Genomic DNA, 140,685 nt, shown 5'->3' with positions numbered 1-140,685 from the left:
AAATTCTGCTGGCAGCATCAGACACGAGTTTATCTGGATTATTTGAGCGGAACATAAATGGAAATCTGCTTGGTTTAGTTTTAGAGGTCTGTTTGTGCAGAAACAAACTGCTGGAAAGAAGCGCTACAGTTAGCATCACCATTAGCATCAGCTCTGGAGTCCCTGAGTTAATTTCTCAAAAACAACTGATAAAGACTTAAAGGCTCTGACCACCAACCCACAATCAGACTAAACTCACTGAATTAGTCCAAATATTCAGTGACTGAGAGGTTTGGATTTTAGTACGTGTCCAGCTTCTTTGTTTTTTAGGTTTGTCACTTCTGATCTAGTGGTCGTATTACTGCCCTCTGCAGGATAAGATTATTTACGACAACTACAGTCTAAAGCGTCACTTTTTTTGTCTCATCTTCATCGTTTAAACCTTGTCCATGTTTGTCTCCAGGGTCTGGCTGCTTTCCTCAAAGCCATCGGCTACCTGATCCCTCTGATGGACGCCGAGTACGCTAACTACTACACCAGGGAGGTGATGCTGATCCTCATCAGAGAGTTCCAGTCCCCTGACGAGGAGATGAAGAAGATCGTGCTCAAGGTAAGAACATCTAAAAGTACTAAACCACGCAACTTCCCGCGACTCTTTCTCGCCTGTTCAGCTTTTCCGTGGTTGCCTCAGGGCTAGTAGGTCGCTAGATTGACGCCAACACGAGAATTAGCGGAGCGGCCGTCGGTGTCGTCTCTGTTCTCAACCTGCACCCGTTGGCAACAAACTAAACTGAGATTTAAGATTAAAAAAACAAATAAACGCCTGAAGCTTTCTTCTCAGACCGACCGTTCTGTTTTGCCTCGTAGGTGGTGAAGCAGTGCTGTGGTACCGATGGTGTGGAAGCAAACTACATCAAGACGGAGATCCTGCCGCCTTTCTTCAAACACTTCTGGCAGCACAGGATGGCTCTGGACAGACGCAACTACAGACAGGTCAGTGGAGACGTCCATTGTCGTGTCTTAAAACACCAGTTTGCCTAAAAATGCCTTTTAACTACAATGTTTTAAGTTTGTCCTGATATAAAAGATGCATTTCAACAAACATTCAATATTAGATTCAGATAGAATTTAAGTGCAGTACCACATGTGGCCACCGGTGTCTGAAGGTGTTTCCTCTTCGTACAGCTGGTCGACACCACAGTGGAGCTGGCCAACAAAGTGGGAGCGGCGGAGATCATCTCTCGCATCGTGGACGACCTGAAAGACGAGGCGGAGCAGTACAGGAAGATGGTGATGGAGACCATAGAAAAAATCATGGGCAACCTGGGCGCGGCCGACATCGACCACAAGCTGGAGGAGCAGCTGATCGACGGCATCCTGTACGCCTTCCAGGAGCAGACGACGGAGGTAAGACCCAGCAAACCGGGTACCAGATTTAGTAGAATGTAGCTAACTAACAGTAAGTAGCTCATATTGCTAACCAGCTAGCTCTAGCTAACAGGAAACACACAGTGAATCTGATTCCTGATTATTCCTTGGCCCCATCTCGTGGGCTAATGGTGGTACTACAACAAAGCTATCTTGTATGGAACGAGGCCTTTGCAACAACATGTAACATGCCTTGGTGAATTATTTGTGAGGAGTGACGTGTGTGTGTATAAAAACCACATGGAGGAAATATCAGTATTTTTATGGATTCTATAATGTGCACAGTGTGATGACGTACAGGCCAAATAAAGTTTCACCCTTAGTTTTGTGTTAATTTCCTCCCTCGTCCTTTACCTGCAGGACTCTGTGATGCTGAACGGCTTCGGTACGGTGGTGAATGCCCTCGGGAAGCGTGTCAAGCCCTACCTGCCTCAGATCTGCGGTACCGTGCTGTGGCGTCTCAACAACAAGTCGGCCAAAGTCCGCCAGCAAGCCGCCGACCTCATCTCCCGCACGGCCGTCGTCATGAAGACCTGTCAGGAGGTACGCTGAGAGAAAAATAAAACACAACACCAAAGATACGACCGCGGTACTGAGTCTGTAAACTGATTCCTGCTCTAACTCTGTCTCTGCAGGAGAAGCTGATGGGTCACTTGGGTGTGGTGCTGTACGAGTACCTGGGAGAGGAGTACCCCGAGGTGCTGGGTAGCATCCTGGGAGCGCTGAAGGCCATCGTTAATGTCATCGGTACGTCCTGCACCTCCTTCATTCACCTCCCAGCTAATAGTAGCGCTGCCTAGCCTCCTAGCTAACAGTCTTCCTTGCGTCCCAGCTAATTGTAGTAGTGACCTAAATAAGGTGATCATAGTTGTTTAGCCTGACTAGGGTTTGTTAACGACCAGATATTCACCTTTAATTCTGTTTCCGTTCTGAAATGGAAATACTTTAATGAGTTACTAATGTCCAAAGATTCCAGTCTCAAGGTTTGAGTGGAGGTAAAACCTTTTTGGGGACAAAGTAAGACAAAAGAGAACCTGGTCGTTATCAGACTTGTGAGGTGGACACCACCTCCAGATATTCCTGATTAAACCAGAGACTTGGATGAAGCGTCTCCAACAAGTCCAGTTGTGTTTGTTGGCGTTTAATCTAAATCATTTCATGCCGTCGTTGCAGGTATGCACAAGATGACTCCACCAATCAAAGACCTGCTTCCTCGTTTGACTCCCATCCTGAAGAACAGACACGAGAAGGTCCAGGAGAACTGCATCGACCTGGTGGGCAGGATCGCCGACAGGTCGGTTGAGCCTCACGTTGATCTGATTGGTTGATGTTTTCCTGGTCGTTCAGAGAGTTAACTTGTTCAACTCGTTGTCTTTTTTTTTTTAGGGGAGCTGAATACGTGTCGGCCAGGGAGTGGATGAGGATTTGTTTTGAGCTGCTGGAGCTGCTGAAGGCTCACAAGAAGGCGATCCGCAGAGCCACCGTCAACACGTTCGGTTACATCGCCAAAGCCATCGGGTGAGTGTCAAACACAAAACCATTCAAACGAACCTTCCTTTACGTCTCTACAAACGTCTCACCTCTCCTCCTCCTGTCTCCTCCTGTCTCCTCGCAGCCCTCACGACGTCTTGGCCACTCTGCTCAACAACCTGAAGGTCCAGGAGCGCCAGAACAGGGTCTGCACCACCGTGGCCATCGCCATCGTGGCCGAGACCTGCTCGCCGTTCACCGTGCTGCCGGCGCTCATGAACGAATACAGGGTGCCCGAGCTCAACGTGCAGAACGGCGTGCTCAAGTCGCTCTCCTTCCTGTTCGAGTACATCGGTGAGATGGGCAAAGACTACATCTACGCCGTCACGCCGCTGCTGGAGGACGCCCTCATGGACAGGTGAGCTCAGGGTCTATTCAGGTTCTTTGTAAATGTAAAAATACGACTCCTAACACTGATCTGATCCTTTTAAAAACGCCTTCAGAGTGTTAAACGTGTGCATCTTGTTGGTTCCTGTGCAGAGACCTGGTCCACCGACAAACCGCCAGCGCCGTCGTCCAGCACATGTCTCTGGGCGTCTACGGCTTCGGCTGCGAGGACTCCCTCAACCACCTGCTGAACTACGTGTGGCCCAACGTGTTCGAGACGTCGCCTCACGTCATCCAGGCCGTCATGGGGGCGCTGGAGGGGCTGAGGGTCGCCATCGGGCCCTGCCGCATGCTGCAGTACTGCTTACAGGTGAGGACCAGGAAACACATTTTAGTTCAGGGGCCAAAGTCTGAATGGTTTACTGTGTTACTTTATATTTGGACTTCAGTCCAGGAACTACAGAGTGATTTAAACGTCGTATTCTTCCACCTCATTTGTAGCCACAGGGCTTGTAGCAGCTAGGCTAACGCTAACTGAGATCAGAGGCTAATGCCCCTCATCCAATCACATGACAGGGACGCACATTTTGAAATAACGTCTTTAACGGTCGTGGTGTTTTATGTCCACAATTCTGGCTGAAATGGTGCAGCCCCTAGTGGACAAATTAGGAATAGCGGCTACTTTTTAATTCTAAATTTGCAGCTAATGTTTCTTCACTTTGCAAATTCATCCTGTGGGCCCAGGTTGGACCCTCTGAGGGCCTGGTTTTGGCCCACAGGCCGTATGTTTGGCGACCCTTGATAGATCGATGAATCACGATCAATAACTCTGTCTCTCGTCTCTCTGCAGGGTCTCTTCCACCCGGCCAGGAAGGTGAGGGACGTCTACTGGAAGATCTACAACTCCATCTACATCGGGTCCCAGGACGCCCTGATCGCTCACTATCCACAGGTCTACAACGACGACAAGAACGTCTTCGTCCGCTACGAGCTCGAATACGTCCTGTAAATACAAATCCACCGCTCCTTCCTCCTTCCTCCTTCCTCCTTCCTTCCTCCTCCTCCTCTGGATCGTCTTCCCCGTCATCTCCTCCTCCCGAGTCGGTTTTTATTTAGCGGCTCTTTTTGTCGTCAGCTTCTCGTGTTCAGAGCCGGAAAAGTTAAAGAAGGAAACTTGTAGAGTCTGTAATTTTCTTTTTTTTTTTTTTTTTTGTTTCTTTTTTTTTTATTATTATTTTCTTGTTTTATTTCTGTTGTTGAGATCTAGAATCAGAGCAGCATCAGTCGTCGCCACAGAGTTTTAAAACCATCTGGATTATTTTGTCAGTGTGTATCGATGGGCCACAACCTTCTCCATGTTCCACCTCTGTTCTTATTAGATCAATGCTTTATTTAACCAAATAAAACGTTTGTGTATAAAAATCCAATTCTGCTTCTCGTGTGTTTTTTTTCTTTATTTACAAAGACGATGAAAGATGAAATGAGTGTTTTGTTGGATTTACATAATAAACATGAGGCTGTTAAACTGTTGTTGTGTATTTATCATGTTCAAGAAGAGTCCGTGATAATAAATCATCTAAATACGGTCGTTAGTGAAGCTGACACTGATAATAATGATCAGATCCTCCTGATTAATGAGGAGTAGAGGTGGTGGTGGTGGTAACCATGGTAACCTTCACTAATCAACATCAGGTGAGGAGTTTCCAGGAGGAACAGAAACATGGAGGTAGAGAAACAAGATGAACCAAGATGGAATCAATGTGGACAGAGATGATGGAGACGTGGAGACATCTTGGACGTCTTCTAAGACTCCAGACATTCAGGACATGGAGGAGGACATGGAGACAATCCCTCTTTACCTCCTCCATTCTACTTTTTTCCTCCACCTTCCTCACATGCCGCCTCCTCTTCATGTTCTTTTCCTTCTCCTCCTGTTTCTCCTCGTCCCTTCCACCCTCCTCCTTCCTCCTTGTACGTCTTCCTCCTGCGCTCCTCACTTCTCGTCTTCTTCCTACTTTGTCTTCTCCTCCTACTTATCCCCCTTCTCCTCTTTCTCCTCCTCCCCTCCTGCTCGTCCTTTCTCTACTTCCTCCTTCTTTGTTCACTACTCTTCTTTCTCCTCCTCTTCCTTCTTCTTCTCTTGTTCCATTTCCAGTAGATGTGATGCTCCTCTTCATCAATAAAGTTCTGCAGTGATTCACGCTTTGACGTGAACAAATGCACCTGATCAGATTGTTTGATTCGGTCTCCATGGAAACGGTTCCTCTCTGATCACAGTCATTGATCAAATGTTAACAAGCTGATATTTATTGACCAGTGTTCAGGATTTATTATTATTATTATTATTATTGTTTTCTGTTGTAGTGAAATAAAACATGTTATTTTTGTGTGTGTAAAATAATTTTTCTTAAGTTGTCTTTGTCTTTTTTTCTGTTCTGTTGTTTCCTGTTTTTGTTTTTTGTCATTAATCTCGGTGTAGTTTTGTTGTTGTGTTGAAATATAACATCTGTGTTGATGTTTTTATCATCTATGTCTTTGATTTGTGTTTGTTTTTTCTTATTATTGTCTTTTCCAGTGTTGTTGTGCTGAAATAAAGCTGCTGTTTTAATGTTTTATTGTGTTTTATTGTGTTTTATTGTGTTTTATTGTGTTGTGTCTTGCACCTCTCGGCCACCGTACTTTGGGGCCTTTAAAGGACACAGTTACACTACAATTGAGAGTTTAAATCAGATTTCAATCAGGTTTAATCCCGACAGGGGGTCAGATTATTTTAAATCCCCGTTTCCTGTGATGCTGAGCCTCCAGATGATGGCAGCAGCGAGGACGCTGATGCTGAGGAAGCTTCTCCTCCACTTCTGCATCTGAGAGGAGGAGAGACACCGACTTCCTGTGTGACCTCCGTTCAGCTGACTTCAGCCTGGCTGCCTCTCCGGGAGGAGAGAGGCTCTGCAGACCGGGGAGGAGGGAGCCCTCAGCGGGTGATGCATGTGTCGTGAGAGACGAGGCAGGAGCTCCGTGAAGCAGCGCGAACAGAAACGGAAGCAGCCGTAGATGAGGATTGTTTCCACCGGGGAGAAGAGCCGTTCCTGCTGCCTCCCCGCCTCCCCGCGACTCCGAGCGGCCGCCTCTGCTCGGCAGCGTCGCCGCAGACAGCGCCACTGGAAGCGGGGCTGATGGTGCTCGGCCCGGCCTTCACCATCACCACTGTTGCCCGCCAGAGAGCTACGGAGCTGCCGCGTACGGTCGCCTGAGGTCCCGCGGGAGGAAGCGGAGGAAGGAGGAGGCGGAGCGGGGCGCAGCATCGTCCCGTGCATGGTGCTGCGGTATCGGGAGGGGAGTGGATGAGCAGCCGGAGCTGACCCGGAGATGGCTGTCCTCAAACTGGCCGACCAGGTAGGAGCTGTTAGCTGTTAGCTGTTAGCTTAGCATCCAGACAGGCAGCGAGCCTCCTCCTCCTCCTCCTCCACCTCCTTCTAGAGCTGCACATCTGATTTAATATCACCTCCTGTCTGTGAGGGGCCACTCCGGCCCTTTACTGCAACACACACGGGAATAATAAACATGTTTTTATTCTGCAAAATGTTCATTGCATACCTCCATGAATCTGATTAAAACTTAATGTCCTGATTTCTAGCTCTTGGTCCGTTAAAACGAGCACTGACTGTTTATGTCACACTTCCTGCTCAGTTTCCTTCCGCCACAGAAACTAAAGTGTTTAAATACAAACGTTTAAAGTATTTATACTTTAATTTATTTATAAGAAGGAAATCCACAAACATCTAAAAAGGAAATATTTTAATATTTTCAACTGCACTAATTTAACAATCTGCACAAGAAAGCTAAACGATTTGGTCGGAAAAAAATGAATGAATTATTCATAAAAATATTATTAAAAGAGCCAGAATTAGAGGTGAAATCAGACTATGGTGACTCTAGCTAGCTGCTAGCTGATGCTAGCTGCTAACTGATGCTAGTGCGCGTTATTTAGCTAAATCATATTTAATGAAATTTAAAAATCTGCTTCACCTTCGTCTAATTTTGTCAAAAAAAATTGTTTCAATGTCTTTAAAAATATTAAATCATATTTATTAGTTAACTAAATTATTAATACTTACACTATTAATTTAGCGGGGTTAGCTAAGTAGCCTAGTAAGCTAACAGTCCTAGCTTAACGGAGAAGTCTCCGCTCTGACTTCCTGTTTATTGCTTTTGTCATAAAATGTTAAAATATTGTTAAAATAACTAGAATTAGAGGTAAAAATCAACCTGTAGTTACTAGCTAGCTGTTTTAGTGTGCTAACTTTAGTTAAATCATAATTTTATATGCACAATTAAATTACTTTGTATGAAACAGAAGTAACGTAGCTACCTTAGCTAACTAGCTAACAGTACATTCAATTACTGCACAATTAGCTTAGCAGGGCTAGCTAGCTAAAGTTTTACATCTACAGCAAACAAGTTGTATTGGTACTTTTAGTATTTATGAAACCAAATAATCAATTAAATGAGGAAGTAGTCATGTATTTAATAATGGACATTATTAAGTAATTTCACATTTAATAGCGGCACATTTTCTGCTTATCTGATGATCATTTCTTCATTTTTACAGTTTGCCAAATAAATAAACTAAATTCTTCTTCCACTGAGTCAGTAGTAAATATTTTAATGATGTGATCTATTTTGTAGATACAAACATGCAACCCAAGAACTCCTGCTCTGATAACATCTCCTCCCAAGGAGACATACTTGAGTACGACCTCAGCACAAGGTCTAAACTATTTTAATGGTTAAATAATCATTTCCAAAGCATTTGAACAGATAAAGGGCTTTGAAGTTCAGTGCATGAAAAAAAAAACTGAACAATTGCACGAAAATATTTGAACGTCTGTTTCACCGTTTACTGTCATTTTACAGACAAAAGACAAAATATATTGAATTTATTGTAATAAAACTAAGGAAAGCAGCAGAAACCTGGACAATCTGAAATCAAAGAATATTAAACTATCTTCTTCTTTAGTGGACTTTTTTTTGTTTATGGGATCCTCCTTCCTCTCCGTCATGTTCCAGGCGGTCGTGAATCTAACCTGCTCGTCATGTCTCGTTCATATCTGATCTGTTGTCAAGGAAGGAAGAGCTGTTTGTGTGTGCGTTGCCAGAACTGTAGGACTTCCTGTTATTTTCAGACAACATGCTGATCATGTTTGATAACCGAATGCCTCAGCTCTGCAGACGTCTCAGCGGCTCGTAGTTTTTTTTTAGCCTTTACAGTCAAGTACGATGAAGTGAATGACTTTACCTTAGACAAGGTAAAGTTAGCCGGTGTTAAACAAGAACTAATTACGCTACAGCTATTTTACCCTAAATAAGATAATGTTAGCTGCTTAAAAAGCCTTCACAACATCACACACACCCTTACACCATTAGTGAAATAAAGCATAAGCATGCTAATATTAGCCTTTGTGAATGTTGAATGTGAAGAACAGTTTCAGCTGTTAGTTCATCATACCACCTGCTACATTAGTCTTATCAGCTTGATGTTTACTGCTTTAAACAAGCTAACGTTAGCCTTTGTGAACCTGGTACGTATGTAAATGTGAGAGTTAAACTATCTTAGGTATAGCTATATCACAAGATTAATAACTGCAGCAGAACAGAATAAAAAGGAAGTACAGGAAGTTGTTGACTTCTGACTTTCCACCATAGCACAGTTGTGTCTCTGTTCCAGTGGCTGTTATTAAGACACTTTATGGTGCAACCAGCATGTAAAGAAAGAATGCAATTCAACCAGTATGCAGCATGCAGCGTGCAGCGTGCAGCGTGCACGTCAGTTAAATCAAACTGACTTATACTTCTCTGCCACATAGTAATTGATGATCCAAAAGGGAAACTGCTTGGTCACAGCAGCTTAGTTGCACATAAAGAACACACAACCACAAGTAAAAGAAAGATTAAATAACGTAGCATAAGCAAGAAATGTACAGAATTAGCATATGAACAAATAGAGGCGGAAGAATATATATTACATAAATAGGAAGGATTACTAAGGTGCAGTAGTGTCCATTAACATGAATAACATGTAGTTATGTTGTTGTTGTCCAGCTGGATAGAGTAGAGGATGAATGACGTCCTGTAGTGTTCACTGTGGGAGTGGAGCCGGATCAGTCTGTTGGAGAATGAGCTCCACTGTCCCTCTATAGTCTGGTGGAGTGGATCAGATGGATTGTCTATGGATTGAAAATGTAGACGCCATAAAGCAAAGCGTTGCTTTTTCTGTTGGAGGAAGTTTAAAGTCTGCCGTCGACCCTGAGGACCCAGAGACGAGCCAGTTAAAGGTCCTCAGGCATCAGGGGAAATGAAGACATAGCTGCAGAGCAAAGGCTTTATTATACTGATGCAGACATCAAATGGGACGTCCTGAGTCCGTGAGCTCGGGATGTGACGGTCATGTAATGGAGGTTAGCTTGTGTCTGTGGAATGAAAACAGAGTAAATCTGATGGAGGACGTCTGTACCGCAGGGTCCTAGAGGGTTTGGGTCAGATAGCTGCTTCTGGTTTCTGATCAGAGACTTTTACCCGTTAAGCTAATGACGAACCTCTTTATTTAATTACAGATAAAACTAAAACAACACCTGCAAATAAGAAGACAAACACAGCAAAATAAAGCAACAGCTAGCAGTCAAAACATGCTACCAGTATCTCTGAAACTCTTGATACCAAATATGATCTGAAATATCAAATTAATGTTTTTTAATATACTTTTCTTTACATAAAACACTCCTGCACACATGATGTTGAATTTTCACAAAAGAATAATGAAGGAACTTATGAGAAGCAGCCAGCTATGGCTTTGTTAGCCTAAACATTTCATGCTAGCTGCTACGTTAGCCTAATGAAAGCATTATGAACTTCCTGTTTCTTACCCTGAGGCTAAAAAGGTTAGCCTCAACAAAGTCACTCTAGCTGTTACACTAAATTAATATAACGTTTGCTGCTAGGTTAGCCTAAACAAGTTAATATAATTTGATGTACTAGAGTAATCACATTAACCATTAGCCAGTGATAGGCTGAACAACATCCTGCTACACTAGCTAATGTTAGCTTTGGTAAACACTGAATGTTAGCTGTGATTAGTACATAGTAGCTGCCATGGTAGTCTGAATAACATAACGTTAGCCACCGTTAGCCACCGTTAGCCACTGTTAGCCACCGTTAGCCACTTAACAAAATCCCGTTAGCTGTTACATTATTATTTAGGATTACTGAAACTTTTCTTACTGACTAGTGAGCATAACCTCCCTAGGAATAATTTAGTAAATCAGAAATGTAATCAGGAAATATTTAGATTATTATTATTGTTATTATTCTTTGTTTTAACCTTGCTAAAAATATGCAGAAATGCTGTCTGGTTTAAGTTTGCTCAGGCCGCAGGACGTCCCTGTACGATGAAGAACACTTTCTCATTGTCACTGGTTTCTAATAGGATTTAGGTCACATTGGTTTGGCCTTAAGGCTAACGAGAAGTGTGTGTGTGTGTGTTATGGGAACATACATGTGAGAGTGCTCTGCAACAGTGACCCTCTATGTCTGAGATCGCCTGCAGGGATGATCTACCAGGAAGTCCAGCACAGAGTGCCAAGCCACGATGTCACTTCCTGTTTGCTCCTGTAGCTTCGGTGCAGTCGTGCACTCAGCTCCTCTGTGTTTTATCGACTGAAACACGTTTGGCAGTCCATCAGTTTATTAGTTATTAGTGCTGGAACAGGAGCAACTTTAATGGTGAATCTCACTTCCTGTTTCACTTCACGACGCCTGAAAGCGTCTTAAAGGCACAGTCCCTCTTTTCTCTGCTCAGCTATGCGACCTTCCTCTTCTAAGAGAACTCTGGCTACACCTTCCTCGTTGCTCAGATGAGTGAAAGCACTCAACCAAATATGAGCAACATCTTTTTTTCCCCTTTCATTTTCAGAGTTAGGTCTTTCTACTTGATGAACTGATTAAATGAATCCTGGTTACGAATGAAAGCGATTAGATCTAATGTGGTGACAGTGATTCTGTGATTTTCTGCTGCGTTTAGCGTGAATCTTTTGAACTGGAGGTGTGCAGCTCTTCATCTAACAGCTCATTCTTATTCCATCACTCCCTCAAGTATTTCAAACTAATCTGCTGTTGGAAAATCATTGCCACTTTTAATAATGTCACAAGCTCCTCTGGAAGCTCATTAAACACCAGACTGTTTAATTTATGCAGAAAATATGTACTACTGTTAAGTCACATAGAGTCGCTAGTATTCAAATTGTCTTTCTTCACACTTTAATGTGTTGCGCTTTCAATTTAAATCCCCTCCATCTGCTCTAATTAAACCTCAACAATAAAGACTAAACCAGCTTACAGAAATGTTTGCACGGTTACTAGAAATCAGATCCTGAAATCTGGATTTCTGGTTCAGGTTCACGCTTGTGCAGTTAAAACACACCTGGTTACCTACGTTTGAGTCGATGTGATGATGTGTCATTACAGAAATGATCACATTAAAAGTGGACTAAAGATGAGGAAGTGGTGCCGTGTGTTAAAAGCAGAAGTGAAACGCTCCTCTGCGGTTCGTTCCTCTCTCTGGTTTCTGAGAAGGAGAGACTGTGCAACAGGAAGTGAGGCAGAAGCACACAGGAAGTGAAGTGAGGCCTGCCGCTGCTCGATCTGATTCATCGCTAACACACTTATGTTTCAGCTTCTGCACCGACTGTTTCATCTGTCAATGATCCGTGCAGCAGATTAGACTCTTTACAGTTAAACGTTTAGAAAACAGCTTCTTCGTTCAGCTCTTATTTATGTCTCAAAATGTGAGAATTAGCTTCAGTTTTATATGAACTTAAAGACTTAATTTGATCATTTTGTACTACTAGCACTGAAATTCAACAAAATCTTTGATTCAAACCCCTAAAAATATAAATAAAACACTTCCACAACTAAAACATAGTATTTTAACAGACTGAACCGTAATAAAATTAGCAGCTAAACTTATTAGCATAACCTCGACAAGGTGTTAGCCTAAACTAAAGATAGTCTTGCTCTTACATTAGCCTCAACCAAAAAAATGTTAGATTCAGCTATACATCTGTAGCTAATGTTATCTTAGCTGGTATTTTAGCCTAAATTAGGGGATGTTAGCAACAATGATAGCCTAATTAAGATGTTAGCATAAACTAAAGACAGCCTCGCTAATGTTAGGCTCAATAAGCTAATGTTACGTTAGCCGCTACTTGATGTTAGCAACAACAATAATCTGAACAAGATGTTAGCCTAAATTAAAGACAGTATGGCTCCATTAGCTTATAGAAGATAATGTTAGTTGCTATGTTAGCACAATCTGATTAACTTTAGTTAATTAGCCTAATCAACACAGTGTTAACTGCTACGTTGGCTTAAACAAGCTAATGCAAGTTGCTATACTAGCATAATCAGTATAACGTTAATGGCTAGGTTAACGTTATCAAGAAAGTGTTAGCTGCCATGCTAGCCTAAAAAAGACAACTTTAGCTGCTGCTTAACCTAAACAACAATAATGTTTGTATACTAGCACAATCAGGATAATATTAGTCACTTAATTAGCATAAACCAGACAATGTTAGCAGCAACAGTTTAGCCTAGCTAATATTACAATAATACAATAATATTAGTTAGCTGTTGTGGTTCTAATTCATCTGTTTTCATATTGACAAAGTTAAAAATAGTTGCCAGACTGTCAAATTAGTGCGTTTATTTGGTCTTTGTTCACTGAATATTGTGTGTAACCTTGACTGGAAACAGATCAGACAATCGTCAGAGAATTAATGGTATTTTTACTCATTCTTAAAGCAGCTAAAGCTGATTATTCTCTGGTCCACATGTCTGAGCTGTGAGTATTTTCTGGACTGTGCTGGCGTGGCCTTTACGTTCCTGACACGTTGTCGGCATCCCTCATGTTATTCTGTTCTTCAAAGGTCTGATGTCATATCTGCTGCTCAGCGCCTGTATTTACCTCCCTTCTGGGAACCTGAAAAGCAAAATAAGGGCCTCAGACACATGACCTCCATGCACTGCCCTTCACTGAAGCCTTCTCTCTGTGCAGACGCTTGATTTTTATGATCCGTATCTACCAAGAGTTTTCTACAGTAGTTCCTCTGTGTTGCAGCAGCGTGTACAGTCTGCAGCTTTTGTAAACACTGCAGCTTCAAGTCGTCCGCACGCTTCATGCCGTGGGAAGGATCATGACCCTGACGTAACATCCAGGAAATATTATCCCTAACATGTGAACATATAAATTGTTTTGTCCGGTCATGTGAAGGTCTCTGACTGTGGTCTTCCTCTTCCTCCTCCAGCCTCTTCTCATCCAGGCGATCTTCAGTGGAGACCCTGAGGAGATCCGAATGCTCATATACAAGTCTGAAGACATCAATGCTCTGGTGAGGATCCATGTGATCACAGTATGTTTATCAGCACAGGAGGCTAAACCTGCAAATAAAATACCAGAATAAATGAGAGAAAATAAGTTTAAATTAAATAATTAATATGGAAATGATAATAAATAAAATAAGAAAATACCTGAGCTAAATAAATGTATGACTTCATAAAAAAAAGTAAATAATTTTCACCAACAAAAGTAATAAAATCTGAATAAAGATTACTATAAATTAATTACCTAATAAATAAAATACCAATTAAGGATGAAACTTAAAATAAGCAAATTATACACATATTAATAAAAACTAAATAATAATCATATTAGACAATAACTAAATTGGAATCACTTTTTTTAAATAGATTAAATTACTTATTATTACTTATTAAATAAATCACTGACACATAAGTAGTAATAAATAAACAAAAGCAAATGACTATAAATAAATAGAAAATAAACTATATATAATATTTAAGTTTTAAGGAAAGTAGAATAAATTACATGATTAAATAAAATGAAATAAAATAAATGATAATTACCTAAAATAAATTACATACAATTATTAACTAATGCATGAATAAATAAATAAATAAATATTAGTAACTATATAGAAGAAAATCAAGGCAGAGTTGCTAGGTAAATAAAATAAAAAATATTAAAATGAAAATAAAAATAAATCAGAAAAACAGGATAAAATAACTCTTGAATAATTAAATTAATTACTTTATTAGTAAAAAACAAAAAAACTGTAGTCTAAAATGTAAAGTTCTTACAACAGTTCACTGTTTAATGTATTCATGCCATGTAAAGTACTGACAGTAATAATAATATTGGTATTCTGCTTAAATATCTATAAACTGATGTATTTACCTGCAGAATCAAACAGAAACTAAAGGACATTAAACAGAAGTCAGTTTCAGCTGTTCTCCTCTTTGTTCAGCCCTCACTTCCTGTTTCAGAGCGAGGGGCCAAAGGTCGAGAGTCAATGAAGCAAAAGTTCAGAGCATTTGTTTATTTGTGCTCATGTGACGTGTCTGTCAGAGCAGCATCGTCCGTTAGAGAAGCTGCTCTCAGCCCGGTCACGTGGACACGGGTCAGTCACTGTGATGCTCTGAGAGGAACAATGGAGGTCACTCATCATCTGTGACCGGACACCACGGCTCATACTCAATAATAGTAAAAAGGAAAAGCGCTGTAGCTGGTTTATGAGGAGGAAAAAGTACTCGACAGGTTTGTTAGTGTTGGAGGATGCACGGTATGTTTTAGAGACTCTGAATGTAAACATAACTTTTTATTTGTTTACAAGGAAACGACACAGGGCCCCTTTAAATGCTCTGCTGCTGCTCCACTCTTAACACACGGAGACCAAGGACACGTTCAGACTTTACGTTAACATCTGACCTGGTCAATGTACTCACACCTGTACACCTGGTCTTAATATAAATGTGTCTCCACATGCGTCCCCAGCCAGCACTTGAGATCTGATCTCAGTTTGTGTGTCTGTAAATCAGCAGCGCCATCATGTGGTCAGTAGAATATTGTAGCAGCTGCTGTCTCTAATGGATCTCTACCTACCGCTGGATCAGAACCATCAACAGCTGCTGGTTGACTTGGAGACATGATCCAGATGTTGGAACCAGATGGAAAGACTCTCACACGTTAAGGAAGGAAAGAAAGAAAGAAAGAAAGAAGCAAGGAAAGAGAAAGAAGGATTAGTTTCTAGTTTAGTTTGGTTCTCAGCTCCAAGACCAGAATCTTTTAAAAGGCTCTCATTACTAATGAACAGACATCACTGATTCATGTGATCATTTCTACTAGTGGTTGAATGAATGAGTTAAACTCCTCTTCCTCAGATCAGCCCTGTTGAGTAGGTGGTCTTTAATGTGACCCAGGACTCATTGTGTGTTCACACTACCAAAGGAAGGAGGTCACATGTGTCCCAGACCACCTCCACATGTGGATTGACACCAGATCAGATCTAATGTGTCCTGGGTCTGTTCACATCTGTACTTTAACCTGGACACTTGTGATCAGATCACCCAGGACAGATGTTAATGTGAGGTCTGAACGAGGCCAGAGTCCCGGTACGACCACAAAGGGACACACAACAACTGTGAAACGACGCTAAACAACCACACAAGAAGATCTGACAGATACAATAAGTGGTTGTGTTGCTGCTGTGTTTAAGGTTCAGGGGCCTTTCTCAGGGGCCCGTTTTCTCATACTTCTTCCTTGTTCTTTCCTCAGGATGCAGAGAAACGTACCCCGCTGCATGCTGCAGCCTTCCTGGGCGATGCTGAGATCACTGAACTCCTCATCATCTCTGGTAAAACACATTAAATCTTCTCTGCACATCTTTTACGCTTCATTTGAGTTTATTCACTTGTTTTTGTTTGTTTGTACAAACGTGAAAAACACAACATCATGCCTCTGGATGCTGCCGTCTTGTACTTTTGTGGACATTGAACAGTCTAGCTCGCTACATATCAGCTACTTCTACCTATAGACAGGTTATTTTTAACTGCGCTGCAGTTTTTACAAATAGGAGGAAGTTGTGTGTGGATTATTTTCAGCTGTGGTTTTAGTGATAACAGAAAAATAACTTGTTGTTGGTGAGAAACGTTTTTTTTTCAGACATATGAAAGACTTTCAGTTTCACCAGCTATGTTGTGTGTGTGTGTGTGTGTGTGTGTGTGTGTGTGTATATATATATGCATTTTAATCTTTATATCATAAATCTCATGTTTCAATCTTTTTGTCAGTCATGAAATGAGTATCGTAGACATTTAATTAGCTTAAACCACATAAGCTTCTGTGTTAGCGAAAACAAGCTAACGTTAGCCAATTTAATTAGCCTGAACAAGATAAGCTGCTGTGTTAGCGAAAACAAGCTAACATTAGCCGTTTTATTAGCCGGAACAAGATAAGCTGCTGTGTTAGTTTAAACAAGCTAACATTAGCCGTTTTATTAGCCTGAACAAGATAAGCTGCTGTGTTAGCGAAAACAAGCTAACGTTAGCCATTTTATTAGCCTGAACAAGATAAGCTGCTGTGTTGTAAACAAGCTAACATTAGCCGTTTTATTAGCCTATACATAAGCTGCTGTGTTAGTGTAAACAAGCTAACGTTAGCCATTTTATTAGCCTGAACAAGATAAGCTGCTGTGTTGTAAACAAGCTAACATTAGCCGTTTTATTAGCCTGAACAAGATAAGCTGCTGTGTTAGCGAAAACAAGCTAACGTTAGCCATTTTATTAGCCTATAGATAAGCTGCTGTGTTAATGAAAACAAGCTAGCAGTTTTATTAGCTGAAAAAACAAGATAATATGAGTAGTTATACTAGCACAAACAATCCAGCGTTAGCTCAAACAATATAACAACAGCATCTATGTTGGTGGGTATATGATGATGTTAGCTGTTATGATAGCTTAAACAAGATAAGCCGATATGAAACAAGCTAATGTTAGCAGTTTCATTGGCCTGATAAAATAACACACAACCTTCATTAACCTCAGCATGATAAGAGAAGCAACTATGTTGGTCAACATATGATGATGCTAGCTGCTGTATTAGCCTAAATGATATTAAACATTCAATGATTCTAAACAAGATAAGCTGCTATGCTAGCCTAAACAAGCCAACGTTAGCCGCTTCATTAGCCTGATAAAATAACAAGATATTGGGAGTAGTTATGTTAGAACATATAGTTTTATCATTTTTAAAGAAAGGTAAGAACTGATGTGATACCGGGAGCAATGTTGTGTTTCACTGTTTGACCTGTTACCCTCCTGCTGCAGGGGCCCGGGTCAACGCCAAAGATAATATGTGGCTCACCCCTCTCCACCGTGCCGTGGCATCTCGGAGCGAGGTAAACTCACACATCTCACACAGGAGCTATACATAACCTCTGGGTATTTACCTGGAAGTAGACTGACAATGTGTGTTTGGCCTCACCCAGCTCTGCTATACTGTCTTCATTGTTCACGAATCAACCACATCACTCCCAGTAGTCATACTGGTAATTCAACATGGTTGGAATTCTTAGCGGCTTCGCTTTAGATTTTATTGTTTGAACTTGTCTTCAGAATTTTCTCCAGCGACACTTTCCTTCAAACGTTTCCAGTTTGGTAGTATTTGTGGTATTCATTAATGACTACAGGTGTAGCTATAGGTGAGTGTGGATACTGTAGTAACTTAAACAGACTCTTCTAGTGATGGCGTCTCCACAGTAGAGCAGCAACTCAGTTGTTGATTTAGCGATTTAAGACCAGGACAACAAAGAACTACCTCCAACTGGAGCACAAAGAGAGACAATGACCAGCTGTTACATACACCTGAGAGGAAATAACCCCCAGAGCTACTATTAGCAGAAATGCTAGGAAGAGCTTCCATTAGCAGGAAGGCTAGGAAGAGCTACTATTAGCAGGAAGGCTAGAAAGCTGGGAAGAGCTACTATTTAGCAGGAAGGCTAGTAAGCTAGGAAGAGCTACTATTAGCAGGAAGGCTAGTAAGCTAGGAAGAGCTACTGTTAGCAGGAAGGCTAGGAAGAGCTACTGTTAGCAGGAAGGCTAGGAAGAGCTACTATTAGCAGGAAGGCTAGGAAGAGCTACTATTAGATGGAAGGCTATGAAGAGCTACTATTAGCTGGAAGGCTAGAAAGAGCTACTATTAGCAGGAAGGCTAGGAAGAGCTACTATTAGCAGGAAGGCTAGGAAGAGCCACTATTAGCTGGAAGGCTAAGAAGGAATGTTTCACACTAATTAATTTTTGTCTCTTTTTCCTCAGGAGGCTGTGCGAGTCCTGATTCGCCACTCGGCCGACGTGAACGCTCGGGACAAGAACTGGCAGACGCCGCTACACGTGGCCGCCGCCAATAATGCGCTGCGATGCGCCGAGGTCATCATCCCTCTGCTGAGCAGCGTCAACGTGTCGGACCGAGGTGGACGCACCGCCCTGCACCACGCTGCCCTCAACGGACACGCCGAGGTACTGCACACAGGGGCTGACCTTTAACCTCTCAGACGTGTCCTCAGTCGTCTAAACAAAGCTGGAACAAGAAAAACTGGAGCTGTAGGGTTTCTAGAAAATGTTTTGTCACGTTTGGTTCCAAGACACTTGTGGGTGTTGGAGTGTCCTGTTTTCAGCTTGTTTTTTTGATAACCTAATCAGATATATTCTCATTTGACACAAGTTAATTCAATTGTGTGTATTCAGTCCATAAAATGAAATGATTTGCATCCTCCCTGCAGGCTGTAATAAACAAGCCGTCACTGAGCTATTCTGGTTGAATAAAGGAAACAGGTGGGCGAGTGCAGCTGTGTCATGGGGGGTTATTAAGTGGGCCGTGCGTTTTGAATCTCATCTGAGAGTCATTCACAAATGTGTCAGATCTAAAATTAACAATGAGAGGCGGAGGATTTGTGGAGCTGAATGGAGGGCTGCTCTCTTTCTCTCTGTGTTTATGCAACAGTTCAGTCCATAAAGAGATGAGGGATATTTACAACGCTGTTACGTAAAGACCCACTCCCACATCCTGCTGCACACCTACGACCCTTTTCCACTCATTCACCTTTGTTTGTTTTGTTTTTAGATGGTGAACCTTCTCCTCGCTAAAGGTGCCAACATCAACGCCTTCGATAAGAAGGACGGCCGGGCGCTGCACTGGGCGGCTTTTATGGGTAACAACACACAACGCACAGTTAAATGCTCCGGTGCTAACTTCTATTACGGGGGCGGGTGCACTTATCAGGCCTCTCTTTTTTTTTTTTCGTTGCGCCCCCTGCAGGTCACTTGGATGTGGTGTGTCTGCTGGTGAGCCAGGGCGCGGAGATCAGCTGTAAGGACAAACGGGGATACACACCGCTCCACGCGGCGGCGTCCGGTGGAAGGATCGCGGTGGTCAAACAGCTGCTCAACCTGGCTGTGGAGGTCAAGTTTCCATCAGACGACATTAGGCTTCAGGCTTTTTCGTAACCGTTTATTACGTTCAGCTAAATATTTACATTTTGCTAAACATTTAAAGCATGTTTTAGCTAACATGCTAATTGCTTTAAGCTAAACTCTGATGCATTACTCCTAGCTTAGCTTTGCTGTTTTATTTTCTTACTTTTGGCTAGCTAAATGTGGGCTATTGTCTGAATCTTTGGGCTTATTTATATCTAGCAGAGGAGAGATAATATAATTATGCCACAGCTGCTACTGGCGGTACATTACCCCTCATCTAAGCTGTGCCAGAACTGTTGGTGTGTAGATAACTGATGGATAATTGAGGAATCTGACAGCTGTGAGGCGTTGCTGTACGACTGAATCTCTACTTCTATGTCTCTGCTGAAGCTGTAACTTTTAGCTGATATATTTATGTCTTTTAAATTAAATGTGTTGTATTATTTTTAGCTCCAGACACAGTTACAACTCTCAGCTCAGTTACTCTTAGACCTACCACACTCTCATTGTCAAACAAAAGCAAAATGTCCCTTATTCATTCATTCATTCATTCATTCAGAGCTCATGTTCACATTTTTTACAACGCCGTCTTGTTTCCTCTGACAACAGATAGACGAGTCCAACGCGTTCGGGAACACGGCGCTCCACGTGGCCTGTTTTAACGGCCAGGACGCCGTGGTCAGCGAGCTGATCGATTACGGCGCCAACGTCAGCCAGCCCAACAACAAGGGCTTCACCCCGCTGCACTTCGCCGCTGCCTCCACACACGGAGCGCTTTGTCTGGAGTTCCTGGTCAACAACGGCGCCGACGTTAACGTCCAGGTACGTCTGTCTGGTTAGGCTGTTCTGTTTAATTATTTATTAATTTAAGATAACATTTCCAGTAGTTATCTATTTTGTCTTTATCCTTTACCTAACAATAAATTACTTTAAGCTAATCATAATTGTCAGTAAGTATATACTTTTAGCTTACCACAAACTATAGCTAACTATTTAAATTACCTTTACTGTTAGGGAACTGTTTTAACTAATATATAATCCTGTACTTTGAGCTACATAAGGTACGATTACTGTTAGCTAACGATTTAATTCATTATTATTAGCTACCCATTTAATACTTTGCCCATTTTCTTAGGGATTCTTTTCTCTATTTTGTTATTTGTCCTATAAAACGTGTCATTTTCTCGGCTTTTAAGCTTTTCACAGACATATAACAGGTTTTATTTGCTTGCTGACGTTACCAAAGTCATGAAACACAATCTAATTATACAGTCCACTCGCTACAAGATGCTCAACAGTCCCAGGAATAATTTAAAGAGTTTCATCAATAAACTAAAACCCTTTTCTTTCGTTCTTCCTCCGCCTTCGTCAGAGTCGGGACGGGAAGAGTCCTCTTCACATGACGGCAGTCCACGGACGCTTCACTCGCTCCCAGACCCTCATCCAGAACGGTGAGACCTCCTCATGCTCATTCCTGTCTCACAGCTACCTCCGCTGCGTCCTCCTCATAAAGTCCCATTTAATTCCAGGTGGGGAGATCGACAGCGTCGACAAGGACGGTAACACCCCTCTTCACATCGCTGCTCGCTTCGGTCATGAACTCCTCATCAACACGCTCATCACCAGCGGAGCAGACTGCACGAGGTGCGTTTGTTAACTTGTTGAGAGGTTTAGGTTTAACGGTGACGTGGTGTCTCATAAATCAGGCTTTTGTTTGTGCGTCTCTGAAGGCGAGGAGTCCACGGTATGTTTCCTCTCCACCTGGCTGCCTTGAATGCTCATTCTGACTGCTGCCGGAAGCTGCTGTCCTCAGGTAAGAGTCGGCAGCGACGCTTTAGTCTCTTCACCATGTTTAGTTTGTTATTTAACAGTTTATGTTGGTTTGTATTTCTCAGAACAGCAGCATATGTTTAAAACATCACATACAAGTTAGCTACAACTCAATAAAAACTTAATTCATTGCTATATTAACCTAAGCTAATTAGCCAAAACATTGTAGCGTTACACCCTTTGCTAGTCTGAACCATTTAATAATACCTGCTAGTTTAGCTTTAGCAAGATATCTAGCCTTATTAGCCTAAACAAGATAACGTTAGCTACCACATTAGCTGAAACAAGCTAACGTTACTCCTTATGTTAGCCTAAACAATGTAATAGAAATGCTACATTAGCCCAAATGAGTTAGTCCACCCAACAAAATGTTACACGCTGTCAGTCTAAACAGTCTTATAATACTAGCTAGGTTAGCCTAAGCAAGCTAATGTTAGCCACCACCTTAGCGTAGCCATATTAGCCTAACAGGATAATAATAAATGTTCCATTAGCCCAAATGAGTTAGTCTAATTAATAATAATAATAATATGTGCTACTAATGTTAAACACCGTGTTAATCTAGCCACATTAGCTGGGTCAAGCTAATGTTACTCCTTATGTTAGCATAAACAGGGTAATGAGAAATGCTACATTAGCCCAAATGAGTTAGTCCAACCAACATAATGTTACAAGCAGTTAGTCAATCTAATCTAATCTAATATTGCTAGCTAGGTTAGCCTAAGCAAGAAAATGTTAGCCACCACCTTAGCTTAGCCATATTAGCCTAACCGGGATAATATATAAATGATACATTAGCCCAAACAAGTTAGTCTGATTAATAATAATACATGCTAATTTAGCTTAAGCAAGATAATGTTAAACACCATGTTAATTTAGCCACATTAGCTGAAACAAGCTAATGTTACTCCTTATGTTAGCCTAAACAAGGTAATAATAAATGCTACATTAGCCAAAACAAGCTAGCCAAAGCAACCTGATGTTACACACCATGTTAGTCTGATCAAATAATAATACCTGCAAGGTTTGCCTAAACAAGCTAACATTAACATAATCAGTCATTTTTACTAGCAAAGTTTTAATTTAGTGTCTTAAGATAAGAGCATGCTTAAGGGCACTGAATCAGCATATTAACTCGTGTGCTAGTGTACATACTGTATGTATAAACAGGGAGGTTGTGTCTGCTTGTTTTTCTGGCTCCTGGTGATAAATTCCTTCTCACATATTCAGCTGTGACCAAATTCAAGTCACAATGTTCCAGAAGAGACGAGGCCTCACTGAGTCTAATTACTCATCTGCCTCTGGACAAGTTCGTATCCCCGTGAATGCTCCTCTAACAGCACATAACTTGTTTACATCTTAAAGTTCACTTGCTGCTCCCGGCAGTGAAATGATTCGTTTTTCTGCTTATTTTATTATATCTAGTTGTTGTGGAGTTTTTCAAGTGTAGAATAAGAAGGACCTGGTTTAAAGACGCCGGTCCTTCTTGAGTCCAGACTCAGATTATGTGATGATTTAACAAAACCCTGGAGGATTGGAGCGGGATGAAAGTGGCTGAAGTGAACAACAAAGAAGTTATTTACATGTGTGTTGACTCTTGTGCATCTGCAGCTCTGCATCGAGAGAGTTTTGTGTCTCAAGTAACTCGCGTGTGTAATCTTAACTCTAGTGACCGACTTCCTCAACTACAGATTATCAAAGGTCTGGAGTCTCTCTGTTGGTAACTGATTCTGCTCCATCTGCTGGGCCAATCAGATCGTTTGTGGGCGGGGCTAAATGTGTTGACGGACAGACGAGTAACAGTAGTTACATACGTCATGGTTTAAGTTATTTGCATGAGGCGACTATTAGCATGTTTAGGCTAACATAGTTACTCTGTTGTTTAGGCTAATTAAACGTTAGCTTGCATAATATATAACGTTAAAATAAACATAAGCATGGTATACAATATATGAGGATATATATATAGAGAGCAAATAGCATATATAAATGTAAATATACAGTACGTATTTACACAGTTGTGTGTGTGTGTATGCAAATATATGTCTGATATAAAGAGTTATATAAAAAGTATATGAAGAATACACATAAAATATACACAAGATATACAAAATAATACAAAACATTATGATAACATAATATTATATGAAACTACCTACCTTTGGAGAAGCTTCACATTTTTTAATTGTTTAATGTCACATACTACGTTGTGTTCAGAGGTATTTTATTTTCAAGTTCTACTTTCAAACTCTTACTAATTCCGTGTTAAGCTGCTCGCTGCTCTTCATCTCCTTTCCTTTCCGACTGTCTGAACGTCTCTGAGACTTTACGACGATGTGTTTGACCTTCTGTGTCTGTAACACGTACCTTTATACCTGTCCATGCCTTTTAATGTGCACGCATGATCACCTGACCTTTGTTTACCCTCACCTGTCTCACTAATACCTGTCTCTCTCTCTTCTCCTCCTCCTCCTCCTCCTCCTCTTCCTCTTCCTCTCTCTCTCTGCTGCTGCTGTGTCTTGTCTGGCCTCTCTTCGTCTCCCTGCCCTCGTCAGGTCGGAGGTTTAGCATAATGTGTAACGACTCGGTCCTGTCTGCAGGCTTTCAGATAGACACCCCGGACACCCTGGGGAGGACCTGCCTGCACGCCGCTGCAGCTGGAGGGTGAGTCTGAACATCTGGACATGTGTCAACGTCATTATAATGATGGTCAGATGAGAAGGTTGTAGTTTAGCTGTGATTATACTCACAAAAATTATTCTAGATCAAGATAAACAGCTGCTGTTGTCGGGCCTTAGCCTTAAATAGTAGTAAATGCTACGCTATCCCAAACAACATTATGTGACATGCTATGCTAGTCTAGATAATCTAATCTAATAATAATGTCTGCTAAATTAGCATAAGCAAGATAATGTTAGCCACCACGTTAGCTTTGAACAAGAAACCTTAGCTAAAACATTAGCTAAAACAAGATATGTTTAAACAAGGTAAAAATAATAAATGCTACGTTAGCGCAAACTAGTTAGCCAAAACAACATAATGTTACATGCTACATTAGTCTAGATAATCTAATGATACCTGCTAGGTTATATGTTAGTCTAAAACAATCTAATAAAACGTGCTAGGTTAGCCTAAGGACGTGGCCTGGCCATATTAGCCTGAACAAGAAAACGTTAGCTACCACATTAGCTAAAACAAGATACGTCTAAACTAAATAAATGCTACATTAGCTCAAACTAGTTAGCCAAAACAACATAATGTTACATGCTACGTTAGTCTAGATAATCTAATGATACCTGCTAGGTTAGCATGAGCAAGATAATGTTAGTCACCACATTAGCCATATTAGTCTAAACCTTTCTACCGAGAGATAAATGCTACGTTAGCCCAAACTAATTAGTCTAAACGACACATTCTTTTATTAGTTGTGATCACATTTACTTGTTTTAACCCACGACGTCATTTAGTGATAAAAATACCCGTTTGTTTTCAGAAATGTCGAGTGTGTAAAGTTGCTCCTGAGCAGCGGAGGAGACCACAACAGGAGGGACAACTGTGGCCGGTGAGACTTCACATTAAACGGTTTCATCAGTCATGTGTTTTATATATTCTCCTCCTCTCTGTCTGACTTTCTCCGTTATTTTTTATTTTCCAGGACCCCGCTCCACTATGCAGCCGCCAGCCGTCACTATCAGTGTCTGGAGACTCTGGTGTCCTGTGGCACCGCCATCAACGCCACCGACCAGTGGGGGCGCTCTGCCCTGCACTACGCTGCTGCATCGGACCTGGACAGACGGTGAGCGAGAGCTCACATTATAGACTGTAGAGAAAAGTGGACGCCATGAGAAGACTCCTCAAAAGTGAAGCCAAAGCATGTGGAGCTCCCCCTGGTGGCTGGAGGCTGCAGTATAGGTCATAAGCTCCGCCCCCTCCATGTTAGTGGATGGGTCAAGCTAAAAGTAGACGGATCATTTTAGATAAAGTACCATAATGAGGTAAAAGGTTAACAAGAGGATGCTGGTGAGGGGAGGAGGTGTAAATCATGTCTTCGCGCCTCCTCTCTGGGTGTTAGAGTGAAAACCTGGGGTGGCTGTCTTCCACTTCCAGATATAGAAACCAGATGATCCACACCTCGTCGTTTCCACGGTGACGGGGAGGCGATGCTGAGGTGGTGTGTGTGTGTGTGTGTGTGTGTGTGTGTGTGTGTGTGTGTAGCCTCCAGGTCGTTGTTCATTTAGCTCACGTTTTCACCTCCTTTCACAGGCGTCGTGTTGCTCTGGAGCCGGAGAGCGAAGGAGTTCAGGCGGAGCGAGAGAAGGAGGCAGCGCTGTGAGAAATGATCATTATTTTCCCCCAACAAATCTGCCCTAAATGTCTATAAACACACACGTCAGCGTCTGGAAAGAAGCCAACTGAGATGTTTGCGTTGCAGATGTTTAGAGTTCCTGCTTCAGAGCGGAGCGACGGCCTCGCTGAAGGACAAACAGGGATACAGCCCCGTCCACTACGCTGCAGCCTACGGACACAGACACTGTCTAGAGCTGGTGGGTTTACGTTCACGCATTAATATGACACGTTTAAATTCATCGGTCAGCTGTAACCGAGTTGACTGAGAGGAAATAGATGTTCTTTGTGTCGTTTAAAACAAGTTTAAACTGGGTTAAATTGTTAACTAAAGACAGAAGTAGTGGTGGATGGTTCACTGGTGATAGTTACCTAGTTATTCATTTATAAGCTAAAACTAATAGATCACTAGTTCTATATTTAATAGTTAGAAGTAAATAGTTAGCTGGTATAAAATGTTTTAATAAATAATGAGTTAGACCTACAGACATTCCTCAGGTGCATTGATGAACATTGGAGTCAGAGCGTAAACATTAGACTCTGATCAGGTGTCATGTTGTTCTAACCTGCAGCTCCTGGACAGAGACGACAGCCACCTGGATGATCCTGAGTCCCCCAACGCCAGGAGCCCTCTGCACCTCGCCGTGAGTTCACATATTAGTGTTTTACTTACCTGGAACATAAGGCTGCGACTATCTGCTTCCTATTTGGTCCCATCCCGTGCAGCATGCTGTTCCTCGCCACACCGTAGGTTTGCCGTCTTCAGTTCTGAGGTCACAGTTCTCCATTAGGTGGTTTTTGGCCTCCCTGGTTTCCTCTACCCAGGTGGGGTCCATCTCAGGCCTCAGGACATGTGGAGGTGGTCTGGGACACATGTGACCTCCTTCCTTTGGTAGTGTGAACACACAATGAGTCCTGGGTCACATTAAAGACCACCTACTCTACAGGGCTGATCTGAGGAAGAGGAGTTTAACTCATTCATTCAACCACTAGTAGAAATGATCACATGAATCAGTGATGTCTGTTCATTAGTAATGAGAGCCTTTTAAAAGATTCTGAGAACCAAACTAAACTAGAAACTAATCCTTCCTTCCTTCCCATCTTCCCTTCTTTCCTTCCCTCCTTTCTTCCTTTCTTCTTTCCTTTCTTCCTTCACTCCTTTCATCCTCTCCTTCTCTCCTTCCTTCCTTCCTTCCTCCCTCTTTTCCTTCCTTCCTTCCTTCCCATCTTCCCTTCTTTCCTTCCCTCCTTCCTTCCTTCCTTCCTTTCTTCTTTCCTTTCCTCCTTCACTCCTTCCTTCCTCTCTTTCTTTCTTTCTTTCTTCCTTCCTTCTTCCCTGCTTTCCTTCCCTCCCTTCTCTCCTTCCTTCCTTCCTTCCTTCCTTCCTTCATGTCTTCCTTCCTTCCTTCCTTCCTCCCTCTTTTCCTTCCTTCCCTTCTTCCCTCCTTTCTTCCTTCCTTCCTCTCTTTCCTTCTTTTCTCCCTTCCTTCCTTCCTTCCTTCCTTCCTCTCTTCCTCTCTTTCTTTCATCCTTCCTTCTTCCCTTCTTTTCTTCTTTACTTCCCTCCCTTCTCCCCTTCCTTCCCTTCTTCCCTCCTTTCCTTCTTCCCTCCTTCCTTCCTTCCTTCCTTCCTTCCTTTCCTTCTCTACCAGGTGGTTTTTGGCCTCCCTAGTTGTCCTCTTTCCAGACGGGGTCCATCTCAGGACTCAGGACATGTCTGACCCATCTGAGCCGCTGATGTTTAATTTCTATCACCACATTGCGGCAGTTTGTCTTTTGGTGCAGGTCTTCATTGGAGATCTTTTCTGGCTGACGTATCTTCCCCACTGTTGAATGCGTTGCTCTGTCTCATGTGTCTCCCATCTTTCTGAGCCATACAGCAGGACTGACTTCTGTTCCACAGCTGGATCTTGGTTTTGAGGCTGTACTGGTTGGATTTCCAGATGTTCTGAAGTCATTCCCTACCTCAGTCTGTGACGTTAACGCCGTCTCTCTGTGCAGGCGTACCACGGCCACGCTCAGGCCCTGGAGGTGCTGCTGCAGGGGGACAGGGAAGTGGACCAGGGAGACGAGGCGGGGAGGACCCCTCTGGCCCTGGCCGCCCTGCGGGGCCACTCTGACTGCGTTCACACCCTCCTCGGCCAGGGGGCGTCGCCGCACACCACGGACAAGCAATACGGACGCACCCCTGTCCACCTGGCAGGTGGGCTCACTGTTTGAATGGAAGTCCTGATTCTATAGAAGGAACATACAGATGTTTGTGTTCATGCATCAAGTTTTAACTCGTAATTACAGAAGTGAAACGACCTTTGTTCCTCTACAACTAGATTTTTTCTGCTTGTTCACATATTTATATTGTCTGGTTATTGTTTCCTGTTTCGTGCCGTAGTGATCACATTCTGTCTTCACTATTAATGAACGTTTATCTGTCTCTCCAGTGATGAACGGTCACACGACATGTGTGCGCCTCCTGCTGGACGAATCAGACGGTGCAGACCTGGTCGACGTTGCTGACTCTCAGGGACAGTGAGTTGGACGTCTCCTCTGTCGCCTCACTTCCTGTCTGTGGTTTAATTTCTTTCTTGTTCACGCTGTAAACTTCTTCCTCCTCTCCTGCAGGACTCCTCTGATGCTGGCAGTGGCTGGAGGTCACGTCGACGCCGTGTCGCTGCTGCTGGAGAGAGAAGCCAACGTCAACATGGCCGATAACCACGGCCTCACGCCGCTGCACCTCGGGGTGAGCAACAAAAAAAAAAACATCCTGCTCGTCGTCACGGCGACACATCCAGGCTCTGTTCACACCTTGGAGTCTTTATTTATCACGTCTTTCATCTCTGGCAGTAATTTATGTCTCAGACAGACAAGATGATAACAGCTGGTTAAACACATTAACATCTGGTCCAGGTGTGAACACTGATCTGGTCTGAGTCCACATGTGGAGGTGGTCTGGGACACATGAGACCTCCTTCCTTTGGTAGTGTGAACACACAATGAGTCCTGGGTCACATTAAAGACCACCTACTCAACAGGGCTGATCTGAGGAAGAGGAGTTTAACTCATTCATTCAACCACTAGTAGAAATGATCACATGAATCAGTGATGTCTGTTCATTAGTAATGAGAGCCTTTTGAAAGATTCTGGTCTTGGAGCTGAGAACCAAACTAAACTAGAAACTGATCCTTCCTTCTATTCGTTCTTTCTTTCTTCTCTTCTTTCCTCCTTTTCTCGTTTCCTTCCTTCCTTCCAGCTTTCTTTCCTTCCTTCCTTCCTTCCTCCCTTTCTTCCTTCCTTCCTTCCTTCCAGCTTTCTTTCCTTCCTTCCTTCCTTCCTTCCTTCCTTACATGTTTCCTTAATTCCTTCCCTTCTTCCTTCTTCCTTCCTTCCTTCTCTTCTTTCCTTTCATGTTTCCTTCCTTCCTTCCTTCCTTCCTTCCTTCCAGCTTTCTTTCCTTCCTTCCTTCCCTCTCTTCTTCCTTCCTTCCTTCCTTCCTTTCTTTCGGCTTTCTTTCCTTCCTTCCTTCAATCTCTTCTTCCTTCCTTCCTTCCTTACATGTTTCCTTAATTCCTTCCCTTCTTCCTTCTTCCTTCTTTCCTTTCATGTTTCCTTCCTTCCTTCCTTCCTTCCTTCCTTCCTTCCTTCCTTCCATGTTTCCTTCCTTCTTTCCTTCCTTCCTTTCTTTCCTTCCATGTTTCCTTCCTTCCCTTCTTCCCTTCCTTCCTTCCTTCCTCATTAAATAATAATAATAATTAAAAAATAATATTTATATTAAGACCAGGTGGAGACACATTTTCAGCCGTGTCCTGATCTTACCGTCCTCTGTCTCCAGCTGCTGTGTGGTCAGGAGGAGTGTATCCAGTCTCTGTTGGAGCAGGAGGCTTCGGTTTTGATCGGCGACTCTCGAGGTCGTACGTCCATCCACCTGGCCGCCGCCCGAGGCCACGCCTCCTGGCTGAGCGAGCTGCTGAGCATCGCCTGCTCCGAGCCGCCGTCGCTGCCCCCGCTGAGAGACCAGAGCGGGTTCACGCCGCTGCACTGGGCCTGCTACTACGGTCAGAGTCAACACGCCACTCATTTATCACAGCACTTTAGATCCTGCTTGCTTTCCACAGCGTTACATCTGCTTTGATCACTCACTGAGGTCAAAATAAAACAATGTCTGACTATTAATCCTGTAATAAATAGAGGATACTTTTAGACATTATCACGTTATTCAGTCCTGCAGATGAACTAAAGCGTAACCAAGGGTTTCCAGGTCGTCACATCTTGTTGCTATGGTTCCTGTCTCCGTCTGTAGACGCCACAACATCCAAACGTTGTCTGAGAAACCTTTTCCCTGATTCATTTGCGTCTGTAGGTCATGAGGGATGTGTTGAGGTTCTGCTGGAGCAGAAAGGCTGCCGCTGTATTGATGGGAACCCCTTCACCCCTCTGCACTGTGCTGTGTGAGTCACATGTTCACCTGTAAACACCTGAAGCTCTGGATTTACACTGAGCAGCAGCTGAAACTCCTTCCTTCTGTTTGCTCTCAGGGTGAACGACCACGAGCCGTGTGCCTCGCTGCTGCTGGACGCGATGGGGTCGGACATCGCCGGCTGCAAAGACGCCAAGGACAGGTGAGACGAGAGCGCTGAGGTGTTTGTCGGTTCAGATTCTGCAGCTCCGTCGTCCAGTTTTCATTCCTTCGCCCTCTCTCTGCCGCAGGACGCCTCTTCACGCTGCGGCGTTCGCGGGTCACGTCGACTGCGTCCAGCTGCTTCTGTCCCACGATGCACCTGCCGACGCCGTGGACCAGTCGGGCCGCACGCCGCTGATGATGGCGGCGGAGAAGGGCCGGGTCGGAGCTCTCGGTACCGACAAGTTTTAAGTGTCGTTTTAAAGATCTCTGGTCTTTGTGATTTTTATTCATTCTGTATTTTCTCCTTCGTTCTGTAGAGGTGCTGTTGACCAGCGCCGACCTCAGTCTGACCGACAAAGACGGCAACACCGCCCTGCACCTGGCCTGCAGTAACGTACGTGTCCAGACGGGGGCGCCACCCTCCGATATTATTGTTGTATTTATAGAGGAGTAAAAGATGATGATGATGTTGTTGCTCTGCAGGGAAAGGAGGACTGTGTGATGTTGATCCTGGAGAAACTTTCTGACACTGCGCTCATAAACGCCACAAATGCAGCGCTGCAGACGTGAGTATCCAAAACCACAACCTGGAAGTCATCAGAAAGATTTAAACCGATGCTAATAGCAGCTCTTCTTAGCCTCCCAGACCTAAACACATCTGAGATGGTTTGGGATAAATTATAAAGACAATAATGTTCATGTAAATCATTTCAAATCCTCTCTAACTGTTAAAACTGTTTCCTGTCTCCGTCCAGTCCTCTCCACCTGGCGGCTCGTAGCGGTCTGAAGCAGGCCGTCCAGGAGCTGCTGTCCCGAGGAGCCAACGTCCAGACGGTGGACGAGAACGGTAGGATGAAAGGCTTTTAGTCGCTGCTGCACGCCGTGGTCGCTGGCCTGCACGAGTGTTGTCGCCTGTGGCAGCATGGACTAAACTGGTTTTAATGTTTGTCCAGTGAAAATGATCTTTAAAAGGGTTCCCACTGGTCATCGATGGAGAGATACAGGAAGTATCACAGCCTCAGTTTCACCCTTTATTTAAATTTAAATGTAGTTTAGATTTAATTGAGTTTTTGCATTGCTGAGTGCTGCAAACAAAAAGACTGAACGCCTCTTTATTTCTCCCCTGAAATGATTTATTCATCAAACCCTTTTAATTTGATTGAAGAGGCAGGACCAGGAATTAAGGGAAGAGCGAGGTAGGGATGTAAACCAGGTATTCAAAGCTGATGAAACAAAAGCCTCGTTAATATTCAGGGTCACAGGATCTGAAGAGATGAGCTCTGGCCTCGTTTAGTGTCTGAAATCCCTTTTAACTCAGGTGTTAGAGCCGACGGTGGGAACCCTGGTTAAACCTGAACTGCTTGTGTGCTTCTCATTGTGCTGTTGTAGATGTTTGTGTTGAATGTAGGGCTGGATATGAGTTAGGATGCTACGATCTAGACGTAAAAGATCAAGTGGAACGCATGCACGGACGACTTAATTAAAATATACCTTGAATAAAGTACATGGAGCATGGGAGGAGAAGAAAAAGCAACGAGGAAACTTCATGTTATCACACAAAACATCATATTTTCTACATTTGCTCAGAGTGACACATGATGATGGATGGAAACAGGTTGACTTTAAACTGTTTTTGGAGATTTTCTGCTTCAGCTTTGGATGGAAACCCAAATATTAAACCTCCCTGAGGTGGAAATCTCCCGCTAACTGACTTAGCTTATAACTTAATGATGAAAATCAACACTGTAAAACACAGAAACGGTGTCGGCAAAAGTTAAAAGCTTGCACTGTGACTGAAAGTTTATCTGGAGTCTCTCTGTTGAGGATCTGATTCTGCTCCAGCAAAGATCTGCTGGACCAATCGGATCGTTTGGGGGCGGGGCTTCATGTAGTGATAGTATTCATAGACGTCATCTGAGGACGTCGTCTTTGGATGAACTGCGTCGGTTTGCTCGTGTGTTCGTATCCAGCCCTTTCTGACGTGTCGTCTCGATGCTCCATGTCCCCGTCCCTCCCCCTCTTTGTGGTCGTACAGCTGGCTGAACACTAACGGAATGCTGCTCCGTCTTTGTCTTCTGCTTCGCCTCCCTCGCTTCCTCCACGTCCATGTCTCGCTCTCCTCCCTCCTCCTCCTCCTCCTCCCTTCTCTCTCTGTCTCTCTACCTCAGGTCTGACCCCTGCTCTGGCTTGTGCTCCTAGCAGAGAGGTAGCTGACTGTCTGGCTCTCATTCTGGCTACCATGATGCCTTTCTGCTCCCCTTGCAGCTCCGGGGCCCCCTCCCCAGGCTCCCTGTTGAGGCTGCTGCCCCACCAGGGGGGTAAAGGCCCGGGCGCCGGCCCTCGGGGGCCACGCAGCCCCAGGAACCCCTCCAGACCCTCCAGCGAGGGAACCACAGAGAACGACTCGGAGGACTCGGAGACCTTCTGACGCCTCCGGAGCGACTCTCTAGCCTCCTCTACCTCGAACTGTGCACCTGAACTCCTCACCTTCCCGCCTCCTCCAGGAGCCATGCAGTGTTTCAGTGCACTCTTGAGGGAGAAGGGTAGAGACGTGGTCATTACAGAGGGCTAGCGTTCAGTCATGGACGTCCACAAGGTTCAATATTTAATAGCAGGAAACAATCAACTCAAAAAATTCAGCACTGTTTTCATAACTTTCTGTTGAGCTCCAGCTCTTATTTAAAATGATAAATGAAAGCGTCTGATTGGTCGTTGCATCAACAGAGCGTCAAAATCTAAAGTTTTAGTCAGCCTCGCCCAAACTTCCATTAAAAACGTCTCGTAGCTTATCTGTGCTCGTGTCAACGTAGCATAGCATTTAGTAAGCTCAACCAGAATTAACCAGTTAGCAACTGTTAGCTAAAGTAACGTCAGTGTTATTCTGACTCTGGTTTAGATGTTGTAAATAAAGGCAGATGAAGGAGCTAGCATCATTTATTTATAACAAGGATATTCAAGCAAACTGGAGTTCAGACCTCTCATCAACATCTGATGATAAAAGTCCAACTTAACGTCCAGGTGTGAACACGTCCAGGACGTATTTGATCCGGTCTCAGACCTTGGTTAGCTAAGGCGAGTCGTAAAAACTGAAACAGAAAATTATTTCCATTGTTTGTTAGCTTTTAAGATTTTAATTAATATTTACAAAGAGCAAATATTTAATATTTAACATATTTAATTAAACTGTGACTATTTGAATATCAGAACTGTCTCCTAATGGGTTAATCACTGCAGCTCTAATAAGAATTAAAGTCACATTAGGAAAATAAAAATTAATAAATAAATAAATGAAAATCCAGATATTTTAAAATAATAAACTTCAAATAAATGATAATAAATGAGAGTTAATTCATATTTATAATGTTTACTTGTTAAATATTGAACCTTTGGGCTCCACGGCGCCTGTGTCTTGTGGGGAACGTGAACTGAATCCCCTGGAGGAACGCCCTCTTGGACGGGCCGCGCTGCCCCGGGCCGAGTCGCTCCACGAAGAAGAACTCGATCTGGACCGGTTCTGGTTTGGGTCTGCATGCTTGTGTTCATTTACACCACGGTTCATTCTTTTTAAACTCACGGGTGCTTAAATCCAAACCGACCTCGGTACTTCAGTCTCTGCTCGGCACAGCAACTCGCCTCGGAGACTCGTTTTGTCTTTAAAAAAAAAAAAAAAAAAAAAAAGTAAAGAAGAAGCCATTTTTAACTGTTTGTATAAAATGAAGTAGAATATTAAGAAAGCTAAGTGTAATTTTTATCTTTTTATGATTTTGGCTTGTTGTTGTACCAAATATTTGACTTCCACACGTAAATGATGAACATGTCCTGAAGGGTCACATGAACAGGTACGTTAGCTGGTTTTTAACAACTGAAGCACAAACTCTGAGTTTGTTGTTTGGTTTGATGAACTGTGCAGCCTCCGTGAGATGATTTAAATGTTGACACAGCTCCTTCACCTGCACAGGTACACATCAGACAAAACAGCAAGTCAAGAAGGATTAGATTCTGATTATGCATTTCCTCCTGTGTCTCTAGCTGCCGTGCATGCTCGCACACTTTTCTAGTCCAGGGTAGCAAACCGTGTTTTTAACTTTTCCAGACGTCTAATCACAGAAGCCCAGATTCTCCACAAAGACCAAATTCCCCTAAAAGCTCTTTGTGCTATTTATTATTTACTCTTACATGATGGTACAAATACTGCCAGCACTTAAACGTAACACAGGGCCTTGACCACTCTCCTCACCTTTATCTGCCCCGTCCTCCCCCTCTGGTTGTCTCCATACCAGCTATGTGCCATTGTCTCAAACATGTCCAGTGCCTTGATGTCCATTCATGTGTTAAATTTACTTTTTTTTTTAAAAAAACATATCCTGTAATTTAAAGAATCAGTTTTCACCACAATCACAACAACTTTTGTATTCCTGGTCCTGGATCATGGAGGTTTGAGACGGAGGGAGTGGAATATATTTTATGTTTTAGACTCAGAGTTAGTGAATAAAGCTCCAAGAGAAGAACTGAATAAACCCACGAGTGTCTATTGCTCAGAGCTAAATATGAAGGCCATAATGATTAGTTAATTAATTAGACAACTGACAAAAAAAAGTTAGATTTTTAACTAAAATTTTAACTTTTTTGAACCATTTGTCTGAAAACACACAATCCGTATGTGTTAGCTTGACTTTGTTTTGCTATTTTTATTCATTGATCAACGAGGAAAATAATTAAAACGCTAACAAGTAGTTAAACAAGCTAGTGTTAGCATAAACAAGCTAACATATGTAAGTGTACTGTTAGCTGCTATTTTAGCCCGAATGAGCCAATGTTAACCGCTAGGTTAGCATAAATAAAATTCCATTAGCTGCTATTTTAGCGTAGACAAACTATCGCTAGCCGCTACGTTAGCTTGTAGATAACGTTAGCTGTGATGTTAGCCCAAACAAGCTAACGTTAGCTACAATATTAGTGTAAAGAAGGAGGTAGAATTAGCTGCTATGTTAACAGGCTAATGTTAGCCTTTGTGTGTAAAGCAGCAGGTGCATCTAGTTTTTTGCTTAATTTTATTTGTTCTGCGGCCAAAATGATTAGTTTATTATTTGATTAGTCAACAGACAGGACATGGTATCCTGAGGGAGTTGACTTCTTTGCTGTATTTATGAACTGATCAATAGGGGAAATAAAACGTTACAAAGATAATGTTAGCTTAAACAAGCAAACGTTAGCCGCTTCGTCATCATAAAAAGCAAACGTTAGCTACTCCATCAGCCTGTTCAGTTAGCGGCTATTTTAGCTTAATTTACATGGTTCTAACTCAAATCATTTTGTTCTTAGTTGAAAACTAAAAACATAAAACACTTTTTTTTTCCTCCCCCCAGACAAATGGTCCTAAAGTTATTTTCCAGTTTCAATCTAACTTTAGTTTTAGTGAACTTTACAGGGTAGTCCAACTTAACAGCTGATAATAAAGCTGGCGAGAAAGCAATAATAATTTGATTTACATTTTAAATAAATAAAACAGAATAAGTGGATCCACCTCCTCTGCATCAAACCAGAAACCAGACATTTGTTTTGTGATTGTGTAAACTTTTTCTTAATAATAATAATGTGAGACGTTGTGTTGCTCCCAGTGAAGAAGTCTGAGGCCTTCCAGTCGCCTGTTTTCCTCCTGACAGGCTGGTCACTGTTTAACTTCACTGTCAACAAAAATAACACCTGAAATAAATATTTCAGCAGCAGCTCACAAACATGTCCACCACAGTCCAATGATCATTTGCTTTGTGACGCTATTTTGGCACAAAACTATTTTATTTTTAATTTATTCAACATTTATTTAGCCGGTACGTCCCACAGAGGTCAGCAAAACCCAATAAACCAACAAAAACTATTAAGAATTAACTTCTGCATCGTCATAGTCGTCTGAAATCCTTGCTGCACGCCCGTCTCCTTTTATATTGTATGTTTAAAAGCACAATCCATGTCTTTTTTTGTTAATAAAGTGTTGAATTTTAAGAGTTCGTTTATCAGATAACTTCTCCTGCTTGCAGCTGCAGGTTTTAACACAATTTGTTCGGTGGAAACACAAGTAGAAGAAATTTCTAGCAGTCGAAACGGGACAAAATTTCTACTTTTCTACGTCATTTAAAATAAATCAGTGCATCTATCAAACGACGGAGCTTATTCTCTCTGTATGTTGTGTCTGATTTGTTGACAGTGATTAAATGTCTCCAGCCTGCTCCTGTCTGTTGTGTGTGTGTGTGTGCGTGCGTGCGTGTGTGTGTTAGCTTAGGTACTGATATGAAATCACCTGCGTTTGTACATAACGTCGACATGAATCAAGACTTTGTATGAAGAAAATATTCATATTGATGTTTTTAAATTGAAAACCCTGATAAGCACAGATATTGATAAGAATTAGATTTATTTGCCAGTATTATTATTAATATTAATAATATTATTGTTAATATTGATCGAGCAGGGACTTCCGGTTTGACGAGCTAGGCGATGGCTGCGTAGGAAAATTGCTCCCGACATTTCAAAGTAAAACTGGCCCACAACAACCCGAATATATTTAAAAAACGTGAGAAAAGTTGAATTTAGGACTGTGGGCTTCGAGAATGCCTAAATATCAGCCGAAAAAGTACATGCAGTCGGAGTTACGAGACGGAGACGAAGCTAGCGAGGAGCTCCAAGCTAGCAACGAAATGGGGGTCACGGAGTCGGACCACGACCAGGAGCAGGTGGAAGAAGCAGGTCTGGGCCTTATACTGAAAGAACTAAGGGAGTTTAGGAAGGACAGCAGTCAGCAGCTGAGAGAGATCCGTGAAGAAATAAACAAAACTAACACTAGAATGGAGGAGGCGGAAACGAGGATCGACACGGCCGAAACTCGGATACAAGGGACAGAAGACGCGGTTACGGAGCTGCTGAAACTGCAGATACACCTGGATGCAAAGCTGACCGATTTAGAGGGTCGCTCCAGAAGAGAGAACGTCAGAATCCACGGAGTTAAAGAGGGCGCGGAGGAGAACTCTCCATCGATGGTGGGTTATGTCGAGCGTTTGCTGCGGGAGGGCCTGGGGCTCCAGGACACCTTCGAGCTGCGAGTGGAGAGAGCTCACCGCGCTCTGGCACCGAAGCCACCACCCGGAGCTCCACCGAGGTCAATTGTGGCTAAATTGTCCAGCTACAGGATGAAAGAGGAGTTACTGAAGCTGGCCTGGCAAAAGCGGGGATTTCAACTTCACGGAAAAAGTGTTAATCTGGATCACGACTACGCGCCTGATGTGTTGAAAAAGCGAAAGGAATATGCCGAAGCGAAATCAGTACTGAAGGAGAAGAAAATCAGATTTCAAACTCCGTTCCCGGCCCGGTTGAGAGTGTTCTACCCGGAGGGGACAGTGCTGTATGGATCAGCGGAGGAGGCGACCGGGGACATGGCGAAGAGGGGGTTCCCGGTCTCGGTTATTAAACACCCGGAGTCTCTGCTGGAGCAGATTCAGAAGTTCACATGGCGAACGAGCAGGAGACCGCGGAACCGGGAGAGAGCAGGCAAAGAGAGGAGTTATGTGGAAAAACTACAGGTTTTTAGACACCAGGATCCAGTATGACTATAAAACATCTGTGATTCACGGGTCTTTGAAATTCCCGGAGAAGGGGTGAGTTTTTTATTCTAAAGAGAGTCCGAGGAACCAGCTATCAGTAAGAACAGACTGCGAACAAGTAATGTACATTACGGGAACATTTTACAGGCTGTAACTAAGAACATACTGGGTCGTCGGGAGTTATGTTTTCCTCTGCCAGACAGCCGGATGGACACTAGAATAAAACTGCAAATGGCTGAGGGCCCTCTCACACCGGCTGGTGAGGGAGGATTCCCCTCTAGGCCCTCTTATCATCAGGGCCTAATAAGGGTCGAGATGATGACCTCACTATTGGAAGTATTTTTTTCATATGTTACTGTGTTTGTGTTGTTCCTCGTTAAGAGGCATGTTTTGCTGCCGTTCCATGCAGCTTTTGGGGTGCTGCCTGTGATACATTCAGTGATACAGGTAATGGTGAATATCTGTGTGGGTGCGAGAGGGTTTTCCTTTTTTATTTCTTCTCAATACTGGACACTAAATGCAAGCAATTAAAATAGCAACTTATAATGTGAATGGCCTAGTCAACCCTATTAAAAGAAGTAAGATTTTGACAAAACTAAAAAGAGACAAAGTTGAGGTGGCGTTTTTGCAAGAAACCCATCTTTCAGACACGGAGCACGCTAAATTAAAAAGAATGGGCTTTAAGTATCAGTTCTCATCATCATATGCAAATGGGCATAGGAGAGGGGTGGCAATATTAATTTCCAGTAAAATTTGTTTTGAGTCCCTTTTTGAAAAGAAGGACACAGAAGGAAGATATATATTCTTGAGAGGGAACTTAAATGGCTCATTGATAACCTTACTAAATATATATGCTCCCCCTAATTCTGATTGGAATTTCTTTAGTCAAATATTTGAATTAATTATAGCAGAATCTCAAGGTGTGTTGATTTGTGGGGGGGATCTCAATATTAGATTATGCCCTAAACTTGATTCATCAAAAATTAAGGTAGCTCAGCCCAGTCACCTTAACAAAAGGATCAATTCGGCAATAAAGGATATTGGTTTGGTAGATGTGTGGAGAGAATTAAATCCCTTAAAGAGAGACTATACATATTTTTCCAACCCACACTTGTTGTATTCAAGGATTGACTACTTTTTAACCTTTGGTAAAGATTTACACAGGGTTGGTGATTGCAGCATAGGGATTATGGACCTTTCGGACCATAGCCCCCTGTATTTAAAATTAAATCTCGAACAATCTCAGAGAAACACCTTATGGAGATTAAACATACATATATTGAATCAGATGAAGGACCAAATTAAGAAGGATATTACCGACTTTTTGGAACAGAACGACAATGGCGAGGTTACACCTCCGATATTGTGGGACGCATGTAAAGCAGTGCTCAGGGGTAAGATAATTGGATACAGTTCCCACTTAAAAAAAGATAGGCTAAAAGAGCTGAACCAGCTCCAAACAGAATTGGAACAGTTAGAACAAAAACATAAAGACACAAATGACAAGAAAATTAAAGAAGCACTTAGGAAGAAAAAGAATGAAATAGACGAGATTTATACTAGAGATATACAAAGAAAGTTAATATTTACAAAACAGAAGTATTATGAAGGAGGTGGGAAAGCCAGTAAATTGTTGGCTTATAAATTGAAAAAACAACAGGCAGAGAATTCGATCCATAAAATTAAAAACCCGACGACTAATTTAATACACTATAAATTGGAAGAGATACAGAATAGCTTTGAAACATATTTTCAAAAATTATACTCTCAACCCCATGTTGATAGAGGGAAAATGGAAGAATTTTTTGAGAAAATTAATCTTCCTAAATTGACGGATGAGCAGAGTAACCAACTTGCAGAAGGAATTACAGAGAAAGAAATAAGAGCAGCCATAGCCCATCTCAAATCAGGGAAAACCCCTGGCCCTGACGGGTTTCCCTCAGAGTGGTATAGGGTGATGGGAGACTCATTGATCCCTATGTTGCAGTCCACCTTCAATTGGGTCCTTAAAAGGAATATAATACCCCCCTCATGGAGGGAAGCAGTAATTTCACTTATTCCAAAAGAGGGGAAGGATAGACATGAATGCGGTAATTATAGACCGGTTAGCGTGTTAAATCAGGATTACAAGATCTTTACACATATACTGGCCAAACGTATAGAAGGATTGTTACCACAAATCATTAGCCTTGACCAGACAGGTTTCATTCGCCACAGACAAACCCAAGATAATATCAGACGGACTCTACATGTAATAAGTCATATAATAGAACATGATTTAGAAGCAGTATTAGTAGGACTAGATGCAGAAAAGGCGTTTGATTGTGTAAATTGGTCTTTTTTGTTTAGAGTCCTAGATGAGTTTGGTTTTCACAACTCTTTTATTAAGACAATAGAAGCTCTCTATGATAACCCGAGGGCCAGACTTAAAATTAATGGTGTAGTTTCGAACCCTTTTTCACTGGAACGTGGAACAAGGCAGGGTTGTCCAATTAGCCCCCTTTTATTCGCGCTCTTTATCGAACCCCTGAGTAAATGGATTATTCAAAATAAGAACATTGAAGGAATACATATGAAAGGAGGAGAACAAAAGATTTCATTGTTTGCAGATGACATACTGTTACAGTTATCCAGTCCAGAACAATCTCTAATACATTTGTTTTCACTTTTAGATCAATATGGATCCTTTTCTGGATATAAGTTAAATGTTTCAAAAACACAAATTCTCAGTTTCAATTACAGTCCCTCAGAAAATGTGAAAAAAAGATATAATTTGAGATGGGGAGCTGAATCCATGAGGTATCTGGGGGTGAATATACCAGTAGATTTGTCAAAACTGTTCTCACTGAATGTTCTTCCCCTGAACAACAAAATCAGAGAAGACATCAGAAGATGGGATTTAATACCATTTCTTAATTTTGGTTCCCGTATTGAATCTGTTAAAATGGTTATCCTGCCGAGGTTATTGTATATCTTTCAGTCCCTTCCATTAGACATACCTGATCAACAGTTCCAGGAGTGGGATAAACTCATCTCCAGGTACATTTGGCAAGGGCGCCGACCAAGAATCAAATATCAGAATTTACAGTTAGCAAAAAATAAAGGGGGGGTTGCGCTCCCATGTTTAAAAAATTATTATATTGCAGCTCAGTTGAGACCGTTAGTGTGTTGGTGCAATCCAGAATATACTGCTAGATGGAAGGAGCTAGAGGGGGCCATAACAGCAGAGTTTCCAATTCAAGCGGCAATAGGAGATAAGGGTTTGATGGAAAAGTTAACTGATATAGGAAACCCCTGGATTGCTTTACCACTTAAGCTGTGGAATAAGGTAGTAATTAAAAAGAAGTTGAAAGAGGCGATAAAAATACTGAGATGGTGTGCATTTGATCCAGATTTCATGCCTAAAAATTTGGATGCAAGATTCAAGGCCTGGAAAATTCATGGACTTACAGCATATTGTACCTTTTTGTTTAAGGGGTCAGTGAACAGTTTTCAAAACCTTCAGAGACAATTTGGTCTAAATAATGATGACTTCTTTAGATTCTTACAGCTTAGTCACCATGTTGAACAAATAAGGAAAAAGATTATACAAGAGCAATGGGATAACACTCTACTAAAAGTATTTATGGATGCATATGTTTCAGGCCCAGGCCAAAAAACCATCTCAAGACTCTATAAGGGTTTACAACAAATGAAGGGTAGCTCATTGCATGTAAAACAGAAATGGGAGAGGGAAGGAAATCTAGTCTTAAACGAAGAAGATTGGGAATATTTATGTGAGATACAATGGAAAACTTCAAATTCAACACTATGGAGAGAGTTTTGTTGGAAAACCCTTATTAGATTTTTTATCACTCCAGCTCAAAAAAGACACTATTCCAATTCATCTATATGTTGGAGACAATGTGGATGCCTCGAGGCAAACCATTTTCACATATTTTGGTCTTGTTCAATATTGTTACCTTTCTGGTACGAGGTCTACAACATTTTGCAAAAAGTATTCTGGACAGACATTACTTTTGAGTTTGTATCATTATATTTAGGAGTTTTACCATCAGAGAATGTCTCCTCTAATGACAAATACTTGTTTCAGATTTTAAGTGCCGCTTCTAGGAAAGCCATAACAAGGAGGTGGCTAAAACTAGAGAAACCCACAGTGGACGAGTGGTTTGACATCATTTATAACATTTTTAAAATGGAAAGAATTACTTTTGCTATAAGGCTAAAACAGGATCTATTTTTGAAAAGATGGGAAAGATGGATTAGATATGTCACTCCGATTCGTCCATCGTTTGTCTAGTACCAGGTTTCATATCCATTTCCTTTAGTCATCTATGTTTTTCTGTGTCAACCCATACGCATCAGTATTTTAATTTTTTTTTATTTTATTTTTTTCCCTCTAATATAACAGATGTGCACCCCAGCATTCTTGTTCAAAGCCTAAGGAGTTACGTTCTAAATGTTTGTATTTTATTATTTTCATCTTTTGTGTGATTGAGGGAGGACCAATCATCCATATCTGTGTATTGTCAATGCAATCGTGGATGTATTACTGAGCTATTCAGATGTAATTTACAGATGAAAGGATGAGATTGGTAATGTGAGATGTAAATGAACATGTGAACCATGAAAATCACAATAAAAAAAGAATTGAAAAAAAAAAAAAAAAAAAAAAAAAAAAAAAAAAAAAAAAAAAAAAAATATTGATCGAGCAGAAGATGAGCTTCACCAGACAATCGCTATCGTCACGTGTCTGATGATTTTCATACCAGTTCCTGATGCAGTACGACATGCTGAGTGCTGTTTGTCAGCTTGTTTTATATAAACTGTACAATTATAAAAATCTGTTTGGACTCACTGTCTGCTTCCTTTCTTCTTTTTATTTGTTGGATTTATTTTTCTGAAGCTTTTAAGACGATGGTGTTGGATCTGTTCATTTAACTATGTTTAAACATGTGGAGCGTACAAGTTTAGCTAATTATTCAGATTTAATCTGTTTGACGTGATTAGTTCATTATTTTTTATTAAAGCTACAGCATAGCATTATCATTCATTTGGAGATTGGAGCGTTAGCATCACCTGAAGAAGCTACGTCCAACCTTTACCCTCTGTTAGCTTCACTTTGGTCTCCTCCTCCTCCTCCTCCTCCTCCTCCTCCTCCTGAGGTAAATATCTGGTTCTTTATGTTCTAAATGTTTTTCTTCACATTGACAGTCTACGCTGGATTTTTAGATCTTTAAAACCATTTTCTTTGCCTTGTGCTAGTTTGAAAATTCTGATTTTCCACTATTTTTAAGTGATTTTAATTATAGAGCAACAGTAATTTGGAGAGTCAGCGTCCACCTGAAGAAGCTACGTCAGTGTTTTAGCTTCATCTTTGGTCTCCACCACCCCCTGAGCTAATTATCTGGTTCTTACTTTCTGTATCTTGGCTTTTTAGATTTTCTTTCCCCAGAAAACAGATTCCTGCTGCGGCTGAAAACCACGACTGAAAGAAAAGCTCTACGCCATGAAATCAAAACAAGAAGCCGAAAGAAGCTAAAATGCTCCACAGTGCTGAGGTGAGATTCAGGTGATGACTCTTTAAAGCTGACGTCACCCAAAGAGACACAAGAGTGGAAAATAATAATGGAAAATACAAGAGTTACACCTCAATTCAAACTTTTCCCTTGTTTGTGATCAGTGATCACATTAAGCAGCTCTTTTAAACGATCATGTCCATTATTTTTAGGTAGGTTACAGATCAATGTACCCGGCTGGCCTTAGGCTGATGGGTCCCTCCATATGAGCTGGGTTCTGCTCGAGGTTTCTTCCTGTTAAAAGGGAGTTTTTCCTGCCACCGTTACCTTCAGGCTGCTCTGGGGGTTTCAGGCCGGGTTTTTGTAAAGCGTCTTGAGACGATTTGTATTGTTATTGACGCTATATAAATAAAATTGAATTGAATTGAATTGAATTCTCTCCATTTCCTGGAGCTAGTGGACGTGCACTGTGTTTTACAAATATTAAACCACTCTTCCTCTGTTATTTGTTCTTTTAATTCCTTTTCCCATTTTTCTTTGATATAAAGGAAGGAAGACTTTCTACATGACATCAAACTTTTATAAAGGACTGAGATTACTCTGCATTTTTTACCTGCATAAGCTCTCCGAAATACCTCAACAACCTCATTATCAGTATCAGTTTTTATCTCTTTCTCATAATAATCCTTTATTTGCAGGTAGCGATATTGTTCATGTTCATCTAATCCAAATCTATCCCTCAACTTCTCAAAACTCTGCAGCTTACCCTGTTCAACCATTGTACATATTGCTGTGATCCCTTTTTTTGCCCATTGTTTAAACCCTTTGTCATTTATCCCAGGCATAAACCTATCGTCAAATGCAAACCAGCTCAAATTCTTTACCTCTTTCTCTAGTTTATACCTTTCAACAACGGTATTCCATATTTCAATTGTATTTTTGGTTATTACATTCAATTGGTTACCTATTTTTCCCAGTAGGCCTTTATATGCTATAAAGTTTCGTACTTCAACACCCGCCTGCTCTATTTCTATACTTTTCCATCTTGAAAAATACTCATTGTTACACCAACATATCAAGGGTCTGATTTGTGCGGCATAGAAGTACTCCTCGAGGTTTGGCAGAGCTGCAGAGTTTTGTACCTGGTCCTAGGTTTCTTTCCTCCCCATATAAACCTTGATATCCACCTGTCCCATACAGTAAACTGCTTCGGTGGAATCTTTACTGGCAGAGACTGAAATAAGTATAAGAGTCTCGGTAAGACATTTGTCTTAATTATTTCTATCCTTGAGCTGAAGTAAAAAAAAAAATAGCAGACCATCTCTCCAAGTCCATCCGAATTTCTTGATTTATTTTAGCATAATTTAAAATAAAAGTAGAATCAAGTGAATCAAATAAACTGTTCAACTAAAGATCTAAATTTAGTTTCACTATTTTGATTAACTAACGTATTTTTAGATAGTAATAAATGTTTTGCTGCTGTAGAGAACTGGCCAAAGCCATTTTTTTAAAACCTTAAATGGATTTGTGTCGCATAATTTCAATCAAACAGTGTGGTATAGTTTAGGTTAACTTACCCTAAGTAACATGACGTGGTACTAGTAGCATCATACCAGGAGCATGTAGCGTTAGCCGGCTGCTAGCACGATGGGTTTGTTTTGCTGGTGTTGTGTTAAACTTGTTAAACTCAAATATTGAACTAAAATGTGAAAAATGATTTGTTCTAAAGCGTAACAGATGTCATTTTTTGTTAAAATGCTACAGATTTCTACAAATGTGATACGATTCATTTATATATGTGAAAGATTTTTTTATTATTACATTACTGGTAGTTTGTACGGACATGGGACAAAGTTCATGATTTGATCAAAAATGTCACAAAGGTGTTAATGAACGAACAAAAATAAAACAGGTGACTTTAAACAGAGTGCTGCAAATGTGCTCATTCATACAGAGCAGTCAAGATAGATAGATGAGTCAGAGAGAGATGTGATATCTCAAATGTTGAAACTGAATTATAGGAACAAAAATAAATAATGAAAAATGTTGAAATGAGTTTCACCCACATTCCTGCTCCATGTAGACCACGTTTCCTGCAAAGAATTATTAAAAAGACTGTGTGCTAAATTAACAAACCACAGTCAACACAAGTGTTACCTGATACATCGTAAGGTTTTATAAAGCAAACAGGATACACTAGATCACAACGTAGAAAGCTAAAGCAAAGGCTCTGAATGCTTCCAGAGATACAGATTTCAGTTCTGAACATTTAGTGAAGTGACTTTAAACATAATATTAATCTATACAAAAACAAAATAACAAAGCAGAGCTACAGTCATTTGTAAATCATAACCAGCACCATAATGTGCTGCAGATGTGTTTGGTTCGGAATAACCAGAGATGCAGACATTTCTTATTTTATTTTATTTATTTTATTTGGTTTTAATTGATTTTAATTGTGGGAGAAACCGGAGTACCCGGGGAAAACCCACTGATGTGTGTGTGTGTGTCTGTGTGTGGATGTGTTTGTGGGTGTGTGGATGTGTGTGTCTGTGTGTGTGAGTGTGGGTGTGTGTGTATGCGTGCAGACTTTGGCACTGAATTGGGTGTGTGTGTAAACGGTAAATGCAACAAAGACCTCAAGTAAAAAGGCATAGAGGAAAGTCAGGGGGTCATAGAAAAGACAGAGAGAAGGTGGAGACAGGAGGAAGAGGAAGCCAAGGAAACGTTCAAGAAATGCAACAGCCAACGACTGTTGTCTTCAGGTCCTCTGTCTCTTTTGCTCTCTTGTCCAGCTCCTTCCTCGCTTCCTGTGTTTTCTTTTTCTGCTCCTTTAAAGCTTTTGCTTTCTGATCGAGCTCCTTCATCCGCTCTTTACTTTCCTTTTCCAGCTCCTTTCTCTCCTCTTTTATTTCCTCTTCCATCTTCTCTATCATACCTATTGTTATCCTTTTCTTCTCTGGCTTTTCTTCGTTGGTGTCTCCCTCCACCCCTGCCTGTTCAGCCTCCATCATCACTTCTATCTTATCCCAATCCGGTTTTTGCTTTTTATCTAGCAGGTGTTTCTTCTCATCTGCCGGCTGTTTCTTGGCTTCCGTCAGAGCTTTCCTCTCCTCCTCAAGTGCTTTTCTGACCTCCCTCAGTTTTGTCTTTTCCTCCGACAGCCATTTCTTCTCTTCTTCCAGTTGTCTCTGATCTTTCAGATCTTTCATCTTCTCCTCCAGTCTGCCTTTCTGCTGCGGGGGGGGGGGGGGGGGGGGGGGGGGGGATCGTTCAGCTCTACTCAACAACCAGAGCCAAACCAAGGTATTCCATTCATCTGTTTAAAAGAATCATGTCAATTAAACGTGGTGTTTGTCAGTTTCCCTAATGCTAATTTATTGTGAAGTAGACACTTGGACGACACTTCCATAAATCTCAAAACATCCAGATGTACCATACCCTGCACTGTAAACCCAAACAAGTTAATAGTACTCACAATATTTAAGGTAACTGATTACAAAAGAAAATTTAAGTACACTTTTTTTTTTGATTAAAGTTAACATTAAAACTGTATTTTGGCTAAACTCATTTATCTTGTTTATCATTTTCATAATTTTCAAGTATTAACATACTTGTATCTTTTAACCTCAATGTCCTAAATTATTTTCAGTCCATAAGACAAAATTAAAAAAGTTTAATGCTTAGAAAAAAATAAGTTTAATGAACTTAATAATGGTTAATTAGTTCAACTTAATGAATCTGTGTGAGTAATACTTACTAGCTTACATTTGTTATGATCTTCTCAAGTTGTTAATACCACAGTGGGACCGACAGATACTGCTGGATATCCGGAGCAAAGCTTCTTGTTAGGACACCATACCTGGCTGCACCTGGAGGAGCACAACCGCTTATGTGTTACTGCAGGCGGGGAACGTGGCTACGCCGGGCTAGGTGCTAAGGTGCAGCTAAGGTGAGCTCCTCTGGCTGAGAATACTGCACTGAAAAAAGGGGAAAAGGGGGATTGTTCAATTTACATGTATACATTTCATATAGAAGACATGATTGAGTTATGTTCCTCTCTGAACATGCTTCAATCATGTATAATCCCTTAATTTTTGCTGGATGCAAAATCTGCATGAGATTGGAGTCCAGGGGGGTATTGCTCAAAACTAGGATAAGGGATTAAGCCGGGATATGTTGGTTATCCTGGCTCAATTTATCCGTGATCCGGTTGCACAAAAGCGGGATAGGGAGCAGTAGGATATGTTATGGTATAAGTTACCATGGAGATTTATTCTGTGGAGCTAGCCTGCTCCAGACCAGGCTAAATTCCAGGATCTATTTAATCTCATCCCTTATCTCAGTCAGCAGTCACCGCAAATGGAAACCAATAGTTATTCCACTGCCCACTACACATTGTTATCACATAGAATTACACCCACTGTTATTATTTAAACATTTGTGATCATTAATTTCAATCATTTTGGATAAACGATGATTTTAGATGATGTTGCAATCATTACATAATTTAGTTTCCCATAGGGCTATATATAAAATCACAGACTATTAGGGCCACAGAGCAAGCCAAAAAAAAAAAACAGACTTTGACAATAAAGTCAAATATTGTAACCCGTTGTTTTAGGGGACAGTTGTTAAAATGAGGGCTGTGGAGCATTTCGCAGAATTGTACTTCAATATAGGCTTCACAAACAAGGACATACTTAATCTTTTGCCACAACAGCATCACATTGTCATAATTGTCAGGACTGTAAAAAGAATATGCATTTTTTCCGCAGAAAGAACCAGGGTCATAAATTCATGGCTTCTTCTTCTTCCTCAGTGTGGCCCTAATACTCCGTGGTATAAAATACACATCCCATTTAAATATAAGCACACATCAAAGTGTAACATCATGTTCTTTTATTGAATAAGGATAAAACAAAACATGTAAACCATCAGCTCCTTTCAAAATTGAAGTCACACAGTGACTCTACAAGATGGAAAGCACAGAATAAAAGCATATTATACAACACAAGGAGAAATACACATTCAGAGGTCTGTATAATAGAGAGCCGAAGTCCCGCCCCTCTGCTTCCGGGTCCCGCCCCTCTACTTCCGGGTCATGGGACCTATCTTTCGAAAACATATGAACGGCAGTCTATGGAGAGATCATAATTATTTTTTGGTCTCGTTCGAATTGTGGCATGAATTTCACATATGATGTGTGTGAATTTAAAAGATAATTTTTCACGTCAAGAGATAAATTATTTGACGTAAATAAGCTGAACAACATTAGGTTTTGTATGAGATCGCTTTGTGAACTACATCTCTATGTCACTAGAGAGCTATGGCTGTCTCCTTGTTGAGCTTTACCGTCTTCTTCCCATTCCGGCACAAAACACACCGGCATCGATAGCTGTATCTCTTACTGTAACTTAACAGAAGTGCGGACAGAACCGAAGAGTGGAAGGAAAATGTTGGTGACGTAATGTAAGCGACTTGGACTTGTAGTTCGTTTAATTACGTATTTTCCATAGCGTTTTACTGAACTATCTTGCTACAAACTGTGACATTCTTGACATGTAAAATCATTTTTTATTCTGAAAAACAACATATGTATAATCCAAGGCACAAGTCGATCGGAACCAGAAAATAATTTATCTTTCACCATAGACTGCCGTTCATATTTTTTCGAAAGATAGGTCCCATGGCCCGGAAGTAGAGGGGGCGGGACTTCGGCTCTCTATACACCCCACATGTCTGTACACTGAAATAAATGCAGGACAAATCCATACACATGAAATGAACAGACAAATGGATGCAGTAGCCTCCCTGCAAGCTTGTACACACACAGTACACAACACAAACACCATAAGAGGCCAAATCAATTTATAAGTAATTATAGGCTAAGTATATATACTCTTTTGATCCCGTGAGGGGAAATCTGGTCTCTGCATTTATCCCAATCCGTGAATTAGTGAAACACACTCAGCACACAGTGAACACACAGTGAACACACAGTGAGGTGAAGCACACACTAATCCCGACGCAGTGAGCTGCCTGCAACAACAGCGGCGCTCGGGGAGCAGTGAGGGGTTAGGGGCCTTGCTCAAGGGCACTTCAGCCGCTTTCTACTGGTCGGGGTCCGAACCGGCAACCCTCGGTCACAAGTCGGAAGTTTTCAATTTCTTTTTTTTTTTTAACTTATTTTTTTTATTCAAATTTTCTTTCAACAATTACAGTGTCAGGGCACATCATACATACATAGTTAAACACTCATCCTTATATCAATGTCCTTATTGTTCAGTGGCAATGGTGGTGTCCTCTTCTCGTCTTCTGTAATCAGTCCATTTTTCACATTTATCCTCAAACTGTGTCTCTTGTAGTCTCAGTTTATGTGATTCTCTCCATTACAAAAATCTCTTCCACAGTGCACATCCACTGCTCCTCCGTCGGGGGGGGGGGGGGGGGGGGGGGGGGGGGGGGGTCTACTTTGTACCACATTCTGGTAATTGTTTTTTTACTGGCTGACAGCAATACTTTAACAAGATACTCATCCTCTTTTTGTATTGTATTTTGTGTTAGATTCCCCAAGTAGAGTATCTTACATGTTTTTGGTATCTCATATCCTATTATTTTCTGCAAACCCCTCCATATTTTGTCCCAGTATCCTTTTAACTTTTGGCAGGACCAGAATATATGTGTATGGTCAGCATCCATGTGGCCACATGCTCTCCAGCATGGCTGCTGAATACACACCGCCCCTTTTTTAATCTTGGGGGTTACAAAAAAATCTGACCGTATTCTTCCAGTTGAAGGGTAAAATTGAATTGAATCAACATTATCACACATTTGGAGTTGATGTGTCCAATCATCACTTCATTTTTAGCTCCGTTTTGGGTCTCCACCACCTCCTGAGATAAACATCTGGTTATTAAGCTGCTAAATGTTTTTGCTGAGTACACACTGACGGCCTATTATTGTTTTTTTAGTTTATTAGTTTTCCTGCTTCATCACAAATAACAACTGAACCAAAGATGTAGAACGTAAAAACTAAAACAAGAAACTGAAAGATGCCAAATTGCTCCACAGCACCGATGCTAGCTGCAGTGTCAGGTGACGACTCCTAATACAGTTGTCTGAGTGTTAACGTTGACCTGAAGAAGACACTTCCAACCTTTACTTTCTTTTTAGCTCCAGTTTGGGTCTCCTCCACTTCCTGAGATAAATATTCAGTTCTTAATTTGTTGAATGTTTTGGCATTTACACACTGACAGTCTGTTGTCATTTATTTTTCACAGATTCCTGATCCGTCCCAAAAACAACAACTGAACCAAAAAACAAGCTGAAAGATGCTAAAATAGCTCCGAGGTAAGATGACGACTCTGAACACACAACAAAAACGTGAATGAATGAATTACAGGAACTTAACGTCTAGAAAAGTAAAGTAAAAGTATTTTTCTGTCTTTATTGTGAATGTTCTGCAGCTTTAATCTACTGTGACCAACTATTATTGTATCGTCATTAGTTTCATTTAACACAAGAACCAACAGCCTGCTAGTGTTAATAACTTTTTAATAGTTACATAATCTCTGTACAAACTTTAAATTACATGAGTTGGTTTGTTTAACAAACTAAAACCATCTGCTCCGCTCATGGCACTGATTATAAAAGGACAGGGTTATGACCTGATAACGCCGCCATAAAAACATCTCAACGCTATCAGAACGCTGCTGCAGCTTCTTCTTCTGTGGAATGATAGTGTCAGGAGTTAGTCTGCACCGCGGCCCAGCTTCTCTCCAGGGAACAGATTTGTGCGTAGGCTTCATGAACGTAGAACAGTGTTCAGACTCAGCAGTTGGTTCCGAGGCCGGTCCAGTGGTCGGGGACCATCAGGAAGTATTTATCCATGGCCTCGCAGAACCGAGCTCGGTACAGCTCTGGAGAAACCACCGTGGGCATCTTCCCTGGAGACGAACAAGGACACGGTCAGGACTAGGGTCAGGACTAGGGTCAGGATAACAGTCAGGACTAGGGTCAGGATTACAGTCAGGACTACGGTCAGGACTAGGGTCAGGACTAGGGTCAGGACTAGGGTCAGGACACGGTCAGGACTAGGGTCAGGACTAGGGTCAGGACTACGGTCAGGACTAGGGTCAGGACTACGGTCAGGACTACGTTCAGGACTACAGTTAGGACTAGGGTCAGGAGTACGGTCAGGACTACAGTTAGGACACGGTCAGGACTAGGGTCAGGACTAGGGTCAGGACTAGGGTCAGGACTACAGTTAGGACACGGTCAGGACTAGGGTCAGGACTAGGGTTGGAACTAGGGTCAGGACTACAGTTAGGACCACGGTCAGGAGTACGGTCAGGACTACAGTTAGGACACGGTCAGGACTACGGTCAGGACTAGGGTCAGGACTAGGGTCAGGACTACAGTTAGGACACGGTCAGGACTACAGTCAGAGAAGAAGAAACTGATAAGAACACAGTTAAAGTCTAGCATGTCCTCCTCCATCTTTCTCCTTTCTTCTACTTCTTCCTCCTTTTTCCTTCTTTTCCTCCTGCCTTTCTCCTCCTATCATCTCCTCCTCCCCTCCTTCTCCATCTTTTTCTGCTTCTTCCTTATCCTCACCCTCTCTTCTCGCTACTACTTCTCCTCTTCCTCAACTTTTTCTTGCTTCTCCTCTTCCTACTTCATATTCTTCATCCTCTCCTCCTCCTTCTCCATCATCTTCTGCTGTTTGTCTACTTCTCTGCCTCTTCCTCCCTTTTTCTCCTCCTCCTCCTGAAGGTCAGTGTGACTTTGATTTATTTACCTTGACCTCCCAGGATTCCAGTGGATTTGACGACCATCTCCAGTCTCTTGTCCCAGGTGAACGTCCTGATGTAATCTGGAGAAACAGAAGAAGAGGAAATGAAACATGACAATGATCCTCATGATGATCCTCCTCCTCCTCCTCCTCCTCCTCACCTATAATCCCGACCACCAGCTGGTCGGTGCGTCGTCGTCCCGTCCCACCAGCAGGGAGTAGTCGATGATGAGGTGGCTGGACAGGAAAGTAGGAGTCGCTGTGGATGGCGGCCCTCAGGATGGCCTTGCAGTGGGAGCGGATGTAGAGAGCGGGTTGTCGTTGGATCAGCTTCAGCAGGTTCTCGTCCAGCAGAACCACCTCACAGCTCTCCTTCCCTGAGTCCGTCTTCACGTTGCGGTTTCCTCAGCGAGCCCCTTCAGGTCGAACACCTGCAGAGGAGACGAGGTCGTAGGTCAACGCCTCAAACCAGCGTTTAACACAAAAACATTCTAAACTATTATTTCATAGTTCTTTTATGACTATATTTATTATAATAATGTCGTTCTCCTCGTTAATAATCCGACCTGAGCCATCTTCCGTCCATAGAACAGGTTCTCCATCACCAGCAGGTCCAGTTTCTTCTCCGTTGTTGTTCTGAGAGTTCTTGTATCCGATGCGGTAAACACCGAGGATCTTAGCCAGTGCCGTCGGACGCTGAGACACAAACAGGATGTGGAGACGTGAAGCTTTTAGATCTAGAGGAATACCTGGCCTCGTTTTTATCACCGTTAATAAATATGAGAATAAATATATTAAGAAATGAGAAGAAATGAGAATAAATGAGAATAAATAATAACATGTTTCTTTAAACTCCAGCAGCTTCTTCTTCTGTCTCTTCTTTAGCTGGAGACTCCACCGCCTTCTAGTTTTATCTCTCATCTCCCTTTCTTCCCTTCCTTTCTTTCTCCTTCCCTCCCCTCTCCCCTTCCTCCTTCACTCCCTCTCCCCTTCCCTCCTCTCTTTCCCCTTTTCTCCCTCCCTCCCTCCCTCCCCTCCACTCTCCCTCCCTCCTCCCTCTCTCCCCCCCTTATTCTCCCTCACTCTCTCCTCCCTCCCTCCCCCCTCTTCTCCCTCCCCCTTCTCCCCCCTCTTCTCCTTCCCTCCCCTCTCTCCCCCTCTCCCCTCTCCCTCTTCCTTTTCTCCCCCTCTTCTCCCTCCCTCTCTCCCTCCTTTTTCTCCCTCGCTCTCTCCTCTCCTCCCTTCCCTCCCCCCTCTCTCTCTCCCTCCCTCCCTCGCCCCTCTCTCTCTCCTCCCCTTCTCCCCCTCTCTCCTTCCCTCCTCTCTCTCCCTCTCTCCCCCTCTCCCTCCTTCCTTTTCCTCCCCTCTTCTCCCTCCCTCTCTCCCTCTCTTACCTCCCTCCCCTTCTCCCTCTCTTTCTCCCTCCTCTCCTCCTTTCTCCTCCCCCTCCTCCCTCTTCCTTTTCTCCCTCTCTTCCCCTCCTCTCTCTCTCCCTCCCTCCCTCACCTCCCTCCCTCCCTCCTCCCTCCCTCCCTCTCCCCCCCTCCCCTCATGGTGAGCCCTGTGGTCCTGGTGACTGTTTTCCTTTAGTTTCTTACTTTCTGCTGCACGGCTCCAGTGATGTAGGTGAAGTAATGAGGAGCAAAGTCCAGGAAGGACTGGACCTCCAGTCTGGGCATCTGCTTCAGGATGAACCGGTCGTCTGAGGAGGAGGAGGAGGAAGAAGAAGAAGAGGAGGAAGAGGAGGAAGAGGAGGATCTGATTAACTGAAGGCTTCCTTCTCCTAAAACGCTGTCAGATGTAGACGTGTGTCAGACCTTCGGTGGCGTAGAACACGGCTCCAGACTTCCCTCCTCTCGCCTGCCAGTTGACGCAGTGGGACAGTGAACGGATGAAGTCGTCCTCGCTGCTCTCCATGATGTCCTCCCTCATCCTGTGGAAGTCCTCGGCGTAGTAGACGCGACAGTAGAACTTGGCGTTGGCGTCGGAGAACTCTGAGAGAACAGAGGAAGAGATTCAACAACGGGACGATTTAGAAATAAATAAATATATGAAACAGAAATGTTTTCATGGTGCCCTTCAAAATAAAAGACTGTTTTATTCAACTCATCCCTTCGGCTGCTTCTTTCCTCTCTCTCAACCTTTCTAGTCTTTGTCTTCGTCTCTACCTATCAGGTCTATAGATCAGGTTTTGATTCTGTCCACACAGGACGTTAGAGGACGTTAGAGGACGTTAGAGGACGTCTGACTCACGTAGCTCAACGTGTGGATTCAGACTCTGTTTCTTCTGTCTGTCCGCCGAGTCTGCGTCCTCTGAAAACAAACACAGGACACGTGTCTTTAGCTGATGATCACTTCCTGTTTGTGATCGGAGACATTGATCAAACACTGAGACCTACTGAGAGGATCCGTCTCTGAGCTGCTGCGACTCTGCTGTGAAGACGACGGCGTCTCGCTGGGACGGGCCGGACTGCTCCTCACCCGACTGTCTCCTCCACTGAGGACCGGACGGAGAAGACGATTATTGATCAGCTGATTGATTATTAATGAATGAACTCTAAGTGAACCACGTACCTGACGACCTGCGGAGTCTCGTCTCCTGAGTTTGACGCCTTGGACAGATCGTCCAGAGCCGTTTTATACTCCTTACAGCTGGAGGACGATGGACACAATAATTAGTAACTGATAAATAATAATAATAATAATAATGAATAGTCCATAATAACCTGAGAGCGAAGGCGATGATGGAGCTGGGTTCTCTCTCACAGACGGCGATGGGAACTCGTTCATGTTCGTACATCAGGTAATGTTTGTCTGGATCACTGAGGACGAGAGAGACGTCAGAGACTCCTCTATACGTTACAGATCTATCATCCGTCCGTCCGTCCATCCGTCCATTAATTCATCCATCTACACTTACAAGGGGAAGGGGATGGGGTTGTAGCTGTTTCCAGGCAGGAAGTTGGCGAGGATGGCCTTCATGGTGGACTTCTCTTTGACCTGGCTGTCGGTGGAGCCCAGCAGATGTCCATCGAACACGTCTGAAAGCAAACGGACGGTTTGTGGTGAGAACCAGAGAGACGCTGAGAGACACATCAGAGAGAGAGGACAAACCTTCAGGGAGGCTGAGCGAGTCCTGCTCGCTGAAGGACGGCCCGGCCGAGGCCAGTTCTGCTCCGGGTTCTCCTGGAGACGGCAGCGAGGAGGAGGAGGCGGCGGTCGAGGGCAGCGTGCTGAGGTGACGGTCCTCTGTCACAAGGAATATTAATTTATTAGTTAATAAACCAGGAGCAGCTAAACTAAACCCACTCAGCTTGGTTGAACTCACCTTTCTCTCCGTTCTGCACCACAGGTGAAGGGTTACGAGGGGAGGAGTCCAGACCGCTCTGTTAAAAACATCAGGTTACAACGGGTTAGGACGTCTCAGCTGTCCATCTCTAAGTCCCTGAGTCTCCACCTGGTCTTAAACTTGAGATCTGATCTCAGTTTGTGTGTCTGTAAATCAGCAGCGCCATCATGTGGTCACAGCTGCTGTCTCTAATGGATCTCTACCTACCACTGGATCAGAACCATGACCGTGTTACTCAGTTAGTGTTTACGTAGACGTTACTGACCTTGCTGTCGTCGGCCGCCGCTGCTGCAGGTCTGTGTCTGCCTGGACTCGGAGGGACGGACAAACGCTTCCTCCCTTTCTCCTGCTGGAACAAGTCCTGAAGTCTGGGACAGAAAAAAATACATAAAGTGTTGAAGTGTTAAAACTTTGTAGGCTTTATTATTGTAGTGGGTTGTAGGTGACCTGCAGTCCTGTTTTTGGTTTAGTTTCTTTAAGTAATTGACTTAATGGAATGAGGTCGGGGTCCTACGGCCCTACGTGGACTAGCCCTGCTCTAAATTCCTCTTTTGTTCTTTTTGTCTGGCACCTACAGTCCTTTTTAGTTCTTTGAGTTTGGTTCGTTTGGGTTTCCTCCCCTGCTCGTGCTTTCAGTTTAAAATAAAACACACCTTTCTGGAACCTCCAACTGTGGTCTGGCGTCTCTGTTGTCTGTTATGTGTCTAGTGAGACGTTTCAGTAAAGAGACCGTAACAGGGTGTCAGAACTGATGGTCACACTCTGGAAGATTACAGCTATTAAAACGTGTTTTACGTTCTAGAAGAAGAAGAAGAAGAAGGAAGTTCCTATAAACTGTGGCTGACATTAATACAGTCAGTAAACTCTGAGCTCAACCTTGGAGTTAGGAGTTGGAAGGAGTCAGTCCATACTCTCTTTCAATTTATCTGTTGAGATACTGAGGTATTTTTCTATTATTTTAAGCGTCTCAAGCTTAAACAACGTTGTGGTGAAAGTGAAACTTCACCAAAGCTGCTAGCACATCCAGATGGTAACAACTGAAGGACTTCTTTTCTTCCACACACATATAAAGCCGATCATGGATGGATGAGGAGTTCTTGTGATCCTGACCTGCCGTTCCAGGACTGTAGCATCTCACACAGACTCTGCTTCTTCATCACCAGCGACTCCAGAACGGCCTGAAGCTGCTGAGGAGAGTCCAGACAGCAGACCAACACTCGACCCTGCAGCTTGTCGATCCAGGTCCGCAGCTCGGCCTCTTCCATCTACGAACCAACAAACAAACGAGAACGTCAGCTCATGTTTGTTTTTCTTTTTTTAAACTGCGACCGGAGACTCTGACGGAGGGAAACACCTACGTCTTTCTGGGCGAACAGGTCCTCCATCTTCTCCTCTCGCGTCTTACTGAAGGTGTCGGTCTTCAGGGAGGTGAGGCGTTCGTCGATGGCCGAGTACACCTGAGACACTCTGAAAGGAAAACGTGCATCGATCAGCCGTAACATTATGACCAATCGAGGCCTGGACTCCTCTAGACCCGTGAAGGCGCAGAGCTGTGGTATGTGGCACCAAGACGTTACCACAGAACACCTTCAGACTTCTAGAGTCCCTTACTCATTAGGTCGGGGCTGTTTTGGCGGCAAAAGTTGGATCTACAGAATATGAGGTATATATTTAAGCCTCATAGTTGAATGTACCACAAGCACAGAAGTTCTCTTTTTGAGTTTCAACCTGTAACAAGGAAAACTGGACTTGTAGAGTTTCTTAAAGACAAAATGTTCAGTCCTAAACAGACTGGTGGATCATCTGTAGATGTTAGCTGTCAGAAACCATTTCCTCCAACTTCAGGTGAGTATCTAGTGGTCAACTAACCCTGGCTATAAGAGTTTCTGATGGGTAACACTCGCAGATGTTCCTATTTAAACCTCCATCAGTCTTTAAGAACTGAAGACTTGGATGAAACTTCTTCAAGAAACTCAGTTGGCTTTGTTTCAGTCCTCACAGACCGTTCTTCATAAGTTTAGAGTCAGATTTAATGGATAAATTGATAGGTCAACAAACTGAAACAAGAACTCTGAACACAACTCAGCTGAATCTACATCAAACCCTTCTGATGTTTACATCTCTTAGGTCTTATTTTAACTTGGAGATCATTTACTTCTGAGAGAAGTCCTTCAGGTCCTGCTGCAGGTTGGTTTTAGAAGGCCCCAGGTTCCTGATGAAGATCTTAGGACGAGGAAGACAAATCTCTAACAGCCTCACAGACGTGTAGCTGAGGAGACAAGGCGGTGGATTCATTTAGTGATTTGTATAAATCTCAAAGACACAGGGGCTGAATGTCTTGAATGAAGATCAAAGAGGAACCTGAAGGAAGCCACCATCTGGTTGTAGGAGAAGTACTGGTGGTAGTCTCTGTGGATGGAGTGGCCGCAGGGCTCGGCGTTGGCCCGTCTGGTGTACTGGTGGCCGTAGAAGCGAAGCTCCAGGTATTTGGCAAAAGACATGGACCAGGAGTCGTTGGACAGAGGCACCACAGGAGTCACCTACAGAAAGAAGTGGTACGGAAGCATGAGCGCATGGAGTTCAGACACTTATTTACCAACATTACCAACTGACGCCAACATTTTTCTGATGTCACTTTGCTCATGGAGACACACCGGCTAAAACTCCGCCCACCTAAGGTTTATCGATAACCTTGGACATGCGTACTTTGTAGTTTGGACAAGTTCAGTTCTGGAGGACGTGGGTTCGGCCTGCAAAATACATTCTGGGATACTTTACCTCCCAATGCAGCCTCGATAAAACGGGCACATCCAGGGAGTTGGAACATCCGGAACGTCCACTAGAGACCATGAACGTGTCTCAATACCAAGTATATGAAATTAGAACTTGTTTACTTGGTTGTTAACAAGTTTGACTCTGAAGTTCAAACTCTACAGGACATCAAGACACTTGTTGACACCTGCAGAATGCATTCTGGGATACCTGGCTGTACCAAGTCTACACGCTTGATAAAACAGGCGGGGCTAGACCACATCCTGGTACTTGGACTGTCCTTGGTCAGACACTGATGAAGTTTCACAAGAACAGAAACGTCTTTGGTCTTTGGTCGACGTTCCAGTCTCTGGTTGTGTATGTCTTTCAGTCGCTCCCAAACATTTACCTGGAGGTGGTTCCAGGTAAATGTTTGGGGAACTCTGTGTTTGTGACGTTTATTCAGGAGAAATTTACTGTTTTAGTCTTAAAGCCGAAGCAACTTCATGTTTTTGTGGCGTAAAGTTGATCTGGAGTCTTTTATTGGTTTATCTTTTGAATTTCTGCAACAATAAAAGACAAAACAACTAAAATATCTGTAACCAGGAAACTATTCCACCGACCTGTTTGCAGATGCGACACCAGGAGTAGTTGAGGATCGTGTGCTGATAACCGGGAACAGGAGATTCCAGCTCCTTCAGAACGATCTGAACACAACCGCTGCCGTGGACGAACCGCCGGACGTGGTGCACCATGGGAGTCTCGCAGAAAGCGCTGGGGCACTGGTACGACGGCCTGGAGGACATTCATCCACATTGATCCACCAAAAACAAAACACACACCATGACGTAGAGCTAACTGAAATATGAATGTGATGTGGAGTTACCGGAAACAGTATCGCTCCAGGAATACGCCCAGAGATAGGTCGTTCTTCCCGTAAAACTCCATGGTGACAATCCTGTTGACGACAAACGGTCTGATTAGATTATTAACTCTTCTTAAAATGGATTTGTTGATTGATTCTCTCTGAGTGAGGAGTTTACCACGGGCTGACGCAGGGGTTGGGAGCGTTGTTGGACTGAACTGATGAACTGCTGAAGAGAACGCACAGCCTCTGGTGGTTGGACGGGTTCAGACAGTCCAGCTGAGGACGACGGGACAGAAAAGGACAGATGAGGAGAGAAACAACAAACCTTCTTCTAAACATACTTCAAGACTGTGACCAGCGTTTACACGAACGCCGAGAACAACCAAGATGGAATCCATGTGGACAATGTTGGAGACGTGGAGACATCTTGGTCGTCTTCTAAGACTCTAGACATTCAGGACTGGAGGAGGACATGGAGGAGACAATACTTCTCCTCTTCCTTGTCCCCTTCTTCTTCTTCTCCTCTACATTGTCCCCTTCTTCTTCTCCTCTTCCTTGTCCCCTCCCTCTTCTCCTCTTCCTTGTCCCCTTCTTCTTCTCCTTCTCCTCTTCCTTGTCCCCTTCTTCTTCTCCTTCTCCTCTTCCTTGTCCCCTTCTTCTTCTCCTCTTCCTTGTCCCCTTCTTCTTCTCCTCTTCCCCTTCTTCTTCTCCTCTTCCTTGTCCCCTTCTTCTTCTTCTCCTCTACATTGTCCCCTTCTTCTTCTCCTCTTCCTTGTCCCCTCCTTCTTCTCCTCTTCCTTGTCCCCTTCTTCTTCTCCTCTACATTGTCCCCTCCTTCTTCTCCTCTACATTGTCCCCTCCTTCTTCTCCTCTTCCTTGTCCCCTTCTTCTTCTCCTCTACATTGTCCCCTTCTTCTTCTCCTCTACATTGTCCCCTTCTTCTTCTTCTCCTCTTCCTTGTCCCCTTCTTCTTCTCCTCTTCCTTGTCCCCTTCTTCTTCTTCTCCTCTTCCTTGTCCCCTTCTTCTTCTCCTCTTCCTTGTCCCCTTCTTCTTCTTCTCCTGATCTTCTTATTCTTCTGTTCCATTTCCAGTAGATGTGATGCTCCTCATATTGTTGTTTTGATGTAAACACATGTATTTGCTCACATCCTTTGATTCAGTCTCCATGGTAACAGTTAACCTCGTATCATTAATATACTTTAGTATTTAAAGCAGCTCACCTTGGGGGCCCAGTTCATATCGCTCTGTTTGCTCGGCTTCTCCTCTTCGCTGTCGGCCTTCACCGGCGCTTTAACCGGAGCGTCGGCCGCCCGGCTCGGTCCTCCGCCGATGGAGCCGAAGGGGTCGCTGGCTTCCCTCTGTCGGATCCGTCCTCCTTTCGCTCGGTAGTCGGCCAACATCTTGGCCAGGTCCTGGCTGCTGCCCACCTGATCCACGATGCGGGTGCTGGTCAGGCTGTGACAGGGCAGGACGTCAATGGGCTTGGGCTGGACGCTGCCGTTGGTCTGTCCGCTGACCAGAGAGGAGGGGGCGGAGTCTTTGAGGAGCTGTCGTTTCCTACGCCCGTCGAGTTCCTTTAAGTCTTTGTTGAGAAGAGGAGACAGGTAAACCTAAGGAGCAGAGAAACAAACAAGATTAAAATGAAGCTCCAATTCTGAGAGCACTGAAAGCTGACTGGATTAGTAGAGATGTCCTACTGGGAGGTACCTGTTCTGGGAAGTAGTCTCTGCTGGGGCAGTGGATGCCGTCCCGTGTGAGCAGGAACGGTTCTTTAAACGTGATGAAGGGTGAGATGCACAGGATGATGTCTTTGAGCTCCTGCTTGAAAACGGCAGAGATGGACTTCAGGCGGTCGTCGGACGAGGCCACCTGCTCGGCCACGAACATCCCCGTGTCGTCCTGCAGAGGGTCTCTGAACAGCTTGGGAGTGGGCGTCTCCGGACCGTCTCCGTCTACCGGTCTCTTCGGTGGACCCCCCTCCTCCCCCATCTCCCCCTCGGATGCTCCGACCAGAGTGTCTGAACTCACCTCCAGGTCCTCCTCCATGAGAAACGGAGGAGAGACGGAAAGAGACGGAGCCGGGCGGATGGATAGCGGCGAGGACGTCCTCGTCTCCGTATCTGCGGCGTCCTCTGGAGACTGTGGGTTCAGCTTGTCCTGGAGAACGTCTCCATTCTTGGATGAAGACTCTGAGGGAAGGCCTTCGTCCTCCGGTTGTGTTTCCAGTGTAGAGTCCTCACTCCCTAGAGTTTTCTCTCCATTAGTCTCCTTCTTCTCTCCGTCTGCCTCCTCTTGCTCCTTCTCCTCCTCCTCCTCCTCCTCAGTTGCAGCGCCCTCTAGCAGGCAGGGGAAGGAGGCGCTCTGAGCCAAGCTGGGCGGCATGGCGAACTCATCCATGAGGAAGGAGATCTCCAGCTGGGAGTGGTAGGCCACGCACACCATCAGCATGATGATCTCCTTCACCCGGGCCAGCTCGTACTCTGAAGCTCCACGGAGCTTGATGGAGCATCCCAGGTGAGGAGGACAGCCCTCGAAGAACATCAGCGTCTTCATCTCATCTGGAAGAAAACAAAACATGAGTCCCAACATCACTTCATTAATGATGAAGACGAGGAGAAGGAGGAGGACGTACTGTTGGGCAGTGCGAAGGGCTGCATGTAGAACTTGTGGCAGGTTCCCAGTCGAGGTTTGGTGAGGAGCTGGTCCATGGACATCACCAGGTCTCCCTGCGTCATTCGACTCACTCTGTCCAGGACTTGCTGAAAAGAAAAGTAAAAGAACAGATGAAAAAACATTCAAGAAGAAGTTTGAAGCTTCACTTCGGCTCATGTCGGAGCTAATAAACGTTTAACAAAGAGACTCCAGACAAACTTTCCAGCAAAAGAACATTTGTAGGTGGTGAAGCTGGTCTAAGAGGCCACATTCATCAGATTTTCTCCACTGACCGGTTTGACGTTGATGACCAGAGTGATGCCGTGCTCCAGCAGCATGTCCTGAGCGATGCGAGACACCGTCTTCTCCACCAGCACCAGGTTCGGGCGGACGTCCACGATGCGCTGAACGTAGTTCTTCAAAAACTCTCGTTCCTGAAGGTACGGACAAAGAAACATCAGTGAACCACGACAATCCCGTCAGTTCCATCCGACCATCAGAGCGGTTTCCTGACCTGAAGCACGATGGGGTCGATGCAGGTGAACTTGGTCTCCTCCCTGTACAGATACTCTATGGAACACTTCAGCAGCAGAATCTTTGGGTTCTTGATGTATGGATTCATCTGGACACAGAAGGAGTGGTAGTCAAATATCAAAGTGGGTGGATATATCAGGTAGCAAGTTGAATATTCTATCCTCAGAGTTGGTGACTTTGACAAACTGTGATGTCTCGACGACTCGGTCAGGACAAGACACCAAACAGTTTTGTGATTCCTGCTGTATTTTGGTTTATTATGTCAAGAACTACAATATTTGTGTTTAATAAGAAGTTCATGGGTGTTTTTAGGATGTGTTGCGTGTGGTGACCTTACCTTCTTGTGGGCGATGTTCTTGGTGCAGATGAACCCGTTCACCACCATCGAGTCAAACTTCCTGCCTCCAGGAATCTGAACCACAAACACAGTTATAACGTCCAATCAGCTGATTAAATGTCCAAACGGTGAGACATGTCGACGGCTCTGAGGCGGCGTCCTACCTTCTTGATGTGGACCAGCTGCCTGATGTCCATGTCGTCGTCACAGTTGCGGACGTCGGGTCGTACGGTCTGGACGACCTGTCGCACCACAGGGACGATGATGTCCCGCCAGGACAGAGACAGAGACTCGCTGTAGAGCAGCTGCTGAAGCAGCGCCATCATGTGGCTGTGGTTGGCTGAGCTGCACGGAGAGGAAGACGCCGTATTAGAGGCAATGACAGCTATAACAATAACAATCCAAATTAAGGATGATTTATGGATGTTAGCGCACTGCTATTAGCACTTAGCATTTATAATTATTTACAGTCGTAAATATGTTGACATTTATAACTTATTTTTGTCAGTACATCCAGCTCCACAGAAAATATCATAAAATTATAAGTACTGACTTAACATGACCTGGTCCCTTATACGTGATTCTACACGGGCGTACGGGGACGGTGGATTAAGGGGGTCCCGGGACCTTTTTATTTCAGATTCAGCATTTAAATATGCACATGTTTTTCTATAGATATTAAAAGTCAAAATCTAAAAGCACGTGAACAGTAAACATAAATGTCTTTCTTTGTGAATATGAGAAAGAAAATGTAGTTTATTATTAGGTGTTGCTATTTTTTAAACCTTCCTGTACAAATGTCTGAAAATGTGTCTTCATTTTAAGTATTAAATGTTTAAACATGATATCATAAGCACTCACAGCAGCCTCTCCATGGCCTTCTTCTCTCCGTTCTCCTCTCGGAGCTGATCCAGAGAGCTGTGGTGCCAACCCAGCGGCGTGAACAGCATCTCTTTGGCCTTCTCCTCCACGCGACGGTTGAACAGCGACTCTGCAGCGGGGGAAGAAGGAGCAGGTTCGCCTTCAACAAGTCTGTGTTTTCCACTAAATCAACAAGAAGGTGAAGAACTCCTACCCTTGATGAAGGCATCGCTGATGACGATGTTCTGTCCTCCGTCCTCGGACACGAGAAACTCCGCTACAAGAGACAAGACAGGAAGTGAAGAAATCTACAGGTAATACTCAACGTTGTGGGTCATTAACAAACCTTAGTCAAGTGAGTTTCATGTGGACAACACCCACAGATGTTCTTATTAAAACCTAAACTCCCCACCAGTCTTTTAGAACTGCAGACTTGAATTAAACAACTTCAAGAAACTCTAAAAGTCCAGTTCCCTCTGTTTCAGCTTAGTGTTAGACCTGGATGACCTTCACAAACAAAGAGAGATCTCAGTTTTTCATGTTCAGGAGCTAGAGGTGGATTTAAAAAGACGAGGATGTAGATGAATTTATCTAAAACAAAGGCAAACATCTGGAAATCACATGACTGAGTGGATAAACTGGATTACGTCGATAACGGACAATTAAACTTCAGAAACTCTAGACTCAAGTTCTAAAAGGGGGTGAAACTGAGCGGCTGATAAGTGGATAAAATGTTGTTGTTGTCCTCTAGAGAGTGTCCTTTGTCCTCCAGGTGTGGACTACTCAATAAAGTTCATGTACAACAGCTGCTGCTTCTAATAAAAACAAGTCTAATTTGTGTCCAGACAAACTGAATGAAGTAGAAGCCGTTAAACACGTGTGTCTCCATTTACCTTTCTGCTCAGCAGTAGGAGGCATGTGTGGATATTTGGACTGCTTCTTGATGTGGAAGTTCACGTTGTTTTGCTCCATGTTGAGGTTGATGGAGGCGGCCGAGTCGCTGTCCACCACCGACTGGAAGCTGCTGACGGACGTCCTCTTGCTGGGGCTGGCAGAGTCTGGACACAAACGGAAAGAGAAGGAAGTTGGATTTAAAGGGGGAAGTAAAACACTCAGCCAACAGACGTAAAGGTTTAATTAAAGATACACACTGGGCATGGTGTAGTCCGTCTCATCCGCCAGCTGCTCCGTGTCGCTGTCATCAAACTTGATGTCCTTGAACCAGGACGGCTCTGAATGTCCCTCCAGGGAGTTGACGCTATCGCTGTCTGGAGACGGCGTTTCTGAGAACTCTGTACTCTGCAGATCAGACAGGGAGACGTCAGCACATTTCACCTCAGTGGAATCAGCCGTTGACCCTGAGCCCCCCCACAACTGCACCGATCAATAGCAGCATGTGACGAGTCCACTGAAGCTGCATCCTACAGTTGGTTCAGGCACCGGTCTCGGCGTTTACTCACCTGCAGGGGGCGGTAGAGGGCGTACTCGTCCCTGAACAGCTGGTCGTGGTGGGTGACACAGTCGAGCCAGCGACCGTCCACCAACGCCTGGCCTATAGCGATAGCCTGAGCTCTGCAACACAGGAACATGGAAATACAGCATGGAAGCAGCTTTAAGCTTCTAAAGCAGAACTTAGATCAGGTTCTAGTTCATTTAATAACAAAGGCAGAGACTGGGAGTCATTTGTGACAGTTAGAACCACAGAAACTTTTCTCTTGGAGTGATCTTTGTTGTCGTCTTCAATCTGTCTGACTGTGGATTGTTTGTGGGTTCCAAACTCTTTAGAGATGGTTTTCTAACCTTTTCCAGCCTGATGAGCAACAACAACTCTTTCTCTGAGCTCCTCAGAAAGCTCCTTTGTCCGTTGCCATCATACACTTCCACAAACAAATTAAAATCAATTTATAATCCTAGAGGAGCAGCTCACAGATACGTAATATCCTGAATAACAAAGACCAAAGTATATTATTTTTGTGTGCTTGGTTTCTCTTTGTCTAGTTTCAGGACCTGCTTGATCCAGTGGGATGATGATGATACCTGGTGGAGATGGTGCCATTCCTCAGCAGCCAGTTGACGAGCTCCTTTCCCACAATGCAGTTTGGGTAGGTCCTCAGCCAGTACCTGTGGTCCTGGAACTCCATCCCCGTGTTGTTGTGGCAGATTTTCTTCCACAGGTCCTTCAGCTGGGAGGAATCCTGCAGAAACAAAGATCAGAGTCATCAGATTTGACTACAGCGAAGGTGAAGATACTACTGGAGGAGATAAAAAGATAAAAATCAGCACCAGCAGGATCTTCCTCTCCTCCTCACTGTGGTCCAGCTTGGTGCCGCTCTTGGTCCCTGACATGGCTCGGCTGGTGGGTGGGCTGACGGAGCTGTCGTAGGACGGCACCATGGAGGATCCAGAGCGATCCAGAGACAGGTTGGTCACACTGGCAGACCTGAGAGACAGACGGACTCAACTGTTAGACCTTTGTCTTTGTCCTATTTCACAGAAGAATCAATGGACTTCACAACCGACAAGTTTCTACACAGAGATCACCATCCAACAGATGTGGATGTGAATAGGACAACTCTGGAGGACACCAAGACACCTACGACTACTCTGGAGGACATCAAGACACCTACGACTACTCTGGAGGACACCAAGACACCTACGACTACTCTGAAGGACACCAACACACCTACGACTACTCTCAAGGACACCAAGACGCGTACGACTACTCTGGAGGACACCAAGACACCTACGACAACTCTAGAGGACACCAAGACACCTACGACTACTCTGGAGGACATCAAGACACCTACGACTACTCTGGAGGACACCAAGACACCTACGACTACTCTGGAGGACACCAAGACACCTACGACTACTCTGAAGGACACCAACACACCTACGACTACTCTCAAGGACACCAAGACGCGTACGACTACTCTGGAGGACACCAAGACACCTACGACAACTCTAGAGGACACCAAGACACCTACGACTACTCTAAAGGACACCAAGACACTCTAAAGGACACCAAGACAACTACAACTACTCTGGAGGACACCAAGACACTCTAAAGGACACCAAGACACCTACAACTACTCTGGAGGACACCAAGACACCTACAACTACTCTGGAGGACACCAAGACACTCTAAAGGACACCAAGACATCTATGTAGGAGACAAGCAAGTTTTTCAGGAGGAGTTCCTATTTAAACCTCAGATTTCCCACCAGTCCACCAGAACTGAAGAAGCTACTCGGATGAGTGGTGAAACGTCTTCTGAAAAAACTCTACAAGTCCAGTTGCCTTTTTAAACCTTTTTTGGAAATACTATGTAGGAGACTCAAAGATCACTCTTTTATAAAGAATAGAAGTCACGCTAAAGCGATATCATCTGATGTCTTTATACTTTATCTTGTGCCTGAGTTGCAGTTGTTGACTGTTTGATTATGAAACTTTTTCTGTTCTGCTTTCTTTTTTCTTTTTTAAATAATAATAAATTTCCATCATAAAGAGAGGACCAGATTAAATCAAGCTGTACTAATGGCAGAGGAGACAGGGACATGAAGTGGGGCAGGACAGAGGGAGGTTTTTACGCAACACAGATCCAGATGTCTTTTTATGGACAACGGTGAAGCTCAAATCAGACTTTGGACACTTGTTGACATAAAGAGAAACTGAATCCCTGTACGGTGTGTGACTCACCTCTTCCTCGCTGGTGATTTTCCAACGTCCTCTTGCAGCGTTGTCAGTCTTGAGTTGAGGCCGCTGCTCTGAGGCTCCTGGTGAATCATACTGACCAAGACAAACTCCTGATTTATATCCTGTCAGCGGTTACATTTCCACTATCGTTATGTTTTCCAGTCAGATTTATGATCATGTGATTGTGAGAATGCAGAAGTTCATTTCTTTACAGAGCTAGAAAGCATTAGCATTTATTCACAAACGGCTAAAGCTGAGACAGATGTGGGAGAAAGAAATAAAATGAATAAAACAAACAGCAAGACTCACTTCTTTCTCATCCCAATAGGAGTTTTTCTACGCCAGGAGAGAGAGAGAGAGAGGAAACAGATTTTCTTTGAGGAAAGTCGATAGAGAAAATAAGCAGCGAGGACACTGATTCAAAACAACAGCAGCAAAACAAGCAGACCGGTATTAAAGCATGCAGTGTTACTTTAAAGGGAGATGTCGTTTAAGAATTTATCTGATCTGTTCAGTGCATGGTTAATGAAATCACAAAGTTAAAGGATTAACTTAAAACTCCCTTAAATAGATTTAAGTTCTTTATTAATCAGAGCCATGCTGCAGAGACGAGGACCAGTATGTGATTTAGTTTCATGCACAGAGGACAGTTCACACAAAACACTTGCAAATGATTAAACAGAAGAAAATCAAGACAGAGGAAGAGCGAGCATGAGATGGAGGCTGGAAAAACTAACTAGGGTGGTGCATCGTGAGAATAAACTTGTTACTGAAACAGAACAAATCTGTGCAACAAGAAACAGGGTGTAAAATATAGTAGGTGTGTGGTGAACAGTGATGGCTGGAGGAGTCATGCAGGGAGACTTTGGTTTCGCTTGTATTTGGGCAAAATCAAACCTTTAAGTGTCAGAAACCTGATTCCATCTGGGTGTGAAAGATAAAATTTCCCTGATTTGACTGAGCCCAAATGGTGTGACAAGCGTGTTTACCTCTGCCAGGTGAGGTCCTCCTCCAGGAAGATGTTCCTGCTGGCCTTGCGTCCGCCCACCGGTGTCCTCGGCTCGCTGGGCTCCAGCACGCACACCGAGCAGGGCGAGTCGGACAGGGAGCTGATGTCCTCGCTGATGGAGCCCGATTCAGCCGAGTGAGCGTAGCTTAGTGCTAATTTACGGCAGTACGTACAGGCCCGCAGATCTCCTAAACGAAGAGAAAGGAAGTCCAAGACGGCGAGAGTGAACGTATGTAGAAGGCCTTCGTCATCCTGTCTTAGACTGATAGTTCATGCATTAGTGTCGTCCAGGCTGGATTCATTCATTACTGTGATTGATTCAAAATGCTGCAGCAAGAGCATTGACAGGAATTAACCAGAGAGATCATATTACTCCAGTTTTATTTTCTCTTCATTGGCTCCTTTAAAGTCTAGAATAGAATTTAAAATCCTCCTCCTTCCATCCAAGGCCCTTAAAGGCCTAGCTCCATCATATCTTAAAGACCTCATTGTACCAGATCATCCCAACAGATCACTCCGGTCTGAAAGTTCAGGCCTACTTGTGGCTCCTAGAGGTTCTAAAGTAGAATGGGAGGCAGAGCTTTCAGCTGTCAGGCTCCTCTCCTGTGGAACCAGCTCCCAGTTTGGGTTCAGGAGGCAGACACTCTCTCTATTTTTAAGACTTTCATCTTTGACCAAGCTTATAATTAGAGCTGGACTGAACCATCCCTTAGTTATGCTGCTATAGGCCTAGGCTGCTGGGGGACGATGCACTGAGGACATGTTCTCTACTCTCTTCTCTCTGGCACCAAGCTGCTATCCTCTAATTTCTTATCAATTACTAGTCGTGTAATTTTGTGCTACTACTATATAGCATGTTAACTGCTGTGTGTCCGTCTCTCACCAGTTTGGTTGTTACTCACCAAACAACTCTATTTTGGAAACCGACTGTAAGAAAAACTTAGCAAACATTCAAACACAAATATAGCCGATTTGTAGATGATGGTACCAAGAATGTTTCCACCAAGTTTGGTGAGTACCAGATGAAATATGTAGAACAGACAATAGAACAAACATTAAATTTGGCTGTTTTCAAAGCTGATTTGGCGATCAAAGTTAAACGTCTTTTGTTCGAGTAGTTTTAGAAGAAAATACGTGGAAACATTTTACATGTAGAAGGATTACTATGTGGCTATATGTATATCAGTGTGTATTATGTACATTAATAAATGGATGCAAATAATTAAAGTAAAATCAATATATTTAAAGTGCGTCACTAACCCGTGTAGCCCATGAACTTTCCAGGGATTTCCTGGTTGCAGCAGCGGCTGCAGAAGATCTGGCCGCACAGTCTGCAGTGGTGTCTCCGGCGGAAGGTGGTGAACTTCTCGTTACAGTCGTAGCACTCCTTACACTGGCTGTCCGGCATCCAGTACTGCTTCAGATCGCTGTCCTGCAGGGAGGAGACGACAGTAAACTGAGACACTGCACCGCCAAGAACCATGGTTCTGTTTACGGGACGATGCAAAGCTCACAGGGTCTTTGTCTCTAAAATAAATCAGATCTTAACGTGTGAGAGTCTTTCCATCTTGTTCCAACATCTGGATCATGTCTCCAAGTCAACCAGCAGCTGTTGATGGTTCTGATCCAGCGGTAGGTAGAGATCCATTAGAGACAGCAGCTGGTACAATATTCTACTGACCACATGATGGCGCTGCTGATTTACAGACACACAAACTGAGATCAGATCTCAAGTGCTGGCTGGGGACGCATGTGGAGACACATTTATATTAAGACCAGGTGGAGACACAGGGACTTAGAGATGGACAGGTGAGGTTTGATCTCATCTGTTTTCTTTGTATTTTCAATGTTTTAAGAAAACATAAGATTTGAAACAACGACGTCAGACGTTATTACCTGGCTCTTTCCCTCCATGATTTCCTTCAGCCTCTTCAGTGCAGTGCGTAGCTGCACAGCAGTACGAGGGTCATGATTGCTTAGAGGCGCGTCTGGTTTCCTGCTGCCGTCTACAATCCCGCACACAAACACAAACAACACAAATTAAGACAATAAATGGAAAAGGTTCTGTCCTTTAAATCCATCCGGCTGCATTGTCAAAGATGCCTTTTTAAATATTTTTATAAGTGACAAACATTTCTCCCTGAAATGTTGTGAATGTGGATTAGATAGCACACAAAATAAAAATAAAAACTAGGAGGAAACAGAAACATACTGGATATAAATGTTAGGTTTCATTCATGACAAACGCCATTCCAGTTATTAGTACCTGAGTGGAAAGTATTAGGGCAAACCAAAGACAAACAGGAAGCGCTTCATTGAAGATGCAAACGCACTCGCATGCACTCACAGAACAGATTCTCTCAGAACGAGTTGTTACAGTCAAACTAAAAGCATCTTTAGTAAAAACCACACAGTGCAGAGGAGCCCTCACCTGGCCAATCCACTGGAATCAGAAAAGACATGAGAGCGCATGTTACAGCCTGGACATGCATTCATCACGTTTTCATCATGTTTTCAACATCTTTAACTTGTCTCTGTCTCAGCTGTCCAAATAAACCAAACACAGAAGGGAGCTCCTGTTTATGCAGAGCCAACTATTCACCCACTTTTATTGCTTTTATAAATAAATATTTAGGTCAATCTCAGCCTGGACGCCAAGACCAACTCCTCACATCCACAAACATGTCTGAGGCTGCTACAGCAAAGATCTCCTGGGCCAATCAGATAATTGGGGGCGTGGCTTAATGTGTTGATGGACAGAAGACTGACAGTAGTCATACACGTCATCTGAGTGCACTAACGTAGTTTAAAATGTCTCTGATTAGTTGGAGGACTATCTAAATGATGCAGGGGTGCACAGACTACGAAGCATGGTGGTTGCAGCATCATACTGTTGGGATGTTACTAGGCAACGGGCCGTGGGCCGTGTATAAAGGTATAAAATGAATGCGGCGACATACGAGGAAATCCTGGAAGACAACTGGATTCAATCTGGAAGACAACTAAGATTTATTTTCCAGCAAGAAAATGAGAGAAACTCTACATACGTTGAACAGGTTCTTCACCAGCAGCAAAAATAAATTAAATCTTGACTAAAGTTTGTCCGAAGGCACGTTGGAGACTCCAAGGTCAACTGGTGGTACACTGCACATCGCCACAAATACACCCGTCCCACTGTGAGGCATGATACTGTGGGGATGTTAGTTAGCATAACCGCTTGTCCTCTGGAGGGTCATGGGGGTCTGCTGGAGCCTATCCCAGCTGTCATTGGTCTAGAGGGGGGGTCCACCCTGGACAGGTCTCCAGTCTATCCCAGCTGTCATTGGTCTAGAGGGGGGGTCCACCCTGGACAGGTCTCCAGTCTATCACAGGGCTAACACAGAGAGACACTCACACCTACGGCCAATTTAGAATCACCAATGAACCTAACCAGCATGTCTTTGGACGGTGGGAGGAAGCTGGAGAACCTGGAGAGAACCCACGCAGACACAGGGAGAACATGCAGACTACACACAGAAAGGAACCAGTCGGCCTGGATTAGAACCCAGAACCTTCTGGCTGTGAGGCATCAGTGCTAACCACCACACCACTGTGCCGTCCCGCCCTGGACGGGTTGTAAAGGTAAAATGAATGAAGCAAAACCGAGAGAAATCCTGAAGGACAATCTGATTCCTGATTTATTTGCTCCAGAACAAACACCTGAACCCAAACAACCTGACAGAGGTTGAGTCACTGGGACTCATCCAGACTCAAAGGTGCATCTACTAAATACCGACCTGGAAGAGTTGAATAATTATAAAATCACTTATTTTTAAACTAAACATTTGTGATTAAGTCTGTTAACTTGTGTTAAATGACATCGACCATGATTCCTTTCATAAAAGCAATAAAAGGGTGAATACGTTTAACAGTGACTGTAAAACAAAATAAAACTAAAATACTACATATTCCAGGTTTTGATTCTTTTGTTTTGATGCCATTTATGAAAATAAAATTAATCCTCACAGCGAGAGAACATTATACATGTTCACAGATTTCTGAACCTTTCAGAGTAAAGCTTGATAGTTGGGGCATGTTTACAGCTCTACAACAATAAATGTTTAAAACGGAAAAGAAAAGTGTGTCAGAAGCTTCAGGAATGAACTGAGGTGAGACTTAGACGTGTCACAGTGTTATCAGTGGCGTCTGATTAGTTTATTCATCACAGGACAGAGGCTGGTTTCAAACAGCAGATAAAACAATCAGAACAAAGAGTCAATCATCATGTCTCATAGATTTAAAAAGCTTTAAATGAACGTCCTACAGCTGAACTACATCATATAACCTCATCCACGCTGCTGTAACAGACTACATGTTCACCACAAACCTGTCTCCTGCTGTGGACAACGTCTCCATCAGATCTAGTCCATAAAAGGCTGGAGGCCTCGTGTGGTGTTGGTGTTTTACCTGAGGTGGAGGAGGTGCGTCGGAGGTGGTCGGGAGGTTGCTTGCGGTGCGTCCTGGAGTTGTAGACGGAGTGGGAAGGACTGGAGGACCAGCTCCTCCTCTCTGACTGAGGGGAAGGGGACGGCACATCTGTCTTCTCTGAAGCTGCAGAGGAAGGACGTCCCTCCTCTTCACACCAGCAACAAAACAAGAGAGAACTGTTGTCACCTAGAGTTCATCAATGTGTCCTCTGAGGACGTTAGGAGTGGAACCAGGACTGATTTGGTTCCTGGGTCACATTAAAGACCACCTACTCAACAGGGCTGATCTGAGGAAGAGGAGTTTAACTCCTTCATTCAACCACTAGTAGAAATGATCACATGAATCAGTGATGTCTGTTCATTAGTAATGAGAGACTTTAAAAGAGTCTGCTGACCAGACTAAAGGAGAAACAAATCCCTTCCTTCCTTCCCTTTTGCTTCCTTCTTCCCTTCTTCCCTTCCTTCCTTCCTTCCTTCCTTCCTTCCTCCTTCCTGCCTTATGTCTTCCCTTCTTCCTTACCTTCCCTTCTTCCTTACCTTCCCAACGTTTTACTTCCTTCTTTCTTCCATTCCTTCCTTCATTCACATCTTCCCTCTCCTTTTTCCCTTCCGCCCTTTCCTCCTTCCTTTCCTCGCTTCCCTTCTTTCCTTCCCTCCCTTCTTCCCTTCATTCCTTCCTTCCTAAACTTCTTTCTTCCTTCCTTCCTCCCCTTCTGTCCTTCCTTCATTCCTTCCTTCCCTTCCCTTTCTTCCTTCCTTCCTTCTCCCATTCCTTGCTTCCCTTCCTTCCCTTCCTTTCCTTCCTTTCCTTCCTTATGTCTTCCCTTCCCAACTTTTTACTTCCTTCTTTCTTCCATTCCTTCCTTCATTCACATTTTCCTTTCCTTTCCTCCTTCCTTCCTTTCCTCCTTCCTTCCTTCTCCTATTCTTTGCTCCCTTCTTCCCTTCGTTCCTTCTTTCCTACACTTCTTTCTACCTTCCTTCCTTTCCTCCTTCCTTCCCAACCATGTTCCTTCCTTCTTTCTTCCCTTCCTTCCTCACTTCTGTCCTTCCTTCCTTTCCTTCCCCTCCCTCCCTATTTCCTTCTCTCATTCCTTCTTTCCTTCATTCTTTGATTTTAAATGAAAACATTATAATACCACACTGAGAACAAACTAACAGCTCAGCAGGTTAAAAATAACTGAGGGTTCGCTGCAGCCCAAAGGATTTAACTAGAGATTTAAATTAGATTAGTTTGGACGCTCAGATTTAAGATGAAGAATTTCTAACTTGTAAAAATAATCTCAGACACAAATTCTAACTCGAAGCCGAGGTGCAGAGACTTCAGCATTTCTTCTGTCAGAACTATCAGAGTGAAGTTTATGACTTGTTTAGGTCTTTACTCAGGCTGCAGGATGTGAATCGTGTGTCATGTGATTCACTTGTTCAACACAACTTCTATCACGAGACAAAAGCTAATCAGCCCGGCTTCTATTAACCGCTGCAAAATAGTGCTCCGGGTGGATTTTAACACACTGGGAGAGTTTTATACAGATTTATTAGGCTGTGGTGGAAGTAGAAGGTAAAATAGGAGTTAAATTATTTACTAATCATTATTTACAATAGCAATATGATTCAAATTTAGCCAAACATGACAAAAAACATTAATTTATAAATAAGATAAAATAGAAAACGTTCTCCTGATGGAGGCTTTTGTCCTACTTTACTGTAAACTTCATATTTTTAATTTATTTTAATATTTTCAGGCGTTAACTTGGACTCCAGGATGTTGTGACGGTGTTTTATGAAATTTTATGGATCAAACGAATCATGACAACGATAATTTAATTGGTCAAAATTGTTGCAACAAATCTACACTCCTGTGCCACTTCATTAGGTACACTAATTAATGCATTCTAATGTAACAGCTCTGCACTTAAACCCGTTCATGCCGCTTCTAAAACCGTTCCTAAACTCCACAACCTCCTCCACCTCTGACCTTTGGGTTTTCAACCGTCATGGTAGACTCTCACTCATGTTTAATTTTCAGTAAAGGTTTTTCATCACTGCTGCTCTTCTTCTTCACCAACTGCCTGCTTGCCGTTTATACCGCTAAAAAAATAAAAGTGTGGATGTGGACTTTTAAACCACTTGTTTTGACCGTTCCACACATCACATCACACTCACACCTAAAACCAAACATCTGCGTCAGGACGCCTTCTAGACCGCCGCCGCCGGGGGTCGCCGCGTCTTTGTGTCCTGACCTTTGTTGTTGAATCGAAACAGGTTGACGAAGGAGCTGTAGGCCGAGCGCAGCGGAGGCTCGTCCTGCTCCGGAGTCAGAGGTTTGAAGTGGGTGAGGTGGGAGGGGCTGCTGGGGGAGACGACAGCCGGCTCGGCGCTCCAGTCGGTTGAAGACGAGGACGAGGACTTGTCATCGGCCGCCATGTCCCTGCTAAAGGTCCTGCAGATGCAGAGAGAGAGATTATTTAATCAAACCGTGTCTCATGAAGGAGACCTGTTCATGTCAGCGTGTACGAGAGACCAGCCATAACATTATGACCACCCGCCTAGGCCTGGACTCCTCTAGACCTCTGAAGGCGGAGCTGTGGTATCTGACACCAAGACGTCAGCAGCAGATCGTGCTTTACGTTGAGACGTGGAGCCTCCATGGATCTGGACCTGAGATCTGGTTTGAATCTGGAGGACGAGACAACACCTTGAACTCCAACCATTCCTGAAGCAGAGAGCATCGTCCTGCTGGAAGAGTCCACCAGGGAATCCTGTCTCCATGAAAGGGAGGACATGGTCTGCAGCGATGCTGAGGGAGGACGAGTCTAAGGAACATCCACATGAATGGAAGGACCCAAAGTGTCCCAGCAGAACATGGACCAAAGATCACGCTACCAGGTCTCCGTGGTCCAGAGGTCAGCATGGACACCCTGACCGGTCTGTGATCCAACTTATTCAGACTCAGTGATCCCTGGTCCAGGACCCTGACTGACTCTGGTTCTCCTCCCTCCTTGGACCACTGCTGATCGGTACTGATCCACTGCAGACCAGGAGCACGGAGACGTTCTCACCCAGTCCTCTAAACATCCTTCCATCAGAACATTTCTCTGCTTCTAACATCTGAGGACAAAATGTTCAACTTGCTGCCTGATAATAAAACACTGTGGTCATAATGTTATGGCTGCCTTGTTTATACACAAACACACAAACAGTGGGTGGCCTCTGAACTGAAACAACGTAGTTAAAAAAATACCACAGCTCATGAGTAAAGTGGTTTTAGTGTAATTTGCTGAATAAACTTTTCATGTTTCAAACATTAACGACTAAAATTAGATTTTGCTTCAGTCAGTCATGAGATGTTTTCATGTCCGTTTTAGACTATGGTGACATCATTTACATGCATGCCTCTGCCTCCACTCTTAAACCCCTAGATACCATTTACCATTCTGCCCTTAGATTCATTACTGGTGCCACCTACTCCACCCATCACTGTACTCTGTATGGCTTAGTAGGGTGGACCTCCCTAGCTCAAAGACGTGACTCCCACATGTTTCTATTCATTTATAAAGCCCTCATCGGCAAACTTCCCATCTACATCCCTTCATTACTTGTTGAGTCCACAATCACTTACAATACCCGCTCTAGCAACTGGTTGCAATTGTATATTCCCAAAATTCGGACTGAGCTGGGGAGGTCTGCCCTCTCAGCTTATGCCCCACACATCTGGAATCATCTACAGCTAACTCTTAAGTTAAACTCACTCGTCCCATTCAATCACTTCAAATCATTAATTACTAATTCCCTGTCCACCGTTTGCAATTGTTTCCTCTGATCCTTTTTTTTCATTCTGTTCTTTATGGTATTTTATTGTGAATATCTGTTGTGTATTTTGTCTGTTTTGCTCTGTACTCTCGTCTGCACTGTAAATGAGGCTCGCCTCAGTGTACTAACGAGTTTAAATAAAGGTAAAAGAAAAGAAAGAAAGAAAAGATTTGTTTCCGTCTTTCCTGAACAGGAAACAGGTTTCAGTCAAACAGCTTTTCTAGTTTCTCTTTAACCGCATACCTCAGCTTCAATCTGAGCTGATGAACCTGCAGTGAGGTTTCAAGGCCGACTCTCCCACACATGAACTCGTGACATGTCATTTGTGGCTGATTAATTAGGAGCCTGATGGAAACATTAAACCACATCCGACGCTCAGAGCCACATTTCCACTTCTCGTATAAACCAGAAAACCCTTTAAACCCACTCTTACCTTTTGAAGAAGGCTACAGACTTTGAGTTTGCGACGCATGCCATTGTAGACAATGAGATAAAGAGAAAGCAGAAGTAGCGACATCACATCCTCCAGCTCATCATGTGATTAACACAGGCCGAGGCAGGACCGCAGGGTCCCGGGACCGAGCCCTGCGCCTTATCTCACCCCATCACCGAGCTCATGTTTACACGATGAACTTAACTGTCACTTTAAAGTCGATGACAGTCTGCAGACACGATCACTAAACAAACACTTCCTAGAGTTGTAGCAGCAGTTAGCCAGCAGCTAGCTACTGTCGCTAGCTAATTCAATTACATCTTTTACACACTTACATGTCAGCGCGTTTCCTACAAACCACGAGACACTAACAACTAAATTATCACGTACTTCTATTAAACTGTCGTTTTATTATAGCCGGAAACACAAATTAAATCATCTAAGCTAGTTACCCAACGTTAGCCTGCTAGCTGAACTGTATGTACAGTAGTAGTGTTTTTAGCCAAGCCCGCTAACGTTAGCCTCGCATGCTAACTAGCCGGCTGCGCTGCAACGACCTTGTTCCAGGAAGAAGTGAGATATGAGAGGATTAAAGTGACAGCAAACATGAAGCGCAGATAATTACCAGTTCACTTTATGAGCTCGACATCTCTGAATGAAGCCTCCGACCTGTGAGACATCTGTAAAACACCTGTGAAAAAGCCGACTCCCATAAAAAACAACAAGCAGCCCTGACGAATCGAGACCCGCGGCTGCTGAGATCCGGAGAGGAGGCCGCACAGGTCGAACGCAGAGTCATCGATCGAACTATTAGATAAACTTTATTCATCCACAAGGGAAATTGCTTGGTCACAGTAGCAGTAACACTCTTAAGAACCACGGATAAAAGAAAGATTAAATAAAATAAAATAAAAAGAAGTAAATAAAAACTAGTAAAATAAAATAAAATAGTATAAGCTATTTTTTTTTTTACTGCACAGTACAAGTATTTCCTTTTTCATTCTATATCTTTTTATACGTGAACTCCACTACATATACTTTAATCCTCTACAGATTTGCATTTTACGTTAAAGATCAGAAATTAGTTTTTTAGACAAACTTGTGGTTTTATTATAATAAATGTCCCCAGTTGTATATAAGATGGTTCACATTTCACAAAAATAGTAATCTGGGACCCACTGCTTTAAACTAATGACTGAATATTAATTTAGAGGAGATTAAAATGATTATTTAAAATTTCAGAAGTGTAAGACAAGAGCAAAACATCTTTCAGATAAGATATTTCTTAAATTACATATAAAACTACGTAGAACATAAAATAAAGGAGATATTTACTCAAACAGTAGTGTTAAGATTAAAAAAACATGTTTCTAATCTGTGGAGCTTTATGTTGATGATGAGCTTCAAACTCCTCATCTGTGGTTCTGGCATTTTAATTTAACTGATTTCTCATTTACCTTGGTTTTTATCCTATTGATTTTTATCTCTTTCTTTTTATTTATTTATTGGTCGTAGTAAGGGAGTTGACAGTATTAGAGTTTAAGCTGTGCTCTGTCCTACAGTGTGTGAACAGTTGGAGAAGTAAAAACAGGTACAGATAAGAGTATGGACAATATGTACATATGTAAAACGTGGGAGTAAAGTCTAAAAAGATAACATGTTATATAGAGAGAATAATTATGTGATATATTGACAGAAACATTTGAATAGATTATGTGTAACATACCGGCTATGATCAGTGTGTTGGTAGAGACCAGACTATGTACATAACGTAAAGGCTCATCAGATATTTTCTTTACATTAAACTTTGTTGAACAAATAGTAGAATAAATAATTATAAAGGTCCTATAAAGTACAAAACACAGAGCTATAGAGTTACAGAAGTTAATCTCAGTCTCATTCTCAGTCCAGCTGAACAACACCTCACCTTTCTGTAACAGATAACTTGATGTTATTAATGTTAATGGACATTATTATACCTTACTATCATTCCTGTGTATATAATATATATTCTTAGCTCTCTGTTTCTTTTACATTTGTTCAGATGCTAATTAAGTACATTTTTGCTTATACTATTTTTATTTTATTTTACTACATTTTACTTATATTTTATTTCATTTAATCTTTGTTTTACTTGTTTTTCTAAGAGTGTTTCTTTATGTGAGACTAACCGTGACCCAGCAGTTCCTCTTGTGGATCAATAAAGTTCATCTAAGTCTAAAACGTAAATAAAAATAAAAGCACATGCTCTTTTTATTTTTAATTTTCACTTTTACATTTGAATAATGAAACTGTCTTGTTTCTTTTAAATAAAATGTATAAATCTAATGTATGTTTGATCTCAATCTGGACTGTAAGGCTGCAAATTACAATTTTGCCTGAAAAGACTCAGTCGGGGTAGAAAAACCCACTAATACATCGTCTCTGATTGGTCCACAGTTTTGTGGACACGCCTCCAGGGCGCATGCGCAGATGCACGGCGGACTTTTTGTTTATTTTTAAAACTGAGTTAGTTTTCCACGACGCTCATTTAACCTGTAAAGTCACGATTCGCGGCATTTAATCTTCAGTTTCGGACGTTTTCTAGTGAATTAACCCAGAAATAGACTCCGGCGTTTAAAGACGGTAGGTTTTGGTCCAAATTACGGTTTTTATGTCCGGTTGTACCAGTTAGCATAGCTGGGTTAGCCTAACTGCCATTCAGATAAATGAGCCAGTATTAAATTCTTGAGTTTTCATCTTGATAAAAGATGATTTCATGGAGACTAAGGTACAAGCTGTCATGTAAGGGAGAGATAAATGTCATGATTGATAAAATAACAGTTAGAAAAATTAGTTTTTTAGAATTCAAAGTGCTAGAAATTAAATAAAACCTTTCAACTAAATCCCCCCAGAAAGGAAAACTGATAATAATATGCACATAAGAATAAAGATAAAGATACAGTTGATTGTATTTGGAAGGTTTTAAACATTTCTGTTGGTTTTCTGTGTTAAAGCACAAACTGATTGCTTTCACCTTGTGTTTCTGGTTATTTATTTATTTATATTTATCATTTTTCCCCTGCAGGTCTTCATGCTCGTCTGATGAAGATGTTCCCCGTCAAGATGATGACACCGTCCAAAGCTGCCAAGCAGACGTCAGCTGCAGCTTCGAAGATCAAAAATAAGATTCTCAGTGAGTCGTTTAATCTGTTTTACTGAAGGAAGAGAAAACGTCTGGATGTTAACACAGATCTCTGCCTCTTCCTGACCAGACACCTCCTCCTTCTTCAAGATCTCCTTGAAGACCAACAACAGGGCCTTAGCTCTGGCCCTGGAGGCCCAGAGGGAGAGGAGCAGGCAGCTGGAGACGGAGGTGGTGTACCTGCACAAACAGATGGAGGCGCTCTGCTTCGAGTTGGCCACCAGGAAGTACAAGCACAGGAAGCTGGTGCGTTCGATGTCGTCACAGTCTCTGAAATGTTCTATCGAATTAATTATATTAACTACAGATATGTTTGTTTTCCTCTTGCAGCTCCTCATCTTGAAAAACCTGCACAGCAACACTCTGCAGCACCTGGACATGGTGGCAGACCTCTTCTCTGACAGTGTAAGGATGCTCTCAGAGGCTGTCATCAAGAAAAAATAAGCTACGATTATTATTATTATTATTAAACCACACCACTGTTTATTTCCCACAGGATTCCCTGAAACTGTCGGAGGACTGTAAGACCTTATCTGGTGACATCAACCAGGACGTTCAAGCAGCATCAAGGTCAGCAATGAGTTCATTCAGGCTGAAAATGTTTTTTGTAGTTTCTGCTGCTTTGGATGGGATTTGACGTTTCTTCTTTACTGTCTTGCCTTTTCATTCTTGTGTTTTAGTGTCACAGGTCAGGTTCCACCACAACCAGAAGCTTCAAGGAGTTCGTGTGTCATTCAGAAGATGTCAACAGACCTGCCTGAAGCAAACCAGGACAGACACAGGAAGTCAGCTGATGTTTGCAAAGGTAAAAAAAAAAAGTAGATTCATAAAATACATGCCCTTTCCTGCATCCTCTCGTTAGAAATCTTGCAAGACCGCACAATGAGCCTGGTGGAGAGGTGAGGGAGAGCCAGAACGTGACAGATGCTCCAACTCTGAGAGCACCGTCGGGCCTGAAAGCTGATTGGACTGAAAAAGTGCGACGACAGGGAAGAGCTGCACAAAAGAAAAGACGCTTGAAAGATGAGAAACTAGAGGGAAAAGATGGAGGAGACGCCACGAATCTCTGGATCTAATGACAACAGTAGTTTAAAGTAAAATAATTTTTAAATTAAATTATCTCAAAATGTCAAATCGGCACGATGTGAATCAGATTCGAATCAATTCAGGAAACCAGGAGTGAAACCAGACCAGCCCTCAGTTCTTCATCAGCTGGATAGTCCTCCAACCAATCAGAGCCATTTAGTTGATCTGATTGTCCCGGCAGATCTTTGCTGGAGCTTAATCAGTTTCTAACGGACAGACTCCAGACCAACTTTCAGCCACAGATAATTTATAGACTGGGAAACTGATCTTCCTTCCAGGATGATGATTACCTGACGTAACATCTTCTTTCTCTTCCTCAGAAAACACCGATCCTGTTAAAAGACTTTCAAGCCAACTTCCTCAAGCCGCCCAGATGCCAACGTCTCGTCCGTCCAGCAGCCTGAGGGACGAGGTGGAGAGGCTGTCCATGATGTTCTCTCAGTCGGGCTTCGATATAAAGTCGGTCCTCTGCGTCAGGAACAGTCAGACGTGTGAAAAGTCCACAGGAGACGGAGACACCGCCGCCGTGGAAACAGAGCCGCCGCTCGGCAGCAGCCAGGAGAAGACTGTGCTCCTGGACACGACCATGGACATGACGCTGAGCGATGCTGCCGAGATAGTCGCCGTGGAAACCAAAGCCAACAGAACAGGCCACTCCAGAAATCAGAGAAGCAAGAACAAGGAAGTGAGTGCAGAGTGGATGGAGTCCAGCGTTGTACCGTCTGGTTCCTTGTTCCAACCAGAGGAACCGGAGCTTCAGACATCTAGAACACAGTGTGGTAGTAACGTTATCACCTCTCGTATTCCCAAACTGGGCAAATCTCAGAAAAAGGACAAGTTCAAGTCCTGCGACCGCGCCGAGCCGCCTGACGCCGTCTCACTGGATCTATTCGATTGTTTCACCGATCCCAAAATAAAGCTGTTAAAAGCCAGAGGAGACGCAGAGACAGAAGACGCCGCCGAGGAAATAAGCTCCAAAATCACATCGAGGAGGTTTCGGTCTAAAGGAAAGAAGAAGTCTTCGGTCTCCAGAAAGACTTTCGTGACACTACCCTCTAATGAAAGCGAGAACGTTCAGCCCGTACCGGAGACGGTTGATACTGAGGAAGTTAAGGAAGCAGGTGAAGGAACAAAACTCCCTGAAGAGATGCTGCTCAGTGCTCATCCAGACCCAAGCACTACTCCCAGAAAACGATGCAGGAGCACGTTTGTCCTCTCCTATGACCCAGAGACCACCTCATGGGACCAAGGGTCCGTCCAGGAGGCAGAGACGCCAACAGAAAGTGAATCAGCTCCGCACACGGAGACTCGGAGCTCCTGGAAGCGTCCTTGGGTGGCCACTCGGGAGTCCAGGAGCGACGACGACTGCCACCGTGCCTCGGGCTCTGAGGTCCAGGACCGTAAAAAGGTCCGGAGAGAGGAAACGGGACGGTCCGGCAAGAAGAAAGCCGCGCTGCAGGAGGAGCGGGGCGGCCATCTAAGTGACCAGAAGAAGAAAAGTAGTCGAAGCAACAGAGAGTTTAGGTCAGAGAGGGAATCGTACCGTCGCCCTGATCCTCTCTGCAGCACTGACAGTCCTGACGTCGGTGCAGAACAGTTCAATGATGTCCACGTGTCGGACTCACAGTCTGACTTCAGTGACATCTTTGAACCTCCGTCTGATTCCAACAAGTCAAAGTCCAGAACAAAACGACCCAGAAACCTCCGAGAGACGTTTTCCCTCTGCAGACGGAAAACCAGAGACAAAAGCGAAAGCGTCTCCCTGAACAGCACGAGGACGTCCAACACGTCGGACGTCAGCGTCCTGCATCAGAACCTGGGAGACCTGCTGACCAACGAGCTGCCGCCGTGGCGTTCCAACGACGTCAGCACCGCTGACACCGAGGCCGAGTCTCTGCTCAGGACTCCCAGCAGGGAGACGTCGGGCAGGGGGACGGTGACGGAGGAGTCTGAGGCCGTCATGACTGAAGCCTCTCCAGGTGTGTTACTAAAGAAACTTCTTCCATTTGACCTTTGAATCTCCAACATGCCCGTTGACAAAGTCTAGTCAAGCCTCATTTCATTTTTAGAAAGCTCCAGATGTCCAAATGTCCATCCCTTTAATATATGGAGATGGACTGCATTAAATGTCTCAGGTGTTCCTAATAAAATGCTCTGGGTCTCTGTGTCTGTTTGACGAGTCGCTCTGGTTCCTTTCAGCAGGACGAGTCCTAACGACGGTGACCAACACGATGGTGACCCCGGACTGTCAGAGCAGAGGACGAACCAGGAGACGTGACGGCGTCGTCAGCTACAAGGAGCCGCCGCTGAACAGGTGAGGACGCCTCGTCTCTGAGCCCGAGACACGGAAAACAAACCAGGGTTAACGTCTTTATTTGTGTCTTCAAACAGCAAAATGAGACGTGGAGATCAGTTCACCGACTGCATGTTCCTCAGCTCGCCGGTCTTTAAGGACGGGAAGAAGAAGAAGAAGAGGATGAAGAAGAGTGAGAAGGCAAAGCTGGAGCAAACTGTTTTAGTGGAATGATGATTATTTTTATTTGCTTATTTCTGAACTTTATTTTAACTCAAAGCTTAATAAAGATGTTTGCTGCTAAACATGTTGTATAGGTTTAACTTGTGTCTGTATTTATGGTCTTTGTTGTTTAGTTTTTTTACTCCTCTACATTTATTTGACTGAACAAGATGAAGAACAGCTTCTAAAAATCATCCAACACTAAATAAATAGTTCAAATGGTTTTATTTCACTGTTCCTGCTTCTCAAACACAGATAATAATAATCAGTGTTTGCAGCTCTGTTGTTTCCAATAAACCACTTCAACCATCTACTACAGAGTCCAGCTTTTCTTAATGTGTCAGTTATTATAATCTAAAGCATGTGTTTACTTAACAGGTATTATTTAATGATGCTGAACTTCCTAATTTTCACATTAACGTTAATATATATTTTCTTGAAAGTCCTTCACACTTACATTCACGGGCCACTTCATTAGGTACACTCTAATGTTGGATTGACTTGTGGGGAGATGACACATATTTTGGAAAAAGCTGTGAAGTATCTGAAAGCAAACACGTTTAAGACAATAATAACACAAGTTCTTATTTATTTATTTACCCTGACATTTGCTGGACAGTGTTCAACTGATGTTAAAACGAGGGACAGAGACTTTACAGCTTGTTCTAAGACATGTATCATCTCCCCAAGTCATGACGACGGCAGTCTCTCAGAGTTTCCTTCACGAAGACAAGATTCAGAGCAGGACTGTGATCTTAGAATACATTCACTAGTGTACCTAATGAAGTGGCCAGTGAGTGTATGATCAGGTTTGAGGTTGACTCTGCTCAGATGTCAGAGTTTCGTACTTTTGTTCGAGGCTCTAAAGAAATTTAATTTGTTTGTACGTTATCTTGGACTCCAGGAAGTTGGTGATGGTGTTTATGGATCAAATAGTTGTTGCAACTAATCTACACTCACTGGCCACTTCATTAGGTACACCTCATGACTGCTCTAATGTTGAGTTGATGTAGAAGCAGAGTCAGGAAGGTGGTGATTGACCTGATGATCATTGTGGAGGATGGAGTCTGTGGTGCTGTTAAACTGGACTGAACTAAACACTGAAGAGTTTCTGTTATTTAGATTAAAATGTCAAAATATTAGGAACACCTGTCAGTTCAATAGTACCACAGAATGAAAACACAGTAGAATCAACATCTCTCAGTTATTAGAAGCTAAAGCTGAACACCAGGACCTTCATGGAGACTAGATTTAGAGCAGGACTGTTATATTAGAATACATTGACTAGTGTACCTAATGAAGTGGCCAGTGTGTGTCCAGTGAGCAGTTAAACGTCTCTTTTACAAACACATCCTTAGATCTAGACCAAATGAAGACAGGATGTTTATCTTTACACATTCCTCCACACCTCAGTCATCTCCTTCTGTCCTGGTCAGAGCGACTGGAGGTCGGTTATAAATTATTCAGGATGAGTCGTTCACCTGAGACGTCTGCTCCATGATGGAGGATTGTGTTGCCCTGGACAGGTTGAGAGACCTCGTCCATGTCGAGGGCTTTGAGCGGATTCAGATTGGGAGCTGTGGATTCAGATTGAGAGTACTGGTGAGTTTATTGGTGGCGTGTTTTATAACAGATTCATCATCAGCTGTAAGTCAGTGCTTTATTTACTCAGCTCTCATTCTGGTCACTTCAGAAGATGTTCAGACCTCGTTGCTCTCAGCACAGAGTTGATGATTTTGAACTCGACAAACTAAGAGAGCCAGGATTGAAGAGATGAAGATGTGTTGTTGTTGTTGTTTCTGTAGGAAAATGGAGGCAAAGCAGCTGAAAAGAGAAGTGGAAGCTCTGATGTGAGTTGATATTAAAACCTCAGAGGCGGTTTAAGAACCTAAAGCAGCAGCTGATTGATTCGTGGTTTTCTATCTCAAACAGTCGTAACTACATTGGACAGAAGCTCAGAGAAAACTCCTTCGATCCTAAAGGGAAGGGCTCCTCCACGCTGCTGGACGACCTGGTACAAAAACAAACACAACGCCACGGTGCTGGTCGACCACTAAGACGTTCTCTGATGATGATCTGTTGTGTTTCAGGCTCACTACGATCTGGCCATCAGCGTCGCTCTCTGGTGGCTGGAGAAGGAGGAAGGACTGGATGTGTTTGACAGAGACGTCATGTAAGACATCTGGACTCAGAGATTACAGATGTTCCTCTACATCCAGTCACATCTGTTTTACTTTCTTCACCACAGAGGAGCAACATGCAGCTCAGGAAGCTCCAGGTATCCTGATCGTTTAGAGCGGGAGGCCATGATCCTCTCATCCTTCGCTAGCATGATTATGGTGAGTTTAGATACAGGGTCTCCTTCTTCTTCTTCTTCTTCTTCTTCTTCTTCTTCATCTTTGTCTTCTTTGTCTTCTTCTTCATCATCATCTTCCTCTTCATCTTAATCTTCTTCGTCTTCTTCCTCTTTTGTGTGTTCTTCATTTTCCTATTCTTCTTCTTTTCCTTCTTCATCATCTACATCTTCTTTGTCTTCTTCATCATCTTCACCTTCATCTTCTCCTTCTTCATCTTCATCTTCTTCGTCTTCTTTTCCTTCTTCATCATCTACATCTTCTTTGTCTTCTTCATCATCTTCACCTTCATCTTCTCCTTCTTCATCTACATCTTCTTTGTCTTCTTCATCATCATCTTCCTCTTCATCTTAATCTTCTTCGTCTTCTTCCTCTTTTGTGTGTTCTTCATTTTCCTATTCTTCTTCTTTTCCTTCTTCTTCATCTACATCTTCTTTGTCTTCTTCATCATCTTCACCTTCTTCATCTTCATCTTCTTCGTCTTCTTTTCCTTCTTCATCATCTACATCTTCTTTGTCTTCTTCATCATCTTCACCTTCAACTTCTCCTTCTTCATCTACATCTTCTTTGTCTTCTTCATCTTCATATTCTTCTTCTCTGTCTTCATCATCTTCTTCTTTTTCTCCTTTTATCATCATCATCATCATCATCATCATCATCGTCATCTTCTCCTTCTTCGTCTCCTTTGTCTTCTTCTTCACTGAGGAGTGTTTGAGCTCATTCTCCTGCTGCAGCATGAATCCTTCTCCTCACAGATGAAACCAGATTGAGGACCATGTCTCTGGAGGATGGAGTTGTTGCTTCTTCTTGTTCAGGATGGAGTTCATTTACTCCAGACTTCATGTGGTCCCCTTACATCCAGCCTCCTTTTACCGCCACTAGTCTCTAACGTGGATAGTTGGTCTGGATTCTCTCCTTTGGGAACCGATTCTGCTCCAGCAAAGATCTACCGGTGCAATCAGATCATTTACTACTAGATAGTCTTCTTCTTCTTCTATATGGATTTCAAACACCAGAGAGATCTCCTTCCAAACAAACATTCCAGACTCTCCTAATTCCTTTCTAAACTTGATTAAAGGTTGATCCTTGTTTTTCTTGTGTTTCTGCTCCAGGACAGCCTGCCTCTGGAGGAAATCTTGGCTCTGTACAGATGTAAACCAGCTGCTTCTTACCCCAACCACCAGTCCAAGGTATTAAATGTGTCCTGACTAACGTTTGCATGGAAACAGATTCACTCTGTGCACTGTAGCTATATTTGTATTTCTTTCCAGGGCTCCATCGTCTACCCTTTCACTCTGTCCTACCATCCGTTCGCCATGCTCGGGTCCTACAAGGCTGTGCACCACTCCAAGAAGCACAGTAAGTGTTTGTTCAATCACTTTTATCTGAGGTTTTGACTCGAGAATAAGGATGTAAAACTTCCTCTTGTTGAGACCGCCGTTGGCTGATCTATCACAGGTTTGGTTTTAGCTCTTTGTTGATTCTGAACATGAATCCTGATGGAGGTAACTCGTCCAGAGGAAGCAGCTGGTCCCCTGTAGACATCAGGTATCAGCTTGATTAATGACAGGGCTTCCTTCAGAAATCAAAAACCAATTCCTTCATTGTAGTCACATTAATTTAAAGAAGATGGAGATATAAACACACAGAATACCTCCACGCCTTCAAACGAGACTAATAAAGGAGAGTATCTGGCGCTTGACAGGATCATTTAACTTTGAGGACAACAAATAACATTTAATCAGACTAAAATTAGGAAACATTGTAACTAAAGAAGCGTTTTTTTGTTTGTTTGTTTGTTTGTTTTTTTGCAGAAATACTCCATCACAATTCCTTTTGGTTCTGGAAATACACATTGGTACAACTACAAATACACTGCCTGGCCAAAAAGAGCCACCTGGATTTAACTAAGCAAATAGATACGAGTCTCCTATTGGATTATTACTGCATGGGTGATTATCTTTCAGCTGGAAACAAGTTATTTAAGCCCAACTGACGCAATGAGTAGCTTCTCATTTCTTCAACAACCATGTCTAAAGACACATCCTGTGGTTGGGTCAAATCATCAAACTACTAAAACTGGGTTAAGAACTGTCCAACGTATTATTAAAAACTGGAAGGATAGTGGAGAACCATCATCTTCCAGGAAGAAATGTGGTCGGAAAAAAATCCTGATTGATGGTGATCTGTGATCACTTAAACGTTTGGTGAAATCAAATGGAAGAAAAACACCAGTAGAACTCAGGGCTATGTTTAATAGTGAAAGTAAGAACATTTCCACACGTACAATGTGAAGGGAACTCAAGGGATTGGGACTGAACAGCTGTGTAGCCTTAAGAAAACCACTAATCAGTGAGGCTAACTGGACAAAAAAGGCTTCAGTTAGCTAGGGAGCATAAAGATTGGACTCTGGAGCAATGGAAGAAGGTCATGTGGTCTGATGAGTCCAGATTTACCCTGTTCCAGAGTGATGGGGGCATCAGGGTAAGAAGAGAGGCAGATGAAGTGATGCACCCATCATGCCTAGTGTCTACTGTACAAGCCTGTGGGGGCAGTGCTATGATCTGGGGTTGCTGCAGTTGCTCAGGTCTAGGTTCAGCAACATTATGTGTCCAAAGAATGAGGTCAGCTGACTACCTGAATATACTGAATGACCAGGTTTATCTGATGATTTATTTATTTTTTTTTTTTAAATAAAAATCTCCCTCAGATCAGAAGTTGAAGAGATGGCTGTCTGAGCGGACGAAGGTGAGCGAAGCGCCCGGACGAGCCTCATCTTCCTCTTCCTCCTCGTCTCAGTCCTTCCTCAGTGTGAGTCCATTCTGTCAGAATCATCCCAGAGGAGGAGTTGGTTGAAGTTAAAGTCCTCTGCTGCCTCCCTGTGGATCTGAACAGACCTCGTCTCTCATTTTCAGGACAGCAGCGATGGTCGCCAGGAGACAGCCGAGCACTACGAGGGTTCACGGGAGTCTGTGCAGGACTGAAGCTTGTTTCTGTCCTCAGTGCACTTCATCCTGTCTTTACCTTCAGTGTTCACTTTGAAACCAGTTGAATCTTTATTCCTTAAACAGAAGAGAAGAATTCACTGTTCCTTTACTTGAGCTGGTTCAAATTGCAAAATGTACGTAATGAATGAAAAGTAAAAGTTTTCAATGCAGAAAAATGTTTCCAAGTGACTGTTATACATTTTATACTTCAGAAAAACGACAGGATAAGGGTTTGGTTTTGAGTTTCTTTGGAGACGTTTCACTTCTAGTCACTGGAAGACTGTTGAAATTTCTTTTCAGCACTGTTTAAAGTTTTTTTTGTTCTGGAGGAAAGTTGTTCTGGATTCTCTCCGTTGCGAAGTGATTCTGCTTCGGCAAAGATCCTTAAGGACTTCTCTTATTCATTCATTCATTCATTCATTTTCTGTAACTGCTTGAGAGGTGGGGTACACCCTGGACAGGTCTCCAGTCTATCACAGGGCTAGGACGTCTCTTATTGTCATTAAAATATAGAACATTGCCACTGCTGTAGTTTAAAGTTTGTTAAGGTTTTTGAAGTCTTAGGACATTACCGCTTCTGTAGTTTTAGGTTTGTCAGCCATCAGGGGTCCTTTACTGGCCTGGGGTCCCAACCTGTTGCCCTGTCTGTTGACCAGCTGCTGGTCATATTAAGAAAGAAGAAATTCAACCATTTCCTTTTCTGATGAGTCTTTCCATTGTTTCTAAATGTGGTTTCAGTGAACGGTTAAAGGCTGAGTTGTTTTGATGACCTCTGACATTCAAAATTTAATCTCCTCGATGACGGATTAGTGGATAAAACACTGGTCTCTGATGTCCATATCAATAAAGAGGGCCCGGCGGCTCAGTAATTTGCCTGCTGGGACTTTTTTGTGCTGATGATTCAGGGTTTTTCGCTCTATGCCTAGGATCAAGACTCTTGGCAGCGGTGCCAGCGCGTTAAATCCCCGCTCTTTGAAAGAACAGCTGAAGTGGGATCTGCTAACCCTTTGATTGAGGTTTATATAGCGGGGCCGCGCCGCCGCTTTGTGAGACCACTATTTCCAGCAGGTGACCGGCTCCAGCGCTCTTTGCAGGATGAGTAGTAAGGTAAGAGTGTTTCATGATTCAAACGATTGAGCTGGTAGACGCACACATCCGTGATGATCTTTACTCTGAGCATAGAACTCTACCTCCTCTTCCTCCTCGTCCTCCTCCTCCTTCTGGACTCAGATCATATTCTACGAGGATAGAAACTTCCAGGGCCGCTCCTATGAGTGCGACACCGACTGCCCTGACATGCACCCCCACTTCAGCCGGTGCAACTCCATCAAGGTGGAGAGCGGCTGCTGGGTCCTGTACGAGAAGCCCAACTACACCGGCTACCAGTACGTCCTGACCAGAGGAGAGTACCCGGACTACCAGCGCTGGATGGGCTACAACGACACCATCCGGTCCTGTCGCACCTTCTCCTATGTGAGTACACAACGTCTGCTGCTGTCCTGAACTCTGAGGACTCTGGTAGGATGTGGTCAGGCAACAAGGAGACGACTGTGTGTGTAGGAAATGAGTAAAGCTGGGGAATATGGTTCTCAGGCATCCAGGTCATGGTATATTCAAAAAAGTAGCTTCATCCATGAAAACACCCTGAAATAAGTTGTTTTTATGGCAACTATTGCCCTTGTTTGAGCAAGTTTTTGTGGCAACGATTCCCCTTGATTTAACATGTTTTTATGGCAACCATTGCCCCTTTTCGGCATGTCCTTGCTGCGAGAGCTTCGTCCCTGTCAAATAAAGCCCCAGCACAGATTGTGTTTTGTTCCTCCAGACCAGCGAGGGGCCCTACCGCATGCGCATCTACGAGCGGCCCAACTTCCAGGGCCAGATGATGGAGTTCAGCGAGGACTGCGAGTCGCTGCAGGATCACTTCCGCAGCCGTGACATCTACTCTTGTAACGTCATGGACGGCTACTGGACCCTCTACGAGCACCCCAGCTACCGCGGCCGCCAGTACTTCTTGAGGCCCGGGGAGTACCGCAAGTTCAGCGACTGGGGGGCCACCTGCGCCACCACCGGGTCTTTCCGCAGGATCACAGAGTTTTAACCAGTTTAACCCTCAAACAACAACAACGACTGGATAATTAAACAATGTGATGCGACATATCAGTATGTTATAAATAACTGAATAAAGGGAGATGTTGTAAACTATTTTCTCTGCTTGTGAATAAATGTTTTGGTTTTACCGGCTCATAAAAAGGACAGTTTCTACAAAAACTTTCCACATTTTAATCCAGTCGTACAATTAATAATCTGTTATTAAAATGCAGTGAACTGAACCCTGGAAGAAAGAAACATCTGTGAAAATAAAGGCAAATAAAGAGGAAATAATAACATGATCACATCAGTAATTAACCACATGATGAGTCACACTCATCCTCCTCATATTGAATCATCTCCTGAGTTGATTCTAGTTCAGATTAGTCTCTAGTTTAGTTTGGTTTGGTTCTAATAGTGGTTGAATGAATGAGTTAAACTCCTCTTCCTCAGATCAGCCCTGTTGAGTAGGTGGTCTTTAATGTGACCCAGGACTCATTGTGTGTTCACACTACCAAAGGAAGGAGGTCACATGTGTCCCAGACCACCTCCACATGTGGACTGACACCAGATCAGTCAAATGTGTCTTAAACCTGGACACACCTGGGACGGATGTTAATGTGAGGGTCAGAATGGGGTCAGAGGTCAAACAGCTCAGCAGTGACTGTTCCAGCTGCCGTCCACGCTGTGGCCGTTGCTGGAAGCTGTTAACCCAAACAGAGGAAGACTCCTCTAGAGTCTCTGCTGACACGAGTCCTCATTTGAATGACAACACACAAAGCAGCACCGACTCCCACGGGCTATTGTATATAAAGGTGACGCTTAAAAACACAGGAGGAGCTTTGACCGACAGACAGCGGCAGCAGCAGCAGCAGCAGCCATTATGGGGAAGGTTTGTGTTCAGAGTCACATTCCAGGGTCTCTGCAGGTCAGTATGGGTGAATGTGAGGAGCTGACAGGATCTCACTCTGCTCCGACAGATCATCTTCTACGAGGACAGGAACTTCGGAGGCCGTTACTATGAGTGCATGAGCGACTGCTCCGACCTGCACTCCATGTTCGACCGCTGCCGCTCCATCCGGGTGGAGAGCGGCATGTTCATGATCTACGACCGTCCGGGCTTCATGGGGAACCAGTACTTCATGAGGAGGGGAGAGTACGCCGACTACATGAGCATGACCGGCATGAATGACTGTGTCAGATCTTGCCGCATGATCCCCGTGGTAAGGCCATCATCGTACATTAGCAGCGTCGTGTGCACATAACAAATAAAGAGTCACCATTTTACACTAGGAATACTTCAGCAACTCGTCCCCAACAAATGCAGATTAAATGTGCATTAGTTTATAAAGTTAAAACTCTGGGTTTAAATCCAAACATGTGTTCACAAATTATTGGGTTTTTAGTCTGGAAGTAAGAGACCAATTTCCCACGCCCAAGTTGTTCTGGAATCTGGGAACTGATTTGTGCAAAGATCTGCCGGGCCAATCAGATCGCTTGGGGCGGGGCTTAATGTGGTGATGGACAGAAGGGTACACAGTAGTCATACACGTCATCTGAGGAACTCACACATCTGCACATTACATATAGCGCTACAGCTAGCAATGGGTTAGCATAGCTTAGCATAAACACAGGCAATGCGGGGATGCAGCCATCGACTGTGTCTAAAGATGGATGAACCCTCCACATGTGTCCTGAAGAGCGGTTGTGAAGCTCAGTGTGGCGTCTCTGGTCGTCGCCATCTTTGTCTGACTCTACCTAAATCTCGGCTAATTCAACAATGGTCAATGAGCTGTCAGTCAAATCAGCCACACCCCTTAATTTGTAATTCTTTTGATATAATCTAAACTGGTGAGTTCCAGAAAAAATGAAATTAGCTTAAGAGACCAAAATACTTTTAGTAGCCAACTGTGGACATGTTTATTTATCATGAACGTCTATAGGGACTGACTCACTGTTGGAGCCTCTAGTGGACGTTAGTGGAACTGCAGTTTTTGACACTTCCTTGTTAGCTTTTCATTTTCCATTGAGTGTGAATCTGTCCAAAGGCAATAAAATCCACCAACTATGAGTAGTGCAGATTGTTTTAGTTGCCTTTGCAGTGAGCTGTCTTCCTCTCTCTTATTTACAGTATTTATGCTACGCTAGGCTAATCGCAGTTGTTTCATATCTGCTTTACCATTCACCCTCTCCAGCACGGTGGCAGCTTCAGGATGAGGCTGTACGAGCATTTCGACATGGGAGGTGAGATGATGGAGCTGACGGACGACTGCCCCAACCTCATGGACCGTTTCCGTCTCTCCAACTTCAACTCCTGCAACGTGATGGACGGCCACTGGCTGCTGTACGAGCATCCCAACTACAGGGGGCGCCACTACTACTTGAGGCCCGGCCGGTACAGGAGCTTCAGCGACTGGAGCGGCAACAGCTCCAGGATCGGCTCCCTCCGACGCCTCATGGACCTCTAACGACAGAGACACGGTCCTAGTGAAATGTCTTCTCTTTGCCTTGTTCCACACGCTGAATAAAATGGCGTCAGTGATCAAGTGTTTCCAGTTTTGTTCTTGCTCTCTGCGTCTGGAGGGCATGTTTTCCCAGCAGGACATGTCGGGGTCGTGGCCCGACGTCCTGACTCTGATCAGAGGATTGAATAAAATACTGCAAGCACTGACATGTCTCACACCCAGACTCAAGATTAATCTCTCACAGAGCTGCTTCTTCACCTTTCAGTCACATCTACGGATGATTCAGAGAATAAAATTCATCAAAAACGTCATTAATAGGTTTATCTTTAACCTAGAAAACAGTATTTTAGTCAATTTAGCATAAGTCCTACCACAGGTTCTTGATCTAGAAATTAAGAGCAACACAAAACATTTTTTATTTGTTGTTTAAGAAGAACCTGGAGCATTTATATATATATTTTTTATTTATATTTATATAACAGAAATGAGCATCTCCAGCAGAGGGCAGCGGTAGAAATGGAATTAAACATAACGCAAAGTCAAAGAACATTCTGTTGATATTAAAAAAAGACATATTTATTTATAATACGCCGTAGAATAGAGAGTTTTGTCGTGATTATATTCATGGCTCCAAACAAATCTTAGTAATGATGTCTAGTATCATCGTCAACAAAGCAAGGGGAGGTCTAGTTTCTGTTAAACTTTAAATTTATCATCTGGGAGCAAGAATATGTAATTTTACGTTTCTGAAAAGTAAGACAGAGTGGAATCTGGAATCCTCCTCATTCTCTTTGTCTTTGTCGTTGAGAGCACACACCAGAAGATTAAACCAGTTTTGGGATTAAAACAGAAAACAGCGCCGGTAGTTCAGTTCTCATCCGAACATGCGACATCTCTCACACAGCGACACAAACGCCAAAGATTCCTGGCTATTTCAATATGAATGACACATGCAGAGTCTGCACTTTGCATTCACTATATATGTGACAGGTGGGAGTCTTCAGAGAGCTGGACGGATCACACAGGGCAAGGCTGAGGGCAGGCCAACATGGGGAAGGTAAACATCCCAGCTCTGGAAATGAATTATTATTATTTTTTTCTAAATTAAAACTGCGTTTAAAACCATGAAGATGTCATTTAATCAGACAAACTAGAATTTATTTGTTTGCTTTGAATAGTTTTGGTACCATGTTCGGTGAAAAATGTTTGATTTCCACGTTCAGATCATCTTCTACGAGAACCCGAACTTCTCCGGGCGCCATTTTGAGTGCAGCAATGATTGTGCGGACTTGATGTGCCGGCTGAGCTCCTGCAGCTCCATCCGGGTGGAGAGCGGCTGCTTCATGATCTACGAAAAGCCCAACTACACCGGGAACCAGTACTACCTGAAGAGGGGGGAGTACGCCAACTTCCGTCACTGGATGGGCGTCAACGACTCCATCAGCTCCTGCCGCCTCATCCCCAAGGTGAGCTAACGACTGTGGGCCAAGCCGAGACTTAAACATAGAACGGAGATATACTGGGGCAATCGTTTGATAATATATTGAAAAACTGATTGGATGTCTCTAGATTCTTCTATTTGGATTTTAAAATCTGTCAACTTTTGTTTCAACTGGATTCCTTTTGACGAAGCCAGATAGTAGCCAAACAAAGATGGCTGCCATCTGGACTTAGAATATCATGGAGTATCCTATAATGGTCTTTAATTGTGTTTCGTTGGGTTTTTGTTATATTAGGCATAAAAACAGTCAAATCTGGGAATCAGAAGACATAAAATGAGTTACTATTTTAGTTGACAAAATCCACGGACAGTTCAAGTAAGGGCATTCCAGAGGTAGATACCACACCTCCACTCCTGGTCACTACTCCACACACTAAAACAAGATGGCAGCTCCCAGTCCAGCCATATTTTGGATTCATTTTTGTGAAGTAGGAAGAAGTAGTGCCGCAGCTTACTTCTTTATTTGTCCAATATCTCAGATGATTTATGAAAGTGTTTTGGTCTATTTCTGATGCATGATTTATGAAATAACTCCCGTCTTCTGTTGTAATCCAGGAATCTGGGTCGTTCAGCGTGCGCCTCTATGAGCGGATCGAGTTCGGGGGTCAGATGATGGACCTGGTAGATGACTGCCCCAGCGTCATGGACCGCTTCCACATAAAAGACATCTTCTCCTGCAACGTGAGGGACGGCCACTGGCTCTTCTACGAGAACCCCAACTACCAGGGCCGGGTGTACCTGATCAGACCTGGGGAGTACAAGAGGTTCAGCGAGTGGGGCGGCAGGAGCGCCAGAGTCGGCTCCATCAGACGCATCATGGACTATTGACCCGCTCTGGATAGTCCTGCATGGAGGCTCTGGAGAGGCTCCAGATAACAACCTTTAGACATAATTGTACCCGTACAGACAAAATCCTTTGATTCCCTGATATTTGGATGGACTCATTGCAAAACATTCACCGCACATCAACAACAACACACTGCTGGACGCCATCATAATAAAGCACTTGCAAAATGGAGTCTTCATAGTCCATTCAGTTGTGAGGAGGATCTGTAACCACAGGTTGAGTTGTGAATCCTGTAATCTGATCTGAGAGAAAGTTTTATGTAAAAATCAACATCTTCTGCTACCTCAGGAATAATGTTAAAACCCTAAATGAATTCTTTAGCTTTTGTATTGATGATCATGTGTCGACTTGATTAAATATCACTTTAATCTTGCTGATGCCGTGCAGGATATTCTATGTCGGTCTATTGTACGGTGGCATTTTCGGGAGGAAATTGTGATGATGAGGAAAGAACAAAAACTCATCACACACCATGAATCATCTACACATAAACAGGCCCCCCCTGCACCCCCACCCCTGATCCATCATCACTGTGAGGAACATATTTGAATGACAATACTTTATGCTGTGCAATCACGCAGCTGCCCTTTCTGTCTTTTTTTTATAAAGCACAGTGGCTTTGCTCGGGGACAGCACTGAGTCCTAATACAGTCTGAATCCAACCATGGGGAAGGTAAATTAGACTAAATGTTTCCTGCACATTTCTGTTTGTGTTTAGAAAATTTAAAGATGTGTCTGTTTGTGTCTGTCTGGTTGCTTTGGTAGATTATATTTTACGAAGACAGAAACTTCCAGGGGCGCTCTCATGAGTGCAGCAGCGACTGTGCCGACCTTCACAGCTACTTCAACCGATGCAACTCCATCAAGGTGGAGAGCGGTTGCTTTATGGTTTACGAGAGGCCCAACTATATGGGCAACCAGTACTACCTGAGGAGAGGGGAGTACTCTGATAACCAGAGTATGATCGGCATCAATGACTGTGTCAGATCTTGCCGCATGATCCCACAGGTAGGTCAAACCATTCCCATGTGAAATGCTTGTTATTCCAAAATGAGAAAACTTGAAGACCAGTGGAGGCAGTAACAGAGTTTTTGATTCCATGGCAGCACCGAGGCCCCTACAGGATGAGGCTTTACGAACGCTACGACATGTCCGGCCAGATGCACGAGCTGGTGGACGACTGCCCCAACATCCAGGAGAGGCTCAGCATGTCCGACTTCCACTCCTGCAACGTGATGGACGGCCACTGGCTGCTGTACGATCAGCCTAACTACAAGGGCCGGGTGTACTACCTGAGGCCCGGAGAGTACCGGAGGTACAGCGACTGGGGAGGCGTCAGCCCGAGAATCGGCTCCGTCAGAAGAATCATCGACCTCAACTGAATCAGGCTTCGTTTAAATGAATCTTCCTCTGAGTTCTGTTTCCACAATAAACTGCTTAATAAAACATTTATCTGTTATTCTGTCTTTCTGGAACTCATCATCTGTTAACTACAAAGCTGCATTATTAATTTGTTAAATACATAGGGACATGTAGGAACATATCTGCTGTGGGCTACACAACATATCTACCAAAGCTCCTGGTTAGACTGTGGTCTGTAATTTAATCTTCTCCATGTTAGACATATATACCCATACCATACAATACATGATCAGGTTTGATCTAGAAAAACTAGGGCGCGTGTAACAAACACATCTTTGTAGAAGCCAGTTAAGAAAATCTTTAAAACGCCTTAAAAGACACTTAGATATAAATAATGCCTCTTCAAGTCTGTTCTTAATATTCTCAAAACAACAAAACAAATCTATGATAACTATACGTATATCATTTAGAAATATAATTTAAAATTCTTTGGAAACTGCTCATAACACTAATAATTATTTTACGTAGATAAATTATATTACACAGGTGATAACATTTAAATATAAATGTATGTTAAATAATGCATGTAATGTTACTGGTGTATGTTCTTATACATAATAGAAGCTGAAATGTAGCCTCTATAGTCCCTATAATTATTGTCATTAAACTTTTTAATACAAATAAACCGCAAACCACGAACAACAGATTCAAGGAAAAATAAAAATATAATCATATGTGGAGATGTTGTACCTGGCTGGCCTCAAGCCGACTGAGCTTAAGGATCTGCTCAAGGTTTCCTCCTCTGGGTTCTGTAAAGCATCTTGAGACTATCTGTCTTGTCTCTGATGCTATATGAATAAACTTTAACTGAATAGTCCTGAAATTTTAACTGTTGTCATGAAATAAAAACTAACGGTCACTCCTCTTATAATATTTGAAGGAGGGTGCTTTTTAAAAAGGTCAAACATGGCCGGCAGCGAAGGTGAAACGTAGTCCGTCAAGTCTAAACAGCCACACATCTGAACACCAGAAACAGCTGAATCTGGAGGTAAATGTGTTTTTTTCTAATAAAAAGCATCACACAGGTTAACACGCGACCCGTTGGAACACAAATCCTGATCAAATCTAAATGTCCAGTGTAAACAGCCACTGATTAGCATACAGTGGAGCTGCTCAGGAAGAGCTGGAGGCAGAGTGAATGGCTTCCTGCTCTGTTACGCAACAGATTTAATGCGAAAGGGCTGTTTCCATATTGTTCTGCAGCCATTGTCCACTGGACGTGTGGATACCATACTAGTCTTTTCCTTTGTCCATGCGTGTCAAAACACCAAACCAGTTAATTATTTATCCTCTTTTTTTCAAATACAAATCCATATTTCTGGCCCAATGTTGTTCCCCAGCACAAAGGTAAACATGTGCTAGTAGCCTTCAATTATAACTATGAGAGGATTTGAATAACAATGCTTTGTTTGTGAAGAGGTAGTATAAAAAGCCCTGAAAACATGGGGAATCTCTCCAACGGAGACCATGGGCAAGGTAAGTGCTGTTTCTCCTCTCTGCTCATATTACATGTCAGTGACCTGCGTTTGTTTTATTTTCAGCTCAGAGGTGAGAACTGTTGATTGGTAGATAGATAGATAGATAGATAGATGCTTTATTAATCCCAAACTGGGAAATTTCCCAGTTTATCCTTTAACGTTAATTCTTTTTCCACCAGATTATCTTTTACGAGGACAAGAACTTCCAGGGTCGGAGCTATGAGTGCAGCAACGACTGCACGGACCTTCACTCGTACTTCAGCCGCTGCAACTCCATCCGGGTGGAGAGCGGCTGCTTCATGATCTACGAGCGACCCAACTTCATGGGCCACCAGTACTTCATGAGGAGGGGGGAGTATCCTGATTACCAGAGGTGGATGGGCTTCAGCAGCTGTATCCGTTCATGCCGGATGATCCCAGTGGTGAGATAAAGAACACACTGATTTCCCCACGGCTGTATTTGTTTCACTAACGTAGTATTTGTTTGCTGACTTTCCTCCGGTCCCACAGTATCGAGGCTCCTACAGATTGCGTATCTACGAGAAGCCCGACTTCAGTGGCCACATGATGGAGTTCATGGATGACTGTCCCTGTGTGTCTGACCGTTTCCACCACCGCCACGTCTACTCCTGTAATGTTATGAACGGCTACTGGATCTTCTACGAGTACCCCAACTACCGAGGCCGCCAGTACTTCCTGAGGTCCGGGGAGTACAGGAGGTACCGCGACTGGTGCGCCACCTGCGCCATCGTCGGCTCCTTCAGGAGGGTCACCGAATTTTAGCCATCAAGCAACACCTTGCTGTAAATATCAAACGCTTTGTTTATTAAAGATGTTGAATTTTTAACCTGCTTTGTGAACGTGTTTTCATTTGTTTGAAAGTCGTCCAAAAAGTGTGAAAGTGTGATTCTGTTCTCGGGTGAGTTAAAAGCGAGAGGCAACTGTTTTTTTTACTTGTATGCTTTGTTTTTCTTATACTGTGAGCAACAGGCTAAGTAGTACCTTCTTTTATTGTGATTACTTATAATTATAAGACACTGCACATTGTAATCAAGTCAAAAGCAAATCAACGATCCATTAAAAAGGCTTCTGACTCACTAATGTTCACTTTGGTACTCTATAGAACATTGATAATAAATCAGAGATGATGATAATAATACACTTATTACACTTACTACAGCAACAGTAGTTTAAGGTACAGTTAAATTATTAAGTCTAATGTTTTGTTTGCAAGCTGTTAAATAAATTAAGATGAAAGTCTGTGTTTTCATTCATATACATCTTCTTCTACACGTTTTATGGTGGAAAGTTAATCTGGAGTCTCTCCATTGGGAACTGATTCTGCTCCAGTAAAGATCTGCAGGGCCAATCAGATCGCTTGGGGGCGGGGCTTAATATGACAATGGACGGAAGAGTAACAGTAGTCGTACATGTCATCTGAGCACCATGGAGCTTAATTAGTTTTTAAATGTGTCTGGTTTGTTTGTTGGAGGACTATCCAGGTGATGCAGGTGTATGTTTTGATCTGTATCTGTAACACATCTCATAATGAAATCCAGATGTTACCAGACTCATATTCTGATAAGACTGGTTTCCATCTTCAATTTAAAGCAACCTTCATACACATTTCTGCAAATACTTTGAGTTGATGCATGGGCCGAAACAGTTGGTCGCACTAATTCTCCTTTTAGTTTTCCATTAATGCATTACAGAAACAAAGGGCACTATGGTCTATGATGGAATTAGAAGAAACCTTTGCTTTGTGTAGTGTTGAGCGTTTCAGCTAAATCTCATGGTCTCATCAGAATCAGTCTGGTAACATTTGGATTTCATTCTGAGGCGTGCTTGAACCGATACAGAGATCAGCTGATAGTCCCCCAACCAATCAGAGACATTAAATTGTGTGACAAAGGCTTCTTGACAAATGTCTTAATTAGTATAATCTGTTCGTTATTTTGCTGTAAGTGTCTTTTATAGCAGACAGTGCCTCGTTTCTCAGACGGCAGCCATTTTGGCTCCAAATTCCACAGCCCAAACGATTTGATTGGTCTGGAGCACAACAAAAGTTTGTGGGTGGGGTAACTTCAGGCTGACCTCCTGTAAGGTACTCTAAATCTTACAGTTTTTTCAGCGTCTATTTTTAATCTCTCAGGGTTATTCACCAAGTCTCTCAGTCTTGTTTTGATTTGTGTGAAAATGTTTTTGCAACTTTAGTTTTTTTCAAACTTTATACAATTTCACTTAATTTCTGAACGTGCATTTTTCTTAACTAAGGCCCACAAAAGGTAGAAGTTACTCAAGTCTGTAGACCTTGATCTTTTCTACTCCAAAAAAATGACATCACTGTTTATTAAATCAATCAAGTTCCTACATTTTCTATCCCCCATGCAAATAAATTAGACAAATTGTCTGTGACAGGTTCATACAGCAGAGTAAGTAAACTCATTTTAAGTAAGCCATAATATTACTCTCAGAATGCATTGCTACTCGAATAGGTTGGCCGCACTAAAATCACCAAAATGCATTTACTGTGTGGCTGTTGTGTCAGCCTTTTTATCAACAGCAACACATTTATGCTTTCATTGGTTTAATTACTTTCATTTTTTTGTCTTGTTCGGTTGGCTGTGTATCTTGTCACTTGTTTCTCAATCAGGTCTATTAAATTTAACAACATTTCAACATCAGGAAACAATGATTTGTGTAAGATTTCATGAAACATCACTCGTACTTAACAAACAGATTGTGGCCCGATGTCACGTTCTTTCCATCACTGATGATCTGGTTGTATACGGAGAACCTTCTGTCTGAGAATGGAACACACACAAAGCTAATGCTTATAATAGACAATGCTGATGACTGCTGCCAGAAATGTATGGATGGAGAAGCATTGTTACACATTTATAGGCCCCATTCAGCAAAAGTCATACTGCTAATTCATCACCTTTGCACATTTGAATAACAACACATCACGACCCCTGGGATTTTGTATAAAAAGGCCCTGGAATCATGGAGCTGGCAGAGCAAGTTGAACCATCCACTCGGAACAACCTAAACCATCATCATGGGCAAGGTAATGGGACATTCACTGAAAATATTTTATCACAATAAATCTACATTTTAATCATTGATGGGAATGCTAACTCATTCCTAAACCAAGATCTCGTCTCTGTCCTCCAATTCAGATCGTCTTCTACGAGGACAGGAACTTCCAGGGTCGCTCCTATGAGTGCATGAGCGACTGCGCCGACATGACCTCCTACCTGAGCAGGTGCCACTCCTGCAGGGTGGAGAGCGGCTGCTTCATGGTCTACGACCGCCCCAACTACATGGGTAACCAGTTCTTCATGAGGAGGGGCGAGTACTCCGACATGCAGCGCATGATGAGCATGGGAATGATCGACTCCATCAGATCCTGCAGAATGATCCCCTATGTAAGCCTTGCAGCACATTCCTTTGACTGATAAATGTTTCCTTATTGTTTTAAAATGTATACTCACGTTATCTTTGCATTTGTTTACAGCACAGAGGTCAGTTCAGGATGAGGATCTATGAGAGGGAGAACTTCGGTGGTCAGATGTACGAGCTGATGGACGACTGTGACTCCATCATGGACCGCTACCGCATGTCCGACTGCATGTCCTGCAACGTGATGGACGGCCACTGGCTGATGTACGAGCAGCCCCACTACAGAGGCAGGATGATGTACCTGAGGCCTGGCGAGTACAGGAGCTTCAGGGACATGGGATACAGCGGCATGAGGTGGATGAGCATGAGGCGCATCACTGACATGTGCTAGACTTCTGTATTTGACTAAATAAAGGTGATGTGTAAAACGTAAACATGTTTGTCAAGCATGTGTTCTCTTTATGTGTTTTAATCTTACTAGAGAATAATTTTAGTTATAAAAAGCAAAAATCACACTAAATATACATACATAAATAACAGAGTAGCCCCGTAACAAAAACTTAAAAACAAGATTTTTTTAACAAAGCATGTCAGGAGTCAATTTCTAAAGCAACATTTAAGACGGCAGGTCTGTTTGAGATCTGTTAGCTAATGTTAGCTAGTGGTAAGCTAACGGTTATTTCTTGCTACCTCAAGAAGTATAATTTTAGGACATATTAATGTGCATAAAAATAAAATGGATTGTATATCAACATGTCCAACAATTAATAAATTAAGTTTGAGCTGTTTAACAGCACAGTTAAACATAAATGAAAACATCCTGTCAACTGCCTACACAATCTTACGAAGGCAAATTGGTGTATATTTGTATACAGTATAATAAGAACAAGACTCAATCACTTTTTGTTATTCTACCATACCAACATACATAACATTTAAACAAAACTACAGCTACACTACACACTACAGCTAATTTTTTTTTTTTTTTTTTTTTCTGGGTCTTAGATTAGTAAAAGACTCAGTTACCAGCATGCTAGTAGCCTAGCTTTTGGTTCAACCCGGCAGGTCTGTTTGGGTGCTAATGTTAGGAAGCGGTTGGCTAACGGTTAGCTACTTCTCAAGTTAAGTAACCATTAGCTAACTGCTAAGCCAGCGGTTGGCTAACGGTTAGCTACTTCTACTTTTCAAGTTAAGCTAGCGGTTGGCTAACGGTTAGCTACTTCTACTTTTCAAGTTAAGCTAGCGGTTGGCTAACGGTTAGCTAATGGTTACCTAACTTGAGAAGTAGCTAACCGTTCTCAAGTTAAGCTAGCGGTTGGCTAACTGTTAGCTAATGGTTACTTAACTTGAGAAGTAGCTAACCGTTCTCAAGTTAAGCTAGCGGTTGGCTAACTGTTAGCTAATGGTTACTTAACTTGAGAAGTGTCCTTTTAGGACTTTTGTCCATATCAAAACAGATTCTACAACATGTCTACATTTTTTAGATAATGGTAAAAGTTTGAGCTTAAAACAACACAATTACATGTTAAGGAAAAACAAACAGATTTGATCATTTATATAAAACATGATGAAATCCAGATGAAGTTATACGAGACTTTGATAAGAACTGAATCGGGCTTAGCTAGGGTAACATTTTGATGCTATCCACAATTAAGCTGACAAAGAAATCATTTAAGCAAATGATTTTAACACAGGATGCATGTTGATAGTTTGGATAAACAACATTTCACTGATTTATCTGCAAGTTGTGATCACTTTAAAAAATCCAAACATCCATCCATGATACATGAACTTAGTCCAGAGTTAACAGCATGGACATTTTAAAAATGAAATTAATTTTAACCAGGCTTTTTAAAGCAACAGCAGAATTATATTCAAGTTCGATATTTTATAGGTTTATATGATGCAAGAGTAACAGGAAAATTATTATTATATTTATAATGACGCCTAAAATATGGTTTAGTTTATGGTGCAATTCAAATTAAAATAAATAAAATTAAAAACATGTCAATTGCCTCAAACCTCTGGCAGTTTTTTACAACATAAATAAATATATATTCTACAATAAAAAGAAACCAATAGTGCAGTTTGAATATGAACTGTAAAGGCTGATTATGAAATAACTAAATAAGTTTGTCAAACAACAAATCATAAGTAGGCTACATGTTGTTTTCAACAAATAAATATACATATTTCATGTATTTCTTCCATATTTAAAGATGATATTTTTATTTAAGTTTAAATTAACAGTAGTTAAAACTCCTCTGACTTCTATTAAATGGCGTTTGGGCTATTCACCGACCTCCAGGGAACAAAAGACGACCAGCAAAACAAAATACTGAACCCTTCTCCTTTGTGTCTCACAAAAGACGCTCACTGTACACACTGTAATGGTGATCAATTGTTTCGGAAAGTCAGCTTTTTCTTAACATACTGTACAGATTCTAAATTAAAAATAAAATACATATTTTCACTCATCAAGGTGACGGATGAAATTATACAGAATCAAATATAAAATAGTTTTCCTCTGTATAACTCTGATTGTAGAATAAACATCTTTAATATGATTTGAAATAAATCCTAACCAGTGTTAAATATATATGAACTTGTTGTGTGCTGTAGCTTGTAGATTAAACTAAAGTCTAGGTAGTCTGCTCCTTCATTTTTACACTTTATAATAATTATGTATGGTTGTATTTAAGTCCTTTTTTCAAACGTAACCTGGAGGTTGACAATGAAAATGTTGCTCTGGTTGAAGGTGCACGAAAACCTGATGTCCAGTTTTATTATTCTCATAAAAAATGAAATCCTACCGAGATCGAAGTGTTAAAACATCTTAAATCAACTTTATGAGCAGTAGTGTTAGAAGCTTAATGTTTGAGATTACTGATGTTTTGTTTGTGTGTGTTTAAGACATACGGTGTTGTGTGAGTTTCAAATCATCAGTAACAAGGATGGAAGGATTCATTTAAAAGAGCATGACTAGATTTTATTCAAACTCTTGCTTTTATACACCAGTGCTCTAATAACAGGAATCCATGATGCGCCTCATGCTCATCCACCTCATGCCGCTGTATCCCATGTCCTTGAAGCTCCTGTACTCGCCGGGCCTCATGTACATCATCCTGCCTCTGTAGTGGGGCTGCTCGTACATCAGCCAGTGGCCGTCCATCACGTTGCAGGACTGGCAGTCGGACATGCGGTAGCGGTCCATCATGTTGTCACAGTCGTCCATCAGCTCGTGCATCTGACCACCGAAGTTCTCTCTCTCATAGATCCTCATCCTGAACTGGCCCCTGTGCTGTAAATTGAAATTTGTGAAAGTGAGTCAAGGAGATCTGTCACAGGGTTCGACATCTTTCAAGGAGGGAATGAAACACGTGGCAGTACCATGGGGATCATACGGCAAGACCTGATGCAGTCACTCATGCCCATACGCTGGTAGTCGGAGTACTCTCCCCTCCTGACAAAGTACTGGTTGCCCATGTAGTTAGTGCGGTCGTAGACCATGAAGCAGCCGCTCTCCACCCTGCAGGAGTGACACCTGCTCAGGTAGGAGGACATGTCAGCACAGTCGCTGCTGGTCTCATAGGAACGACCCTGGAAGTTCCTGTCCTCGTAGAAGATAATCTGAAAAAACAAAACAATAAACCATTATGATCAAACCTCTGATTGATTTTAAACCATATATATATTTTTTTTTTTATAAACATTCAATCAGACAATAAATGTTAGAAGTGAGGAGTTGGTGCTGCACACCTTGCCCATGGTCATGGCTACAGTTAGAACTGTTTTGGCTCGAAAGGACTGCACGATTTTCTCGATGTGCCCCGTGTTGCTTTTATACCTGACCTTGCACCCAAAGGATGCATGACCCCCATTGTTCAAACTCCTGACAGAGCAACATGGAGCTGAGGCCCCCGTGCACGCCTCAATTTCAAAGAGACCTTCAACGAATCGTGATTTGCGGTGGTTGCATTTGTGAGGCCACGCTTTGTATTGCTGCTGAATAACAGAGAGCGTGTTTTCCACTGACGTACCTTTCACTGAAGGTCTAATTAAACGGTTCTAACAGTTTTATTTAACATACATTAACATTTCACTTGCTAGAAAAATAGGATCAGTACAGGACTGAAAGCAGCTATTAAATATATTTAGCAAGAAACATTTACAATTCTGCATTAATTAATTAATCTGTGTTTGATTCATTTACATTGTTAAGACATTTATTTCATTTCTGAAATTTGATAGATGAGATAGAAGCTTTGCTACAGTATCTCACATCTCTGCACAATAACAACATGTTTATAGTCGCCTAGTATTTTTTAATCTAGTTTGATCCGACCACTGTTGACATTGAGATTTAATGGATTTCAAGACGATCAAAGCCATGGGTGCTTGTTTATAGTATGTGTGTGAAGGTTCTCATTCATCCAGGTCAAAGTTTATCCAAAAAACAAAGCAGAAACAAAGACAACTGGACTTTTAGAGTTTCTTGAAGACGTTTCATCCAAGTCTTCACTTCTAAATGACTGGTGAGGAGTTTTATCAGGTGCATATATTAATACCAAGTACACAGATTTTAGACTTTTGACATTCTGGGATACTTGACTGCCCCAAGTCCACACAAGTTACCTATAGATGAATCCTTGATAAAAATGGATGGGGCAGGTACTTGGACCGTACTTCACATTCATTTCCAGAGAGCCCAGACTTTGAAGGTGTGAACAGGTAGTTTTCACTGATTTATTTCTATACATCCAATCAGATGTTTGGGGGAAAAAATCCAAGCTATATTTTACGCATGTGTCACTTGCACCAATATTTATTAATAAAGAATAATCACAAATCAAAGAGTGTGCAGCTGACCACACACATCTGTTGCAGAGGAAGACATTACGTTTCAGTGCATTTAATTGTGATTATTTGTTGCTGCTCATGAAATAAATAGATAAATCATCACAGAGCTGACACACATTCATCACAACAAATGTTTATTTATTTGCTGCCGGTACTTCTTACATAAAACAAACTCAGAGGAGGTGATTGGACATGAAACTATAAACTATATTATAATCATATCTGCAACTGAAGGGAGTTCAGCTCATTAAAAGCGTGTTATTACTATTATTACTCACACTGGGACGATCATAACAAGGATTCTTACACTTATACAACAATTACCAGTGGATTATACATGTCTGTAAAGCTTTTTTACTCTCTATATATACAGTATAATGTAATTCTTGAGATATATAAGTTATTAAATATGTCAAAAAAATAAATGTACAAGCAGAATATATATATAAAATATCCCTGATATTATATATCTTGTATAGTTTCATACATATACTCAAATACTGTCTTTAAAGAGATTTATTTTACATATTTATACATTTTATATTGCCACATATCTTCATGAACATATTTATTTCATTAAATCAAAAAGTGGTATACATCGCACACTGGAGAGTATTTTTTGCTGACTTTATTCGGCGTGAACAACGCGTTTCGCAATTTGCTTCATCAGGTTCACGTTCACAATCAATCTGACATCCGCAGGTGAAATAGATGGTAGCAACATCACATGACCACACCAGACCCAGTGAGAATACTCCCCACACTACCACACCAGAGAATACAATAAATATCATCAAATCCATGTCTTGCATGTTATAACTTGCATGTACATATACCCAATCTATATCATTTAAGCACATTTGTATCCAAGTTATACTGTATGTTAAAAAGTACAATAGATTTTTAATTTTTAATTTAGGTCATTACTCATATCAACCAACAACAATTCATTTATATAGAAAAATATACTCTTTACAAAAATATACAAAAGTATAATCTATATACAAAGATAAACTTTACATACACATCTTATCCCAAGAATACACTTAGATCCAGTACCTCATTCAGACCGTATGGTTCTACTGTGTTGAGTTTATGTATCCAGAAGGCCTCTCTCTGTAAAAGTTGTTTGATTAAATTACCTCCTCGTGGTTGGGGTTTGATTCTTTCAATACCTATAAACTTGAGGGAAGTTGCTGGTCCATGACTCTTATCTCGGTAATGCCTTGCAATTGCGTAATCAAAGTTACCATTTCTAATTGCTGCTTTGTGTTCCGCAATTCTTAATTTTAAATTTTAAATATTTATTTCATTATACTGTATATATATATTCATATTTATTGTATATCTTTGTTTTATATATATACCTAAAAACATTTTTTTTTATACATTACTATACATATTATACCTCACTCAACTACTATCTATCTATCTTTACCTTAAAAAACATATTGTATTTTTGTTTGACTCTTTTTATAACAGAATTTAACCCATTCAGGTTTAAAACCCAGAGACTAGTATACAGTAGGTGGTGAATTGCTATTTCAAGTAGTAACTAATGTCCAGGGTAATATTCATGGTAAGAATAACTGCTGACTATATGCATATAGACTCTTGGCTTTAAATTTGAGAAACAATGGACGACCAACGACACAATAAACTCTTCAATCATAAATATTTGCAGACGAATCCAGCTGTAATTCTGTTGGTTTTCTCTACTAATAATAATTTCATAGAAAATACTAACTGTCTAGGTTTCTTTAATATCTCCATCGTGTTCCATCGAGCCCACGGCATCATTTCAGTCAAGGCCTTGTGGTTAGAGCATTCAGACACTAATCCCTATCTGAATCCAGCTCCATGTGGTCTCTGATGTTGTGGTGGAATATGTGCTGCTCACCGCTCATGGATTGTTCCTCTAAAGACTGAATCAGCCAAAACCGTATAAAGCTCTGTGCTCTTTACGCCACCCTGACTAATACTACTGAAACTACTTCACATGATTAAATAATTACACATTTCTAATTGAATATATGCAGCTACTTTCATATATGTGTCTTTAATCTAAAGAAGAATAAATGTCACCTGAATATTTACTGTGTGTTATTGGTTTGTCAGTGACATTGAGGTGATACTGATACTGATGATAACATTTGAAGTCTTTCATCCCAACAATCAAGGAGCAACAACAGTTTTTCTAGATCTCATTTTTCATTGTGTATTTAGATTTTGCATTCAATCACATTACATCACAATTAAATCAAGTTAATTATTGTTACCAACATTGAAAGTTGTGTATGCCATGGTTGAAAATGGAAGTTGCTCTTTATTCGTGAGGTTAGATCAGTTGTAACAAGAGTCGGTTATGCGTCGGATGGAGCTGAACCTCATGCCGTCATATCCCATGTCCTTGAAGCTCCTGTACTCGCCGGGCCTCAGGTACATCATCCTGCCTCTGTAGTGGGGCTGTTCGTACATCAGCCAGTGGCCGTCCATCACGTTGCAGGACTGGCAGTCGGACATGCGGTAGCGGTCCTGGATGTTGTCGCAGTCGTCGTTCAGCTCGTACATCTGACCTCCGAAGTTCTCCCTCTCATAGATCCTTATTCTGTAAGAGCCTTTGTGCTGTTAGGAGACAACACACGGTTACTTATTTTATTTGACATCTTGTGTTTTGTGTGCTGCGTCCTTAGTGCCATACCATGGGGATCATACGGCACGACCTGATGCAGTCGCCGAAGCCCATCAGATGCTGGTAGTCGGAGTACTCGCCCCTCCTCAGGAAGTGCTGCTGACCCATGTAGTTGGGCCGGTCGTAGACCATGAAGCAGCCGCTCTCCACCCTGCAGGAGCTACACCTGCTCAGGTGGGAGGAGGTGTCGGCGCAGTCGCTGCTGGTCTCATAGCAGCGACCCTGGAAGTTCTTGTCCTCGTAGAAGATGATCTAGACTCCAGCAGAGCACACGGAGATCAGTGACCAACTCAACCCTGACGTGAACAGCTCTTGAATCTTAGCCACAAAAGAATTCATCATGCAGTCTAAAATAATATAATAAAGCAAAGAGCTGAATGTGTGCACACATCACGTTAGCAGCAGTTAAACTATCTGCATGAACTTACCTTGCCGTACATGGTGGCTGATAGATTGAGTGATGCTATAGCATTCCTATTCTGGATTTAAGCCTTTTTTATACCTAACGACACATCCAGTGGATCAGTGCCACTATTGTATGGAAGCCCAGAGTCAGCAACATACCCCCCCACACGCCCCCCCGTTTGTGAATGCTGATGGGAAAGTTATTATGCACCCTCTCACAGGCTTCACTGTTCTAGATCAAATGGCTTCTCTATCTGTTATTTACATTTGAGATCAATTTAAATGTTAAAAAGATGTTTTACTGTTTCTAGTTTTGTTGCCACTGATTGAAAAAAATAAGACACAAATCATGTCTGAATTATCTTTATATAATTTAAAAAGAAAACAGATTTTATTTTAAACTAATTCAGCTTCTTGTTTCTCAGATGACGTGTATTACTGCTGTTACTCTTCTGTCCATCACCATAAAAATTAAACCCCGCCCCCAAACAATCTTAATCTTTGCAGGAGCAGAATCAGTTCCCAACAGAGAGACTCCAGAACAACTTGCCAACAGAAGAATATTTGTGGGCGGGGCAAGTCGTGGTCACGTCTGTTGGTGGACAAACATTCGTAAACGCTGGCACACCAGTCGTCTTATTGCACTTCATGAACGCTGCAGCCAATAAACTAATTTATAGCAAACACAATTCTGTCAATCATTGTTTTATCAGCTTAATATTTGCATAACATCTATTAACATTAACAGCTGTTAGCATTACACTAGCTGACGCTGCTAAGTCCAGTGCTTTAGGTTGATTACAATTTGCATTCAGTCTACTTTTTACATTTCACTGTGGACTAATTAAAGGGCAGTACTGAGCCTTTACACAGCTGACTGTCTATCTAAATGTGTAACGTTGACCTTATTTCATACTTGGATGTGAAACCATGACCTTCCATTAACTCCTAATAGTTAACAAGTCATTCCATTGAAACGGTCTGTTTACGGATCTAAATGAACGTAGTCATTATCTCAGTGGCTGGTTTTATTTACTGCAGCATTTTACTGGCGTTAGAAGCCCATTGGACGATAATGATTGTTCCAGGTATTAGTCGAACCCTGACATGTTACCAAGGCTCCTGACAAACAAAAAGTGGTGGTCTTAAGTCTTGTAAACCATGGTATAAGTTGGGTATCGCCCTTTAAGGCTTTGTAGTTTTTAACGTTGTCCGTTAGTTCTTGATAACAGACACTGTCCCTCACATATTTATACCCTTCAGAGCAAGTGTTTCTGTTTTTCCAATTCTGTTTTATGATGCTTTCTTGGCTTGACCTGCTTTATAGTTTCACCTGGTGAAATAAAAACAGTAGGATTGACTGCCGACACTACAGTCAGTTTTTATTCACTTTTGTAACCAATTACACACAATGAATAATTAATGTTTGTCTCTTTGATTTAGTTAATAAACTGATTATAACATTAATTTAAAATAGAACAATGCCGTGGACTGGGATGCAAACCCGTGACCCTTCCATCCCAAGCTCCACAGCTCCACCATTTTACTTGTTGGACTTATTTGTTTAACTATGAACATTATTAGTCATACTAATCATTGTTCCTTTGGTGTGTTACAGAAAATGTGAAATAACTGAAAAAAGCCACAAGCTTTAGTTATTGCTTCATCTCAGTTGTTTTATTTCAGAATGAAACTGTCTAGCACATGTCCATGATGCGCCTCATGCTCATCCACCTCATGCCGCTGTATCCCATGTCCCTGAAGCTCCTGTACTCGCCGGGCCTCATGTACATCATCCTGCCTCTGTAGTGGGGCTGCTCGTACATCAGCCAGTGGCCGTCCATCACGTTGCAGGACATGCAGTCGGACATGCGGTAACGGTCCATGATGGAGTCACAGTCGTCCATCAGCTCGTGCATCTGGCCTCCGAAGTTCTCCCTCTCATAGATCCTCATCCTGAACTGACCTCTGTACTGTTTGGAGAAGATAAAAATGATTAATGTCCAGAGCTGTAGAGGTCACAGGTGTATCAGGACATGATGTTGATTTGTAACCTACCATGGGGATCATACGGCAAGACCTGATGCCACCGCTCCATCCCATCATGCTCATGTAGTCGGCGTACTCGCCCCTCCTCATGAAGTACTGGTTGCCCATGTAGTTGGGGCGGTCGTAGACCATGAAGCAGCCGCTCTCCACCCTGCAGGAGTGACACCTGCTCAGGTAGGAGGACATGTCGGCGCAGTCGCTCATGCACTCATAGGAGCGACCCTGGAAGTTCCTGTCCTCGTAGAAGATGATCTGAAACATAAGAGTTCAGATTTAGAGTTGATAGACATTCACCGTCCACATTACAGCCTCTGTGACTGACGTAACGTGGTTTTAAAGCGTTGTGAAGCTTACCTTGCCCATGCTCATATCAGTGGTGGACATATTTTGAGTTGAGCTGCTGCTGTTGCTACTGCTGCACTGCTGTCCTGTTGGGTTTAACCCTTGCTTTTATACCTGACCAAAGCCTAAAGAGTCAGAGGGCCCCCATTGTTAAAACCCCTGACCCAGCAACATGGTATAGAGCAGGAGTGCCTTTGGTACGGTGACATACAGTCACATGGTGGGCTTCGAAGACTTTAGAAACGCTACCGTTTTCACGAGGTGACACAAAGCCTGTTTTCTCATTTGTAAGGCTGCTATTGTTTCACTGTTTTAACTGCGTTGAACTTAAAGCTGTGTAATTATAGTTACATTTAGTTAATAACTGCCAATACTAGTTGTTGTATTTCATGACACAATCAAAAATATATACTAATAGATAATGATTGACCAAAGATTATTTTATTTCAGTGGTATAAATATGCTTCAATGCATGGATTGGTACCAGAAAACAAAACAGAATTGATGTTCTGATTGAGAATGTTTTTATGAGTTGCTTTCTAAATTGGGTTCATGCACCGACAAATGAGCTCTCATGGAAACCATAGTCAGTTTGTGAAAGAAAGAAGTTAAATTAGGAAGATCTCCTTGTTTCTATTAATAAAGCAAATTTAAATGATTTTAATTTTGTAATTTGGGAATAAAGCACCAGACGAATGTTTACTGAACGTTTAATCTGACATGAATTAAAGAATAATGAGAATAAAAATTAACTAAACTTATTTGATGAGTGAACTGTTACTGTCAGTTAGCCAGATTTCACTCATATACAATCAACACCCCTTTGCCACTTCATTAGGTACACCTCATGAATGTTGAGTTGATGTCGAACCAGAGTCAGCAAGGTGGTGATTCACCTGGATGATCATTGTGGAGGATGGAGTCTGTGGTGCTGTTAAACTGGACTGAACTAAACACTGAAGAGTTTCTGTTATTTAGATTAAAATGTCAAAATATTAGGAACACCTGTCAGTTCAGTAGTACTAGAAGATGAAAACACAGTTGAATCAACATCTCTCTGAGTTATTAGAAACTAAAGCTGAACACCAGAACCTCCATGGAGACTAGATTTAGAGCAGGACTGTTAAATTAGAATGTATTCACTAGTGTACCTAATGAACTGGCCAGTGTGTGAGTAAAGCTATAACAGGAATCATTTTATTACCTAGGTGACAGCTTTCTTTGGGAGGTTGACCGTCCGTACGTTTTTTCCGGCCTATTCTTGTAAATGTGACACCTCATGAAGGCTTCCAGAGAATTTCTTCTAATTTGCCTCAAACGTTCAGTTGGACTCAAGGACTGATTGATTTAATTTGAACTGTGAAATACCACAGTGGTCTCACTAAACAAATCATGAATCCATGTGCTGCACAATTTCACAAAGATATCAAAGTGATGATGTAATATGACGGGAGTCAGGGATCAATGGGAAACGGATTCTCTTGATAACTCTCATGGTGGTTGATCAAATGTGTCTGAGTTCATATCCAAAATAATCCACTGTCCACACAACGATGTCTGTAAGATGCAGCAGTATTTATTTAAAGTGATAAAAGAATACGACACATTAAATGCAGTATGCAGTAAGTCATATTACTGTTACGTAATAATTATTAATATTTCTACAACAACCATCAACTACAGTTAGTAACTAGCATTAGCTAATAGAGGTTGCATGACTTTCTTTAAGTCTAGGGTTATGTGATGAAAGTCAAGTCGACCCTGACTCGTCTCTGATGACGTCACAGTAGAAAGTAATAAGTCTATATTCTTGACCTGAATACATCTGCTGAGAACAGACAGCTCATGTGCTACATACTGTGAGCTGCAGATATGTATAGCCTGTATAAAAACAGGCAGCACCTCAGCACCATCAGTAGCATTTAATAGTACTCCACAGTGTGTTGTTAGATGGGATAGTGTAGCAGCTAAAGGTCTAATAACTTTATCAAATAGTTGATGTGCAGCCTCCTTCTCTCTGTTACCACAGAACGTTTGGTCAAGTTGTTAACTGACTGCTGTCCAGAGGATTTGGACCGTTCCTCTGCTAGCGTTAGCGTTAGCCTTTTCAGATGCATTGCAGTAGTACTTTAGTTGTATTTCAGGACTGACATGTCACAGTAGTATGGGCTTCATCTTTAGCTGAAGTATTTCCACACACTTGATGAACCAATGACCCACTGGGCTCCTCACCTGTCTTCTAGGAGGCATCCATGTTGTTATTGTCACGTGATCAGTGACTAGTTAGCTAGCAACTCCTGTTAGCTACCTGATCGTAGCTCTCTGCACCTGTACAGGCCAGAATTCTTCCAATATTTTACACTGTACAGATTTCTAAGAGTTGAATCTGGTCATAATTCAGCATTATGTATGCTTCTGAACTATCCTCGATAACCTTTTATTTTAGTCTTTAGCCTTTGATAATCCTGTAGTGTGTAATATTTACCCATAAAATGAATCTTAAAATGAGTCTGTGTCTTTCTCATCAGAGTCAATATATATATATATATATATATTATGAGGAAAATTTGCTTTGCTAATGTGTTCGCTACCTAAAAGCTAATTTTAGATGTTGGTGCATTACTCTGTCCTAATGACAGTTTATGAATGAGCTTGAGAAAAGACAAAATAGTGTAGAATTCTTTTATTCAGTTCCGACAGAGAACATTCAGTGAACATTTAGTTGCAGGAGTCCATGATGCGCCTCATGCTCATCCACCTCATGCCGCTGTATCCCATGTCCCTGAAGCTCCTGTACTCGCCAGGCCTCATGTACATCATCCTGCCTCTGTAGTGGGGCTGCTCGTACATCAGCCAGTGGCCGTCCATCACGTTGCAGGACATGCAGTCGGACATGCGGTAACGGTCCATGATGTTGTCGCAGTCGTCCATCAGCTCGTGCATCTGACCACCAAAGTTCTCTCTCTCATAGATCCTCATCCTGTAGGATCCCCTGTACTGTAAAACATATTAGAGACATTAAAATGTTGTTTTTAAACCGTTCATATGTGTTTAACAGAAGAGCAGGATTTGTAACCTACCATGGGGATCATACGGCAAGACCTGATGCCACCGCTCCATCCCATCATGCTCATGTAGTCGGAGTACTCGCCCCTCCTCATGAACCACTGGTTGCCCATGTAGTTGGGGCGGTCGTAGACCATGAAGCAGCCGCTCTCCACCCTGCAGGAGTGACACCTGCTCAGGTAGGAGGTCATGTCGGCGCAGTCGCTCATGCACTCATAGTGGCGACCCTGGAAGTTCCTGTCCTCGTAGAAGATGATCTGGAAAGGAAATTGTGCTCAGTTGAATCATAAAAGCAGCAAATTTAATTTACCAGCAGTGATCTCAGCTTATTAAATAAAAGATGTTGTACCTTGCCCCTCATGCTCATGCCGGTGTTGGTCATGTTGGCTGTGGATGAGTTGTTGCTGTTGCTCCAATACTGCCTTCCTTCCTGGTTTAACCCTTTCCTTTTATACCTGACCGAACGTAAAGAACCAGAACCCCCGCTACAGAGAACCCCTTACTCAGCAACTTACCACTGAGGCCCACAAAATGCAGCGGTTATGTCCATTCTAGCACTGGGTACCTCGCAGTCTTTAGAAAGGCCTTTTCTTCTCAATACAGAGACCACTTTCATCAGTGGTTGTAATATGTGAATAGGCTGGCCCATGTGACGGTGTGTATGATGCATATGTTGCATAGTGTTTCAGAAAAGGTTATTTAAGCTGGCATTTCTTGATTTTAATACTTAAAATAAGAAATTACTTAAAAACACATGTTTATATTTCTGTAAGAATATAAAAAGACATTTTAGGAAATAAATAAACCACATTGGACACATCTGTGAACGACATAGTATTCATATGCTGGTGATAAAGGTGGAGTTAAGTGTTTCAGGATGAAGAGGAAAAGAATCAATTCTGCTTATAATCGTACACTTCTTAAATGTTTTATTTTTTGTGCATTTCATCATATAATTGACAGTACACATAAATAATCAGTCATTGCAGCGTTTAATCTAATTGTCTACATTTTTCTGGGGATAGAAAAATGTTGATTGATAAATATTGCTTTTAAGTTATTATTTTTCTGTGACTTTCATGTACATCAAGTGAGCTAACGAGCTATTAGGATGAGCAGGTTTAGCTGAAAACATGCAGCTTCATTTGGAGTTTTCAGACACATAGCTTTCATGAAAGATGATGTTAGCTCATCGAGGCTAATGTAGCGGCTAATGACCTTGTTTAGGCAAAAAGAAGCAGATGTTCTTGCTAATGATCTGTTTAGAGGCTAGCACAGCTGCTAATACTATATGGTTTACACTAATGTTAGTGTAGTGACCAATGCTATCTTGTTAAGACCAATGTAGTGGCTAAGATTAGCGTATCTTGTACAATTCAAGATATAGATAGATAGATAGATAGATAGATAGATAGATACTTTATTGATCCCGAGGGAAATTCAAGCATCCAGTAGCAGTAACATACATTGAACATACAATACAAAAACTATATAAAAAATAGAAAGTAACAAGAAATAAAATGTTTTATACAACTATAAACTATGTTAAAAATATAAAGTGACCAGTAGAGGTAGAAGGTTTTTTTTTTTTTTTTTTTTTTTTTATATAAATATGAGAGCTACAAATGGGGAGGACTGTGTGCAATTAAATTGGGCTGTAAACAGATGAATGAAATGAATAAATGAATGAAAGTCACAGTCACCACATGTAGCAGAGGTAGACAGACATGGCAATGACAGTGTCCAGTAAGTAGTGCAAAAAGATTTGTCCATTGTCTATTGTGCCTCCTGCCATCACTGAGAGCTGTTGTACAGTCTGATGGCCAGGGGGACGAAAGAGTTCTTCAGTCTGTTGGTGGTTAGTGCCAACATCTTGTTCAGGCGAGAGTAGGGTTATCTAGTTATAGCTGATGTAGTAACTAAGGATATCTTGTTTAGGCTAATGTCTTGGTTAGCATCTTCTATAGGTCAAGATAGCGCCAACATTTTCAAGCTAATACAGTAATAGTCCATAACATAGCGACTAAGGTTATCTTGTTTAAGCTAACGTGACGAATAAGACTATCTTGTTTAAGCTGTCTAGTGGCTATGGATATCTTGTTATGGATAATGTAGTCAGTAAGGTTCCTGTAACATTTAGATCAAGATAGTGCCAACATCTTGTTCAAGCTAATAAAGTAATAGTTCACAACATAGTGACTAAGGTTATTCTGTTTAGGCTAATGTTGTGACTAAGGTTATCTTGTTTAGGCTAGCATACCAGCTAATGCTGTCTTGTTTAGGCTAATGTAGTGACTAATTTTATCTTGTTTAGGCTAGCATACCAGCTAATGCTGTCTTGTTTAGGCTAATGTAGTGACTAATTTTATCTTGTTTAGGCTAGCATACCAGCTAATGCTGTCTTGTTTAAGCTAACTTAGTGACTAAAGTTGTCTTGTTAAGGCTAACATAGGGGCAGCGTTATCTTGTGTCAGTCAACGTAACACAAACATCTTGTTCAGACCAACAAAGTAATAGCTGACTAAGGTTATCTTGTTTAGGTAGTGATTACAAAACAAAATAATAAATAATGAAATAAAGATTATTTTGTTAAGGCTAATGTAGCAGCTAGCGTTATCTGTACAGCTACATGTACGTATGTATAGGTCAGCTTATTAGGTGAGCAGTGCTAAAATGTTATATCATGTGCAAACATTGTGTGCAACAAGGTTTGATAAATAAAAAATCTTTATGTTTATGAAATCTTTTTTATGCTAGAGCAAAATCCACAGTGCCTCTCAAAATGACTGACGGCAGCTGTAGAAGCATACACATCTTGAATGCAAAGGCCCATCCGTTGGGGTGGTAAACCTTTCAGCCAATAAGATTTTAATATTTTGAGTGGACTGGTGGGGATGTCAGAAAACGGTCAGGGTCAACAGAAGCGATTCATGTTTGGGACAATGTCAACAAAGTGTTAGTGATGTGCATTTTTGAACTGACAATGGCCCTAGGGTCAAAAAGGGTCAAAGGGTCATCAGAGTCAATGGACTCGTCCTTTCGGAATCATGAATGTTCCTGATAGATCTCTTTCCTAAAGAAGTAGTGCTGCCTTACCAGAACAGTAAGGGCTGTATTCTTGGTATTTTATGATCATACTTCATCAAACTTTAGTTTGTTATATTATTTAGATTATAGTGGGAGTCCTTAAGAAGCACTTTTATTTGTACTTAATGTTTGTTTTCAGTATAAATCAGTGGTGATTGTTTGTTAAAGTGTGTTCGATGTTTGTTGACCAATCTGTGCATCGCTCAATGAGCCTAGTCTAAAACAGCAGTGATTAGATTTAAAGTCATGATGTTGAGTTGCTTCATCTTACTTACACTCTAGACTGGAGAATAATGTAAAATCATAAGTAGAGGTGACCTAAAAAGAATGATTTGTGCTGTTTTTATCAGAAAATCTATAACCTCAGTCACTTTCTGTTTTAACTGTTCACAACAATATTCTTTTCTTTATTGTTTTAAATGTGAAATGAAATAAAATCACGTCACGTCAGCTATTTATTAAATTCAACAAGATCGGCTCAACAGGCAGAAGGATTTTGTCAAAAAGTTTTATTTGCTTTTAGCTTATTATCTAGACTTTCTACATGTCCATGATGCGCCTCATGCTCATCCACCTCATGCCGCTGTATCCCATGTCCTTGAAGCTCCTGTACTCGCCAGGCCTCATGTACATCATCCTGCCTCTGTAGTGGGGCTGCTCGTACATCAGCCAGTGGCCGTCCATCACGTTGCAGGACATGCAGTCGGACATGCGGTAGCGGTCCTGGATGTTGTCGCAGTCGTCCATCAGCTCGTGCATCTGACCTCCGAAGTTCTCCCTCTCATAGATCCTCATCCTGAACTGACCTCTGTGCTGTTTGGAGAAGATAAAAATGATTAATGTCCAGAGCTGTAGAAGTCACAGGTGTATCAGGACACGATGTTGCTTTGTAACCTACCATGGGGATCATACGGCAAGACCTGATGCAGTCCCTCATTCCCATCATGCTCATGTAGTCGGCGTACTCGCCCCTCCTCATGAAGTACTGGTTGCCCATGTAGTTGGGGCGGTCGTAGACCATGAAGCAGCCGCTCTCCACCCTGCAGGAGTGACACCTGCTCAGGTAGGAGGTCATGTCGGAGCAGTCGCTCATGCACTCATAGGAGCGACCCTGGAAGTTCCTGTCCTCGTAGAAGATGATCTGGAAAACGAACGAAATGTGAGTAATACGCTCAAGAGGAGGAATGGATGAAGAACAGTTGATGCGTTGGTGGGTGTGCTTACCTTGCCCATGTTCATGGTTGTGGTTTGAGGTGTTGCTGCTACACTGATGCTGCTCCTGTTTTGAAGGTGACTTTTATACCTGAACAAACCCGGAGGATCCCATTGTCAAAAGCCCTGAGCCAGCGACATGGTATAGAGGTCTATAGAGTGCTGGGGGTCATTTGTCTCATTTCCATGTGACTGGATCCCCTAGAAGACTTTAGAATGTATTTGTCCATAGGGGAGTTAATACAATGAGCATGTGTTAACGTTACAATGCAGAGTAAGACACAATAGTCTCGTTTACAGGTTTCATTCCTTCTGATTGGTAAGAGGACAGTTTATAGACATGAGTAACCTTTTGACCACAGTCGTCTGACATGCCATTATGTAATCCACATCTGTCCATTAGTTACTACAGATGTGTATCATATATGATAAACAAGAAATAGATGACCAATGGTTTTCATCGGTGAAGCTGAAGTTACAACTCTTTCGTTATTATACTGAAATCTGACTGGAAATGTCAATTAGATTAACTCAGTGGATGTTGTGTTTTAACTGTAACACATTAGGCAGCGTGCAAACAATATTTTACAACACATTATGAGTTTATACACACTTAACAGAGACATTACAGGTGGACATTGTTCAACTCATGCTGTAATGACAAATGAGTCTTTATTACAACTGACGGAAGTTCTCAAAATAAATGTTTCAAACTTTTTAAAAATTTTATTAATCTCAAAAGAAATTCTTGTGATTAAAGACCAAGAACAGCAGTACAAAGTGTCAGCAATATTATCAAAAATAATACAAGTACGGCGTTTAAGCTGTTAAATGCAAGAGCGAGTTCTTAATGGACGCATCAACACTGCACCTGATATTAGCAACAAATTATGAATAAATTAAGGTGGTATTACAGATTAAGATTTCACACAACACTAGTATCATATTATAGTTTGTAGCAAAAGAAACCTTTATAGACATTGGTAGGAAAGACTTCCTGTTGCGTCCAGTTTTTGAGACGTGTTGTTCAGAATAGTCTCTGAAGCTTGTTGATTTGCTTGACATCGATTGTCTTCAATGCTGGATGACGATGCTGGCTACAGTCAAGTGGTAGAACATCTGCAGCATGGTTTACAGACACTGAACAACCTTATTCTCCTTAGGAACCACATACAGCTCTGACCTTTCTTAAACCACAACATCTGTGTTCAATGTCTATGTGGACACCACAGTATCAATGTCTTAGTACCCATGATTCTTATTGGGTGCTGAAATTACAGTGTTATATGAGCATTCATTAAATGACTATAGACCAAACCTTCCAAAATTATTTCCAAACCTTCAGTTCAATTTACTTCTTGGCATCACACAAGCCATTATATAGATGGTTTGTTCATGTGGTGAGTGACCAATGTGTCTTCAGCCATTTTTTCTCAGACGAGTTTCATGACCTGATCTGATATAGTGGCCGTCTCACCAGAGACAAATACTGTCTGGTCTGAACATGACTTAAGAAAAGTTAAGGAAGCATATCATGGACTAAAAGTGTGAGAGTGTGAGAGTCAGGGATTGGTGGAAGTCTTTACTTTGTCAGAAAAAAATGAGTCAAACAGACAGATTTTCAGTGTTGGACAGTAAGACTAGAGAGTCAACAGTGTTTTATTGGTTTAAACGAGCAGTCACCGCCAGGTCTAAAATATTAGGGCAACAGGAAGTTCCAAAAACTTTGTTTCCTCAAACAGCAAGAAGAGTTCTGGGTTTGAACCCGGCAGTCGATCTCCCTTTACCTTGAGTTCTTGGTTTCTCTGGGTGGTCCAACGTCCTCCTACAGTCCTAAGACATACTTGTTAGGTAACTGGTGATTCTAATTTGGTCCAAGGTGTGTATGTAAGTGTGACTGTTTTTTTTTATCTTTCTAATGTTAGTCATGTGACAGACTTGATTGATTATGTACCAATAAGACTGGGTGTACCCCATCTCTTAAGGCTCTTTCAGAATACTGCAGGACATAGACGGCTAACGTACATACGTAGCCTACGCTGGTGTGAGACATTTATGTTTGTGTGCTCATCAGTCCTCGCTCGCTCTGTAACAACTCCACCCAAACACTGTGTCTTTTTTGACATTCGGGTTAATTTTTGTTTCTACTTCCTGCTTCACTTGCAACAATGGAGACTGATGGAGGAGATGGAGAAGCAGCTGGAAAAACTACAGCGGAAATACACAACAATGTAGGCGGTTCAGACTTCTGCGTTAAGTTGACGCAGAGGCTACGCCGACAATGCAGACACCTATGCAGAGCTTTCGCAGAGCCTAGCGCCGTAACTGACGTGCACCTTCCCAGAAATGTAACTACGAGCTGTGATTGGTCCACTTGGTTGTTGCGTATTTCCTCTTTAGTATTTCCTGTTGCTTCTCCATCTGTGCCATTACTGAACTGATTGTTTTGGATCAATAAAGATGGAACACATAGAGGAAAGGTTCACTGGGGAGGTTCAGAGATACAAACATTTGTATGACTTGTGTTCAGCGACATTTCGGCGAAGGTTTCAGTCGCCATTGTTGAAAGTGAAGCAGGAAGTAGAAACAAAAATGAATCTGACTGACAAGTCTAAATGTCTCACACCGGCGTAGGCTGCGTATGTAGGTTACAGTGTCTAGGTTCCACAGTACCTGAAAAGTGTCTTAAACGGTAATAGATAAATGAATAATAGGATAATGAATGTTCTTGGCTTTGTAACCAGAGATACATTGGTTTGAAATCTAAAATCTAAAGTATTGTATGTGCTAATATTTTGATCTGATAACAGGGGCTGGGTTTTACCAAAATTATTAGAGTTTATTTAGGATAGAGGATCTAACAGCCCAGCCTTTACTCCAGCTTCTGAACAGTTGCAGCTGCATATACTGGAGATTATGTCTTTCTTTTGGTTTTGGACGTGTTACTAGAAGAAGTCATGTTGTAATTGGAAAGTTTGATATAAAGTATTGTATTGTTGTGTTGGTGACTGCTGGGTTTAGCTATAATGTAAGACTTGGACTGAAATGGAGAACCAGTGCTTTGGTCGAAATGCATCAGTTCATTACAGGACAGTAGACAGTAAATGCAGTGTACATTTGTACATTAGCATGCTAACACTTGCTAATTACAACAATGGTTACATGAAACTGGGACTACTTTATAAACTATTGGACATATTATAGTTTTGACCTGATAACAGGAGTTCAGTTTCACCAAAGTGATGACAGTTTTTTCTGTATAGCTTCTAGACTGGTATAGCTGTACATATCATGTCTTTCTTTTGGTTTTGGGTGTTTTTACAGAGGTTGTCCTGTTTTATTAAGTTAAGTTTGATATAAAGCATTGTATTGTTGTGTCTTGTGTAAAGGACCAAATGATCAGAATGACACAGGAATATAACAAGATTGAGTTAGCTCTTCTGGAGAAATCTTGCTAAAGATATTAAATACGATGACACCAATTTAGAAAGTTACGTCATTTATTGAAGTCAGAATGTACATTTAGCACATGTCCATGATGCGCCTCATGCTCATCCACCTCATGCCGCTGTACCCCATGTCCCTGAAGCTCCTGTACTCGCCGGGCCTCATGTACATCATCCTGCCTCTGTAGTGGGGCTGCTCGTACATCAGCCAGTGGCCGTCCATCACGTTGCAGGACATGCAGTCGGACATGCGGTAGCGGTCCATGATGGAGTCACAGTCGTCCATCAGCTCGTGCATCTGGCCTCCGAAGTTCTCCCTCTCATAGATCCTCATCCTGAACTGACCCCTGTACTGTTTGGAGAAGATAAATATGATTAATGTCCAGAGCTGTAGAGGTCACAGGTGAATCAGAACATGATGTTGATTTGTAACCTACCATGGGGATCATACGGCAAGACCTGATGCCACCGCTCCATCCCATCATGCTCATGTAGTCGGAGTACTCGCCCCTCCTCATGAAGTACTGGTTGCCCATGTAGTTGGGGCGATCGTAGACCATGAAGCAGCCGCTCTCCACCCTGCAGGAGTGGCACCTGCTCAGGTAGGAGGACATGTCGGCGCAGTCGCTCATGCACTCATAGGAGCGACCCTGGAAGTTCCTGTCCTCGTAGAAGATGATCTTGATAAAAGAATTAAAATGTGTTCAACAACCAAAGTCACAATTATACAGATTAGTAGACCAACTAATGTTGGTTCAGTCCCTGTGTTTCCTACCTTGCCCATGTTGACTGTGGTGGTTTGTCAGGTCTCTCAGAGAACTGTCGATGAACTGATGCTGTCCCTGTCTGAACATGTCTCATTTATACCTGGACAGAGACAAAGACCGTTTGCTGCTCCATTGTTCAAAATCCTGAGCCAGCAACCTACTATAGAAGCCTATAGAGTTTTGAGTTGCTTACCCATATACCAACAAGGTCACAGGGTCTGAACAGAATATTCCTTTCACATGAACAGAGACTATTTTTTGTCAGAAAAAGGTTTTAGAGTTGATTTAATGAATGGATGGTGTTAAAATGTTGCTGGAAGCTGCACAATGCAGCAGTGACCAGACAGATGCAGCAATACTTCAATTCAATAGCTTGACCTTACTGTTTGAATTCCTCTAAAACCTGCTGGCAAGTTAAAAAAAAAAAAAAAAGAAGATAAAAAATAGCTTAAACAAAGTAAAATCATGTGAATTGTAATAATTAATGCAACACTGAGCTTGAGTTGGTGACTGTGAAAGAAAAGAGAAAAATAAATGTTGGGTTTGGGATTTATTTATTTATTATTTATTTGTTTTCCAGAGTCACAAAACATTTCAAACTGAAATCTTTTAGAGCAGCTGCTGATCCAGTTGAACAGAACATATAATCAACTTTGGAAAGAAAACTCTTTATTCAGTGTCCTTTTACATCCTCCTAAAGTCTGGACATAGCCTCTATTTCTTTCTTAATAATGCTGCTAATACATCCTGATTCTGATTTTCTTTTTCTTTTTTTTTTTTTTTTTCGTTGTAGTGAAATAGTTTTTATAAAAATGTTGAAAAGTGCGACGTTATGTCTGTGAAGCTTCTTCGTCATCCAGGTCACTGTTTATCCAAAAACATAACTCTGAAACAAACACAGAAGGAAAACAGCATCAAAACTTCCAGTTAAAGTTTACTCTGCTGACGTCCACAGATTAGTTTTAAACATAGCAACTCCTTTTCTTTTTCCAAACTCAGAACTCTACAGTTACAGATTTTAATTAATTTAGTTTTTGAATGTAGCCCTGAGACTTTAATATTGATAGTGATCAAATTGCTCATTGCTGATCTATACCTACTGGTGTCTCTCTCTGTGGTTTGGTTGAGCTTTCATTTACCTTTTGTTCGTCCATTCACACACGACTGATTTACCGACTACACACTTTATTCAACAGATTCATCCTTTGTCCTTCCTTTGAGCTGAGTTGTGATTATTTACAGGTGAGTATCTGGGCGTTGACAGACCGTAGCTAACCCGCGGGGCTAGCCCTAGCCGTGGTGGCCTAAAGCCCAAATTATGCTTCCGCGTTGACACAGCGCGACCGTGCGTACGGACCTATTGCGGACCTATTACGTCCTTGCGGACCCCCGTGCGTCCTACGCAAGGGCCAGACGTGCACCTCCCAAAAATCCTCGACGCGCGTCGAGGCGACGCAACAGCAACGCAGCAGCAACACAGCGGCATTGGCTGTGATTGGTCCGCTAACTACATCCGCTGGAGACCGCTTTTCCGGTTTCCACTCATAAACATCATTGTCTCCTTTGTCGTGCCCTAATTTGCAATAGAAGTATTTCTTCCTCTGCTTGAATAATTTGGAGCTCCAACGCCAGTCTCTCTGTCTCGGTGTCCATCGTTCACTGTGACTACGACAAAAGCCGGAAGGTAAATAACTATACGAGGCGAGATACGTCACAAGAGTCTCGGTCGGTCGGTCACAAAAAATCATAGCGCCCTCTACCGGTGTGGCATGCATTTCGACACGTAAACCCCACGCAGAACCATCACGGTCTCACGACTGCGTCCAAGCAACTGCGTGGCCATTGCGTGACCATTGCGTGATCACTACGCGGAAGCATAATCCAGCCTTAACCCAGAGGCTAGTGTGGCTAGCGAGATAGCGGGGCTAGCCTTGGTGGCCTGGAGGCTAGTGTGGCTAGCGAGCTAATGGGGCTAGCTGCCGGCTAACCCGCCGAGGGGCTAACCCAGAGGCTAGCCGCGAGGTAACCAGGAACTTTCATACTGTCACTAACGTTGTTAAAAGTCATTAACATTTCCTACTTACTTTACGTGGTGGAATAATATTTTCCAACTTCACACAGCACTTTATTTAAAAAATATCTAGGGTATCTAGTCACCCAGGGCAGATACTTTTAGAGTCCTGTCATTTCTTTTCGTAGTATCTGGGAAGTAAACGTTTTTCTCGTTTTGCCGTTTTTGCAGCATTATGTAAAGTCCCTGATGTTGAGCATCAAAAACACTTGACCCTACTCTTGAAAAAGACGGTGTGTTCATTGAATTTATTGGCCAGGTAGTTAAGAGCTTTGTCATTGTGTGTGTGGTGTCTGACAATCTTGCAGCCCATGCTTTTGCAGGTTTTATGAAGCCTTTCAGGGCCAAATATTATTGCAGATTCTGCTCTGCTACCATAGACCAAATTCATTCTCATGAGGTTGCAGAGTGTCACTGTGAACACGGCCTTAAAGTAAACAGAAGTGGCTCAAATCTTTAGTTCAGAATTCCTTTGTTGCATTTATTTACTGTTTACTGTCTACCCTGTCCTCTGCTCCTTGGACTCATCTGCTCTGTCGTGTTCTCTCTCTGGAAGCCTCCCCCAGCTCAGCCCCAGCTTACCCCGGATCCCCACCAACCTGGTTCAACCCATCTCCGTCAATTCGCAACTCTCCTCCCACCAGCTGTCTCAGTCTAGGCAATAAACTAAATAAATCACCACAACCTCTGAATTCCTGTTCTGTGACTGAATCTTTGTGTCCTATTCAAACCTACAGCTGTGACACTAGTCTGTATATTTTTGCAAATCAGTTTTATTTTGTTTTTGTGGTGTTAAAATGTGTTGCCTAGAACGATCTCCTCTGGGGTATAGTAATTAACCTAGACATCCTCATACATCTGATATTAGAGGAGCCCACTGACATTTTAGTTGTGAGATTGAATCCCTGGGAGCTTCTTAGATCAGCTTTAGGACCATGTCTGGGTAAACTAATCCAGGTTGTCTCTTACAGTGAGTGCCTTTGTAGTATACCCCACTGGTAATTACATTGATGGTGTTTTGCAGGAGGAAGAGAAGCCTGATTTCAGTGATGTTCCTGTTGCTCTCCTCACATCTGGTCCTGACCCCTTCAGCTGTGAGAAGGTCTTCGTCATGTCATGCATTCAGAAAATGTTTATGTGTCTGGATGACGGTAAACCTCTGAAACCGTGCTTTCTTACTTTAAAGAACTATTTGTTGTTGAACTGAACAACAACTTGCTCTAGCATATAGGAGCTCATGTATTCTTGTTCAAATCGGCTCACATCATGCAACTTACATCTGAATAGATCCATGAATAGATCTGTGGATATTTTTAGTTTTAAACAGATCATTTTACAGATCTACTTGAAAAGTAAATGATGTGATAGGCTACAGCTTATTTTTTTTCTCATCTCCTTCTTTTCACTGGAGATGTTGTATAGATTTTAATGTTTATTGTACAGTAACTTTCAGTGTAAAGTCAAGTTGTAAACAGACCCAGAAAATGTGAGTAATACTTAAAAATAAGTATTGTTCCCATGAAAAAGTTATGTAAGTAGACTGTAAGAAGTCTTTTTTTTTGTTTGTTGTTGTTTTTTTAGTTATCCATAAGTAAAACGTGTGAATATTTTCGTAACTTAATATTTTCTATAATATAATTAATTTCGTTGGATTTAACCATAAATTAATTTCACAATTTAAAAGTTTATATCGGCTGTAAAACGACAAGCCCCGCCCACCTGCAGTAACGGTACATCAAGCCCGGGAAAATACGTCACTCTCTGTGTGTAAGGACAAAAAATACTTCACCGCCTCATGTAAGTAACTATTTATATTGTTCAAAGTTGGATTTTGTCTGAATTAACATGATTGTATTTCCTACATTGTGCTAGCTACTTCAGCGGCGCCAACCGCCATTTTCAATATGCTCTAATCTCAAACAGTTTGTGACCTTCGTAGCTAGCTGGCTAGTTAGCTAGCTGGCTAGTTAGCTAGCTAGCTACTTTAGCGGCGCCAACCGCCATTTTCAATATGCTCTAATCTCAAACAGTTAAAACGCATTGTCTGTACCTGTGCTGTGTGCGTTTTATGATCAGCAAATGATGTCTTTGTGCGGTAGTTTATTTCATACAGATAACGACTAAAAAAAACGTTATCGTTGCTTGGAAGTCCTCACTTCGACGTCGTGTCTTGTACGCACACACACACACAGACACAGAGACACACACACACACACAGAGACACACACACACACAGAGACACACACACACACAGACACACACAGACATGCCGGTGGTGGCTGTCGCTGCGGCCAAGGGTGCAGTCATATACCCGATAAACAGTGGTGAATATTCCCGTACGCACTGAAAACAAAGGCTTTTGGATCTACATGAAAAAAGTATGTACATCGGTTGCACATATTAAAGTTACGTTTCCTTAAAATGATTTATTTACGTTAAATATACTGAATTACTTTTTGTTAAAGAAACAAGACTTTTGTACGTTAATTCAACAATTTTCTTTAATGTTAAGTGCATTCAATTACTCTATGTTAAACCAACATAACTTTTTTAAATGTTACTTTAAAGCTTTTTTATGCTTGTTATATTCAGTTAACATCTGTTAAAGCAGCATAAGCTTTTTACATAAATAACACACACTGTTGTTCTGTTAAATCTACCTGACCTGGACAAGTAAATATTACACTATTAAATTATAAAGCTTTTGCATACTTTGCTCATCCGTTGCATGATACAATTATTTCTGTGCACTCATTTCTGTTACTTAAATAAATTCATTTTGTACATCCTTCTGTCTGATCCAACCTCAGCTTGTATTTATAGCATTTACCATGAAAGTTCCAAAAACAAATAAGACATAAAGAAAAACTTTTACTTTTTACTAGTGATTTTATTTTGTCAAAGAACACTGCAAGGTACATTATGGAAGAAAATGAAAACACAGCATTTATGCCTCAGATAAAGAAAGTATAAATAAAAGGCTGTGCAAGTATTTGTCCAAACTCCAGTTCAACAGCAACAAAAGAGCAACCATGGTCCATGGCTCACTCACAGAGTCTGTTTTGGAGGACTTGGCCTTTCTTAGAGAGCGTGTTTTCACCCAGCTTCATCACAACTTTCTGAAGCACTTCAAAAAATACTTCAGTTGAGGAGGGTAGCTGAGGTTCAAAGCATACATTCGGCCAAATAACATGGCAGCATGATTGAAGCATGTTCAGAGAGGAACATGACTCAATCATGTCTTCTATATGAAATGTATACATGTAAACTGAACAATCCCCCTTTTCCCCTTTTTTCAGTGCAGTATTCTCAGCCAGAGGAGCTCACCTTAGCTGCACCAGAAGAAACACCTGTTGGGATAAATTAGAAGTGATGACGGAGGCTGAACAGGCAGGGGTGGCAGGTGACACACCAGGTGTGATGGAGAAGATGGAAGTGTAAATAAAAGAGGAGAGAAAGGAGCTCCATCAGAAAGCAAAAGAGGAGAGAGAGGAGCTGGAAAAGAAAATTGTCATGTTTTCTGTCATGTCTTAGTTCGTCATGGTTTAGTTTCTGTCATGGTTTCCGTTATGTTTTCAGTCATGTTTAGTGTTTAGTTTTCTGTTCGGTTTCCTGTTTTATTTTGTTAAGTTCTGGTTTCCCATGTCATGTTGTCCCATGTCATGGTTTAGTTTTCAGTCATGTCTTTCGTCATGTCTTTTCCATCATGGTTTAGTTTCTTGTGTTTCTGTTTATTGTATTTTGTTAAGTTTTTGGGTTTTCATAGTCATGGTTAGTGTTTAGTTTTTTCTGTTCTGTTTCCTGTTTTATTTTGCTAAGTTCTCGACTTCCTGTTTTGTTATCACATGTTTTCTTTTGATTAGATCATTGGTTTCACCTTGTGTTAATTCTTCATTTGCTTCACCTGTGTCTCGTCACCCCTGTTCCTCGTGTGTGTATATATAGCCCTGCCTTCCCCTTTGTCTCTGTCGCGTCATACTGCTTGTTACTGCTTGTTCACTGCTTGTTCACTGCTTGTTCACTGCTTGTTCACTGCTTGTTACTGCTTGTTCACTGCTTGTTACTGCTTGTTCACTGCTTGTTACTGCTTGTTACTGCTTGTTCACTGCTTATTCACTGCTTGTTCACTGCTTGTTACTGCTTGTTACTGCTTGTTCACTGCTTATTCACTGCTTGTTCACTGCTTGTTCACTGCTTGTTCACTGCTTGTTACTGCTTGTTCACTGCTTGTTCACTGCTTGTTACTGCTTGTTACTGCTTGTTACTGCTTGTTCACTGCTTATTCACTGCTTGTTCACTGCTTGTTACTGCTTGTTACTGCTTGTTACTGCTTGTTCACTGCTTATTCACTGCTTGTTCACTGCTTGTTACTGCTTATTCACTGCTTGTTCACTGCTTGTCACTGCTTGTTACTGCTTGTTCACTGCTTATTCACTGCTTGTTCACTGCTTGTTCACTGCTTGTTACTGCTTGTTCACTGCTTGTTCACTGCTTGTTCACTGTTTGTTACTGCTTGTTCACTGCTTGTTACTGCTTGTTACTGCTTGTTCACTGCTTGTTACTGCTTGTTACTGCTTGTTCACTGCTTGTTACTGCTTGTTCACTGCTTGTTACTGCTTGTTACTGCTTGTTACTGCTTGTTCACTGCTTGTTACTGCTTGTTACTGCTTGTTACTGCTTGTTCACTGCTTGTTACTGCTTGTTACTGCTTGTTCACTGCTTGTTACTGCTTGTTCACTGCTTGTTACTGCTTGTTACTGCTTGTTACTGCTTGTTACTGCTTGTTCGCTGCTTGTTACTGCTTGTTACTGCTTGTTACTGCTTGTTACTGCTTGTTCACTGCTTGTTACTGCTTGTTACTGCTTGTTCACTGCTTGTTCACTGCTTGTTACTGCTTGTTCACTGCTTGTTCACTGCTTGTTACTGCTTGTTACTGCTTGTTACTGCTTGTTCACTGCTTGTTACTGCTTGTTACTGCTTGTTCACTGCTTGTTACTGCTTGTTACTGCTTGTTCACTGCTTGTTACTGCTTGTTACTGCTTGTTACTGCTTGTTCACTGCTTGTTCACTGCTTGTTACTGCTTGTTACTGCTTGTTACTGCTTGTTCACTGCTTGTTCACTGCTTGTTACTGCTTGTTCACTGCTTGTTACTGCTTGTTACTGCTTGTTACTGCTTGTTACTGCTTGTTCGCTGCTTGTTCGCTGCTTGTTACTGCTTGTTACTGCTTGTTACTGCTTGTTACTGCTTGTTCACTGCTTGTTACTGCTTGTTACTGCTTGTTCACTGCTTGTTCACTGCTTGTTACTGCTTGTTCACTGCTTGTTCACTGCTTGTTACTGCTTGTTACTGCTTGTTACTGCTTGTTACTGCTTGTTCACTGCTTGTTACTGCTTGTTACTGCTTGTTCACTGCTTGTTACTGCTTGTTACTGCTTGTTCACTGCTTGTTACTGCTTGTTACTGCTTGTTCACTGCTTGTTACTGCTTGTTACTGCTTGTTACTGCTTGTTACTGCTTGTTCACTGCTTGTTCACTGCTTGTTACTGCTTGTTCACTGCTTGTTACTGCTTGTTACTGCTTGTTCACTGCTTGTTACTGCTTGTTACTGCTTGTTCACTGCTTGTTCACTGCTTGTTACTGCTTGTTACTGCTTGTTACTGCTTGTTACTGCTTGTTACTGCTTGTTCACTGCTTGTTACTGCTTGTTACTGCTTGTTCACTGCTTGTTACTGCTTGTTTGCCATGCGTTCCATGTCAAGAGTTTCCATGCCATAGTATTTTCATGCCACGTCAGAGTTTTGAGAGTGTTTTTGATTTTTTTTGGATTTCCTGCCATACCGGCAGTGTTGCCAGATCAGATTGACAGTTTCCAGCCCAATCACATCTTAGAACCCGCCCAATCCAATAAAAACCAGCCCAAACCACGACGTTGCCAGACACCCGTGTAAACCCGTAAAAGATTGGTAATAAACGTCAGCTGCACGTAAAAATGTGCACTTTTAAGCCGTGTAGGCCTAACAAATTTCATTATTTACATCACAAATGACCCGTATGAGGACTAATTGCAAAACAATTTAAAACAAAGAAAAACAGATCGCCTCTCCCTCCCTCTTTTTCTCCTCGCTGCTTTCCACACTTGTGGTGCTGAAAGACACACAACGACCTGGCCGTACAGCAGCTAATTGAATTTTCCGAACACACAACCACAAAAAACTAGTTTTAAAATAAACAAGCAAACGCCATAGAATAAGTGGGCTACTAATCAGTCACAGTGCAAATAAGATAAGGTGACATCAAAAAAATCATCTTATTTCTGTGTTACAATACTTGCAACGGGCTTTAGAGTCGTCTCCTGGGACAGCCGCGATCCAGGTCTTAAGTTCAGGGTCGGTCTCCCATTCCTTCTTGTAGGATTTCTTATATTTCCCGGCATGATGCTAACTTAGCTAGGCCACCCGCTTCAAATTCAGCGCGGAGCCAGTGCGTTTGCCGAACTGACGTCACGGTTAAGTTGCCAAATGAAATGGTGCCGATTGAGGAAAAAAAAAAAAAAAAAAAAAGATGCCAATTGAATAACCTACAACTCACGTCAATTATTTATTTATTTATTAATTTAAAAGAGAGAGACAGAGAGAGAGAGAGAGAGAGAGCTGTTTTCACATTAAAAACTCGCCAAATGTGGACAAAAGCAGCCCAAATTTTATTCACCCGCCCAATGTATTTTTTCCCCGCCTGACGTAAACAAAAGTAGCCCAATTGGGCGGAAAACCGCCCAATCTGGCAACACTGCATACCGGCAGCAACCTTGGTTTTTGTACGTTTGTTTTTTGTTAATTAAATATCTTTTTTTTGCCAACTCCTGCCTCCTCAAGTCCTGCATCTGGGTCCTAAATCCCAAAACCCGCTACCCCGTTTTGACAAAAATACAGGAAGCGAGAGAAGAGCTGGAAAAGAGAGCAAAAGAGACAGAGGACCTGAAGACAACAGTCGTTGGCTGTTGCATTTCTTGAACGTTTCTTTGGCTTCCTCTTCCTCCTGTCTCCACCTTCTCTCCATCCTTTCTATGACCCCCTGACTTTCCTCTATGAAGCACACACACACACACACACACACACACACACACACACACACACACACACATCTGTGGGTTTTCCCCGGGTACTCCGGTTTCTCCCACAATTAAAACCAAATAAATTATGATTTACAAATGACTGTAGCTCTGCTTTGTTATTTTGTTTTTGTATAGATTAATATTATGTTTGAAGTCACTTCACTAAATGTTCAGAACTGAAATCTGTATCTCTGGAAGCATTCAGAGCCTTTGCTTTAGCTTTCTACGTTGTGATCTAGTGTATCCTGTTTGCTTTATAAAACCTTACGATGTATCAGGTAACACTTGTGTTGACTGTGGTTTGTTAATTTAGCACACAGTCTTTTTAATAGTTCTTTGCAGGAAGCGTGGTCTACATGGAGCAGGAATGTGGGTGAAACTCATTTCAACATTTTTCATTATTTATTTTTGTTCCTATAATTCAGTTTCAACATTTGAGATATCACATCTCTCTCTGACTCATCTATCTATCTTGACTGCTCTGTATGAATGAGCACATTTGCAGCACTCTGTTTAAAGTCACCTGTTTTATTTTTGTTTGTTCATTAACACCTTTGTGACATTTTTGATCAAATCATGAACTTTGTCCCATGTCCGTACAAACTACCAGTAATGTAATAATAAAAAATCTTTCACATATTTAAATGAATCATATCACATTTGTAGAAATCTGTAGCATTTTAACAAAAAATGACATCTGTTACGCTTTAGAACAAATCATTTTTCACATTTTAGTTCAATATTTGAGTTTAACAAGTTTAACACAACACCAGCAAAACAAACCCATCGTGCTAGCAGCCGGCTAACGCTACATGCTCCTGGTATGATGCTACTAGTACCACGTCATGTTACTTAGGGTAAGTTAACCTAAACTATACCACACTGTTTGATTGAAATTATGCGACACAAATCCATTTAAGGTTTTAAAAAAATGGCTTTGGCCAGTTCTCTGCAGCAGCAAAACATTTATTACTATCTAAAAATACGTTAGTTAATCAAAATAGTGAAACTAAATTTAGATCTTTAGTTGAACAGTTTATTTGATTCACTTGATTCTACTTTTATTTTAAGTGGTTCTTAATAAGCTTTGTTGCACTCAGTGGTTGCTATTTATAGTTCCTACCATAAGCTGTAAACTGTTCTAAAGTACTTAAAATAGCACTTTAACTTTAGGTCTGTTCAGTTTTGGCCAGGGATATTGTGACGGCCACCTGCCACTAGGGCCTGTTTTGTGTTTTGTGTCTTGTTTTGTCTGCAGGTACCTTCGTGGGCAGGTCTAATTTGGAGCAATTGGGAGCACCTGGCCAGTCTCCCTGAGCTAATAAAACCTGGCAGTCACAATCCTCACTCTCTCTCTCTCTCATCTTCCACCTGGACTCCAACGTGGGTTTTGGTTGTGTTGGCTTTGGCCTGTTCGTTTGGTTTTAACACCTTCCAACACTACACATACATTATCATGCATCCATCAACAGACACACTGATCCTCACACTCAAATCTCATCAATTCGTATGGGTTCTTTTTGTTTGTTTTAATAAATCAGTTGACTTTTGTATTTTACCGCGTTTCTTTGTCTTTTGTCATGGCTTATGAGCCAGGTTGTGACAATATTTTCTTTCTTTTTCTGCTGTTTTGAATTGAAATGCAATTAAATGCATTTTACCAGACGTTAAAAGAGCTTGAGTTTACAATATGTCTGAATACGGTGGCCATGTCTGTGCCTATTAGTTGATTCAGTCATCCACTGAAATCCAGCCACCAGGGGGAGCTCCTCAGCATGCTTTAACTTTTTCTACCGTCTTTGGCCAACACTGACAGAAACTGCACATTTTCACAGTTTTCTTTCCCCAAGGCCTGGATGATACTCTGCAGCTCTGCAATGATATTCACGTGTCTCCTTTCCTCTAGATGTCTTTACCCTGTTCAATTTGTTGATCTCCATTTGAAGGACCAAAAAGAAGAACTCTTGAAAGAAATCGCACCGTTTATAATCTTTATTTAATCTTATTATCCAGTTCTTTAATGCACGTACAGGGATGTACCCCAAGCATAGAAACAACCGGTGAAACAGAATCAAAGAGTGAAGGGTTTCTATTTAGTAGAGTTTAATAGTAGGAATCCATGATGCGCCTCATGCTCATCCACCTCATGCCGCTGTGTCCCATGTCCCTGAAGCTCCTGTACTCGCCGGGCCTCATGTACATCATCCTGCCTCTGTAGTGGGGCTGCTCGTACATCAGCCAGTGGCCGTCCATCACGTTGCAGGACATGCAGTCGGACATGCGGTAACGGTCCATGATGTTGTCACAGTCGTCCATCAGCTCGTGCATCTGACCACCGAAGTTCTCCCTCTCATAGATCCTCATCCTGTAGGATCCCCTGTGCTGTAAAGATAATTTTTTTTTTAAAAAAGTCATGAAATAGAAAAGTTTTAAACTGTTCACATCTGTTTAACAGAAGCAGGATTTGTAACCTACCATGGGGATCATACGGCAGGACCTGATGCAGTCGGACATTCCCATCATGCTCATGTAGTCGGAGTACTCGCCCCTCCTCATGAAGTACTGGTTGCCCATGTAGTTGGAGCGGTCGTAGACCATGAAGCAGCCGCTCTGCACCCTGCAGGAGTGACACCTGCTCAGGTAGGAGGTCAGCTCAGCACAGTCGCTGCTGGTCTCATAGTGGCGACCCTGGAAATTCCTTTCCTCGTAGAAGATGATCTGAAAGGACAACGTCGTTAAAACCAATTCTGAAGAACTTTTAAACAAACTCTAGTGAATATATTTATTTTGTAAACTACTCCCATCGTTCACCTACCTTGCCCATGGTCATGGTTGTTCTTCAGGACGAGCTGTGACTGCTGTGTATTCCCGTCGTCCTGTCGGTTACTTTTATACCGACTCAAAGTGAAAAAAACCCGTCGGGCTTTTATTTTGAAAACGCCTGAGCCAGCAACATGCCATAGAAGCCTACTGAGCAGTCGGGGCACTAAAGGGTCATTATCTGACACCACGCCACTCTGGGGTAAATGCATGTACAGTACACATGTGCTGCATTGTTGTTGCTGAACATAAAGAACAAAAAGAGAAGCTTCCACCTGTAGTATGACGGCTGGTTACGGGGTATGTCACACTAAATGTTGAAAAAAAAATACTTCTGGTTTCAGGATACACTTATGTAAAAATATATAATAGTCTAAACTAATGAGGATAAAACTAAAAAGCATTAAAGAAGCCAGGGTCTACACATTGAGTCATACGTGATCTGTGACATCGTTTTTATTTTATTTTCCTGAGTTTTGTGAAGATTAGTTTCAAATTACTTCATTTTATTTATGAGACACTTTTACACAAAGTGCTTCACATGAAAAACTCAGAAAACGTAATAAACTAATAAAATTTAAAAGCAAATCCAGTGTACACCGTAAAAAAAAGAATAATGGAGAAAACTTAAAACTTCAAGGCAACCTTTTGCAGTAAGATTTTTGAATTGTGTCAACGATTTGCTGTCATTGTCTCATCGTTAGGACAATGACAGCAAATCGTTGACACAATTCACATAACAGCGTAAATGTAATTGGTACAAATGACATTTCATTGTTGTACCAGTTACATTTATGCTGTTCTTTAGTCACTGCTATTAATTCTTCATTTTGCCAATATAAACAAGTTTATTTGCTCAGTAGCATAATTTATATTACTAGCAAAAGCTGATTAACTGCACAATCATTATTTATTTACCTGTATTTGAATAAATATACAATTCTTAATGGTGTTTACTTTTTATTTTACTTCACTGTGTAAACCTTTATGCGGTAATTTAACAGTCAAGAATGGCACATCTGCCCAGAGGTATACCACAGGTATGCAGGTATCCATACTACAAAAACACAAAAGATGTGCCAATGTAGTTGAACAGTTGAACATTTAAACATTTTTGTTTAAGAGAACAGAAACAAGTGCATTGCATTGGTAAACTGGTGTTCCAGTGTTCCAGTGAAGTGCATGGCATTGGTTTAAAGAAGGAGTTTGTTCTGCAATGACCGCACACGCTGTGTACAATCAGAGCGGATTTCCATGAAGAGCTGTTGCAATGTGTCAAAAGTGTACTTGAAAGTCTTTGTATATGAAATATTGAGAGCGTAGAGCAATCCAAAAAGGAAGATCCGGCACTTCCTCCAGTACGGGTTTACTTCCGGCGCCAGCGCGAGCAGGACGCCGATCCAGTAGCTCCGTATGTGTCGTGTCGTTTTTAGTGCTTAAAGTGTGTTTTTTTTTTTTTTTACATACATGGATACAACGTCTTTTTACCAGCAACACAGCGGTGGACAACTTGTTTATTCAAGGGAGAAGCTGCTTTCACTCGAAGCAACGGGACGAGCCGGCATTGTTCACCCCATACCTGAGGAGCTGAGGAGGAGGCGACGAGGCAGCAGAGCCAGGACGAAGGTGAAGGCTAGGCTAGAGGCTAAGCGGTGGAAGTACAAGCCCTCGGTTCCTTCGATCATCATGGGGAATGTTAACTGTCTCACCAACAAGACAGACGAGCTGGCGGCCCTTGTGAGGACCGACAGGACATTCAGGGAGAGCAGTTTACTGTGTCTCTCTGAAACTTGGCTCACCCAGAACACACCGGACGCTAATGTGGATGTACCGGGATTCACAACGGTGAGAGCGGACAGGGACTGCAGACGCAGCGGCAAACGCAAAGGTGGAGGACTCGCACTGTTTATTAGCTGTGTTGGGATCTGAACCTGGGGGTGAGCTATGGAAGCTCACCATGCACAACCAAGTTAACCACATGTCTTGGAAACAAAGGGAAGCACCAGAACTATAAGTCCCACAATCCTCCAGGTGTGAAAAACTGACCAAGCAGTTCACTGGCTGACAGTGGCATGTGACCTCTGAGGTCATCAGGTCATATAAAATGCGCTGTTTTGCCTTTGTTCTCTCTCTTATTCTCTACTCTTCCACCTCTACAACTCCACACCTCCACGTGGAGAACCCCAGCTGCTTGGCTGCAGCTGGGTGCCAGGCCTGTTCTCCCTACAGTAGCGAAGCGAGATCCTGCTGAGGAATCTACACCAGGTCTTTTAGCCAACAAACAGAAGGTTTGCAGGCTAAACTCCCAAACAACAGGAGCCACACGGCTAGTTAGCACCGAGCTGCTAACAAGCCACTTCAAAGGACTTCAAGGAGCGGCCAGTTTCCCTCCAACGTCTGCCATCAGGAAAACACAGCAAGGACTACAACTTTTCCCGGTTTGGCTTTCCATCAGGAACTGCCAGCCACAGGAGCAACACACCAGAAATGGACTTTCCACCAACTGGTAGTATGACCTGGGCCTAGTTAAGCTAAGCTAAGCAAAGCATAGAACTTAAACTTTGATTTGATGTGATATTTGTTTTTATTGAGTTGTTTAGTATAGTGACTTGATGTTAGTTTAGATTATGCAACACATAGACTCAGGGTCTCTTGCATGCTAAACTAACCATCCTTTCTCTAACCTGGCACCTCTTATCACATTCCACAAAGGCATTCAGCCAGCACACAGCACGAGTGTCCCCACTCAGCGGCCATCTTGTTTCCGTTGTGTTCAAGACATCAAGGCCCCAGCGGCCATCTAGGCACGCCCACAACCGGCGGCCATCTTGACACACCCACAACCAGCGGCCATTTTGGCACGCACCCCCCCCCCCCCCCCCCACACACACACACACACCTGTATAGAGTAGACTGCAGTTAGAATGTATGTTTACTTTTATTCTGGTTAATAAATGTCTTTTAAACATACCTGTCTGTTTAATATTGCACAAGAGTGAATATTGCCAACCTCTACACTGCCAAGAACTCCAAATTCCTTCAACTTTAACTAGTTGTTAACGTGGTAATTTTGGTTATAGTTATTAAGTTAATTATTAATCCGAACTCCAAATTGACAATTTAGTATAATTTATGAGACTGTTTTGATTAATTGGCTATCTTTTCCCTTCCTAGAAGGGTGGTGCCCCGAGGTGATCTAGTAATTCAGATCCAATTATTTAATAATAAATAATTATTTTTGATGATTATTAATTATTCATGATAGCCAAACCCCAATACTGAGTGCCTTAGTACCAGGCCCAACAGCTGAATTGGGGGAGCCGCTTCAGCATGTCTTCAACCTGAGCCTGCAGCTGGGGAGGGTCCCCGTGCTCTGGAAGACCTCATGTCTCATTCCGCTTCCCAAAACAAAACACCCCAGGGAGCCGGGTGACTTCAGACCAGTTGCATTAACATCCCACATCATGAAGACCTTTGAACAGCTGCTGCTCCATCTCCTCAGACCCCAGGTCCACCACGCACAGGATCCACTGCAGTTTGGATACCAGGAGAAGGTGGCCGTGGAGGATGCCATCCTCTATCTGTTACACAGGGCTTACTCTCATCTGGATAAGGAGAGCGGTGCTGTGAGAATCATGTTTTTTGATTTTTCCAGCGCCTTCAACACCATCCGGCCCCTCCTGCTGAGAGACAAGCTGACAGAGATGAGGGTGGACTCACACCTGGTGAGATGGATTACAGACTACCTCACAGAGAGACCACAGTACGTCAGACTGAAGGACTGCACGTCGGACACTGTGGTCAGCAGCACCGGAGCACCACAGGGGACCGTGCTCTCTCCCGTCCTCTTCACCTTGTACACATCTGACTTCCAGTACAACTCTGAGCTCTGCCACATGCAGAAATACTCAGATGACACTGTGATAGTTGGCTGTATCAAGGATGGACGGGAGGAGGAGTACAGGAGCCTGGTTGCGGACTTCATGAGGTGGTGCAGGTCCAACCATCTGCAGCTGAACACTTCCAAGACCAAGGAGATGGTGGTGGACTTCAGAAGGAAGAAATCACATCTCCAACCTGTGTCCATCAACGGGGTCGATGTGGAGGTGGTCAGGACTTACAAATATCTGGGGCTGCAGCTGGACGACAGGCTGGACTGGACTACAAACATGGACACACTCCACAGGAAAGGACAGAGCTGTCTGTACTTCCTGAGAAGGCTGGGGTCCTTCAACATCTGCAAAAAACTGCTGCAGATGTTTTACCAGTCTGTGGTGGCCAGCATCCTCTTCTATGCTGTGGTTTGCTGGGG

The 140,685-nt window shown here is 42.4% G+C and overlaps 14 protein-coding genes across 17 annotated transcripts in view; 8 read left to right on the top strand and 6 right to left on the bottom strand.

The window, feature by feature from the left end:
• Positions 1-4,691, top strand: part of sf3b1 (splicing factor 3b, subunit 1) — a 13,476-nt gene extending 8,785 nt beyond the window's left edge. For all 3 annotated transcript variants that reach the window (XM_084544750.1, XM_084544752.1, XM_084544751.1), the window contains 10 exons: positions 443-589; positions 847-972; positions 1,165-1,386; positions 1,768-1,950; positions 2,043-2,154; positions 2,581-2,701; positions 2,794-2,925; positions 3,023-3,295; positions 3,418-3,634; positions 4,115-4,691. In XM_084544750.1, the coding sequence (XP_084400876.1) occupies positions 443-589; positions 847-972; positions 1,165-1,386; positions 1,768-1,950; positions 2,043-2,154; positions 2,581-2,701; positions 2,794-2,925; positions 3,023-3,295; positions 3,418-3,634; positions 4,115-4,273 (1,692 nt within the window). In that variant the 3' untranslated portion in view covers positions 4,274-4,691. The remainder of the gene's footprint in view (positions 1-442; positions 590-846; positions 973-1,164; positions 1,387-1,767; positions 1,951-2,042; positions 2,155-2,580; positions 2,702-2,793; positions 2,926-3,022; positions 3,296-3,417; positions 3,635-4,114) is intronic.
• Positions 4,692-5,902: 1,211 nt separating this feature from the next.
• ankrd44 (ankyrin repeat domain 44) lies at positions 5,903-36,891 on the top strand. 2 transcript variants are annotated; one of them, XM_084544755.1, is made up of 28 exons: positions 5,903-6,657; positions 13,620-13,703; positions 15,947-16,025; positions 17,497-17,567; positions 18,485-18,685; positions 19,290-19,377; positions 19,485-19,627; positions 20,252-20,464; positions 21,015-21,093; positions 21,172-21,286; positions 21,373-21,455; positions 24,073-24,136; positions 24,966-25,034; positions 25,128-25,268; positions 25,736-25,801; positions 25,905-26,016; positions 26,389-26,460; positions 27,818-28,019; positions 28,255-28,342; positions 28,436-28,553; positions 29,643-29,865; positions 30,171-30,258; positions 30,346-30,429; positions 30,518-30,663; positions 30,749-30,825; positions 30,915-30,997; positions 31,187-31,278; positions 32,600-36,891. In XM_084544755.1, exons 1-28 carry the CDS (start codon positions 6,631-6,633, stop codon positions 32,857-32,859), a joined length of 3,168 nt encoding a protein of 1,055 aa, XP_084400881.1. In that variant the 5' UTR covers positions 5,903-6,630; the 3' UTR covers positions 32,860-36,891. The 2 variants fall into 2 exon arrangements, with proteins under 2 accessions (XP_084400881.1, XP_084400882.1); XM_084544756.1 differs by having other exon boundaries at positions 32,697-32,852.
• Positions 36,892-50,790: 13,899 nt separating this feature from the next.
• pikfyve (phosphoinositide kinase, FYVE finger containing) lies at positions 50,791-77,153 on the bottom strand (the record flags this gene model as incomplete). The annotated part of the gene is given in 48 exon segments (XM_084544793.1): positions 50,791-51,491; positions 52,346-52,420; positions 52,501-52,531; positions 52,534-52,587; positions 52,589-52,741; positions 52,744-52,770; positions 52,906-52,968; positions 52,970-53,035; positions 53,938-54,041; positions 54,157-54,333; positions 54,593-54,652; positions 54,739-54,836; positions 54,914-54,991; positions 55,066-55,161; positions 55,260-55,380; positions 55,454-55,588; positions 55,668-55,725; positions 55,954-56,056; positions 56,799-56,953; positions 57,047-57,155; positions 57,844-57,957; positions 58,050-58,228; positions 59,063-59,234; positions 59,326-59,397; positions 59,483-59,583; positions 60,529-60,918; positions 61,016-61,866; positions 61,941-62,067; positions 62,254-62,394; positions 62,475-62,582; positions 62,832-62,906; positions 62,996-63,176; positions 63,693-63,822; positions 63,907-63,969; positions 64,586-64,750; positions 64,844-64,991; positions 65,153-65,264; positions 65,730-65,887; positions 65,976-66,132; positions 67,392-67,481; positions 67,698-67,724; positions 68,378-68,585; positions 69,658-69,829; positions 70,294-70,403; positions 70,829-70,840; positions 72,844-73,011; positions 75,107-75,306; positions 77,110-77,153. Coding segments are annotated over 48 exon segments (6,354 nt in total). The 3' UTR covers positions 50,791-51,375.
• Positions 77,154-80,199: 3,046 nt separating this feature from the next.
• Positions 80,200-84,207, top strand: sgo2 (shugoshin 2; the record flags this gene model as incomplete). The annotated part of the gene is made up of 8 exons (XM_084545595.1): positions 80,200-80,284; positions 80,364-80,539; positions 80,624-80,698; positions 80,790-80,863; positions 80,974-81,098; positions 81,700-83,358; positions 83,579-83,693; positions 83,771-84,207. 8 exons carry the CDS (start codon positions 80,200-80,202, stop codon positions 83,904-83,906), a joined length of 2,445 nt encoding a protein of 814 aa, XP_084401721.1. The 3' UTR covers positions 83,907-84,207.
• A 164-nt stretch (positions 84,208-84,371) lies between these two features.
• c9h2orf80 (chromosome 9 C2orf80 homolog) lies at positions 84,372-89,232 on the top strand (the record flags this gene model as incomplete). Its single annotated transcript, XM_084544781.1, has 8 exons — positions 84,372-85,744; positions 85,827-85,908; positions 85,985-86,067; positions 86,143-86,233; positions 87,361-87,438; positions 87,520-87,607; positions 88,959-89,059; positions 89,164-89,232. Exons 1-8 carry the CDS (start codon positions 85,668-85,670, stop codon positions 89,230-89,232), a joined length of 669 nt encoding a protein of 222 aa, XP_084400907.1. The 5' UTR covers positions 84,372-85,667.
• A 1,098-nt stretch (positions 89,233-90,330) lies between these two features.
• On the top strand, positions 90,331-99,822 carry LOC311488743 (uncharacterized protein; the record flags this gene model as incomplete). The annotated part of the gene is made up of 8 exons (XM_084545594.1): positions 90,331-90,342; positions 90,418-90,708; positions 91,061-91,333; positions 92,307-92,549; positions 93,522-93,721; positions 96,955-97,147; positions 99,219-99,461; positions 99,550-99,822. The coding sequence occupies 8 exons, from the start codon at positions 90,331-90,333 to the stop codon at positions 99,820-99,822; spliced, it is 1,728 nt and encodes a 575-aa protein (XP_084401720.1).
• Positions 94,787-96,532, top strand: LOC311488215 (gamma-crystallin M2-like). Its single transcript, XM_084544782.1, has 3 exons — positions 94,787-94,848; positions 95,015-95,257; positions 95,848-96,532. Exons 1-3 carry the CDS (start codon positions 94,840-94,842, stop codon positions 96,118-96,120), a joined length of 525 nt encoding a protein of 174 aa, XP_084400908.1. The 5' UTR covers positions 94,787-94,839; the 3' UTR covers positions 96,121-96,532.
• Positions 97,122-97,923, top strand: LOC311488220 (gamma-crystallin-1-like). The gene has a single exon (XM_084544791.1). The coding sequence runs from the start codon at positions 97,264-97,266 to the stop codon at positions 97,519-97,521; it is 258 nt and encodes an 85-aa protein (XP_084400917.1). The 5' UTR covers positions 97,122-97,263; the 3' UTR covers positions 97,522-97,923.
• Positions 99,823-102,224: 2,402 nt separating the features above from the next.
• LOC311488221 (gamma-crystallin M1-like) lies at positions 102,225-102,836 on the top strand. Its single transcript, XM_084544792.1, has 2 exons — positions 102,225-102,470; positions 102,560-102,836. The coding sequence occupies exons 1-2, from the start codon at positions 102,270-102,272 to the stop codon at positions 102,833-102,835; spliced, it is 477 nt and encodes a 158-aa protein (XP_084400918.1). The 5' UTR covers positions 102,225-102,269; the 3' UTR covers position 102,836.
• Positions 102,837-105,362: 2,526 nt separating this feature from the next.
• On the bottom strand, positions 105,363-113,246 carry LOC311488742 (uncharacterized protein). Its single transcript, XM_084545593.1, has 6 exons — positions 112,460-113,246; positions 110,006-110,248; positions 109,659-109,929; positions 106,204-106,391; positions 105,835-106,074; positions 105,363-105,745 (listed from the first exon to the last, which is right to left on the bottom strand). The coding sequence occupies exons 1-6, from the start codon at positions 112,709-112,711 to the stop codon at positions 105,467-105,469; spliced, it is 1,473 nt and encodes a 490-aa protein (XP_084401719.1). The 5' UTR covers positions 112,712-113,246; the 3' UTR covers positions 105,363-105,466.
• A 2,174-nt stretch (positions 113,247-115,420) lies between these two features.
• LOC311488741 (gamma-crystallin M3-like) lies at positions 115,421-116,240 on the bottom strand (the record flags this gene model as incomplete). The annotated part of the gene is made up of 3 exons (XM_084545592.1): positions 115,421-115,789; positions 115,873-116,115; positions 116,208-116,240. The coding sequence occupies 3 exons, from the start codon at positions 116,238-116,240 to the stop codon at positions 115,511-115,513; spliced, it is 555 nt and encodes a 184-aa protein (XP_084401718.1). The 3' UTR covers positions 115,421-115,510.
• Positions 116,241-119,094: 2,854 nt separating this feature from the next.
• LOC311488218 (gamma-crystallin M2-like) lies at positions 119,095-120,717 on the bottom strand. The gene is made up of 2 exons (XM_084544787.1): positions 119,844-120,717; positions 119,095-119,758 (listed from the first exon to the last, which is right to left on the bottom strand). The coding sequence occupies exons 1-2, from the start codon at positions 120,036-120,038 to the stop codon at positions 119,486-119,488; spliced, it is 468 nt and encodes a 155-aa protein (XP_084400913.1). The 5' UTR covers positions 120,039-120,717; the 3' UTR covers positions 119,095-119,485.
• Positions 120,718-121,714: 997 nt separating this feature from the next.
• LOC311488223 (gamma-crystallin M3-like) lies at positions 121,715-124,306 on the bottom strand. Its single transcript, XM_084544794.1, has 2 exons — positions 124,041-124,306; positions 121,715-123,955 (listed from the first exon to the last, which is right to left on the bottom strand). The coding sequence occupies exons 1-2, from the start codon at positions 124,233-124,235 to the stop codon at positions 123,680-123,682; spliced, it is 471 nt and encodes a 156-aa protein (XP_084400920.1). The 5' UTR covers positions 124,236-124,306; the 3' UTR covers positions 121,715-123,679.
• A 10,933-nt stretch (positions 124,307-135,239) lies between these two features.
• On the bottom strand, positions 135,240-136,671 carry LOC311488217 (gamma-crystallin M3-like). Its single transcript, XM_084544786.1, has 3 exons — positions 136,369-136,671; positions 136,029-136,271; positions 135,240-135,935 (listed from the first exon to the last, which is right to left on the bottom strand). The coding sequence occupies exons 1-3, from the start codon at positions 136,381-136,383 to the stop codon at positions 135,657-135,659; spliced, it is 537 nt and encodes a 178-aa protein (XP_084400912.1). The 5' UTR covers positions 136,384-136,671; the 3' UTR covers positions 135,240-135,656.
• Between the last annotated feature and the right edge of the window lie 4,014 nt (positions 136,672-140,685).

The sequence above is a fragment of the Chelon labrosus genome (assembly GCF_963514085.1).
Source record: "Chelon labrosus genome assembly, chromosome: 5".
Classification (NCBI taxonomy): Eukaryota; Metazoa; Chordata; class Actinopteri; order Mugiliformes; family Mugilidae; genus Chelon; species Chelon labrosus.
This window is presented reverse-complemented; position numbering and strand designations above follow the sequence as displayed.

What these genes read in the sequence shown, in the direction of transcription:
- ankrd44 (XM_084544755.1), top strand. Translation starts at nt 6,631, where the DNA reads ATGGCTGTCCTCAAACTGGCCGACCAG. An exon ending in CACCCCTGTCCACCTGGCAG is followed by an intron (nt 28,020 to 28,254) that starts GTGGGCTCACTG and finishes CTGTCTCTCCAG; the next exon opens with TGATGAACGGTCACACGACA. An exon ending in ACCCCTCTGCACTGTGCTGT is followed by an intron (nt 30,259 to 30,345) that starts GTGAGTCACATG and finishes GTTTGCTCTCAG; the next exon opens with GGTGAACGACCACGAGCCGT.
- LOC311488215 (XM_084544782.1), top strand. An exon ending in CCTGCCGCCTCATCCCCAAG is followed by an intron (nt 95,258 to 95,847) that starts GTGAGCTAACGA and finishes GTTGTAATCCAG; the next exon opens with GAATCTGGGTCGTTCAGCGT.
- LOC311488220 (XM_084544791.1), top strand. Translation starts at nt 97,264, where the DNA reads ATGAGGCTTTACGAACGCTACGACATGTCCGGCCAGATGCACGAGCTG.
- LOC311488221 (XM_084544792.1), top strand. Translation starts at nt 102,270, where the DNA reads ATGAGCGACTGCGCCGACATGACCTCCTACCTGAGCAGGTGCCACTCC. An exon ending in CCTGCAGAATGATCCCCTAT is followed by an intron (nt 102,471 to 102,559) that starts GTAAGCCTTGCA and finishes ATTTGTTTACAG; the next exon opens with CACAGAGGTCAGTTCAGGAT.
- LOC311488742 (XM_084545593.1), bottom strand. Translation starts at nt 112,711, where the DNA reads ATGTTTCAGATCATCTTCTACGAGGACAGGAACTTCCAGGGTCGCTCC. An exon ending in CTTGCCGTATGATCCCCATG is followed by an intron (nt 110,249 to 112,459) that starts GTAGGTTACAAA and finishes GCTGGAGTCTAG; the next exon opens with ATCATCTTCTACGAGGACAA. An exon ending in TAGCCATGACCATGGGCAAG is followed by an intron (nt 106,075 to 106,203) that starts GTGTGCAGCACC and finishes TTGTTTTTTCAG; the next exon opens with ATTATCTTCTACGAGGACAG.
- LOC311488218 (XM_084544787.1), bottom strand. Translation starts at nt 120,038, where the DNA reads ATGAGCGACTGCTCCGACATGACCTCCTACCTGAGCAGGTGTCACTCC. An exon ending in CTTGCCGTATGATCCCCATG is followed by an intron (nt 119,759 to 119,843) that starts GTAGGTTACAAA and finishes TTCTCCAAACAG; the next exon opens with CACAGAGGTCAGTTCAGGAT.
- LOC311488223 (XM_084544794.1), bottom strand. Translation starts at nt 124,235, where the DNA reads ATGAGCGACTGCGCCGACATGTCCTCCTACCTGAGCAGGTGCCACTCC. An exon ending in CTTGCCGTATGATCCCCATG is followed by an intron (nt 123,956 to 124,040) that starts GTAGGTTACAAA and finishes TTCTCCAAACAG; the next exon opens with TACAGGGGTCAGTTCAGGAT.
- LOC311488217 (XM_084544786.1), bottom strand. An exon ending in CCTGCCGTATGATCCCCATG is followed by an intron (nt 135,936 to 136,028) that starts GTAGGTTACAAA and finishes TTATCTTTACAG; the next exon opens with CACAGGGGATCCTACAGGAT.